The sequence below is a fragment of the Peromyscus maniculatus genome, chromosome 18, assembly GCF_049852395.1.
Source record: "Peromyscus maniculatus bairdii isolate BWxNUB_F1_BW_parent chromosome 18, HU_Pman_BW_mat_3.1, whole genome shotgun sequence".
NCBI lineage: Eukaryota > Metazoa > Chordata > Mammalia > Rodentia > Cricetidae > Peromyscus > Peromyscus maniculatus.
Window position 1 is genome coordinate 53,189,940 of NC_134869.1, and position 144,179 is coordinate 53,334,118.

The 144,179-nt window shown below is 42.6% G+C and overlaps 5 protein-coding genes and 3 pseudogenes across 6 annotated transcripts; 3 read left to right on the top strand and 5 right to left on the bottom strand.

Annotated features, from left to right (window-relative positions):
* Positions 1 to 6,983: 6,983 nt before the first annotated feature.
* Positions 6,984 to 95,471, top strand: LOC102923362 (lysozyme C-2). 2 transcript variants are annotated; one of them, XM_006973370.4, is made up of 4 exons: positions 6,984 to 7,424; positions 9,053 to 9,217; positions 11,963 to 12,041; positions 12,521 to 13,406. In XM_006973370.4, the coding sequence occupies exons 1-4, from the start codon at positions 7,289 to 7,291 to the stop codon at positions 12,585 to 12,587; spliced, it is 447 nt and encodes a 148-aa protein (XP_006973432.1). In that variant the 5' UTR covers positions 6,984 to 7,288; the 3' UTR covers positions 12,588 to 13,406. The 2 variants fall into 2 exon arrangements, with proteins under 2 accessions (XP_006973432.1, XP_076410330.1); XM_076554215.1 differs by lacking the exons at positions 11,963 to 12,041; positions 12,521 to 13,406 and adding exons at positions 94,463 to 94,541; positions 95,018 to 95,471 and having other exon boundaries at positions 7,242 to 7,424.
* Positions 29,286 to 36,999, bottom strand: LOC102923976 (lysozyme C-1-like). The gene is made up of 4 exons (XM_015992264.3): positions 36,818 to 36,999; positions 34,224 to 34,388; positions 30,634 to 30,712; positions 29,286 to 30,155 (listed from the first exon to the last, which is right to left on the bottom strand). Exons 1-4 carry the CDS (start codon positions 36,951 to 36,953, stop codon positions 30,089 to 30,091), a joined length of 447 nt encoding a protein of 148 aa, XP_015847750.1. The 5' UTR covers positions 36,954 to 36,999; the 3' UTR covers positions 29,286 to 30,088.
* On the bottom strand, positions 41,087 to 47,602 carry LOC102923051 (lysozyme C-1-like). Its single transcript, XM_076554209.1, has 4 exons — positions 47,417 to 47,602; positions 45,424 to 45,585; positions 42,441 to 42,519; positions 41,087 to 41,965 (listed from the first exon to the last, which is right to left on the bottom strand). Exons 1-4 carry the CDS (start codon positions 47,550 to 47,552, stop codon positions 41,899 to 41,901), a joined length of 444 nt encoding a protein of 147 aa, XP_076410324.1. The 5' UTR covers positions 47,553 to 47,602; the 3' UTR covers positions 41,087 to 41,898.
* Positions 50,167 to 51,468, bottom strand: LOC102922745 (serine/threonine-protein phosphatase PP1-alpha catalytic subunit pseudogene; annotated as a pseudogene).
* Positions 71,162 to 76,180, bottom strand: LOC102922435 (lysozyme C-2). Its single transcript, XM_006973368.4, has 4 exons — positions 76,000 to 76,180; positions 74,253 to 74,417; positions 72,469 to 72,547; positions 71,162 to 72,017 (listed from the first exon to the last, which is right to left on the bottom strand). The coding sequence occupies exons 1-4, from the start codon at positions 76,133 to 76,135 to the stop codon at positions 71,951 to 71,953; spliced, it is 447 nt and encodes a 148-aa protein (XP_006973430.1). The 5' UTR covers positions 76,136 to 76,180; the 3' UTR covers positions 71,162 to 71,950.
* A 4,147-nt stretch (positions 95,472 to 99,618) lies between the features above and the next one.
* LOC102921908 (ferritin heavy chain pseudogene) lies at positions 99,619 to 100,321 on the bottom strand (annotated as a pseudogene).
* A 20,294-nt stretch (positions 100,322 to 120,615) lies between these two features.
* LOC102921396 (serine/threonine-protein phosphatase PP1-alpha catalytic subunit pseudogene) lies at positions 120,616 to 121,994 on the top strand (annotated as a pseudogene).
* A 1,130-nt stretch (positions 121,995 to 123,124) lies between these two features.
* On the top strand, positions 123,125 to 129,446 carry LOC143269204 (lysozyme C-1-like). The gene is made up of 4 exons (XM_076554217.1): positions 123,125 to 123,300; positions 124,941 to 125,102; positions 128,013 to 128,091; positions 128,568 to 129,446. The coding sequence occupies exons 1-4, from the start codon at positions 123,165 to 123,167 to the stop codon at positions 128,632 to 128,634; spliced, it is 444 nt and encodes a 147-aa protein (XP_076410332.1). The 5' UTR covers positions 123,125 to 123,164; the 3' UTR covers positions 128,635 to 129,446.
* Positions 129,447 to 144,179: the final 14,733 nt, after the last annotated feature.

Consider the following 144,179-nt stretch of genomic DNA (forward strand, 5'->3'; position numbering starts at 1 on the left):
TGTTTGGTCCTCTAGAATATGTTGACTAATGTAATTTCTTCTAACAATAAACCTGACTCAAAAGGCAACACCAACCAGAAGATGGCCAGCATTAAATGTCAGTGATGTCAGGAGTCTGCATCAGGGGACCCAGCTCTCCAGCATCCTCATCTAATTTTCAGTGAGAGCAGTTTCAGTTGCAATCATTGATGACTAGAAAGCCAGAAAGTGATCATTAATCTTTTAATAAAAATACACAGGTCTGAATTCGGTGCACCCAAATTATGTGGCATTTCCTATCAACTCATGTAACTCATGATGCCATTTAAATGCCATATGTGGGCTGGGGTCAAGTGTTGCTGAGGCAGGTAACAAATCTGACTCAGACAGGGTAGGGGTGCTGGGTCACAAGCTATTGCCCAGCTAGATGAACCACAGTGGAGAAAGGACCTGTTAGCATCTTTTTTTCCCTTGGGTGAGCAGAAGGGGCTGTCCCACCACCTCACCCCTGTATCTTAGCATCCTTGCTTCCACAACACAGGTGAGGGTAGGTCCGCTGTACCCTGAGCCAAAACTCCATGGGGGTAGCATCACAGCGGCTCACCCATGGTCTCTTGAGGTCCTCAGCAGCTACCAGATGTAGCCCTGCAGCGTTGTTTCCATTCTTGGACAAAATGCATACCAAAGACTGCTTTCAGCATCACAGCTGATCTTGATTGACCACATCAAGGATTTTCAAAGGCTGTTTGCTTTCATGTAGTTTTCCCCCCTATGTCCTTATGTAGTGGCCAAAATAAATTTTAATTATTTACTACTAGTACAAAATAGGATTGAGGAAATAGTGTCACAAGAAACTCAAATACCTAGGATTGCCCATACAGTATTGGGAACTTTTAGTCATGGGGAAAAAAGCCATTTGCAGAAAAAGTTTATTCATGGGATTCCTAGGTGCTATCTCCCTTCCAGTCTCAAATCTCATTCTAAATATGATCTGATTTATAATTTATATTTTGTTTTCTGATTATTTCTTTATTACAGCATCTTAGTTCCATGCATGCGATATTTTCTCTGATCTCCGAAGCATTCATTATAATTCCTATTTTATTTTGTGTTGAGTTACTTCCTCTTCTAGTGGTTCTCAACCTTCCTAATGCTTCGACCCTTTAATACAGTTGTGATGACCCCCAACCATAACATTATGTTGTTGCTACTTCATAACTGTCATGTTGCGACTGTTATGGATTGTAATGCAAATATCTGATATGCAGCCCCTGCCTCCCCAGAGGGTTCTCAGGTTGAGAAATGCTGGTTAGTCCCTCTTCTCTGTTTTGTTTTTTCAGGCATTGGCTTTCATCCAGTGTCTGGTGAGCTTTGGTTGACAGTGAACAGTCTTAAGCTTCAAGGAGCTGAACGGACAGTCTGTAACCAGAGGGTACCCACCAGAGGGATTGAGTAGTATCTGCTGCTTCATCGTGGGTCTGAATGTTAGCCACAGCAGGTCTTTGGTCCTGCTTCAGATCCTACAGGCTCTTGCCTGGGAGACAAATGTGTCAGGCAGAGATCAAGGTGCCCAGATCTCAGAAAGGGCTGATTCAAAGTAAGGGGCTTTATGGCTTACATGTGATCCTAGGACATATGGGGCTGAGGTAGGATCATTATTGTGTACCTAAGGTGAACTGTGTAGGGAGTTCCAGGATAGCTTGGACTAGAGTGAGGACTTATGTCAATCACATCAAAGGAAGTGGGTGGGAGCATGGCTTGGGGCTTAGAATGTAGACTTCTATTTAATTTACCCATTTAACTTACTCTGCCTTTTTCTTGTGACTTACACCCCTCCTCTTTTTTCTACTTCTTTCCTTTTTCTTTCTAAGTGCTTGGGTTAAAAAAATACCTCACGAGGACCAGACAGCGTTGTACCACCAACCTACATCTTAGACCCACAGCTGTGTAGTGTAGTGGATGATGGCCTAGTCCAGAGTCTATAGATCATCATCTCAAAGAATGACTATCTGTCTCTGCAGACAGAAGGGTCAACAACCTGTTCTCCTGTCTGGGGGTTTAACTGCTCTACACAGAGACTCCCAACCAGCCTTACTACTCACAGACAGCCATACAGTGTGGCTTCTACTCACCTAGTATTTTCTAGGTTGTAGGTCAAGAGCCAGCTTGATTTTCCTTGACTTCCCTCTCTGCACCCTTAGGTGTCAGCCCCCCTGTCTCCTAGACTACCATCTTTCTATCTTGATCACAAAGTTGTGCTGTTTCTCATCTGTCCTCTTACCTTCCCTACTTCCATTGCCCTTGTTGGCTTCCCTACTTAAAATATTTATCTATTTTTTTTTTGAGACAGGGTTTCTCTGTGTAGCTTTGCGCCTTTCTTGAAACTCACTCTGTAGCCCAGGCTGGCCTCGAACTCACAGAGATCCACCTGCCTCTGCCTCCCAAGTGCTGGGATCAAAGGCGTGCACCACCACCGCCCAGCCATTTATCTATTTTTATGCCTATGAATGTTTTGCCTGCATGTGTGCCGTGTGCCACGTGTGTGTCTGGTGTTGTGGAGACCAGAAGAAGGTGTCAGACTCCCTGCACTGGAGTTCCAGATGGTTGTGAGTCACTATGTGGATGCTGGGAACTGGACCTGGGTCCTCTGCAAGAACAGTCAATGCTTTCAACTGATGAGCCATCTCTCCAGCCCCTTCATTTGGTTTTTGAGAACATGTTTCACTGTGGTTCTCTGGCTGCTCTCCAACTCCTGTACTCTAATAAACTCCCACCTCAGCTTCTGGGGTGTGTGGTAGAAAAGCAGTTGGCTACATCTGACATATGCATTAAAGAATCTTTAGTCAATATGTTAATAGAATTTGCAAGGGAGTAGAGTCGGAACTGAGTGTCCAGCCCTCTGCCCACAGGACATTCTTTAGAAACATTATAAATAGTGACAAATCCTTGTCTTTTACAGTTGGCTTGCATTTTAGACATTAGTCAAAAGTTGGAGAGAGCCTTCATGGGTTCCCACTTCTAGGCCTGAAGCCCCTCTGACTTGCCATGAAGGGTTAATTTTCTTCTGCTTTTGGCCACAAGGAAGTTGAATAGGTTGTGGATCAAGAATAAGCAGAAGGAAGTTGTGCAGGGTGTTGTGGAAATTCCCATGAGACAGAGGCAAGAGGGTCCCTACAAACTCTCAGCCAACCAGGACCACACAACACGGCTTTCTCAAATGACAAAACAAAACAAAAACTAACAAATTAAAAAAGAAAGTAAGTAAATAATACTTCATTACAATATGACACAAATCTGGGAAATATCACCCCTTTTCTTAAGATGGCAAAATTCATAAAACTTACAAAATAAAACATGTAATATAAAGCAGATTTCTCTGGAAACAAATCCTGCCCAGAAATTATACCAATTTGATGTTATATTTTTAAATCCCTTGCTCATCCTATTATCTTGAGGGAATAATATAATAAGATTAAATCTTGTCACTGTCTATATCTCTTGCCCCAGGATAAATAATTTAGGACATCTATAGCACCACTTCCCTTTCTAATAGACACATTAGATCAGTGCATTCACTTCAGCTTAGTACTGGGGGGGCTATCTGCATGTCCAGCACAGTAACTGCCACTGATCGAAATTAGCGTGACTTTTTGTGTGACATAGAATCTGTGCTCCAGTATAAATCCAGGGTCTGATGCTTTTGCTTTCTCATAGTGTCTTTTTTAAGGATGCCCACAGGGGCTGGCAAGGTAGCTCAGTAGTTGAGATCAATTGTTCTTCCAGAGTACCCAGGTTCAGTTCCCAGCACTCACATGGTAGCCTGTAACTGGGAACTGTAACTTCACTGAAACTCTACTACATCTGATATCCTTTTATGGTCTCCATAATATCAGGCACACATAGGGTACACAGCCATGCATCCAGGCAAAAATGAACAGTCAATGCTTTTAACTGATGAGCCATCTCTCCAGCCCCTTCATTTGGTTTTTGAGAACATGTCTCACTGTGGTTCTCTGGCTGCTCTCCAACTCCTGTACTCTAATAAACTCCCACCTTAGCTTCTTGGGTGTGTGGTAGAAAAGCAGTTGGCTACATCTGACATACGCAGATGTATGCACATAGAATAAAAATAATAAACATTGAAAAATTCCATTTGTTGTCTTCTCTGTATCAGCAAATGAAAACTTAATTTGAAAAATACCCACAGCCTCCTAAGAGGATCACCTTAAAAAGTTGCACATAGTTAGAGTTATATGTTTGGTTCAGTTTGAGTTTTGAAGTCCTATTGCTTATGGTGATCCTTTATGTTTTAACATGGAGAGGAGAGGCTGTGGAAATCCATCTCCAACCTTTTGAAGTATTCTTAGGAGGAGGAGAGAGGGATGAGAAAATATTAGATAGAAAGATAGACCTAGCCAGTGAGAAGAAAGACAGAAACACAGGATAGCTCTGGGAGGGCCTGGATCAATACCCAACAGCCTTGTGGCTTTATTCAGAAGGGCTTTTTATAACAATGTCAAAGGGGAGGGCAAAAGACCCCCCCTTGCAAGACCAAAGCACACCATACAGCCAAGTGTAGACCCTTCCAAACACCTGGTAACCATGCCCGTGATCAAATCATCCCATTATGGAGCCTTGCTGGGTAAAGCAAGCTCAGATTCTCTGACCCCGAGTAAGTTCTCACTAGGAAACCTTTGTGGATCTCCACAGCCTCCACCTTCTTAATATTTTAAAGGGCTTCTCAGACCACTCAGATGGACTGTATCTGTCTTAGGTCGCCCCCTTCACTAAACAGCCTTACCCGTCAATGAGATACATTTTCCACTAAGTTTACTGTCTTAGGTTGACAGCTAACAAGAAACACTCACCTGTTTCTAACTACCAGCCTCTGGCAAGGAAGGTACAGAGCCTAACTCCATGCAACTCTGAATCAGGTTCCCACTGAGAGCTTGCAAGTAGCTGGAACAACCACAGCAATACTCCTGCTCCCATGGCTGCCACACCTCTTTGTAATGCCACAGTCATAACCATCCCCTGATTACATGAAGACCCAATATCTGAGCAAAGTTGAATATAATCAGAGATCTTTCCCTTCTTTCTAAAAGGTCTCAAAGCAGCTTGACAAGCATGCTCTGGGAGGCTTTTGCACTATGGTAATTATGGGTGACTTTTCCATTCTGATAAATGACCCCCCAGGTGAATCTAATCCTGCCACTACAGAAGGGAGAGGTGTACCCTTCTGAGAAGGGGAGATCTGAAGAGCCTCCAGTTTTTGAGAAAGGGAAATTACTAAATCTCTCAAGGGCTTCAGCTCCTCCTTTGTCTCATCCCAAGTCTTCTGTTCCTTAAACTCAGCTTCATGGCCAGGAGGGGACTGACCATGATCGAATGATTTTGTAAAAGCATCCACATTTAGCAGTTCCTCTGGTGGAAATGGAGGGTTTTGCTTCGTCTGTGTCCACCTCAGGGAAAACTCCCCACCCCGACTGCTGCTCAGGACTCAGATCCAAACTGTCCCGAATAAGTGCTCACAGGCCAAAAGCTTCCACTGGGATATTTTCAGGCCCATGCTCTCACAACGTTGTTGAATTTCTACTCCAATTCCCCCCCCCATGAGTCTGCGTCCAGGGTCCCATAGTCGAGAAACCAAGGAAACAGCTCCTCTACAAACTCTAAAAACGTCTGTCCTTGTTGCTGTTCTACCTTAACTCCCCTAGCTTTCAAACAATCTACAAGTGAATATACAAACAACTGCCTAATATTTCCCTGCTCCATGTCGGCTTCTCTTTCTCAGACGGCTAAGTCTGCAGTGGCTGCTTGGTCCTGGATGATGCTTTCTGCATGCCAGGTCTGGGAAATGCTACTCCTACCCTAAGTTTCACAATATCCCTACACATAAACCCTATATTTTTCAAACCTCAGAAACACTTCTATGACTTACTTATACTACCATTTTTAGACCTAATTTAGTAGATAGATAAAGACTGAGAGAGAAAGAGAGAAACAGAGACAGAGAGATACTGGCTTCAGCTTAACTTTAGCCACTCTGCTTTATATTTACAATTTTACTCCCGAAGAATAGAATACCACTGCCTCAACTTAATTCATTACCAGGCATGCCCTCCTGATCTGCGGTGCCTCCTGTTCTGGTGCCATCTGTGGGAGTTCAGCTCCCACCTTTTGAAGGGTTCTTAGGAGGAGGAGAGAAGAATGAGAAAATATTAGATAGAAAGAGAGACCTAGACGATGAGAAGAAAGACAGAAACACAGGATAGCTTTGGGAGGGCCTGAGTCAATACACATTGGCCTTTTCCATTTATTCAAGAGGGATTTTATCACATGCCAGGGAGTGGGACAAAAGACCTCCCCCTTGCAAGATCAAAGCACACCATACTGCCAAGTGTAGCCCCTTCCAAACACATCTGTGGTAAAATCATCCCATTATGCAGCCTGGCTGGGTAAAGCAAGCTCATAAGAATATTGAAAGTGAGAACATTAGAACAGGAAAAGCTATTCTGCAAATCCATCCATCCATCCATCCATCCATCCATCCATCCATCCATCCATCCATCCACCCATCCATCCACCCACCCCACCCCACTGTTCATCCATCTATCATCCACACATACATTCTCAGACCCTGAGTAAGTTCTCACTAGGAAACCTCTGTGGGTCTCTACAAGAAGGAAAGCATGATTGTAAAAGGAGCTAGGAATGATGTCCACAGGAGTCTCAGCGATAATAGAAATACAAATAGAACAGTAGCAATGAAAACACTCTAGAGGAGACACTGCCTAAACAATGTGATACCATGGGACCCAGCCTTCTAGAGAGCAAGGACATGCAGCAGGTCCAATTGGGGGAAACACACATGAAGTGATTCAATTAAAAATCAATGCAAAATGGTGGATGCACACAAAACAATTTGATATGAAAGAATGTTGGTGAAAAGTAGTTGCTGGTTTTAACTGTAAATATTAATTGTGTTTTTTCTTTTAGTTGTTAAGCTTCATAATAAAATGAAAAAAAAAAACCCTTCCAGAAAGAGAACTCTCTCTCCATTCTTAATGATCCACATCTTTAAAATAAGTACTGTGCACTTACCGCTGGACCACCAGAACATCTCTAATCAAACTTGTGGAAAAAGAAGGACAAATGCAGAAATCAGAACTGCAGGAACTTCCTCCTTTGCACACAGCTCAAAGATTGGAGGCCACACCTGCCAGAGAAAGAAGGAACTTGGAGGATGCTTAAATAGGAGGCTTGCTTTCTCCACTCAGCCTGCAGCAGATCCAGCTTCCAGGTCAACATGAAGGCTCTCCTCTCTCTGGGGCTCCTCCTGCTTTCTGTCACTGTCCAGGCCAAGGTCTATGAACGCTGTGAGTTCGCCAGAACTCTGAAAAGCCATGGAATGGATGGCTACAGGGGAATCAGCCTGGCAAATTGTAAGTCTCCTCGTCTTGACCCCTCCAGATAATCACCCTCTGCAGAACAGGTACAAGGAAGCTATCAGTGAGCAGAGAGGGAGCTGGGGTCAATAGTTTTTAGAATTCCTGCCTGTTTGACTAGTTTGATTAAAAACATCAGCGTTCATCTTTTCCATCAGAGATACTGCAGTGAGGGCATGGGAGGGGACATCTTCCCAGGCTAAGGCAATAGGACCTGAGGTGTTCATGGAGAGTCACTAGGTTATCCAGTTGTTTCAGACTCAATAGCCCACAGTGGATGAGAAAAGATGGGAGGACTCACTCATTCAGAGCTTGAGTTCTGAGAGCCTGGAGTGACTGGGATCTGTCTTCATTTCTCTTACCATGGATGGACCTTTTGAGAAAAAAATTTTCAAACTTTCTGAACTTCCAATGCAGAGCAGAGGGATCCTATTTCCCCCTAGTTGCTGCTTCAGTGAGGTCTTAACCTGCGTATGAAATAATTTGGTATTCTTCTTCACTGTGGGAAGGCCTTTCGTTATGTGCAAAGGAAGACATGGATGAGGCAAAGTTGTTCATGGCTTACTATGTCCTTGTAACTAGTGTGTTTTTCAGATTGGATTAAGGCTGTTACTGCTCAATAACTAATTGTCCATGAAGAACGAATGAGCAGACAGATGTATGTGTGGATGATAGCTGGATGGACAGTGGGGTGGGGTGGGTGGATGGATGGGTGGATGGATGGATGGGTGGATAGATGGGTGGATGGATGGATGGATGGATTTGCAGAATAGCTTTTCCTGTTCTAATGTTCTCACTTTCAATATTCTCATCAGCCATTTGTGATGGTATGCACTCCTGGAATCTAAGCAATGGGACGCTGAGGCAGGAGATTGCATGTTGTGCCAAAGTAGGATATTTAGTGACACAGAGAAGAAAAAAGATTTCTCATGTACAAATTCACCATGGGTATAAGAACATCTCTCTGAGGGAATACTTATTTTCCTAAAAAGGACATCTTTTATTAGCATATGTATTTGATATTAATTTACAAAATTCACCTAACTACTGTTTGTGTTTCTGTTTTAGGCAGAGGTATGTCGAGAATAGACAGGGGTGGGAATAGCAATGGAAGGAACAGCTATTTTATTTTGGGGAATAGGGAGCAGGATCTCACTGAATAACACTGTCTAGCCTGGAACTTGCTGTGTAGACCAGGCTGATCTCAAACCCACACACATTCACTAGCCTCGGCCTACAGACTGCTGGGAATAAAAGTGACACCACTGTGACCAGTTCATCTATTTTAGCATTAAAAAAAAAAACCCTTATCCTGTTTATTCTCAGTGCAAATTGATTTGTCCTCAAAGAGATTTGAGCACCTGAAAATCACTTGCTGACTAGGTACATCAATTCTACCTACTGGAAAGGCAGAGGAAAGAGGATCACTTGAGACCAGAGACTACACTGGGCAATGTAGCCAAACTCAGGCTGAACGAGTGTCAGCATATTTTATAAGTTAATTATATGGTTATACTTATAACATAAATCACTTGTAAATAAGTCAAGATCAAAGAGCTAATTTGGTTTCCAATATTAATCATTTGCGGTTGCTGCTTATTGATGAATATTCTTTTTCTTTGTAGGGGTGTGTTTGGCTCAGCATGAGAGCAGCTATAACACACGGGCTACAAACTACAACCGTGGGGACCAAAGCACCGACTATGGGATATTTCAGATTAATAGCCGATACTGGTGTAATGATGGCAAAACCCCGAGAGCAGTGAATGCCTGTGGAATCCCCTGCAGCGGTAAGACAAGGCGGGCTCAGAGGGATAGCAAACAACCCCTGCTCTTATGTGTAAGAGCAGAGACTCTGTACAATAGACATGACGGAAGGAAGCATCAGTAACCTGGGGAGACTGGACTGTTAGAAAGTCATTGTTATTCACATCAAATTTACCCAAGGAAGACATCAGGCTTAGGGCATAGCTTGGTGATAGAATGCCCTGCCTACCAATCAGAGGGGTCTTGGTTCCACCTCCAAAATCACTGAATGAATACTCAATGTATACAGAGGCTGGCCAGGTAGCTCAGACATAAGAGTTCCCTAAATGAAGGTTAGACCCTCAGCACCCACATAACAGCTGAGTTTGGTGACACGCATTTGTAAGACCAGCACTGGGGAGTCTGAGACAGCAGATCCATGGGGCTCACTGGCCAATCAGATAGGCTTATCTGTAAGCCAGTTCTGATGGCAGACCCTGCATCAGAAACAATGTGGACTGCTTCTAGGGAACAACTCCCAGGGTGTCCTGTGACTTCTACATACACACACATATCTGTGCAGGTTTCCTGGTGCACATACCAGCACACAGACACTAACATTAAATTAATAGAAAATTTAAAAAAAATAAAGAGCTTGGTATCATCAAATGTTGATGGGATTTTTTAAAACCTATATTCAAATGCATTCACCCATACACAGACACTTAATTAAAATGAATAAAAATAAACATTTGTAAGAAGTTGTCATTTTATGACATATGAAAGTTTCTGGAATATGTACTAGTTAATTAATTATAAGTAGCCTTATTGGTGTTTTATCCTGGAGACTTCCATTCTAGCTGTTTACTTACGGGTAGTTATTGAAATTATTGTAGTGTCATTTTTGATAGAATGAATTTTGTTATAAAGCTTAACATATACAAATGAAGATACTACTATAATGATATAGATATACTAAAAAGATATATAATAAAGACCATATGACAAGGTACCACTAAGTCACTGGAATTTTGTCCAACTGGCATCTATGTGTATGTGTTGATTTACTCTTTGTGTGGAGGGTTTTAGAGTGAATTACTAATGTCAAGTGCTGTTGTTAAACTCCTTAGCTTGCGTGTCCAAACGATCTAGTTCTTAGATTGAAATTATCTGATCTCACAAAATAACACAGATTCGTGTATTTGAGATGAAACTTATTTTTTTTTTTTTTTTTTTTTTTTTTTTTTTTGGTTTTTCGAGACAGGGTTTCTCTGTGTAGCTTTGCGCCTTTCCTGGAGCTCACTTGGTAGCCCAGGCTGGCCTCGAACTCACAGAGATCCGCCTGGCTCTGCCTCCCAAGTGCTGGGATTAAAGGCGTGCGCCACCACCGCCCGGCGAAACTTATTTTTAACAAGAAACAAACAAACAACGTTCATATCAGGATTGTGGTCTGGGATGGGAGAACTTGTGCTCACCCGGTGAGAGAAGTAATATGTAATTTTTAGTGCATGAATTAAATTGGTCAGTTGTGTTCTATTTTTCCAGTGTGGGAATTGAACCCAAGACTTGCTACATTTTCGTCAAGCACTCTAAACAGTGAACTATTAATTCCTACTCAGTTACACTTGGTTGTTAAAATTTTCAGGAGAAAATTGATTGTGGAACATTCTTTGTAGCTTACTTAGCCTATCTTTCAAAGCGTTTTGTACACTCATCTACTACCATTGAAAGGTATTAGAAACTACAAGCAAAGAGGAACATCACTCCCAATTTGAGTGCTCAGAGAGTTGATGTAACTGGAAACCTTTGGAAAATACTCTTCTAGACTGTGAATCTATGCTATAGGTCCATATAAAATTATAGCATCCACATATGTACTCACATAAAAACATGTACAGATTCTACATTTCTTTACATAAATGAAATTGTACTTGCACAGAATCATGATATGGTTATTACTCAAAACTACATCCATAGCAACAAATAATTGCCAGAATTCTCATTTTAAAGACTGAACAAATTTGCAGCAGCAATATTTTGTCTGCTGAAAATACCATTCTTTAGTCTTGAGTCTTAAAGCACCTGGCTGCTTCCTTTTTCAAGATTATAAATTGCTAGGAAGACCTTTATTCACACAAGGCTTGTGCATTGTTTTCTTTCAAGTATTCATTTATCTTTATGTGTGTGGGTGTTCTGCCTGCAGGGAGATTTGTGTACCACATGCATGCCTTCTACCTGTGGAAGCCAGAAGAGGGCTTCATCTGGAACTGGAGTTACAGACAGATGAAAGCTGCCATGTGGGTGCTGGGAATCAAGTCATTTGGAAAAGCATCCTGTGCTCTTAGCCACTGACCCATCTGTCCAACACCTGCTTTATTTTAGGATAAATTTCCACTGGTAGACCCTGGTGACAGTTCTGGCTTGTTCTATTTTCCAGTGTGAGAACAAGTGGAACTTCCCTCATGGTAGCTGACAGTCCCACAGCCTCCAGTGACCCCTCATGACTTCATTGTGTTCTTTACTTTTTATCAGTGCTGGAATCCTAAGAACACTCTACACTCAAGTATATCCCAACCCCCCAGGGACTTTATAAATGAGAAATAAAATGACTTACACCAGGTCACCTGCATAGAATCAAGAGAGGCTGTCTCCAATAATCACAGATGCAGGGACACTTGCAAAATAATTTCCTGCATGCACTGCTCAGCGTCACAGAAGAAAGAAAGCTGGATCTGAACTGAAAATGGCTTCCGTAACAGTCCTTGTCCTTCCTCAACCCTGTCTTTCAGCTTTGCTCCTGGATGACATCACTCAAGCCATACAATGTGCAAAGAGAGTTGTGAGGGATCCACAAGGCATTAGAGCATGGTATGTTGGAACTCTGGAAGGGGAAATTGCTGGTTCTGTTGATATATGCAGTGAGTCTTTCTAAGACCCAAGTATTATTCTGAGCACTGTGAATGCAACTGGGGCCTTTCACTCCATCATTAGGTTGAGAGAATTTCTTCAGATTCTGAGAATTCTCACACACGACTGCTTCCTTGTTAGGCCGCCAGACTATTTGTATCATCAGTTAACTGTTTTGTGCACTTGATGTCACAGTGACATTGAGCATGCTGTGCTCTGCCCAGGGTTTGGAGAGGATCAAACAGCCTTGTAGACACAGCTCCACCAGTCAGGAGCAGCTTCTGGGTGCAGCTGTAGCCTGGGTTTCACACTAGATCTTGGCCCAGAACACAGTCTCCATTAGTGTCGCTGTTACAATAGTTCCCCTCATAAATTTGAGTAATTGTGTGACAGATGAGACAATTTTAACCATTTCCCTTGTGTCTTACTTTCCTCCACAGGGTGGCCTGGAGAAACCACTGTCAAAACCGAGATCTCACCCAGTACCTTCGCAACTGTAGATTGTAACCACTGTGTGCCTCCACCTCAGCTCACTCTGTCTCTTTCTCGATATAGAAGTAGTTATGGGAAAGGTCACATTTCCTTGGTTTCCCCTTCAGACAAGCAGGCTTTTATCAGAAACAGGAGCAACATGGAGACTGTTTCCTAAGAGGCTTAATGCTGACTAATGTGTTCACTGATTTATGGAAAGTCTCCATTATTCGGCTAGCCAATGGGCAGATGCTGTTTATAGTGATCTAGCATTGAGTGTGACACACATCTCTGTACATCAGTTCTTCACCTATGAAGTAATTCACATTGAGTTTCATCGGAATTAGTCTTCATCTCCCCACTGTTGGATAGACATACAACAAATATGTAAGGAGACAGCAGATCTTGGGTAAAATGACAGCTGTGTGAGCTCCCAGGCCTTGTGTGGGCTCAGCACCCAGACAGTAAAGAAGAGCCACTGTGTGGGGCAAGGTGGGATTTTAAGGGAACAGAACTCTGAGTGGATAGAACTGAAATTGCCTCAACTCAGAAACTTGGTGTCATGAAATGTGTGACCTTTCAAAAAAAGAAATATCTTAGTGTTGACCCATTCATAGTGCTTGAAAGTAAATTCTTAACTCATGAGTCTGTCTGTGTTTTAACTCTTGAGAGAATGTTTGATTCCTTAGCTGGCCATGAGGTATTCAGGACAGATTATTGACTGTGCTAGCTTTTAAGTTCCTTAAAGTAGCTTCATGCATACCAACTAGCTCTGAGACACATGAGCTTGTATCGGCAAAACTAACTGCATTGTGAAAAACTACAAATAGCCATTAAATAATTTTCAATGCACAACTTGTCTTTCTTTACTCTCATATGCTGTCTCTGGGGAAATGGTTTATATATTGTGTAAAATCAACATGACACTCTTAATAGGGTCTACATCCTCACCTACACTTAGCCAACACCTACATCCTTACCTAAACATAACTTGTGTCTACATTCTTACCTACACATAGCATGTGCCTATATCCTCATCAGCACATAGCATGTCCCTCTCTCCTCACCACCACATAACATGTGCCTGTATCCTTACCAACACATAGCCATTGCCTATATCCTCACCTGCACATAGCATGTCCCTATATCCTCACCAACACATAGGATGTCCCTATATCCTCACCTGTACATAGCATGTCCCTATATCCTCACTAACACATAGCGTGTTCCTCTCTATATCCACACCTACACGTAGCCATTGCCTACACCCTGGTTACATGCAATAACCTGGATATTTCTGGGGTAATATTCAAAAGCCTGCTCACCCATATCCCTTAGCCCTAATAGGCCCTGGACAAGGTAATTCCACACAGTGAAACCTTTAGTCATGTAGACAGAAAGACATTGCTACAGGGACAGCCAGTTCCCCGTGTGTTGTTTTAACATTTTGATGCCATCACTTCCTTTCTATTTGTCTCTCTCACTCTCTCTATCTACACTCATTTTTTCCAGGCATTTTAAAATGCACTAGAAACATCGTATTTTATTTTCAAATTCTTTGTTTTCAGCTTCAAAACCTACAGTGTTCTTTTATCCATTTTGTTTCATGTGTATGGATATTTTGCCCCCACACATGTTCACCACATTCAGCAGGGCCCCAAAGAGCCAGAAGGGGGCACCAGATCTCGTGGGACTTGAGGTACAGATGAGTGTAAGCTGTGATGTGTTCAGAATGGAACTTGGGTCCTCAGGCAGAGCAGACAGCTTATGTGCATTCTTAGGAAATACTTTCTTAGTAGCTTTTCTTCAGTCTAACTGAATAGAACTGGCTAAATCTGAACAAATTCTGGGGCAGTCCTTCTTGTTCCTCACTTCTGTCTTTCATCTTCACTGGAAATGACAGCACTCAAGGTGTCATCTGTGCAGAGGGTTGTCAGGGACCCACAGGACATCTTAAGTTTAAGAAGGAAGACTTGTTCCTTGTTGCAGATACATGCAGTATGTCCCTCAGTCCTTGAACACACTTTTCATGGCAACTTATTGAGAGACTTATTCTTTTAATTTATATTTAAACATATCCTAGCCATCTAATATCCATTCAATTAATAGCAATATCTGGGTCTAACTCCAGACAACGTTGTATTGCAGATGTGGTAGTTTGTTTCCCCAAAGCACTGGAAGTGTATGTACTATAAAGTGGATGGGAAGGGGAGCTATGAAATGCTAAATTCTGGACACAACATTGTAGCTAGAGTTTTCCTGCCTGGCCCACAGTCAGGACAAATCTTTGTCACCCGCCAGTCCCACAGCCGCTCAGACCCAACCAAGTAAACACAGAGACTTATATTGCTTACAAACTGTATGGCCATGACAAGCTTCTTGCTAACTGTTCTTATATCTTAAATTAATCCATTTCCATAAATCTATACCTTGCCACGTGGCTCGTGGCTTAACAGCATCTTCACATGCTGCTTGTCCTGGCGGCGGCGGCTGGCAGTGACTCCTTCTGCCTTCCTGTTCTTTCTTTTCTCCTCTCTGTTAGTCCCGCCTATACTTCCTGCCTAGCCTCGGGCCAATCAGTGTTTTATTTATTGACCAATCAGATCAACACATTTGCCATAGAATATCCCACAGCACAACATGGCTGTTGCACCCATACATTCTCAGCAGCAGTGACTTCCTGCTCAAGACTGGGCTCATTAGCATTTCATTCTGGGTGAGCAATGGGTGTCTGTGATCCCACCCTTCCCACAGGAGCTATCAGCAGTTAATGATTGCTTGGGGTGAGGGAGAGGAGAGGAGTCGCATTCCTCAATGGTGTAGTTACTGGTAATTGCCCTTGCTCAAGTGAGTAACACCCACTCACATAAGTTCAAGCAACCTTAACTTATGCCATGGCCACTCATACTCAAAAGGCTCTTAAGTGAGAAGAGGCATGATGGGAAGGAGTTCAGTGGGAAGAGGAGGGGCATAGGAGAAGATATTGGGGAGGAATATACACTACCCCTTCACTAGTCACATAGAACCAAGTCAGGAATGGTTATACCTTGGCCATTACTAAGTGCTCATGTTGCAATAGTTCTCATATGACTTAGTACAAAATTGTTCAGTTTTATTACTAGCTATTGTTAATCTCTTATTGTATTAGTTGCTTTTCTCTTCTGTGAGTGATGGAACACCACACCCCAAAGCAACTTGTGAAGGAGAGATTATTAGCTTATGTGTCCTGATCACAGTCCATTGCTAAGGGAAATCAGGTCAAAAACTCAAGGAAGGAAACTGCAGATAAGATCTGAAGCAGAAGCCATGGAGGAGTGCTGCTTACTGACTTGCTCACATGGCTTGCTCAGATTGCTTTCTTATACACTTCAAGACCACCTGCCCAGCCATGGCACCCAGCTGGGTCCCACATCAATCATCAATCAAGAATTTGGTGGAATCATTTTCTCAATTGAGGTTCCCTCTTCTCAGACGACTCTAGCTTTTTTTTTGGTCAAGTTGACAAACAATAACAACAAAACTAACAAAGACAGTCACATCCTTTAATATGTGAGTTAAATTTCCCATAAAAATATGGGAGGAAGTCTAACATATGTTATTTGCTGATTAATACAATAACTGGTGTTCATGGAATGTACCTTCATAGATAGTGGAATTTATCTCCATAGAGAATTTGTCTCCTCTCACCAAAACACAAGCTGAAAGGACAGAGTTTTTTCCTACATTTTAAAAATATTAAGGGGCTGAGAGATGGCTCAGTGGTTAAGAGCACTGACTGTTCTTCCAAAGGCCCTGGGTTCAGTTCCTAGCGCCCACATGGCAGCTCACAGCTGTCTGTAACTCCAGTTTCAGGGGACCTGACACCCTCATGCAGGCAAAACACCAATGTGCATAAATAAAAAGAGTGTTGGAATGGGCTGGAGTTATATCTCATAACTCCATAATAGAGCACATTCCTGAGCATGCACAAAGCTCTCAATTTGACTCTCAGCATGAGAGAGAGAGAGAGAGAGAGAGAGAGAGAGAGAGAAACAGAGAGAAACAGAGAGAAACAGAGAGAAACAGAGGAGAGAGAGTTGCCCTGAATCTGGTGATATCTCCTGAGCTCTTGGTTCTTATCTTGGTATAATGTCATCTGTTGCCTATATTATCTGTCAGCTTTCTAACAGCTCTCCCTCAGTCCAATGTAGAGGGTGTTTAGTTGTTGTTCTTTTGTTTTGTTTTAAAGGTTTTGATCCTGATGACTTCTGGGAAGGGAGAGTTTGTGTCCTTTAAGGGTGTCTCCACTGGTAGGTGGACCACACTCTAGTGGATGGCCTCACACCCATGAGCACATGGGCAACACAAACTGGAATCAGCTGGTTCAAACAGCAACCACAAAGAGGACATGAATTTTTTGAGGGGATCTGGAGGGAAGGGGAGAATGTAAGAGGTGGTATGGGAATAGGAGATGTGGGAGCCCACAGAGGTTTCCTAGTGAGATCTCAGCTTGCTTTATCCAAAAGGGCTGCATAATGTTATGGACTGACCATGTGCATGGTTACCAGGTGTTTGGAAGGGTCTACAGTTGGCTGTGCTAGGAGGAGATCTTTTGCTCTACCCCTTGGCATTCCTATAAAGAGCCCTTTAGAAGAGATGGAAAGGGCCAGTGGATAAGGATCCAGTGCCCCCCCCCCCAATGCTGTCCTGTGTTTCTGTCTGTCTCTCCCCCTCTATATTTCTAATGAAATCTCTTAGACCTCACACCTCAAGAGTACCCTGGGGGAAAAGGTGGAGGCATGTCCCCCACAAATGGCACCATGAACACAGACCAAGGACTTTATGAAATCCATGTCAGGGAGCCTCCTGGGTATAGGGCATACTGATAAGGAATTGAAAAATAAAGTCTATCGTATTTTATTCTCAGGAGTGAAAGTCAGGTGGTACAATGCCAAAGTTGAAAAGTGAGACTGCATCGTGTATTTCTGTCTATCTAGGTTTCTTTCTTTTTCTTTCTCTCTTAATTTCTATACAAAATTTAAAGGAAATATATAAAGTAGAATATAGGAATATAGTGTAAGAAGAAATTTAGAATAAAACTAGAATGTAGGAATATAGTTTTAGAAAGAAAAACTTAGAATAAAATAAGCAACAAGACAGAGGATCTATGTTCTTGATTTTTCAACTATGTGACTATGAGTGCAAAGTCCTGGAGGAGAATCAGAGAAATCTATTGAAGATGAGAATAAACCGGCAGGAAAAGATTCCTATGGAAGCTTTTAGCCTGGAGACAGACAAGCCCTGAGAAACAGGGGGAAATTTTCCTGAGACAGAGGTAGATTAAACAAAATTCTCTACTGCTGTGGCAAACACCATTATAACACTGTACCATCAGAATTAGTTACAGTTTGACCATAAAGTCAAAATTTAGAGAACAGAAATTTTGGAAAAGACTTAGAAATCTCTCTCTAAAAAAACAAGAAGCCTTTCAGACCTCTCTTTCTCAGATGTTTTCTCTTTCTGTATGTGCAAAAAACTAAATATACCTGGAAAAAAACATCCATCAGAATGGCCGAATCACTCATGACTGCCATAAGAAAAAGATTCCCTGAAGCACTGATAATCCTTACTGTTAGCATTGTATCACCATTTCTATCAGGCAATCAGGAAACAATTAGCAAAGGGCCAGGGAGCCAACCCCTCAGAGTTTGAGTGCATTCTGGGGATACTGTGGTTCCTGCAGTTGTCAAGCAGATTCCTCGAGTGTGGAGCCAAGGCAGAGGAGGTGCAGGACCCGGGAAAAACTGCTAGCATAAAAAAGATGGATAAATTTGGCTGTACAAACAAAGCTATCAGGAATGGCAACAACTGCCCTACTGTACGTCCTGAGTCCATAGGTGGGGCTACTCAGTTTCCACACCTGCAAAAATATCTCTGAAAAAGCACTTTTTCCAATTGAGAAAAAGATCTTTCTGAAAAAGCTTTTGTTACAATTTCTTTTTTTTTTTTCCCACTGACCCTGTAAGGTGGAAGAGCAAGCCCTGAGGGGTTTTTGCTTCTGGCACCAAAACACTGGTCTGAGATTACATGGACAGGCATGGGCAGCTCTGTGAAGAGTGGCAGGTGAGAATTCTGATTAGTTAGGTACATCTGTCAAATGGTTGCAGTCATCCTAAAGCAAGCTTAGGGAGAGAAGAAACCTCCTGGTATGTGGGCGGGGATGCTCATTTGATCTTGGTTTTCAGTACAAAAACAAACCATATTAATGGAAACAGGAATGTGGTGTACTCAAAAAGCAGCATGGGAAATGTAGTCTGTAACATCATTCATAACCATGGGGTGATACAGAGAAAGGCAGTATTGGAAATTTAGTTTTTACCTCAAAATGGTGATACTGCCCCAAAACTGTTTTTTTTCTTTCAGCTCAAAAATGTGTTTTTTTCCCCCCAAGTTATGTTAGAAATCTTAGTTCTACCTCTTGAGAACTGAGAGCAGGTTCACCTGCAATTTTAACTGTGATGATTTTTGACTCATGTATTCTTTCTTATTGGAAGATAATGTAAATACCGTTTATAAAGTAGTCCTATAAAACGTAAATTTAACCAAGTGTAGTGATAATAGTTCTGTTAAGAGATTTGTTTTAGATGTTTGCTTAAGTTTACAAATTAGTCTTACAGAGAGTTTGTTTTAAATATAAGTTTGTTAGAAGTGTAAATATGTATAGTAAATAGTCATGCTAGTTGTAAATATGTATAGCAATGTTCATTCTAGAATTACATTGACATTAATGAACCACAGTTTGGTAATGCTCTCAGAATTTTTAAGTTTGATGCAGTTTATTTGATGGGGTTTGCATCAAGAGTTTACTGATGTAAAAAAGGGCTTGGCGCAGCTAAGGCTGTTATAGACATCTTAAGATCCATTCATAAAAGGACATTCCATCTTAGTCATCCTCTACTCCTTTACTGTGGGTGGTGTGGCAACCTAGGGATAGTTGGGATGTTCAAACTAGTTGAGTTGAACTTTGTTCTCACACCTGCTGGTAGTCAAAGACGGGCAACATTTTTCTTGTTATCTGCCAGCCTAGGATTGCTTGATGGAAAGTATATCTCTAAGATGGGTAAGGTTCAGGCTCAGTCTATCTGAGGGGCCTGAGGGGCTCTTTAAAAATTAAGAAGAGGGACCTGTGGGAGTCCACAGAGGTTTCCTAGTGAGATATGAGCTTGCTTTACCCAGCAGAGCTACATAAGGGAATGAACTGACGGTGTGTAAGGTTACTAGGTGTTTGAAAGGGTCTGAACTTGGCTGTGCTGGGGGGATGTCTTTTGCTCCTCCCCTTAGCATTCCTATAAAATGCCCGTTGAAACAGACAGAAAGGGCCAGTGGAAAAGGATCCAGGCTCTCCTGAGTCTATCCTGTGTTTCTATCTGTCTCTCTCCCCTCTGTATTTCTATCTAAATCTCTTATGCCTCACTCCTCAAGAGTACCCTAGGGAAAAAGTGTGGGTGGGTCCCCCACAAAGAGATGAATATGATCAAAATGTATTGTATTAATAAGTGAAATTCTGTAAGAATTAATGAAAACATACTTTAAGAAGATCTTACTCCTGTAGGTCTCTAGACTTTAATATTTTGCATATATATGTGTGTGGTCTGCAGGCATGTATATTCATGTTCCCATTGTGAGGGCATGTGTGCAGGTGCACATGCATTTTGGAGGCCCAAAGCTAACATTCAGTGCCTTCCTCAGTTGCTCTCTACATTACAGTTTGAGGCAGGGTCTCTCAGTAAATATAGAGCTCACTATCTTGGTTTGTCCAGTCAGGCAGCTTGTTCTAGGGATGCCCTGTCTCCACACCCCATGTGCTGGGGATTTTAGGCAGACAACCACACCACATGGCATTGCACATGGGTTCAGGGTGAATTTGATCCTCCATGTTTGCACAGAAATCACTTTACCTGATGAGCTAATATGCGAGCCCCAATTTTTAAAGGGAGATGGCAGACAGACACAGGGTCTCAGGCAGCTGGCTTCAAACTGGATACATATGCAAGGATAAACTTGAACTTCTGGTCCTCCTGCTTCTACCTCTTGAGTGTTCAGACTACAGTCATGCACTACCATACCTGGTTTAATGGGGACTGGGGACCCAATCTGAGGCTTTGTGCACACTAGGTGAAAATTCTATCACCCAGAACTGCAGTTTAATATTCATGAATAGTTACTCATTATCTTTGGGACTATGTTCTAAGTCCCAATAAAGTTGGGACATCAGGTTCTGGTCTAGCTTCTCCCAACTGCATTTTCTTCCCAGACACCCCTGCACTTCTTTATACAACTTCCCCAATTACTCTTGCTTCTAGACCTCACTGCACATGGTTTTGTTTGTACCAACTCCCGCTCTGTCAACATTTGTAATTGGCCAACTCCAATTTATAAACTAAGGCTCGGGTGAATCTTCCTCACAGGATTATCACTATGTTTGTCTCCCAAACACAATGCAACTGTTTTTGTAGAGTTCAACACACCAATGAAATGTGTTCGAGTCAGCACGATGAACTTCCCATAATGGCTGTGAGGACAAGGATAACATATGCCTAGTTCCTCCCTCAACCCAGAGTCTGAGCACAGGACATGCCTAGCTCAGTGAAGCTGCTAGATAAATACCTTACAACCTATATATCCCACTAAGGGGGTGTGAATAGACTTGCCAATGCAGTCAGGTAAGAGAACCAGAAAGTTAGCTGTCTGTACTTTAAGAATCAGCCTCAGAGAACATGCAGCAGAATCACAGGACAGGAGGCTTCAAAACTCTTCATGGATCTCCTGGCTTACACCTATGTCTGTTCCTTTAATAAACATTCTGATTCTTATATCTGTAGGTCCCTCTCTAATACACATGTTGATTCAATTAATCTAGAATGTTGTTCAACAGGCTGCTTAGACACTTGTGTATATCCTCTCCTAATGAAGAAGAACAGTGTCCAGCCTCTGGCCAAAGCATCAGCATCCTGATTTCAATGCACAACTTGTCTGTGTTTTCTCTCATATGCTGTCTTTGGGGAAATGGTTTATAAATTGGGAAAAATCAACATGACACTCTTAATAGGGTGTACATCCTCATCTACACTTTGCCAGCACCTACGTCCTTACCTAAACATATCCAGTTTCTACATTCTCACCTACACATAGCATGTGCCTATATCCTCATCTCCACACAGGGTGTGCCTGTATCCTCATCTACCCAAAACATGTGCTTCTATCATCTCTACAACAGACAATTCATCTCAGGATGGGACGAGTACAGGGAACAAACAAAAGTCCTTACTTTTACAAGTTTCCTGAGCATGTGTGTGTTCTCCAATGTGACCCTGAACTTTGGGGCCCAGCACTCAGCAGCCCATGGAGTCCTGAGACTGGTGATGGAATAGCGTGGAGAGATGGTGCAGAAGTGCGACCCTCACATCGGGCTCCTGCATCGGGGCACTGAGAAGCTCATTGAGTACAAGACCTATCTGCAGGTGTGGAGGTGAACAGGGGCCTGTTGATGGGGTCTGAGCTGCAGCTTGAGACTGATGGTTTCGATGCCCCCAAGCTTCAGGGCAGGAGGGCGGCAAGGGTTAGTCTGTTGTGTCCTATCATTTTAAGATGTGTTACATTTGTTTATGATGTGGAATATTTGTTTAATGAATTAAAGATGTGTTGCAAAAAATATAGAATAGATGATAGAGTATTTTTAATTTTGCCAAATACAAAAATGAATACATGTTGTGACTATAATTCTTGCTTGATAACTGTTGTGTTGCATATAATTTTACTATGTTAAACTTAAAACCTTCCTTTTTGATTAGACAGAAAAGGGGTAGTGCTGTGGGATGGTCTTTCTGTACACTTTGAATATGTGTTGCTACTCTTGGTTAATAAAGAAGCTGCTTTGGCCTATGGCAAGACAGGTTAGAGCCAGGTGGGAAATCCAAACAGAGATACAGGGAGAAGAAAGGCAAAGTCAGGGGATGCTGAGAGCCGCCAGGAAACAAGATGTAATAGAATACAGGTGGAGATACGAAACACTTGGTGATACATAGATTAACAGAAATGAGTAAATTTAAGGTGAAAGAGCTAGTTAGTAATAATTCTGAGCCATAGACCAAACTGTTGGTAATGAATATAAGCCTCAGTGTGTTTATTTGAGACTGAGAGGCTGCAGGACACAGGAAAACATCCATCTGTAATCTCTGATTCCCATAACACCTATTATATCCTCTCCTTCCCTCCAGATCCCCTCCCAACTCCATGTCCTCTTTGTGGTTGCTGTTTTGAACCAACTGAGTCCATTGTGTGTTGCCCATGTGCTCATGGGTGTGAGGCCATCCACTAGAGTGTGGTCCACCTACCAGTGGAGACACCCTTAAAGGACACAAACTCTCCCTCCCCAGAAGTCATCAGGATCAAAATCTTTAAAAGAAAACAAAACAACAACAACAAAAACCACTCTACATTGGACTGAGGGAGAGCTGTTAGATAACTGACAGATAATACTGGTAGCAGATGACATTGTACTATGGTGTGAACCAAGAGTTCAGGATTCAGGGCAATTCAGTCAAAATTTTCTCTCTCCTCTCTCTCTTATTCAGAGAGTCAAATCTGGAGCTTTGGGCACGCTCAGGAAAGCCATTTTAATGAGGTACATTAATAAATCTATTAATAAGCTACAACTACAGCCAATTTTAACATTCTTTCTTTCTATTTATGTGCATTGGAGTTTTGCCTACACGAAGGTTTCAGCTACCCTGGAACTGGAGATATAGACAGCTGTGAGCTGCTTTGTGGGTGCTGGAAATTAAGGTCGGGACCTCTTGAAGAACAGCTAGTGCTCTTAACCACTGAATTTTGGAGACTTGGAGGGGAGAACTTTGGGTGGTGTTGCTTCTGTTCTTTCAGTGGAAGAGGCCCTGGGTTTCTTTAAACGTCCTTAGACTTTCACAATTTTATGCACACACACAGTGTATTTGGTTCATATTCCTCCCCAATATCTTCTCCTATGCTTCTTCTCTTCCCACTCAACTCTTTCCCATCATGCCCTCTTCTCAGTTACAGGCCTTTTGGGTATGTGTGCCAGCAGCATAAATTAGGATTTGTTTGCATTACCATAGGTGGCTGTTCCTCAATGGAGCAAGGGCAATTACCAGTGACTACACCGCTGAGGAATTCGACTACTCTCTTCTGCATTCCCTAGGAGCCATTACCTACTGAGAGCTCCTCTCAGAGGGGTGGAGCCTCACACAGCCCTCCCTCACCCAGAAAGAAATGCTAATGGGCCCAGTCTTGAGCGGGAAGATACTGCAGCTGAGAATTTATGGGTGCAACAACCATGTTGTGTCCAGAAGATAGCATTTCATAGCTCTTCTGTAGAGGTCCACAAAGATTTCCAAAAAAAAAAAAAAAAAAAAAAAAAAAGCTGGGAGGTGGTGGCGCACGCCTTTAATCCCAGCACTCGGGAGGCAGAGCCAGGCGGATCTCTGTGAGTTCGAGGCCAGCCTGGGCTACCAAGTGAGTTCCAGGAAAGGCGCAAAGCTACACAGAGAAACCCTGTCTCGAAAAACCAAAAAAAAAAAAAAAAAAAAAAAAAAAAAAAAAAAAAAGATTTCCTAGTGATATCTGAGCTTGCTTTATCCATTAGAGGATTGCTTGACCATGTGTGTGGTTACCAGTTGATTGGAAAGGGTCTGCATTTAGCTATGTGGGGGGAGGGCCTTTGCTCCACCCCATGGCATTCCTATAAATAGTCCTTTAGAAGAGACAGAAAGCACTGGTGGATAAGGATCCAGGCCCTCACAAGACTATCCTGTGTTTCTATCAGTTTCTCTCCCCTCTATCCTTCTATTTAAATCTCTCACCCATCACTCCTCAAGAGTACCCTGGGGTAAAATGTGGGAGCTGGTCATCCAGCTGGGCTCCCACAGATGGTGCTCAGAACAGGCACCCAAAGTTTTGGGAAAGGGGTGGCAGGGGGCGTCGTGTGTGTAAGGTCTGCCAGTAAGGAATGGAAAAATAAGGGTGATGGTGTTTTATTCTCAGGAGTCAAGTTAGACAGTGAACTGCCGGAGTTGAAAAGTGGCCCTGCAGTGTATATTTCTCTCTAGGTTTCTTTCTCTCTCTCTTTCTTAATTTCTATCTATAGGAATCTAGAATAAAAGTAGAATATAGGAAAATAATGTAGGAAAAAATTAGAGTAAGTTAGAAAATAGAAATATTGGGTTAGGAATATAGTTTTAGAAAAAATTACGATAAGATAAGCAACAAGACAGAGGAACTATGTCCTTGACTTCCAACTATGGGGCTATGTACACAAAATCCTAGGGAAGAGTCAGAAAAATCTATCAAAGATGAGAAAAACTGGCAGAAAAGTATTCACGTGGAAGCGTTTTGCCTGGGGAGAGCTTAAAAATCAAGACTTGAGAAGCAGGAGGAGTTTTCCCTGATACAGATGGGAATGAAACAAAATTCTCTGCTCTGCCACCAAACACCCTCACAACACAGTACAATCAAAATTAGTTTGCATTTGACCATGAAGTCAAAGTTTAGAGGACAGAAGTTTTAGTGAAAACTTAATTTTCTTTCTCTGAAAACCCAAAATCTTTCCAAGAAAAACTTAGCAGTCTCTGTCTCTCTAAAAGACTAAAAGCTTTTCAGATCTTTCTTTCTCAGATTTTTTTTCCCTTTCTGTAGGAGCAAAAAATTAAATTCACCTGGAAGAAATATCTATCTGAATGGGAGAACTGCTCGTAACTGCCCTAATATAGAAAAAAAAAATCCCTTCAACCATTGCTAATTCTTACTGTTAGCATTGTTTCTTCCTTTCTAACCAGGAATCAGGATGCAATTAGCAAAAAGCAAGCACCTCTTGTGTGTTTTTGGGAGCTAGGGTTCCTGTAGTTGTCAAGCAGCTTCCTCGATCATGGAGCCAAGGCAGAGAAGGTGCAGGACCTGGGAAACACCGCTAATATACATACACATACACATACACACACACACACACACACACACACACACACACACACACTATATAAATACAGGGCCATAAAAACAAAGCTGGTAGAAACGGCAACAGTTGCTGCCCCCCTGACTGTAAGCCCTGAGTTGGTAGGTAGGGCTAAACAGTGTTTACGGCTGTGAAAAAAAATCTCTCTGAAAAAGCTCTTTTTTTTTATGGGGGTTCAGGGGGGGATCTTTTTGAAAAAGCTTTTAGTCCAAGAGCTGTCCTTTCCCTTCACTGACCAGAAAAACCAGGGGAGCAAGCCCTGAGGGGTTTTTGCTTAGGACACACAGACAGATGTGACCAGCTCCGGGAACAGTGGCAGGTGAAAATTCTAATTAGAGAGGTACACCTGTCAAACACTAAAGCAGGCATCCCAAAGCAAGCTCAGGGTTAAGAGAAACCTCCCATGGCGGAAAAAAAAGCTCGCTTGAAAATAGTGTGACCAGAAGTTTTCTGCCAGACCCAGAAAGGCATCCTGGGAAATGTAGTCTGGGGGGATTTATTACATAACGGAACAGCACGATGATAGAGAAAGGCAGTATGAGAAATGTAGTTTTTCAGTTCAAAATGGCGATACTGCCTGAAAACTGTGTTTTTTCCTTTTCCAAGCAATGTTAGGAAGCTTAATCTTACCTCCTGAGAACTAAGAACAGTTGAACAGCTTGCCTCTAAGGAGATAATTAAAAGTATTAATACTGTTTGTCAACAAGCCACTTTGAAATCTTTCAGAAAACTATGAAAAATGGTCTTTACACTGGGAAATTGCTCAGGGTGAAAAAAACTTATGGAATTGAGTTGTGCTTAAGATACAAGAGGGAAACATTGGCAACATTAAAAGAACTCATGGTTATCTTAAAAAGCAGGTTTAAAAAATTAAGAAGGGGGAAATATTGTACCCTTAGTCACCCAAAGAAGCTTGCTGGCTACCCACAGATGTCTCATATCAAAGCTGAACATGAACTCCAAATTCAGAAATAAAGCAGTGTTGAGTTCACTTATAATGGTAACTCATGGTTTGTGTACTCTCTATCTTGTTGAAAGGAACTAAGTTAGTTGTGTTAAGAGATTCTTTCTAGTATAAGTTAGTTCTGTTAAGAGATTATTTCTAGATGTTTGCTATAGAGTTTGCTTTTGAATGTAAGCTAGTTTTGTTAAGAGATTTCTTCTAGATATGTGCTAAAATTGTTCTATAGACTTTCCTTTTTGAATTAGGAATGTATAAGGGGGTTAAATATTGAATGTAAAATGTGTATATTGAGTGTGGGTTTGTAAAACGTGTAGATGTTAAATGTAAATTCACACTGGAATATTTTTATTACCCCATCAATATCTATCTAGTCCAGATAAATGAGATAACATTAATTTTCAAAGGATAAACCAAATCAATCACTTTAGAAGCATATTGAAGTTCTTATTACTCTTTTACCTTCAGATATATCTGAATACTTTTTATGATAGCTTAAAATATAATCTTATGATCTCAGTAGCCCCTGGAAAACTTAAGTGAAGGTGTCATAATTAAGGGAACTCTTCTGTCTTCTTCCTAGACATTTCCACTCTTTCTATTTCTGTTTAGAAAGGAGTAAGCCTCCCACAAAGGGGTAAGCCTCCCATAATTGAGTTAGTTTGTAAAAGTGTTTTTATAACTAGCATGGGTTTTTGTTTACTTGAGTGGATACTTAGAAGTAATTTGAAATGACTTGGTTTTTTTTCCCCCTGGGAATCAAAATAGTCTCTTGAAAATTTTATTGAACATCTGTTAGGAGAGAGTTTTGATCTAGGAAAAGGGCTTGGTGCAGTTGAGACTGCTGTAGTTACCTTGGGATCATTCCAATATGGATATTCCATCTTTATTACCTTCTAATCCTATACCAGGAGGTGTGGCAGCTGTGGAGATTGCTGTGGATGTTTGCAAGATCATAGTAGGGACCTGAGTCAGAGCAGAGTTGAGTTCTCTACCCCCTCTTGCCAGAGGCTGGTAACCAAAGATGGGCAAATTTCTTCTTGATAACTTCCTGAATGTATGTGTGTAAAACTAATCAAGAAGAATGACCTAAGATAGGCACAGTCTATCTGAGAGGCCTGGGGGGGGCTTTTTTATATCAAGAAGGGGGAATTGTGGAGGCCCACAAAGGTTTCCTAGTGAGATCTGAGCTTGCTTCACCTGGCAGGGCTGCATTAGAGGATTGCTTGACCATGAGCATAGTCACCAGGTGATGGGAGAGGGTCTGAACTTGGCTGTGCTGGGGGGAGGTCTTATGCTCCATTCCTTGGCATTCCTATAAATAGCCCTTTAGAAGAGACAGAAAGGGCCAGTGGATTTGGATCCAGGCTCTCTCAAGGCTATCTTGTGTTTCTATCTGTTTCTCTCCCCTCTATCCTTCTATCTAAATCTCTTACCCATCACTCCTCAAGAGTACCCTGGGGTAAAATATGGGACCCTGTCATCCAGCTGGCTTCACACACCCTTCCCATCCTCTTCATAGTACATACATTTCAAATGCTTTGGGGAAACCAAACATCTCATCTGCAATACTACATGGTCTGGAGTTAGACCCTGATATAGCTATGAATTGAATCGATATTAAATGCCTTGGATATGCTTAAAACAAGAATAAATCGCTAGGCAGTGGTGGCACATGCCTTTAATCCCAGCACTCGGGAGGCAGAGCCAGGCAGATCTCTGTGAGTTCGAGGCCAGCCTGGTCTACAGAGTGAGTTCCAGGAAAGGTGCAAAGCTACAGAGAGAAACCCTGTCTCAAAAAAAAAAAAAAAAAAAAAAAGGATAAATTAAAAGAGTAAGACTCTCAATCAGTTGCCATAAAAAGTTTGTTCAAGAATGGAGGGACATCCTGCATGGATCTACAACAGGGGGACAAGTTTTCCTTCTTAAAGGTAAAACTTGTCTTGTGAGTCCCTCACTCCACTCTGCACAGGCTAAGGCTTGAGTGACGTCATTAGAGGGAAGCTGAAACACATGAGTGAGGAACAGGAAGAACTGCCCCAGAATTGTCCAGATTTAGCCAGTGTTGTTCTGCTAGGCCCAGGTTCCATTCTGAACACAATACAGCTTACGCCCATCTGTACCTCAAGTCGCAGGGAATGTGGTGCCCTCTTCTGGCTTCTTAGGGCACTGATGTGTGTGGAGGGAAAATATCCGCATACAAGAAACAAAATGGATTAAAAAAAAAAAACCAAAACAAAACACTGGAGCTGAAAATAAAGAATTTGCAAATAAAATACGATGTTTCTAGCGCCTGAAATGTGCTGGAGTTTAAAATGCCTGAAAAAAAAATGAGCGTAGAGAGAGTGAGAAAGACAAATAGAGAGGAAGTGACGGCATCAGAATGCTAGAACAACACACGGGGAACTGGCTGTCCCTGTAGCAATGTCTTCATGTCTACATGACTGCCGGTTTCACTGTGTGGGAATTACCTTATCCGAGTCCTATTAGGGCCAAGGGAGATAGGTCCGCAGGCTTTTGAATATTACCCCAGAAATATCCAGCTTGTTGCATGTAACCAGGGTGTAGGCAATGGATATGTGTAGGTGTGGATATAGGCACAGGATATGTATAGGTGAGGATGTAGGTGCTGGATAAGTTTATGTGAAGACATAGACCCTTTTAAGAGTGTCATGTTTATTTTTCACAATATATAAACCATTTGCCCGGAGACAGCATAGAAGAGTAAAGAAAGACAAGTTGTGCAGTGAAATCATTTAATGCTCATTTTTATTTATTCACAATATGCTTAGTTTGCTGATACAGGCTCATCTGTCTCAGAGTCAGTTGATACACATGAAGGTACTGTAAGAAAGTAAATGGCTAGCACAGAGACTAATCAGTCCTGGATACCTCATGATCGGCTAGAGGCAAGGATCATTCTCTCAAAGGTTAAAACAGACTGACACATGAGGTAAGAATTTACTATCAAGCACTCTAAATGGGCCAACTCTAAGTTAATTTGCTTTTGAAAGGTCACACATTTCATGACACCAAGTTTCTGAGTTTAGATAATCTCAGTTCTATCCACTCAGAGTTCTGTTCTCGTAATAACCAGCTTTGTACCACACAGTGGCTCTTCTTCACTGTCTGGGTGCTGAGCCCACACAAGGCCTGGGAGCTCACACAGCTGCCATTTCACCCAATATCTACTGTCTCCTCACATATTTGCTGTATCTCTATCCAACAGTGGGGTGATGAAGATTAATTCCAATGAAACATAATGTGAATTACTTCATAGGTGAAGAACTGATGTACAGAGATGTGTGTGACACTCAATGCTAGATCACTGTCACCGGCATCTGCTGCCTTGACTAATAGAATAATGGAGGCTTTCCATACAGCAGTGAACACATTAGTCAGCATTAAGCCTCTTAGGAAACAGTCTCCATGTTGCTTCTGTTTCTGATAAAAGCCTGCTTGTCTAAAGGGGAAACTGAGGAAGTGTGGCCTTCGCCATAACTGCTTCTATGGCAAGAAAGAGACAGGGTGAGCTGAGGTGGAGGCACACGGCGGTTAGACTCCACAGTTGCCAATGTACTGGGTGAGATCTCGGTTTGGACAGTGGTTTCTCCAGGCCACCCTGTGGAGGAGAGTAAGATGGGGGGGGGATTGTTAGAACTGTGTCCTCTGTCACACACATTCTCAAACCTGTGAGGGGAAATAGTGAAAAAGTGACACTAATGGAGTTTGTGTTCTGGGCCAAGATCTAGTGTGAAACCCAGGCTACAGCTGCACCCAGAAGCTGCTACTGACTGGTGGAGCTGTGTCTACAAGGCTGTTTGATCCTCTCCAAGCCCTGGGAAGAACACTGCATGCTCAATGTCACTGTGGCATCACAGGCACAAAACAGTTAACTGATGATACAAATAGTCTGGGGGCCTGAGAAGGAAGCAGTCGTGTGTGAGAATTCTCAGAATCTGGAGAAATTCTCTAAACCTAATGATGGAGTGAAAGGCCCCAGCTGTACCCACAGTGCTCAGAATAACACTTGGGTCTTAGAAAGACTCACCACACTTATCAACAGAACCTGCAGTTCCCATTCCAGAGTTCCAACATACCATATTTTCATGTCTTCTGGACTCTTCACAACTGTCTTGGCACATTTTATGGCTTGAGTGATGTCATCCAGGAGCAAAGCTGAAAGACAGGGGTGAGGAAGGACAAGTCTGTTACAGAAGCCACTTCCAGTTCAGATCCAGCCAGCTTTCTTCTGTGACGCTGAGCAGTGCATACAAGAAATTATTTTGCAAGTGTCCCTGCATCTGTGATTATTGCAGACAGCCTCTCTTGATTCTATGCAGGTGACATGGTGTAAGTCATTTTATTTCTCATTTATAAAGTCCCTGGGGGGTTGGGATATACTTGAGTGTAGAGTGTTCTTAGGATTCCAGCACTGATAAAAAGTAAAGAACACAATGAAGTCATGAGGGGTCACTGGAGGCTGTGGGACTGTCAGCTACCATGAGGGAAGTTCCTCTTTGTTCTCACACTGGAAAATAGAACAAGCCAGAACTGTCACCAGGGTCTACCAGTGGAATTTATTCTAAAGCAAAACAGGTGTTGGCCAGATGGCTCAGTGGCTAAGAGCGCAAGATGCTCTTCCAAAGGACTTGATTCCCAGCACCCACATGGCAGCTTTCAACTGTCTGTAAATCCAGTTACAAGATGAAGCCCTCTTCTTGACTCAACAGATACTAATCACACAAGTGATACACAGTCCAATATGCAGGCAAAACACCCACACACATAAAGATAAATGAATACTTGAAAGAAAACAATGCGTAAACCCTGTAGGAATAAAGGTTTTCCTAGCAATTTGTAATCAGTAAAATGGAAGCAGCCAGGTGCTTTAAGACTCAACACGTAAGGAATGGTATTTTCAACATACAGAGTATTGCTACTGCAATTATATTCACTCTTTAAAAATGACAATTCAGGTCATTATTTGTTATTATGAATGTTGTTTTGAATAATAACTATATCATGAATCTGTGTAAGTATAATTTAATTTGTGTAAAAATGTAAAATCTATATATGTTGTAATGTGAATATATATGTGCATGATATAACTTTACATGGACCTCAGCATAGATTCACAGTCTAGAAGAATATATTCCAAAGGTTTCAAGTTACATCAACTCTCTGAGCACTTAAATTGGGAGTGATATTCCTCTTTGCTTGTAGTTTCTAATACCTTTCAATGACTGTAGATGGGTCAATGGTTTTAAACACAATGTTTTTAAAGATAGGTTAAGCAGCTAAACAGAGTGTTCCACCATCTTTTTTTCTCCTGAAAAATTTTCACCAACAAATTTAACATTTAGGAATTAATAGTTCACTGTTTAGAGTGCTTGACTAAAAAGTAGCAAGTCTTGTGTTCAATTCCCACATTGGAAATAATAGAACAACATTGATCAATTTGATGCATGCATTAAAAATTATATATTGCTCCCATCATGGCATGTGCTCATGTCCTACCATCCCAGGCTTTAATCCTGATATGAACCTTGTTTGTTTCTTGCTAAAAATAAGTTTCATCTTAAATACATAAATCTATGTTATTTTGTTAGATGAGATAACATCTGTGGAATATTCCTTCACACTGTGTGAATATATGTCACTATGATTGGTTTAATAAAGAAGCTGACTGGCCAATAGCTAGACAGGATAAAGGTTAGGTGGGAGAAACAGACTAAGGATGCTGGGAAGAAGAAGGGCAGAGTCAGAGGAGTTTCCAGCCAGACACAGAGAGGAAACAGGAGGTGCAAGATGAAAGAGAGGTAATGCCACATGGTAGAATGTACATTTATGGAAAGAGTTGATTGAAGTTGTAAGAGTTAACTGGTAACAAGCCTGAGCCACTCACTGGCTGAGCATTTGTAATTAATATTAAGTCTCTGTGCATTTATGGTGGAGTTGGTGGTCCCAACAGAAACTATGCCTACAAATGTCCATCTAAGAATTAGATTTATTGAACATTGTGGTATTGTGTTCCCCCAAATATTGAGCATGCTAATAAACTTATCTGGGGTCAGAGACAGAGCAGCCACAATATTAAACATAAAGGATAGGCAGTGGTAGCACATGCCTTTAATCCTAGCATTCCAGAGGCAGAAATCCATGTGTTCAAGGATACAGACAGGCATGGTGACTCATCACGCCTTTAATCCCAGAAAGCAAGCCTCTAATCCCAGGGAGTGGTGGTAGAAAGCAGAAAGGTATAAAAGGCATGAGGACCAGAAACTAGAGCATTTGGCTGGTTAAGCATTTGGCTTGGTTAAGCTTCAGGCTTTCAAGAAGCAATTCAGCTGAGAGCCATTGGGATGAGGACACAGATGCTTCCAGTCTGAGGAAACAAGACCAGCTGAGAAGTTGGCCAGGTGAGGTTAGCTGTGGTTTGTTCTGTCTCTCTGACCATCCAGCATTTCACCCCAATAACTGGCCTCAGGTTTGATTTTATTAATAAGATATTCTAAGATTCCTGCTACAGAACATACATACTAAAGAGTTTACAAACAAAATTTAATACTAGTAATTCACTCTAAAATCTCTCAACACATACATTACATCAATATATACACATAGAAGTCAGTTGGACAAAATGCTAGTGACTTAGTGGTACCCTGTCATGTGGTATTTATTATAGTAATATCTTCATTTGTATATGTTAGAAATATTTATGATAAAATTCATTCAGTTAAAAATGACTCTGCACCAATATTCCTAACAATCCCTATTTAAATGACTAAAATGGAAATCTTCAGGACAAATCACCAATAAGCCACTTATAATTAACTAGTAGATTATTCCAGAAACTTTCTTTCATTTTTTTTGGTTACTTTTATTTATTTATTTGTTTCTTATTTGAGACAAAGTTTCTATGGGTATCCCTGACTTGCTATGTAGGCCAGGCTGCACTGCCTCTGCCTCTGGAGTGCTGGGATTAAAAGTGTGTATCATCACTGCCTAGTCAAAGATCTCTTTATTTTCATTATATGTATAGGACTGTTTGCCTGCACGTGTGTCTGGTCATTACATGCATACCCGGAACCCATAGAGGCCAGAAAAGGATGCAAGATTCCCTAGAACTGGAGTTATAGATGATTATAAGTGGCCATGTGACAGCTGGGAACTGAAACCAGGGCCTCTGCAAGAGCATCATGTGCTCTTAACTACTGAGCCATCTCTCCAGCTCCCAGAAACACTGGAACTGGCTTACAGATTAGTCTATCCTGATTGGCCAGTGAGCCCCATGGATCTGCCTGTCTCTGATTCCCCAGTGCTGGACCTACAAATGCATGTCAGCAAACTCAGATTTTATGTGGGTGCTGAGGGTCAACCCTTAGGAGACTCTTCTGTCTGAGCTACCTGGCCAGCCTCTGTTTATATTGACTATTCATTCAGTGATTTTGGAGGTGGAATCAAGGGCCCTCTGATTGGTAGGCAGGGCATTCAATCACCAAGCTATGCCCTAATCCTAATGTCTTCCTTGGCTAACTTTGATGTGAATAACAATGACTTTCTAACAGTCCAGACAGTCTCCCCAGGTTCCTGACGCTTCCTTCAGTGATGCCTCCTGCACAGAATCTCAGCTCTTGCACATAAGAGCAGGGGTTGTTTGCTATCCCTCTAACCAGCCTTGTCTTACCACTGCAGGGGATCCCACAGGCATTCACTGCTCTCAGGGTTTTGTCATCATTACACCAGTATCGGCTATTGATCTGAAATATTCCATAGTTGGTGCTTTGGTCCCCAGGGTTGTAGTTTGTAATTTGTGTGTTATAATTGCTTCCATGCTGAGCCAAACACACCCCTACAAAGAAAAAGTATATCCATCAATATGCAGTAGCAGCAATGATTTATATTGGATACCAAAGTTAGCTCCTTGAGTTGGCTGTATTTTACAGGTGATTTACTTTATAAGCACAATCATATGACTACATTTTAAAATATTCTATCACTAATTCAGGTCAGGTCTGGCTGTATTGCTCAGTGTAGTCTCTGGTCTCAAGTGATTCTCCTCCCTCTGTATTTCAAGTAGGTGGAATTGCTGTACCCAGTCAGCAAGCGATTTTCAATTGCCCCAAAGAGAATCCCTTTGAGAACAAATCAACTTGTACCAAGAATAAACAAGAATAGGTTATCCACAGTTAAAACGAAGTGCTAGGTACTTCCTTTTCCTTTGGAAGCATCCATGTTGTAAGAAACATTTCTTTCTCTCCCCACCATGGCATGTGCCCCTCCCCTCAACAGGTGTCTCCTGAAAAGGGGCCACTCATCTGGGAAAAAATGTCCCTTAGCCAGATGTGTTCATGGCTACCATCGGACCAGATAGTGTGAATCTGCTCACATCAACTTGTGCAAAGACAAAAGGCAGCCCTATGCTGTCGAGAATTACCAATCATCAGACCTTGATGGATATTGCCAGAGACATAGACCAAACTCCCAGAGTTGGTGGGATCCACCTTTCTGGCCAGGATGTCTTTAGAAATATGTGTTGAGAGTTCCTACATTTTCACCAACCAAAACCTTGGCCTTTTGTACCACAGAATGAACAACACCTCAAAGTGAAATGCCCTTTGCTCTGCCTTGGCTGACTGCCTCAGTCTGCCCACCTTGGGTGAGGTCTAAAGGTCATTGTATTGAAGGAGTCCCTGAACTGCCTCAGGTGGTAGGAGACAGGTCTGAAGGTTACAAGAAGACCAAGGAGGCTGCTTTGATGCTTAAGGAGCATAAGGCCTGGGATGATATCCCCAAGGTCTCTGTCTCTCTGCACATGAGAGCTGGCAAGGGGCAAATCAAGAATCTGACCTCTGTGGTGGTTTGAAAGAAAATGGTCCCCAAAGGGAGTCACACTATTAGGAAGTGTTGCCTTGTTGGAGGAAGTGGGTCACTATGGGATGGGCTTTGAGGTCTCTTTTTCTGAAGTGTCTTTCAGTGTGACAGCCAGTCGACTTTCTGTTGTCTGCAAGATATGGGTCTCTGAGCTCCAGGACCATGTCTGCCTGCAAGCCGCCACACTCCCTGTCATGATGAGAGTGGACTGAACCTCTGAAACTGTAAGCAATCCACCCCCAATTACATGTTTTCTTTATAAGAGTGGATACAGTCATGGTGTCTCTTCATAGCAACAGTAACCCTAACCAAGACAGAGGTCCTCTGAAACTTTATTACACTTCTTAGAAGATTATACTTACTCTTGAGGGAAGCAGTTTATTCTTAAGTGTCAACAACTCACCAGAAACTTCGATTACATATATCCAAACCTCCCACATGCTCACCAGGAGCAGCTTTCAAATTCTAGCTTGCTCACATTTTGCAGAGTACTACCAGAGATGCTTCTGAAGGTCTTGATGATACCACTGCCTTCATGGTAGATGATACAGGTTCCCCTGATTGGATATGGTGTTGTCTCTCTTAGGGTTATTATTGCTGTGAAGAGACACCATGACCATGGCAACTCTTATAAAGAAAACATTTAATTGAGAGTGGATCTCTCACAGTTCAGCCCATTATCATCACGGTGAGGAGCGTGGCAGCATGCAGGCAGACTTGGTGCTGGAGGAGTAGCTGGGAGTTCTAAATCTTGCAGGCAACAGGAAATCGACTGAGACACTCACTAAATGGTATGGTAAGTAGAGGATTTCTCAAAGCTCAAGACCACAGTGAAACAACTCCTCCAACAAGGCCATAACACGTCCAACAAAGTCACACTACCTATTAGTGACAGTCCCTATGAGATGATGGAGGCCAGTTGAATTTAAACAACCACAACCTCATTTCAGCAGCAGCTAGGGGGAATTAAGATAACTTTGACCTGCAGAAAAGTTCAAAAACTGTGAAATTTTTTTCTCAAAAGGTCCATACCAAGGTCAGAGAAATGAAGACACACCCCAGTCACCCCAGGCTCTCAGAACTCAAGTTCTGAATGAGTGAGTCCTCCCATCATTTCTCACCCCCTGTGGGCTATTGAGTCCGAAACAACTGGAAAACCTAGTGACTCTCCATGAACACCTCAGGTCCTATTGCCTTAGCCTGGGAAGATGTCCCCTCCCATGCCCTCACTTCAGTATCTCTGATGGAAAAGATGAACGCTGATGTTTTTAATCAAACTAGTCAAACACACAGGAATCTTAAAGCTTATTGACCCCAGATCCCTCTCTGCTCACTGATCTCTTCCTTGTTCCTGTTATGCAGAGGGTAATTATCTGGGTGGGGGGCGGGGTGGTCAAGGAGACTTACAGTTTGTCATGTTGAGTCCCCTGTAGCCATCCATTCCATGGCTTTTCAGAAGTGTAACCAACTTACAATGCTTGCACACCTTGGCCTGGACAGTGACAGAAAGCAGGAGGAGCCCCAGAGAGAGGAGAGCCTTCATGTTGACCTGGAAGCTGGATCTGCTGCAGGCTGAGTGGAGAAGGCAAGCCTGCTATTTAAGCATCCTCCAAGTTCCTCTTTTCTCCATCAGCTGTGGCCTACAATTTTTGAGTTGTGTGCAAAGGAGGAAGCTTCTACAGTTCTGATTTCTGCATTTTTGCTTCCTTTTTTGCAAGTTTGATGAACGATGTTTGGTGGTCCAGCAGTAAGTGCACAGTACTTATCTTAAAGGGCTTAAAGATGTGGCTCATTAAGAATGGAGAGAGAGTTCTCTTGCTGAAAGTGGGTTTTTCTTCCATTTTATTATAAAGTTAAACAACTAAAAGAAAAAAAAACACAACTAATATTTACAGTTAAAACCAGCAACTACTTTTCACCCACACTCCTTCATATCAAATTGTTCTGTGTGCATCCACCATTTTGCATTGATTTTTAATTGAATCACTTCATGTGTGTTTCCCCCAAAGGACCTCCTGCATGTCCTTGTTCTCTAGAACGCTGGGTCCCATGGTATCACATTGCTTAGCCGGTGTCTCCTCTAGAGTGTTTTCATTGCTACTGTTCTATTTGTATTTCTGTTATTGCCGAGACTCCTGTGGACATCATTCCTAGCTCCTTTACACCATGCCTTGCCTCTCCTCTCCATGTTAAAACATAAAGGGTCACCATAGAGCAATAGGACTTCAAAACTAAAACTGAACCAAACACATAAATCTAACTATGTGCAACCTTTAAAAGTGATCATCTCAGGAGGCTGGGGGTGTTTTTCAAATAAAGTTTTCCTTTGCTGATACAGAGGAGACAACAAATGGAATGCTTTTCTTTTTTTTTTTTTTTTTTTTTTTTGGTTTTTCGAGACAGGGTTTCTCTGTGTAGCTTTGCGCCTTTCCTGGAACTCACTTGGTAGCCCAGGCTGGCCTCGAACTCACAGAGATCCGCCTGGCTCTGCCTCCCGAGTGCTGGGATTAAAGGCGTGCGCCACCACCGCCCGGCCTGGAATGCTTTTCTATGTGTAATTATTATTTTTATTTTATGAGTACAGGCATTTTTGCTTTCATGTATGTTTGTGTACCCCATGTGTGCCTGATCTTATGGAGGCCAGGAAAGGGTGTGAAATCCCTGGAGTGGAGTTACGGTTGTGAGCTACCATGTGGTGCTGGGAACTTGTGTCCTCTGGAAGATCAGCCAGTGCTCTGAACTCTCTGGCCATCTCTTTAGGCTCTCCGTGGTGTCTTGCGACAGGATTCACCCTGAAGCACAGACTATCTTGGAGTTCATTTTGTATTCCATTGTGGCCTTGAATTCCTGACAATCTTCCCCTCTCATCATCACAGGCCCGAGGATAACAGGTGTCAGCCCACAAGGCTCTCACTGTCAACCAGCTCGACTTCCTCCATGACACAATTTTCTCCCAGGCAGGAGCCAGTAGGAATCTTCCCTGGGATAAACCACTAAAGCAAGAGAAAATGCCCAGTGATGCCAATGTTTGGACTCATGGTAGGAATGCCAGCCCTGCTCAACTCCATCTGGTGCCACTTCACCCTGAGCACAGATTGGACTTTCAGTTCCTTAGTGCTTAAGGTTTTATACAGCCAACCAAAGATCACCAGATACTGGATGGAAGCCACTATCCGAAGTAACCAAACAGAAGAGAAGGGATCAAGAGGAAATCAAACAATGAAAAGGAAGATAGAATTAGAATGAATGCCCCCAGAGAGATCAGAGGTGCAGGGGGACTATGAAAAATGAACAGAGAAAGTGTTTGTATTAGTAACTTTTCTGTTGCTGTGATATATATACCGTGGCCAAGAGAACTTATAAAACAGAATTAAATTTGGTTTACTGTACAGAGGGTTAGAATCCATGATGGCAGAGCAAAGGCATGAGGGCAGGTAGCTGGAGCACCAGCTGAGGACTCAATCTCAATCCACAAGGAGTAGGCAGAAAGCACTCACTTGAAGTGGTGTGGGTCCAAAGCCTACCCCAAGGGACACCCTTCCTTCAGCAAGGCCACACCTCCCAGTCCTCCCCCAAGCAACCACCCACTTGGGAGCAAGTATTCAACTTAGGGAGGGTATTTCATTAAAACCACCACTGTGTTCATAAACGAGATCACCTTTGCTAAAAGGACTGAGATTAATTGTGTATCTCTCTTCTTTTTGGGGCCCAGAGCAATGGGAAAAGGCCTCCCCTGGACAGCATGTAGGTGCACAGAGTATTGGTCAAGAATTGCCTACCCTTGGCAAGAGACAGGCTCAAGACGAAACCTCCTACCTCTGAAGGACAGCTTCTTGTTAGCAGTAATCACCACGTGACATCTCACTTATGATTATAAAAGAGTAAAAGCTCATCTGATGTTTTTCTAAAAAAAAAAAAAATGAAGATTTTGGAGAGATGACATGGTGGAAATAAACAGTGATTTCTCTTCCAGAGGACTCAGGTTCAATTCTCAGCACCTACATGCAGCTCATAGCCATCTAAACTCCAGATCTAGGGGATCCATTACTTGTTCTTGGATGCTGGTGTCCCGGACATGCTCCTGATACACAGACATATGTGGAAGCAAAATTTTTAAAAAATCTCTCTCTCTCTCTCTCTCTCTCTCTCTCTCTCTCTCTCTCTCTCTCTCTCTCTGTATGTATGTGTGTGTGTGTGTGTGTGTGTGTGTGTGTGTGTGTGTGTGCGCGTGCACATGAAACTGTGTCCTGTGGTGCTCTGGTGAACACCAGACAACAACTTGCAGGAGTCCATTTTCCCATCCATCATGTGCACCCTGGGTTTGAACTCAGGCCCCCAGGCTTGGAAGGAGGCACCTCCCTGTTTTCTGACTATGGGGTTCTTAAGATCCCTGGAAGCTCTTAGGTGGGGAACCTCTGGTAGTATTAAAAGAATGTCATCACCTCACCACTCAGAGGTGCTCTGAACCTGAATAGAGAGGAAGTGTCGAGTGCATTCTGGGGTACAAACCACGTGCCAGGCACTGTTGGTCTAGTTCTGAGGGTGAGATCAGGGGTTGGAAACCACAGCTGCTCCCCACATGCAGTAGGCCTTCCCCTGCCTGATTTCCCACGAGAGAGTTTAATTCACCAATCCAGCACAGTGAGAGACTAACAACTGCAAAGACAGGATTCTCACTGAATTCTGCCATCTAAACTAAGAAATACTGTCACTGGATCCCTCAGATACTACCACCGTGAGAATATGCCTGACTCGGCCCTAAGTGACTGGGAGGTGTGTAGTATGCCCTGGAATGGATGCCCTGGAGCCGGTGAGGACTCATGTACTGGGTGGAAGGCCGCAGAGTGACAGGGGTTTTCAAACATGAGAAACAGAACATGGAAATTCTCACAGCACCAGCTGATTGCTTCTGGCATTAAAAAAAAATTCTGTTTGTTTTGTTTTTGATTTTTGAGACCTGGTTTCTCTGGGTAACAGTCCTAACTGTCCTGGACCATGTTTAGTAGACAAGGTTATGCTGTAACTCATGGAGATCCACCAGCTTCTGCCTCCCAATGCTGGGATTAAAGACATGCACCATCAATGCCACCTGGCTGCTTCTGGCATTAAAACTTGATGTTTTCAGATCAGGGTTAATAGTTGAATAAGTGCATCAAGGGACGGAGAATAGCCAATGAATAAATACATCAAAAATAAATGTAAAGTCAGTAGGGGATACAGTCCAGAGCATTCCCACACTGAGAAAAGAAATCACAATCCTAGAGCCAGCAAAGGGCCTGAGAAGTAGGAGTGTGTGGAGGATGAGGCTGGACGAGAGCAGACTCGAGAGTAAGAAATGGTTCACTTTGTCAAGGGCCTGCTAGGGACAAGGGAGATTGGTGAGCTTGGTTGTAAATTTTACCCCCGAAACATCCAGGTGGTTATGTGAGGAGGAGGATATATGCCCAGGCTATGTGTAGGTGAGGATGTAGGCACAGACTATGTATAGATGAGGATTACAAAATGGTAAGTGTAGGTGAGTGTGTAAGCTATGGTTATGTATAGGTGAAGATGTAGGTACTGGCTAAGTGTAGGTGAGGACATAGACCCTATTAAGAATGCCATGATGATTTTTTTTTTACCAATATATAAACAATTTCCCCACAGAGAGCATATGAGAGTAAAGAAAGACAATCATTGTGCATTGAAATCATTTAATGTCTATTTGTAGTTTTACATAATGTGATTAATTTTGCTGATACAAGCTCATCTGTCTCAGAGTTAGGTGATATGCATGAAGCTACTTTAAGAAAGTTAAGGGCTAGCATAGAGACCAATCTGTCCTGAATACCTCATGATCAGCTAGAGGTATGGATCATTCCCTCAAGGGTTAACACAGACTGACATGAGTTGAGAATTTACTTGCAAGGAGTATAAATGGGCCAGCTCTAAGAAAATACTTTTTTGAAAGGTCACACATTTCATGGCAAATTTCTGAGTTGAAGCACTCTCAGTTGTATCCACTCTGAATTATGTTCCCTTAAAATCCCACCTTGCCCCACACAGTGGCTCTTCTTCACTGTCTGTGTGCTGAGCCCACACAAGGCCTGGGAGCTAACACAGCTGTCATTTTACCCAAGATCTACTGTCTCCTTACATATTTGTTGTATGTCTATCCAACAGTGGGGAGATGAAGACTAATTCCAATGAAACTTAATGTGAATTACTTCATAGGTGAAGAGTTGATGTACAGAGACGTGTGTGACACTCAATGCTAGATCACTGTCACCAGCATCTGCTGCCTTGGCTAATAGAATAATGGAGGCTTTCCATACAACAGTGACCACATTAGTCAGCATTAAGCCTCTTAGGAAACAGTCTCCATGTTGCTCCTGTTTCTGATAAAAGCCTGCTTGTCTAAAGGGGAAACCAAGGAAATGTGACCTTTCCCATAACTACTTCTATAGTGGGAAAGAGACAGAGTGAGCTGAGGTGGAGGCACACAGTGGTTAGACTCCACAATTTTTAATGTACTCGGAGACATCTTTGTTTTGACAGTGTCTTGTCCAAGCTGACCTGTGGAGGAGAGTGAGACGGGGGAAATGGTTAGAATTCTGTCCTCTGTCACACACATTCTCAAACCTGTGAAGGAAATAGTGTAACAGTGACACTAATGGAGTTTGTGTTCTGGGCCAAGATCTAGTGTGAAACCCAGGCTACAGCTGCACCCAGAAGCTGCTACTGACTGGTGGAGCTGTGTCTACAAGGCTGTTTGATCCTCTCCAAACCCTGGGCAGAGCACTGCATGCTCAATGTCACTGTGACATCATGGGCACAGAACTGTTAACTGATGAAACAAATAGTCAGGCGGCCTAACATGGAAGCAGTTGTGTGTGGGAATTCTCAGAATCTGAAGAAATTCTCTAAACCTAATGATGGAGTGAAAGGCCCCAGCTGTACCCACAGTGCTCAGAATAACACTTGGGTCTTAGAAAGACTCACCACACTTATCAACAGAACCAGCAGTTCCCATTCCAGAGTTCCAACATACCATATTTTCATGTTTTCTGGACTCTTCACAACTGTCTTTGCACATTGTATGGCTTGAGTGATGTCATCCAGGAGCAAAGCTGAAAGACAGGCGTGAGGAAGGACAAGGACTGTTACAGAAGCCATTTTCAGTTCAGATCCAGCCAGTTTTCTTCTGTGACGTTGAGCAGTGCATGCAGGAAATTATTTTGCAAGTGTCCCTGCATCTGTGATTATTGCAGACAGCCTCTCTTGATTCTATGCAGGTGACCTGGTGTAAGTGATTTTATTTCTCATTTATAAAGTCCCTGGGGGCTTGGGATTTACTTGAGTGTAGAGTGTTCTTAGGATTCTAACACTGATAAAAAGTAAAGAACACACTGAAGTCATGAGGGGTCACTGGAGGCTGTGGGACTGTCAGCTACCTCGAGGGAAGTTCCACTTTGTTCTCACTCTGGGAAATAGAACAAGCCAGAACTGTCACCGATGTCTACCAGTGGAATTTATTCTAAAGTAAAACAGGTGCTGGACAGATGGCTCAGTGGCTAAGAGCTCTGGATGCTCTTCCAAAGGACTTGATTCCCAGCACCCACATTACAGCTCTCAACTGTCTGTAACTCCAGTTCCAGATGAAACCCTCTTCTGGCTTCCACAGGTAGAAGACATGCATGTGGTACCTCCCTGCAGGTAGAATACCCACACACATAAAGATAAATGAATACTTTAAGAAAGAAAACAATGCACAAGCCTTGTGTGAATAAATTTCTTCCTGGAAATTTATATTCGGTAACATGGAAGCAGCCAGGTGCTTTAAATCTCAAGATTTAAGAGTGGTATTTTCAACATACAGAGTATTGTTACTATAATTTTATATACTCTTTAAAATGAGAATTCAGGTAACTTCATTACTGTTGATGTAGTTTTGAGTAATAACCATATAATGAAGATGTGCAAGTATAATTTAATTTGTGTAATAAATGTAAAATCTGTACTTTTTATGGGAGTACATATGTGGATGATAAAACTTTACATGGACCTTCAGCCTAGATTTACAGTCTAGAAGAGTATTTTCCTAAGTTTCCAGTTACATCAACTCCCTGAGCACTCAAACTGGGAGTCATGTTCCTCTTTGCTTGTAGTTTCTAATACCTTTCAATAACTGCAGATGGGTGTTCACAATGGATTTAAAGATAGGCTAAGCAGGCTACAAAGAGTGTTCCACCATCTTTTTTCTCCTGAAAAAATTTCACCACCAAATTTAACAAAGTAGAAATTAATAGCTCACTGTTTAGAGTGCTTGACAAAAATGTAGCAAGTCTTGGGTTCAATTCCCACACTGGAAAAATAGAACACCATTGACCAATTTAATTCATGCACTAAAAATTACATATTACTTCTCTCACCGGGTGAACACAAGTTCTCCCATCCCAGACCACAATCCTGATGTTAACCTTGTTTGTTTGTTTCTTGTTAAAAATAAGTTTCATCTCAAATACACGAATCTGTGTTATTTTGTTAGATCAGATAATTTCAATCTAAGAATTAGATCATTTGGACATGCAAGCAAAGGAGTTTAACAACAGAACTTGGTCTTAGTAACTCACTCTAAAACCCCTCCACACAAAAAGCACATTGTAGGCGGAAGTTTCTGTTCCACCAACAACTCCCAAACACCCAGCAGTCGCTTCCCAAATTACCACACAGAAGATTATATTAATTATAAATGCTCAGTCATTAGCTCAGGCTTATTACTGACTAGATCTTATACTTAACGAAATCCATAATTCTTATCTATGTTTAGCCACGTGGCTTGGTACCTTTTCTCAGTTCTGCCTTGACATCTTGCTTTCTCTGTATTCTGCTGGTGACTCCTGACTCTGCCCTTCCTCTTCCCAGAATTCTCCTAATCTGTTCACCCCACCTATACTTCCTGCCTGGCTATGGGCCAATCAACATTTTATTAAACCAATTCCAGTGACAAATCTTTACAGTGTACATGAGCATTATCCCAAAGCAGTACATCAGTACATACATATAGAAATCAGTTGGACTAAGTGGCAGTTGTTTAATGGTACCTTGTCATATAGATTTTACTATAGGAACATGTTCATTTGTATATGTTAGAAATCTTCGTAATAAAATTCATTCAGTCATAAATGACCCTATGGCAATTTCCAGAACTACTCTTAAGTAAGCAGCTAGAATGGAAATCTCCAGGACAAAACACCAATAAGCCCACTTACCAATAATTAGTATATATTCCAGAAATTTTCATATGTTATAAAATGACAACTTGTCAAAAATGTTTATTTTTTTTATTTCAATTATGGGTCTGTATATGGGTGAGTGCATGTGAGTATAGGTTAAAAAGATCCCACAAAGTTGTAATGACACCAGCTCTTTACTTCCTATTTTCTATTAATTTAACGTTAGTGTCTGTGTGTGCTGGTCTGTGCACCAGGGAACCTGCACAGATATGTGTGTGTGTGTAGAAGTCACAGGACACCCTGGGAGTTGTTCCCTAGAAGCAGTCCACATTGTTTCTGATGCAGGGTCTGCCATCGGAACTGGCTTACAGATCAGCCTATCTGATTGGCCAGTGAGCCCCATGGATCTGCTGTCTCAGACTCCCCAGTGCTGGTCTTACAAATGCGTGTCACCAAACTCAGCTGTTATGTGGGTGCTGAGGGTCAAACCTTGGCATTGGGGACTTTCTGTCTGAGCTACCTGGCCAGCCTCTGTTTATTTTGTTTATTCATTTAGGATTTTGGAGGTGGAACCAGGGGCCCTCTGATTGGTAGGCAGGGCATTCTATTGCCAAGCCATGCTCGAAGCCTGATGTCTTCCTTGGCTAACGTTGATGTGAATAGCAATGACTTTCTAACAGTCCAGTCTCCCCAGGTTCCTCATGCTTCCTTCAGTGATGTCTCCTGCACAGAGTCTCTGCTCTTGCACATGAGAGCAGGTGGGTTGTTGGCTATCCCTCTGAGCCCACCTTGTCTTACCGCTGCAGGGGATCCCACACTGATTCCGCATTTTTGGCATTTTGCCATCATCACACGCGAATTTGCTACTGAACTGAAATATCCCATAGACAGTGTCTCGGCCTCCAAAGTTCTTTGTAAGCAGTGTGTTTAAGTGACTTTCATGCTGAGCCATACATACCCCTAAAAAGAAAAAGAAAATTCATCAATAAGCAGCAACAGCAAATGATTTATGCTGGAAACCAAAATTAGCTCTTGGATCTGGCTGTATTTCACAAGTGATTTATGTTATAAGTACAACCATATGATTAAATTATAAAATATTCTCCCACTAGTTCATGCTGGGTTTGGCTGTGTTTCCTAGTGTAGTCTCTCGTCTTAAGTGATCCTCCTGCCTCTCCCTTTCAAGGAGGTCAAATTGATGTACGCAGTCAGCAAGTGAAATTTTTCAAAAGCCCCAAAGAGAATCTCTTTGAGGACAAATTGTTTTTCACTGAGAATAAACGAGATAAGGTCATTTTAAAACACTCAATAGATTGACTGGTCACAGTGGTGCTCTCTTTTATTCCCAGCAGTCCATAAGCAGAGGCCAGAGAGTCTGTGTGGGTTTGAGACCAGCCTGGAGACATAGCAAGTTCCAGGCCAGGGAGAGCTCTACACTGACACCATGGCCCCTCCTCCCCAAAATAAAATAGCTGTTTCTTCACTGCTTTTCCCTCCCTCATCTATTCTGGAGATACCTCTGCCTAAAATAGAAACACAAATAGTACTTAGGTGGATTTTATAAATTAGTATCAAAGACACATGCTAATAAAACGTTCCTATTAGAAAAATAAGGATTTCCTCAGAGGTATGTTCTTATAACCAATGTGAATTTGTATGTTTTGTTAGAATTCTTTTTCTTCTCTGTGTCACTGTGGATACAACTTTGGCACAGAACATGCCATCTCTTACTTGGATTTCAGGAGTGTGTACCATCACAAATGGCTGATAAGAATATTGAGAGTGAGAACATTAGAACAAGAAAGGCTATTCTGCAAATTCATCCACCCCCCCATCCATCCATCCATCCATCCATCCATCCATCCATCCATCCATCCATCCACCCATCCACCCATCCACCCATCCACCCATCCACCCATCCATCCATCCATCCATCCACCCATCCATCCATCCATCCATCCATCCATCCATCCATCCATCCATCCATCCATCCATCCATCCACCCATCCACCCATCCACCCATCCATCCATCCATCCATCCATCCATCCATCCATCCACCCATCCACCCATCCACCCATCCACACATCCATCCATCCACCCATCCATCCATCCATCCACCCACACATACATTATCTACTCACTCATTCATGGACAGTTATTGAGTAGTAACCACCTTCATCGAATCTGAAAAGAACACTGGTTACAAGGACATAGATGGCATAGGCCATGAACAACTTTTCTCATTCACCTCTTCCATTGTGCAAAAAGAAAGACCTTCCCAGAGTAAAGAAGAGTACCAAGTCACTTCGTACGCAGCTTCAGAAAACCTCACTTTAGCAGCAACTTGGGGGAATAAGATCCCTCTACCTTGCATAGGAAGTTCAAAAGTTTTGAAATTTTTTTTTCTCAAAAGGTCCATACCAAGGTCAGAGTAATGAAGACAGATCCCAGTCACTCTAGGCTCTCAGAACTCAAGTTCTGAATGAGTGAGTCCTCCCATCTTTTCTCACCCCCTGTGGGCTATTGAGTCTGAAACAACTGGAAAACCTAGTGACTCTCCATTAACACCTCATGTCCTATTGCCTTAGCCTGGGAAGATGTCCCCTCCCATGCCCTCACTGCAGTATCTCTGATGGAAAAGATGAAGGCTGATGTTTTTAATCAAACTAGTCAAACAGGCAGGAATTCTAAAAACTATTGACCCCAGCTCCCTCTCTGCTCACTGATAGCTTCCTTGTACCTGTTCTGTAGAGGGTGATTATATGGAGGGGTCAAGACGAGGAGACTTACAGTGGGCCAGGCTGATTCCTGCGAAGCCATCCAGTCCTTGTGTTTTCATAACTTTGGCTATCTCACATCGCTCAAAGACCTTGGCTTGGACATTGACAGAAAGCAGGAGGAACCCCAGAGAGAGGAGAGCCTTCATGTTGTCTGGGAATCAACTCACCAGCTGCCCAGAGCAGCCAGGCCCCAGTATTTAAGCATCTTCTCCTCCCTTCATCCTCTAGTGATTTGGGGGCTCTATCTTTTGAGCTTAGTGCCAAGCAGGAAGTTCTTATTGATCCACAAACTTGAAAAACATTTTTATGTTCTCCCAATGTTTAAACAGAGACGTTCTGTTCTGTAGAGAATTATAAAATGATACCGTTTTAAGACTTGGCTCACATAGAACCAGGAGATAGCACTCTTCCTAAAACAGGGAGCTCATTTTATTTTATCTTGAATGCGACCAGTATAAAGAAAAAGAAAGTGATCATGTTTTACTGCTTAAAACAAAGTATGACTATACATCAATAGTCTTTTAAAATTAAATTGTTTTGTGTATATACCACTTTGTATTATCTTTTTCACTTAAAATTATCTTGCATAGAACTCCCCACAAAATGAATCTCGTAGTTGCAATATGTCTTTGCTTCATCATCTTCCTTTTCTAGATGTTCTTGCTAGTACTATAAATTTGTGGAACTAGGGGAACTCTCCTCCACTGCTGGTGGGAATGCAAGCTTGTACAACCACTTTGGAAATCAATATGGCGCTTTCTTAGAAAATTGGGAATCAATCTCCCCCAAGATCCAGCTATACCACTCCTGGGCATATACCCAAGAAATGCTCAATCATACCACAAGAGCACTTGCTCAGCTATGTTCATATCAGCATTGTTTGTAATAGCCAAAACCTGAAAACAACCTAGATGCCCTTCAACTGAAGAATGGATAAATAAATTGTGGCACATATACACAATGGAATACTACTCAGCAGAGAAAAACAACGACATCACACGGTTTGCAGGCAAATGGATGGATCTAGAAAAAATCATCCTGAGTGAGGTAACCCAGACTCAGAAAGACAAATATGGTATGTACTCACTCATAGGAAGATGCTAGATATGGAACAAGGATGACTAGACTGCTACTCACATCACCAGTGAGGCTACCTGGAAAACGGGACCCCAAAAAAAGACATGGAGAAATGGACGAGATCTACATGAATAGCCTGGTCATGAGTGGGAACAATGAAGGGCGACAGTCGAGGGAAAGAGTGGGAGATCCTAGCTGGATCAAGAAAAGAGAGGGAGAACAAGGAATAGGAGACCATGGTAAATGAAGACCACATGAGAAGGTGAGAAGGGGAGGAAGCAGAGAGCTAGGGAGGCCCACGGAGATCCACAAAGATACCCCCGCAAAAGACTGCTGGCAATGGTCGTGAGACGGCAGGAACTGACCTACTCTGGTGATGGGATGGCCAGACACCCAGATAGTGGTGCCATAAACCCCATCCAAGGACTGAGGAATCTGAAGGCAGACATCCACGGCTGGGCCCCTGGTGGAGCACTGGGAGTCTAATTAGTGAGTAAGAAGAGGGTTTATATGAGCGAGAATTGTTGAAGCCAAGGTTGGATAAAGCACCGGGACAAATAACCAAATGAATGGAAGCACAGGATCTATGAACCAAAGGCTGAGGGGCCCCCAACTGGATCAGGCCACCTGAACGGGTGAGACAGTCATTTGGCTTGATCTGTTTGGGAGGCAGCTGTGCATTGGTGCCAGGTCCTGGGCTCGTTGCATGAGTTGGCTGTTTGAATCCTGGGACTTATGCAGGGACACTTGGCTCGGTCTGGGAGGGGGGAATGGACCTGCCTGAGTCTACCAGGTCAACCCCGGTCCTCGGGGGAGACCTTGATCTGGAGGAGGTGGGAATGGGGGGTGGGCTGGGGGGAGGGGTGGGCGAGAGGGGGAGAACAGGGGATTCTGTGGCTATTATGTTGAACTGAATGGTGTTGTAAAATAATAATAATAATAATAATAATAATAAAAAAACCAAAAAAAAAAATTTTGTATTTTTGCAAACCGATTGTAGGATTTTTTTTTCTGAAAGAAGGTTTCAGGGTGAACCCTGGCTGGTCTGGAAAATGCTTTGTAGACTAGGGTGTCCTTAAACTCTTCTGCCTTCTGAGTGTTGGGATTAAAGACTTGTGCTACCTTTGCTAGCAATGAATTTTTTCCCCTTTTTTAAGTTGCTTATTTACATCATCTCCTAGCATAAGCCAAGGAATAGAAGACCAATATACTGGTCATCATTTGATATAAGGAACAGTGACTTTTAAACCCTCAAGCTTTCAGGTCCACATCCAGAGTAATAGTTCAAATCAGTGCTGTGTGTATCGAGTCTTTGTTGTTGGACTTTCTTTGAATTGACAGTCCTCAAATAATGACACAGAGACTTATTCTTAATTGTGAGAGCTTGGCCTTTAGCTTAGGATTGTTCCCAACTAGTTCTTATAACACAAATTAACCTGTTTCTACTAGTCTACTTTCTGCCACATGGCTCTTTACCTCTTCTCTGAATGTTTAATTCACTCTGTGTCTCAATGGCTTCTCCTGCCAGGCTAGATACTAATCCTGAATTCCTCTCTCTGCCCAGAAGTCCTGTCTGTTCTCTCCTACGTGGTCATTGGCCATTCAGCTCTTTTATTTTAATTTTTAAGAATCCAGCTTTGATCTTTATTCAAGAGACCAGATGGGTTGCCCCAGGATTTGGCTGCCAGCCATGCAAGGCTGGAGCCCCACAATCTGGTCTGCCATTGCCCTGAGCTGCAGCCTTGGCCCCAGGATTCCACTTGCAGCCACCACAGGTGCTGGTGGGAGGGAGCCCTGGGGGATTAGATGCTGCTGTTGATTCATTAACAAAAGAAAGGAAAAGACACTTAGCACTGTGTGTTCCCCATGACGGGTGGGCCTGGGGGGCCAGTGACCCATGGCAGCATGATTTCTGTACAGATAATCCATCATCTGGGGCAGAAGGGCAGCACATGGAGGCTATTTCTTGGCTTTGGCAGAGTTGCGGGGTGGGGTGATGGGACGACCTCCGGGGTTCAGGCCATTAAACTGCCCATACTTCCCCTTGTTCTTATCAGCGGGCTTGAGGATCTGGAAGGAGCACATAAGAGTCTCATCCACGCTCATCATACACCAGCATTGTCAAACTCGCCACAGTAGTTGGGAGCTGAGAAGAGTGTCACCAGCTGCCTCTTGGCAAAGAACTCATAGCCATCTTCTACAACCTGATGTGCCCGGCAGATGAGGTCCAAATCATGCTTGTGCAGGAACTTGGCTACCACCTCAGCCCCAAAGGTAAAGGAGACACCACGGTCATTCTCGCCCCAGCCTTGAACATCCTTGTCAGTGTTAGACCACAGGAGATCACACAGTAGGCCCTGGTCAGGCACATCTGTAGGCCGCATAATACGCCTAATCTGCTCCATGGATTGCAAGTCTGGAGACAGGCCTCCATGGCAGCAGAAGATCTTCTCATCGACGATGGCTGCAATGGGCAGGCAGTTGAAGCAGTCAGCGAAGGTTTTCCATAGTTGATGTTGTATCGTCTCTTGCATTCATCATAGAAGCCATAGATGAGGTTGATGCTGGCACACTCATGGTTCCCACGAAGCAGAAAGAAATTCTCAGGGTATTTGATCTTATGGGCCAGCAGCAGGCAGATGGTCTCCAAAGACTGCTTGCCACGATCCACATAATCCCCCAAGAAGAGGTAGTTGCTCTCTGGAGGGAAGCCACCATATTCAAACAGCCTTAGAAGGTCATAGTATTGGCCATGGAGGTCACCACAGATCTTGAGAGGCGCCTCAAGCTCCAGAAGAATAGGCTGGCTCAGGAAAATCTCCCGGGATTTGAGCCACATACCACGGATCTCGTTCTCTGTTAGTTGCACATTCTTGCCAGGCCGTGAGCCCTGCACTTCCAGCAGGCGCCCGATGATGGAGTCCAGGTTGAACTTCTCGCTGTCAGACATGGCGTCGCCGCCGCTCCTGCCCAGCAGCTCCGGGCCCTCTCTGCTCAGCTCTTTATTTAGCCATTCAGGTGCCTTAGGCAGGTGAGGCAAATCATAGACACATCTTCACACAGTGTAAATAAATACCCTGCTACAGCTGTGGGTCAAGTTCTTTACTCATCGTCATAGTCCAGTGAAGCAGAGTCACAGGAAAGTTACGGGAGTGGGTATAGTTATCTCCTCCCCAGGCAAAGGGCTTGGTCCTGATGCAGAGATGGTAGCAGTGGTGAACTTACATCCCCTGTGTTGTTAACAGTGTGAATTGAGGAAAATCTTTAGCATGTGAATTACTGAGGGCAGGTGAGGAAATAGGTGAGGGCCTTCCATATCAGAGCTGAGGGCTCCCTTTTTGAGTGGTGTTCAAGACCCACCCAACAGTCCCGAAACCCAGGTACTATCACCACCATTTTGAATCTGGACCTGTGTGGTGGTTTAAAAGGAAATGGACCCCAAAGGGAGTGGGATTACTGGAAAATGTGGCTTTGTTGGAGGAAGTGTGTCACTGTGGGAGTGGGCTTTGATGTCTCCTAGGCTCAAGTTACTCCCAGTGAGACAGTCTACTACTGTTGCCTGCACATCAAGATGTAGCCAGCACCATGTCTGTCTGCATGCTGCCATGCTTCCCACCATGATGATAATGGACTGATCCTCTGTAAATGTAAGCCACACCAATTAATGTTTTTCCTGTGTGAGAATTACCTTGTCCATGGTGTCCCTGCTCAGCAATTGAAACCCTAACTAAGACAACCCATAAAGCAATATTTTAAGTATTAATAAATCTTATGTGGACAACTTTCCTAATATCTTTCACAAAAAGTCTTGTTTTTTGACTCTGCCAACCCATTTCCATTTTAGAGCATCAAAGGTCACTAGGAAGCAAGAGGACTTTAAAAATAAAATCGACCCAAAGTTGCATGCCCAAGATTGGCCTAGGAAGGAAGCTCTCATTTGTACAAAATGCTAACATGACACTCAACTCTATCCATCAAAGAGATAATTTCTCTGATTGGTCCAAAAGAGTGTCAGTTTTGTGTCCAAGTCATTCTCTAAGCCTCCTATTCAAAACAAGAACAATGCCACTTTTTGTCAGATTAATGTTGATTCTTTAATAATACAGACTGAGATGGATTTGGGAAATTGAAAAAAACAGAAACCAGATAAGGTTAATAGATGTCTCCTTTGTGTCCTTCCTAACCCAATGATCCAGAACTTATGGTTGTTACCTGTACAACTTTGTATATTTTGTTGACAAAAATCAATTTTTCATTACAAACATTTGAACAGTTATGAACTTTTCCTTTTTGTGGGGTTGAATATGCAAATAGTTACTCATCATTCAGAGCTAAACCACTATCAATGATTCACTGAGACTACTCCAAAGGATAAGGTTGGTTCCAAAAAACATTATTTCTCCTGGTGCAGTAGTTAACAATATCTAATTATAATTTTGTTTCATTTGACATAGTGAGCAAGTGTCTTAAAAATAAAACAGCAAGCACACATAATTTTGGGCAGATATTTTACTCTCCCTTTGTAGAAAATATCCATTTTTGCCACTATTTTTTAGGTTGTTTACAGATCCCAGATAATTTTGTTGTATTACAATGGAAAAGAATGCACCATAAGTTCATAATTATTTATTCATCTTGTTTCCAAGAATAAAGGAATTAATTTTGATGCATATTGTGTGCTTTATATCTATGAAGAGGGATGTTGACTGTGAGTCTGTCAAATATTTGACTGTGGCTACCACAGTGAAAACAAACTTGAAGGCCAAAGCTTTGCCACAATGCACCATACTCTATAGAATGTACTTGGAATCTGTGTTTGAAGAAGTGCCTCTACGGTTAACTAGTGCTGGGTTTAAAAGCATGTGCCACCACACTTGGCTCTGTTCCCAGTGTGGCCTTGAACTCACAGAGATCCAGATGAATCTCTGCCTCCCATATGCTAGGATTTAAGGCTTGTGCTCCCACTGCCTGGCCTCCATCTTTAATACAGTGGCTGACTTTGTCCTCTTATCCTCAGGCAAGCTTTATTGTTAGAGCACAAAACATCACCACACCCATGCGTCTACATAGAAGATCCCTTAGTCAGCACACTAAGGACACAGCTCCTCTACAAACTCTAAAAATTTCTGTATTTGTTGCTGCTCTACCTTAACTCTCCTGGCTTTCAAAATATCTCCAAGCTGATGCACAAATGACTGTCTATTGGTACTCTGCCCCATATTTCCAATTTTACTCCTGAGTTTCCTCACTGCACTTGCACTTTTGACACCCAGAGTATTCCCTTCATCTTCTCTTCATCTTCAATGTTCCATCACTGGATTCCCCTGTATTCAGAGTGCCACAAGTTCAGGAAACTTATTTGTCAAGTCCTGCTCTGTGGGATGACTTATCCCTAACAGGCTTGAGGGCCAGCTGGCCTAAACAAGTGAAAAAGATACTTTTGTTGGGTGGTGGTGGCACACTCCATTAACCCCAGCACTCGGGAGGCAGAGGAAGGTGGATCTCTGTGAGTTCAAGGCTAACCTGGACTACAGAGTGAGTAACAGGAAAGGCACAAGGCTACACAGAGAAACCCTGTCTCAAAAAACCATAAAAAAAAAAAAAAACATTCTGAGAGCCAACCTGGGTCTGCCTAAGGGCCTTAGCAACAGCAGCTGAAACACGATCTGGAGATGACCTGGACCAATGAGAGCCAGCCATATCAAACCAGATGCATATTCATCAGACTTTCCCTCAAGCTTTGATAGAGGGTATATAAGGCTTCCTTCTCCTGAATAAACTGAGCTTGTTTTTTTGACATTCTCCCAGAGTCTGTGTTGTTGACTCTGCACCTACTTGGCCCCCTCCCCAAAAGGGAACAACAGCATAGGACCCTGCTACACTCTTCGGCCAGTTGAACAGTTCTAAAGGGGGGTGTGGAATTGGGAAGTGATAGCTATGAAATAGAGCCATAGATGAGGAAAAAGACAGAGACACAAGATGGCTGTGGGAGGTTTCTGGGTCAATACTACAAACAGGAGTTTTATTGCTCAAAGCCTGTAAATACACAAAACAAAGAGGAGGGGTGAAAAGACCTCTCCCCTTCAAGGACATCACGGTTCAAGGTACAAAGTACAGTTAACTGTAAACACCTCCTTAGTACTCAAGACATCTGGTGACCACGCCTTATGGCAAAGCTTTGAAGTATAAGACACCTGGTAACCACACAGTTGGCCAAAGCATCCTATTATGCAGCCTTGTGGGGGGCTGAAAAACAAGCTCAGACTCCCTGACCTTGAGTCAAGATGAAAACAAGAAATAATCTAGGGTCTCTGTGGGCACCCACATTAAATGAATTCTTGGCCTTCTAACCTGCCCTGGTGTCCATGGGCGGCCATGCTTACTGAATCCGGATTCTCTTAGTGTTTCCCAGGTTGTAGGGAAAGATTCAGACTACCTTTCCTGGATTCTTATCCTGACAGACAGGAAATGATAGAGCTGGGCAGAAAGAGGTAGTGATGTACCTGGGTGGAGAGAGGAAGTAAGATTTCAGAGCACAGAAAGGGATATAAGGCATTAGTATACAAGTAATAGAGCTCTTGAACTGAGGATTTCCTAGTGGTAAGAACTTGTGGCTGGCTTGTTCTATTCCTCTGATCTTTCACCTTTCAAGATGTGCTGATTCCAGTTAAAGAACTCTAGGAATTAAAAACAGGATCCTGTCAATATGGACCTGTTGCCCCCTTTACTCAGGCTCTACTAGAAAACAGGGCTCTTGAAGCCCTGTCTCCTGGAGATTGAAAACAGATGGCAAGAGCTTACCTGTCAGGAGGAGATTATTTGTTGTGAAAAATTGAATTTGTGGAACAATGTCAAGTCATAGCTGATATAAATCAGGCACAACAAATTCCCAGTATTTTGATATGCTTGCCAGAGAAGGCATTTATCGGGAGACAAATCAGCAGTTAAATTTTGATGTGGCAGTGTATTACCAGGTTAGTGCAGATGCCAGGAAGGCCTGGAATAAGCTTCTGTCTTCTGGAAGGCAGACTGAAGATTTAGCAAAGATAAGGCAAGGACCTGATAAATTATATCAGGATTTTGTTGCTAGGCTAATGCAAACAAAAGTCAGGTTAATTGGAGATTTGCAAGCTGGAGTTTTGCTTGTTAAACAGCTCACCTATGGAAATGCCAATGCGGCTTGTCAAACTACTTTGAGACCTTTTAGAATGAAGGGCAACATAATTGATTGTATTCTGCTTTGCTCAGGTATTGGGCCTCATATAATCAGAGGATAGTTATGGATGCTGCATTACAGGGAAAGACAGCCTAGGGTGTTCTCTAACAACAAAGAAACCATGGCCAGAGGTGAGGGAGAGAGATCCGATCTCCTGGAAGTTGATTTAGGTGTGGTCAGATGGGGCACCAGGTCAATTGGTGTCCTGATAAGAGAAAAGGTGTAGGAGTAAATAAGGAACCTGGGTTGTGCCTGAATTGAAATAGAGATAAGCATTGGGTTTATGAATGTCTATCAAAGAAGGATGCCCAGGGGAATCCTCTGCAGGGAAACGGATGGAGGGGCCAGCCCCAGGCCCTGACAGAGTAGTTTTTGGGGTGATTCTGAAGTCTGTTCCCGCAACAAAGAAATTCATTCAGGACCTCAACAGAGCAGCCCCAGGTCGTGCTGGATTAGATCTCTGGTCTTCCTTCTATGCAATTTTAATCCTGAAATGGGGATGTAGACCCTCCCTACTGGGGTTTATGGTCCTTTGCTGGAAGGCACTGTATGGTTATTGCTGGGGGAAAGTAGTACCACCATGCAGGGTGTCTTTGTTGCTCCCAGAGTGATTGATGCTGATTATGTTGGAGAGATTAAGGTGATGACTCACTCACCTAGTGGAGTTTCTGTGGTAAAGACAGGCCAGAGACTTTCACAATTCATTTTACTTCCCCAAGTGGAAACAAGCAATCAAGTTAAAAGGGAAAAGAGAAGAGAGTCTGGGTTTGGTTCATCCGATGCATATTGGCTACAAGCCGTAAAACCAGAGCACCCAGAACTCACTTTGCTTACCAATGGAAAGAGCTTCCCTGGTCTTCTAGACAGTGGTGTGGATGTGTCTGTTGTTACTGCCAGTCATCGGCCTTCCATGTGGCCAAAGACAGAGACCGTTACACAGCTGCAAGAGATTGGTCAGACTCAGAGTTCTGAGAAAAAGTAGCAATGAACGTTCCTGGAAAGATGAGGGGGGCAATGAAGGAACTTTGTGGCCATATATTGTTCCCCACTTGCCTGTGAATTTGTGGGGTTGAGATGTTATAAGCTATATGGGGTTGTATTTATAAAGCCCCAACACAGATGTTGCTAAGCTATGGTGGTATTGTGTTCCCCAAAATATTGTGCACCCTAATAACTTACCTGGGGTCAGAGAACAGAAAAGCCACATGATACTTAGGATAGCCAGTGGTAGCACACACCTTTAATCCTAGCATTCCAGAGGCAGAAATCCATCTCGGATCTCTGTGAGTTCAAGACCACATTGGAAACAGCCAGGCACGGTGACACACACCTTTAATCCCAGAAAGCAAGCCTTTAATCCCAGGGAGTGGTGATAGAAAGCAGAAAGATATATAAGGCGTGAGGACCAGGAACTAGAAGCATTTGGCCTGGTTTAGCATTTGGCCTGGTTAAGCATTCAGGCTTTTGAGCAGCAGTTCAGCGGAGACCCATTCTGGCTGAGGACTCAGAGTTCTCCAGTCTGAGGAAACAAGACCAGCTGAGGATCTGGTGAGGTGAGGTAGCTGTAGTTTGTTCTGGTTCTCTGATCTTCCAGTTCATGCCAATACCTGGCTCAGGTTTGATTTTATTAATAAGACTCTTTAAGATTCATGCTACATGAATGTTTCAACAAGGACTGTTACCTGATCAGGGGTTGGGGAAAACAGCGGCAGCCAAACATCACCTCTGCTTCCCCAAGGAAGGACTAATGGAGCTGGATTAGGGCATTTTTAGGAAGGGTCATTGGGCAGCCTGTACTCCATGCAGATCCTATAACTTGATGACCTTGTGTGGATGGATCAATGGCCTCTTACAGAAGAAAAAAATATAAGCTGCCCAGCAGTTAGTATAGGAACAGCAAGATAGGGCCATATTGAGCCCTCTAATCCTCCCTGGAATTCTCCTATTTTCCTAATTAAAAAGAAGTTTGAAAAATGGAGATTATTACAAGATTTAAGGAAAATCAATGAGACCATGCAACCACTGGGAGCATTGCAGCCTGGATTGCCTTCCCCTGCAGCCATATCAAAGGATACTTACAAAATTATTTTAGACTTAAAGGATTGTTTTATACCATCCCTTTGGCCCCCCAAGATTGTCAACATTTTGCATTTGGCATTCCATCAGTTAATTTTAAAGAGCCTATGAAGAAATTTCATTGGAAGGTTTTGCCCCAGGAAATGGCTAATAGACCAATATTGTGTCAGAAATGTGTGGCTAAAGCTACCCAAGGTGTTAGAGATAATTTCTGCAAATTTATCTTATTCAGCATATGGATGATATTTTGCTTACCCACAAAATGAAGGAATTTTTCTTGACACATATGGACACCTTCATCGGGGTCTTGGTCATGCAGGGTTAATAATAGCCTCAGAGAAAGTGCAAAGACAGCCCCCTTTTCACTATCTAGGGCATGTATCATACCCTAAGGAATTAAAGCCTCAACAATTAGAGATAAGAAAGAATGGGTTAAAAGCTTTGAATGGTTTTCAAAAGTTATTAGGGGATGTCCAATGGCTATGACCTTATTTAAAATTATCTACCAGTAATTTGGAACCCTTAAGTGATATTTAAAAAGGAGATAGTGATCCTAATTCATCCAGACAGTTAGTTGAAAAATGTAGGCAGGTTCTTTTACAGGTTGAGAATGCTATTCATCATCAGCAGGTATGTTGTATTAATTGTGATCAACATTGGCAAGCATCTATTGTGCCCACTAAACATATTTCTACAGTAGTATTATGACAAAATGGTCCCCTTTTATGGTTACAGCTTCATGTTTTGCCAGTTAAGGTATTAAACTCTTATTATGAATCAGTAACTTGTTTAGTACAGAAAAGTTTAATAGAATCTAGACAATATTTTGGTAAAGAACCCAGTGTGATCAGTGTTCCTTTTACTAAACTACAAGTATATTGGTTATTTCAAAAAAAAAAAAAAGATTCTTGGGCAATTGCTTTTTCTCAGTTTTGGGGTTAAATTGATAATCATTTTCCAGCTGATCAATTGTTATAATTTGTCCAAATGCATTTCTTTATATATCCTAAGGTTGTGATGAAAAAAGATCCTATAAGAGATGCTTTGCTGGTTTTGACTGATGGTTCCTCCAATGGGAGGGCTGCTTATGTTATCAATGGTAAAGGTTACATAGTAAAAAACAATTCCAGCTTTAGCTCAGATAGTAGAATTAAGAGCTAGGACTATGTTTTTCAGATTCTTAATGATAGTTCATTTAATTTATATACAAGTGGTCATTATATTTATAGAGCTCTTCAATTTATAGAAACTAATGGGACTAATAATGGTCAGGTTGGATGCTGTTTCAACAAATTCAAGATGCCATTCATTAAAGAAATTTATACTTTGTGGGTCATATTAGAGCTCAAATCTTCCTGGACCTTAGGTTAGTGGTAATGAATCAGCTGATAAATTAACACAGATTATTATCTTCTCCCAGGTAGAATTAGGTCAACAGTCACATGCCCTTCATCATCAGAATAGCAGAAGTTAAAAAAAAACAATTTGGCCTCACCAAGGATGTTGCTCATCAGATCGTTAAACAATGTGGGGTATGTCTGCAGTATTTGCCTGTTCCTCACTTTGTGGTAAATCTTTGAGGCCTTTTTCCTAACCATTTATGGCAAATGAATATTACTCATGTTGTGGGATTTGGTAAATTATAATATGTGCATGTGACAATAGATACTTATTCAGGATTTTTGGTGGTCAGTACACAATCTGGAGAAGATACTAATCATATATTTATTCATTGCCTGAAATGTTTCTCCTACATAGGAAATACAAAGTTATTAAAACTGATAATGCATCTGGATATGTTAGTAAATCATTTCAGCAATTTTGTTCTCAATGGAAAATTGAACATAAAACAGACATTCCTTAAAGTCCTCAAAACAAGGCATCACCGAGCAAGTCTATAGTAGTCTCAAGATGCAGCATCAAATAATTAAGAGGGGAGAGTTGTACCATCAATCACCACATAAGGCATAAGGCATTGCATCATGCCCTCTTCATTTTGAAATTTTGGAATGTGGATGCCCATGAGCAATCTGCCATGGATAGATTTTGGCATGATTGCACTAAGCAAATTTGTTAAGGTAAATGAAAGATCCTTGGTCTGGAATATGGAAGGGTTCTGACCCTATTTTAACATGGGGTTGAGGGAATGTTTATGTTTTTTCACAGGAAGAAAAGGAAGCTCAATGGCTGCCTGAGTGCTTGGTGTTGTATATGGAACAAAGGAATGCTAGCCCTGATGACATCATGGTTGCTGACCCTCCCCCAGAGGAGTTGGAGTGAGATTTGCTGAACCTGTGTTCGTGATCCTCCAATGTTACATCTTGCAGTCTGGGAAGGGAAGGAATGATTCTTGGCTTCCTGATAGACCTGCTGCACAAATTTGCCAGACCTCTGTGAGTCCCAATGATTCTGAATCTGGCCAAGGAATTCTATTTGTTTGTGACTGGGTGTTTGGTCATTTACCCACACTACATCTTGGGATGTGGAGGTCACCTTTGCCAGTATATTGTTCATCTTCTGATTGACTAGAGCAAATAGAAGACCTGGAGAACAGTTGCCACGGTTTCACCTCTGTGGGAAAGAGATTCATTAGAGCAATCAAACACTGTTACAGAGGCAGTATGCTAGACTGGTGGAGCAATCAATTTGGAGGTACTGAAAAGGCTTTCCAGCCCGAGGAGGAAGTGAAACAAAAGGTTTGCTGCTCTTTGGTACCTGGGGACTGGAGAAGCTCAAATGTTTCCTTGGAAGTTGATGGCAGGAATGCACTGGACTTTAGAAGAGGGAAAAGAAAAGGTTTAGAATTATAGGGTTACTCATACCTCACCCACCAGAAAAGCATTTTCTTGGCTCTTGATTCATCCTCAATTGTAATTTAACCAATTGATAAATTGTTAAATTACTGATAAATTCATATTTGAATTAGGATGTTAACCTGTTAATGTTAAGATGTTGTTGTAAAAATGAGGCATAAGCTGAATGCTTTATTTGAAGTAGTACAATTGTTAAAGATAAGAGCTCATTTGAAATGTCAGTCTAAATTTAACTGGGTGTGTGTAACCTCTTCTGTTTACAATGAAAGTGTTACTTGATGGAAAGAGTTTAGAGCTAATCTGAGAGGAATTTGGTATGATTCTAAAGGAGTCCTTAGTTTTTTTATTAAGAAAAAATTTTTCATTCATTATATACACCAATCAAATATCCCCTTCTTTCCTCCTGCCCACCCAGACTCCCCCTCCCAACCCACCCCTACTCCCACCCACAAGAAGGCAAGGCCTCTCATGGGAGGCACATCCAACAGAGGCAAGTCTAAACTGTTCAAGAAGTCCTTAGTTTTGATGTGTTTGCATCAGGAGTTTCTTGTTGTAAAAAAGGCCAAGTTGGATTTGATGCAGCTAAAATTGCTGTGAACATCCTGGATCATTTATAAAGGCCATTTTATCTTGATCATCCTCTACTCTTTTACTAGGAGGTATAGCAGCCATAAGGAGAAGGTGTATGTATTGCTGTGATTATTCAAGCTACTTGCAAGCTCTTAGTGGAAAGCTGATTCAGAGCTGCATAGTTAAGCTCTGCACCCTCATTTGCCAGAGGCTGGTAGTCAGAGACAGGTAAGTCTTTCTTGCCCCCTGTCAACCTAAGACAGAACATCTTGACAGAAAATGTGTTTCAAAGACGAGTAAGTCTGGATGGTTGAAGAAGGCAACATAAGACAGGCACAGTCACCTGAGGGGTCTGATGGACACTTTATAATATAATGAATGGGGAATTTGTGGAGGCCCACAAATACCCCAGCTTGTGCATTGTTTCCATCTTGAGTAAAGGTCAGAGAGTCTGAGCTTGTTTCTCCCCCATGCAAGGCTGCATAATAGGATATTTAGGCCAAGGATGTGGTCACCAGATGTCTTGATACTAAGGAGGTGTTTACACTTAACTGTACTCTATACCCTGAATTGTGATGTCCTTGAAATGGGTGGTTTTTTCACCTCCCTTTCCTTTATATTTAAAGACTGTGAGTAGGTGCTGGGGATGATAGTTCAGAGGTTATGTGCACTGGCTGCTCTTCCAGAGGTCCTGAGTTCAATTCCCAGCAACCAATGGTGGCTCACAACCATCTGTAATGAGATCTGGTGTCCTCTTCTGGCCTGCAGGTATACATGCAGGCAGTACACTGGATATGTAATAAATAAATAAATCTTTAAAAAAAAAATAAAGGCTGTGAGTAATAAAACTCATGTCTGTGGTATTGACCCAGAATCCTCTTGAAGCTCTCTTGTTTGCCTGTCTTTTTCTTCACCTATGTCTATATTTCATAGCTATCTTTTCAAATTTTACGTTCCCCCATCAGAACCATTCAACAGGTCAAGTGGGACTTGACAATTTAAATGTTTTGCTCTTCTTTCCCAGGAAGGACAAGACTCAAAGGAAGAAAGGGACAATCACCCTTTGGAGAGGATGAACTGGACACTCTGGATTTGAGACTCAAGGCCCAGCTGCAGGACCACGATGTAGCTCAGTGGCAGAGTACATACTGACACATGTAGATCCCAGCTGCTGTGGTGTGGCTTTCTCTTCCAGGCAAAAAATGATCATCATCTTGGTGTAGAGAGTTCACCTGGCAGCCTTGTCATGAGCGGAGTGGACTAGTATGGAATAGCCAGGCAATGATTTTAGGACTGTCAGCACTTCTAGTAGGGAAAGGATTACATTCTGTAAGTAAACCTACTACACTCCTAGGTTCACTGGGTTGGACTTTGGTGAATTGTTATTTGATCTATTGTTGGTGTCCTATATGACTAAGTGGACCTTTATTCATGTCCTCTAATAAAACAGTAAAGAAACACCTGTAAAGAGAACAGGGATGGTTAAAATCAGAGTTATAATGCCATAATGCAAATGGGGAAATAATATAAAAACCTGCATTCTGAGCCCTAAGCCAGGACCCTTCTCAACCTGCCCCTTTGGAGCAACTTGAGTTCTGTCTAACATTAACTACCTCTAGGTAGGATTCAATATGACTCCTTTCTGTGATAAACATATGAAGAGGGAGAAATGACATTTTGATGATAATACTTGTTACTTCCAATGAAATGGCCAGTTCTACTCATTTGCTTCTGATGTCACCTATACAGGTCACAGATGTTCCAGTTGGCTGCTCAGTGTTTATGGCTATAGAAAATCAATCAAAAAATCACTGCACACTTTTTAAAAGCTATTAATAGGAAAGACAGGTCAAAGCAACATTTAGGAAGAAGAACTTAGAAAATAGGAGCTCAGAAACTCATTAGAGAGAATAATGTAAATTATATTATAAAATAAAAATGTGAATGCATTAAGAACACATTTAGTAGAAGAGCTCAGAGATGTTCTACATGTATATGAGGCCCTGGGAAATATCAAGAAGCCCCTTGGAGGTGGGGGAGGGCGTACGCTCCACCCCATGGAATTCCTATAAATATCCCTTTAGAAGAGACAGAAAGGGCCAGTGGATTAAGATCCAGGCTTTCTCAAGGCTATCTTGTGTTTCTGTTTCTTTCCCCGCTATCCTTCTATCTAAATCCTTTATCTATCACTCCTCAAGAGTACCCTGGGGTAAAATGTAGGACCCTGTCATCTAGCTGGCCTCACACATCCTTCCCATCATCTTCATAGTACATGCATTTCAAATGCTTTAGGGAAACCAAATATCTCATCTGCAATACTACATTATCTGGAGTTAGACCCTGATATAGCTATATAGAACTGAATCGATATTAAATGCCTTGGATATGCTTAAAACAAGAATAAATTAAAAGAGTAAGATTCTTGATCAGTTGCCATAAATAGTTTGCTCAAGGATGGAGGGACATCCTGCATGGATCTACAACAGGGGACAAGTTTTCCTTCTTAAAGGTAAAACATGTCTTGTGAGTCCCTCACTCCACTCTGCACAGGCTAAGGCTTGAGTGACGTCATTAGAGGGAAGCTGAAAGGCAGGAGCGGGAACAACGAGGGCCGCCCCAGAATTGTCCAGATTATCCAGCATTGTTCTGCTAGGCCCAGGTTCCATTCTGAACACAGCACAGCTTACACCCTTCTGTACCTCAAGTCCCAGGGGATCTGGTGCCCTCTTCTGGCTTTTTAGGGCACTGATGCGGGTGGTGACGTGTGTGGAGGCAAATCATTCATACACATAAAACAAAATGGATTAAAAAAAAACACTGTAGTTTTTGGTGCTGAAAATAATTAAATTTTTTTGTGGGTAAAGTAAAGAGGTTTATTATTCATCACAAAAGAGCTAAGGAGATTCCAGCATTTCTGTTCTATTTTTAAAAATTTTATAATTTAACTTAATTTTACATATCATTCACAGATTCCCTTGTTTTCCCCCCTCCCGCCCTTTCCCCACCCCAACCCCCATCCTTCCCCACAGCCCACCCCACATTCCCATCTCCTCCTGGGCAAAGACTCCCCTGGGAATTGAGTTCAACCTGGTAGATTCAGTCCAGGCAGGTCCAGTCCCCTCCTCCCAGGCTGAGCCAAGTGTCCCTATATAAGCCCCAGGTTCCAAACAGCCAGCTCATGCACTGAGAACAGTTCCAAGTCCCACTGCCTGGGGGCCTCCCAAACAGATCAAGCTAATTAACTGTCTCACTTATCCAGAGGGCCTGATCCAGCTGGGGGCTCCTCAGCTATTGGTTCATAGTTCATGTGTTTCCATTCGTTTGGCTATTTGTCCCTGTGCTTTTTCCAATCATGGTCTCAACAATTCTTGCTCATACATCCCTCCTTTTTCTTGCCAATCGGACTCCTGGAGCTCCACTTGGGGCCTGGCCATGGATTTAAAAAAAACACAAAACACTGTAGTTTTTGGTGCCGAAAATAATTAATTTGAAAATTAAATATGATGTTATTATTTTAGTGCACTTCAAAATGTCTGAAAAAAAAAAACTCAGAGTAGAGAGAGTGAGAGGGACAAATAGAGAGGAAGTGATGACTTCCCGAGGCTTGGAAACCAAGCCCCAGCTCTCATCTGGCCCACAGGTGAGTGACTCTGTTCACACCCAGGGAGGCCTGTCCCTAAGACCTATCCCTGGGACCCAGCTGTTCCCCAGGAACACCCGCCCAACTCAGCCCCAGCTGGCAGGGCTCCTGCAAAAAGGCTCCCCTTCTCCAAGACCCCCAAGTGGACCCTGCAATCTACACTCCCTGCCCCCACACCTATCTGCTCAAGACCCCCACACTTCCTGAGGCTTGGAAACCAATCCCCAGCTCTCATCGAGCCCAGAGAGAGAGAGAGCTTGCCTTGGGCCTAGAGAGAGAGCTCTCATTGGACAAAGAGCTGGCATTGGACCAAGAGTAACCTCAGGAGATAGGGAATCTGCCAGCCCTCATTAGACTAAGAGTGGCTTTCTGAGAAGTAGAATCTGCCACCTCTCATTGGACCAAGAGAGGCTTCCAGAAACACAGACTCTGTCAGCTGTGACTGGACCACGAGCCCTGATAAGACCAGGAATGAATCCATGAGTCACAGAATCAACTAGCTTGGGTTGACCCAAGAGAAGCTCTGTGAGACACAGAAGCTGCCTGCTCCAATCAGACCAAGAGCTGAGATTAGACCCAGAAGGGTCCCCTGAGACACAGACACAACAAGCACAGAGTGGACCAACAGCAACTTGCTCAGACACAGGCACCTCTTATACATATTAGATGAGGAGATGGGCAGATGTCAAGGCAGAAGTACATGCAACAACATAAAGAGCAATACAGCATCACCAGAACCTAGCTCTCCTCCAACAGCAAAAGCTGAATATCACAAGGTAGAAGAAACAGAAGAAAGCGACCTTAAGCATAGCATCATTAAGATGCTAGAGATCTTTCAAGAAAAAATGAAAAATGAAATTGAGGAAAAGATGAACAAAAAAAGTGGGAGAAATTAATAAAGAAATTGAGAAAAAGTCAAACAAAAATGGGAAGAATTTTATAAAGAAATAGAGATGAAGACAAATAAAAAATTGGAAGAAAGCAATAAATCCCTTAAAGAAAACCATGAAAAAAGCAATGAAACCGGTGAGGGAAACAGTTCAAGACCTGAAAAGGAAAATAGAAACAATGAAGAAGACACAAACAGAGGGAATGCTGGAAATAGAAAATCTGAGTTAACGAACAGGAAACACAGATGCAAGCATAACCTACAGAATACAAGAGATGGAAGAGAGGATCTCTGGTGTAGAGGATAAAATAGAGGAAATGGGTTCATCAGTCAAAGAAAATACCAAAGCCAGGTCATAACACAAAATGTCCAAGAAATCTGGGACACCATGAAAAGACCAAATCTAAGAGTAATAGGAATAGAGGAAGGAGAAGAATACAGACACAAAGGCACAGAAAATATATTCAGTAAGATCATAGAAGAAAACTTCCCCAACTTAAAGAAGGAAATACCTATGAAGATACAAGAAGCCTATAGAACACCATATAGACTAGATCCCCCCAAAAGCCCCCTCGACACATAATAATTAAACAAATAAACCTACAGAATAAAGAAAGAATATTAAGAGCAGCAAAAAAAAAAGGCCAAGTGACTTATAAAGGCAAACTCATCAGAACAATACCCAATTTCTCAATAGAGATTTTGAAAGCCAGAGGGATCTGAACAGATGTAATGCAGACACTAAGAGACCATGGATGCCAGCTTAGACTAATATACCCAGCAAAACTTTCAGTCATCATAGACGGAATGAACAAGACATTCCAAGACAAAACCAGATTTAACAATACTTATCCACAAATCCAGCCCTACAGAAAGCACTAGAAGGAAAATTCCAACCTAAGGAAATTAGATACACCAATGAAAACACAGGCAAGAGATAACTCCACAGCAGTAAACCCCAAAGAAGAGAAGTACACACACACACACACTACCACCAAATGATAACAGGAATGAACAATCACTGGTCATTAATATCCCTTAATATCAGTGGACTTAATTCACCTATAAAAAGACAAAGGCTAACAAAATGCATAGGAAAGCAGGACCCATCTTTCTGCTGCATACAAGAAACACAACTCAAATTCAAAGATAGACACTACCTAACAAAAGGCTGGGAAAAGTCTTTCCAATCAAATGGTGTTAAGAAACAAGCAGGTGTAGAAATCCTAAAAGCCAGCAAAACAGACTTCAAACTAAAATCAATCAAAAGAGATGAAGAAGGACCTTAAATACTCATCAGAGGAAAGATCCACCAATATGAAGTTTCAATTCTGAACATTTATGCCCCAAACACAAGGGCACCCACATAACTAAAAGAAACACTACTAAAGCTTAAATCACATATAAAATCAGAAATGAAAAGGGAGATATAGCAACTAACATTGAAGAAATCCAGAGAATCATCAGGTCATACTTCAAAAACCTCCACTCCACAAAACCGGAAAATCTAAAAGAAATGGATAATTTTCTGGATAGGTACCACATACCTAAGTTAAATCAAAACCAGATAAACTATTTAAATAGACCAATAACCTCTAAGGAAATAGAAACAGTCATTAAAAATCTCCCACCCAAAAAAGCCCAGGAACAGATGGTTTCAACACAGAATTCTACCAGATGTTCAAAGAAGAGATAATACCAATACTCTTTAAATTGTTCCACACAATAGAAATGGAAGCAACATTACCAAACTTCTTCTATGAGGCTACAATTACCCTGATTCCCAAGCCAAACAAAGATGCATCAAAGAAAGAGAACTACAGACCAATCTCCCTCATGAACATTGATGCAAAAATACTCAGTAAAATACTGGCAAACAGACTCTAAGAACACATCAAAGCAATTATCCATCATGATCAAGTAGGCTTCATCCCAAGGATGTAAGAGTGCTTCAACATACGAAAGTCTGTTGATGTAATACACCATATAAACACACTGAAAGAAAAAACCCACATAATCATCTCACTAGATGCAGAAAAGGCATTTGACAAAATCCAACACCCTTCATGATAAAGGTCTTGGAGAGATCAGGAATACAGGAAACATACCTAAACATAATAAAGGCAATTTACAGCAAACCAACAGCCAACATCAAACTAAATGGAGAGAAACTCAAAGTGATTCCACTAAAATCAGGAACAAGGCAAAGCTGTCTGCTCTCCCCATACTTATTCAATATAGTACGTGAAGTTCTAGCCAGAGCAATAAGACAACATAAGGAGATCAAAGGGGATACAAATTTGAAAGGAAGAAGTCAAGCTTTCCCTATTTGCAGATGACATGATAGTATACATAAGTGACCCCAAAAATTCAACTAAGGAACTCATACAGCTTATAAACACCTTCAGCAATGTAACAGGATACAAGATTAACTCAAAAAATCAGTAGTCCTCCTACATACAAATGACAAACAGGCTGGTAAAGAAATCAGAGATACATCACCCTTTACAATAGCCACAAATTATATAAAATACTTTGGGGTAACTCTAACTAAGCAAGCGGAAGACCTGTATGGCAAGAACTTTAAGTCCCTGATAAAAGAAATTGAAGGAGATGTCAGAAAATGGAAAGATCTCCCATGCTCATGGATAGGCAGGATTAACATAGCAAAAAGGGCAATCCTACCAAAGGCCATCTACAGATTCAATGCAATCCCCATCAAAATACCAACACAATTCTTCACAAACCTGGAAAGAACAATACTCAACTTCACATGGAAAAATAAAAAACCCAGGATAGCCAACAGAATCCTGTACAATAAAAAAACCTCTGGAGGCATCAGGACCCCTGATTTCAAGCTCTACTATAGAGATACAGTAATAAAAACAGCTTGGTACTGACATAAAAACCAACATGTGGACCAATGGAATGGAACTAAAGACCCTGACATTAATCCGCACACCTATGAACATATGATTTTCGACAAAGAAGCCAAATGTGTACAATGGAAAAAAGAGCATCTTCAACAAATGGTGCTGGCATAACTGGATGTCAACATGTAGAAGATTGCAAATCCATATCTGTCACCGTGCCCAAAACTTAAGTCCAAGTGGATTGAAGACCTCAACATAAATCCAGCTCCTATGAACCTGATAGAAGAGAAAGTAGCAAGTAGTCTTGAATGCACTGGCTCCAGAGATCACTTCCTAAATATAACACCAGTAGCACAGACACTGAGAGAAACAATTAATCAATGGGACCTCTTGAAACTGAGAAGCTTTTGTAGGGCAAAGGACATGGTCAGTAAGGCAAAACAACAGCCTTCAGAATGGGAAATTATCTTCACCAACCCCATATCTGACAGAGGGCTGATATCCAGAATATATGAAGAACTCAAGAAATTAGACATCAAAATAACCAAAAGTCCAATTGAAAAATGGGCTATAGAGCTAAACAGAGAATTCTCAACAGAAAAAGTTCAAATGGCTGAGAGATATTTAAGGAATTGCTCCATAACTTTAATCATCAGGGAAATGAAAATCAAAATGACTCTGAGATGCCAACTTACACCCGTCAGCATGGCTAAAATCAAAAACACTGAAGACAGCTTATATTGGAGAGGATGTGGAGCAAGGGGAACACTCTTCCACTGTTGGTGGGAATGCAAACTTGTACAACCACTTTGGAAATCAATATGGTGCTTTCTTAGAAAATTGGGAATCAATATTCCTCAAGACCAAGCTATACCACTCTTGGGCATATACCCAAGGAATGTTCAATCATACCACAAGAGCACATGCTAAACTATGTTCATAGCAGCATTATTTGTAATAGTCAGAACCCGGAAACAACCTAGATGCCCTTCAACTGAAGAATGAATAAATAAAACATGGTACATATACACAATGGAGTACTACTCAGAAGAGAAAAACAATGACATCATGAGGTTTGCAGGCAAATGGGTGGAACTAGAAAAAATCATCCTGAGTGAGGTAACCCAGACTCAGAAAGACCAACATGGTATGTACTCACTCAGAAGTGAATAAAGGATGTAAAGCAAAGGATAACCAGACTGCAACTCACAACTCCAGGGAGGCTACCTAGTAAAGAGGATCCTAAGAAAGACACAGGTATCGCACAACAACAGAGAAATGGATGAGATCTACATGAGCAAACTGGGGGTGGAGGGTGTAATGGAGGGCAAGGGCTGGGGGAAAGAAAGCTTAGGGGAGTGGGAGGTCCCAGTTGAATCAGAAACAGAGTGGGAGAACAAGGAAAGAGACACCATGGGAATAGGAAGAAGCCAAGTGCTAGAGAGGTCCCCAGAAATCCACAAAGATACCTCCACAATAGACTACTGGCTATGGTCGAGAGAAAGCCCGAGCTGACCTACTCTGGTGATCTGATGGCCGAACACCCTAACTGTCACGATAGAACTCTCATCCAGTGTCTGATGGAAGTGGTTGCAGAGATCCACGGCCAAGCCCCAGGTGGAGCTCCAGGAGTCCAATCAGAGAGAGAGAGGAGGGATTGTATGAGCAAGAGATATTGAGACCATGATTGGAAAAAGCTAGGAACAAATAGAATAACCAGTGGAAACACATCAACTATGAACCAATAGCTGAGGAACCCCCATGGAACTGGACCAGGCCCTCTGGATAAGTGAGACAGTTGATTAGCTTGAACTATTTAGGAGGCACTCAGGCAGTGGGCCCGAGACCTTTCCTTAGTGCATGAGCTGGCTTTTTGGAACCTAGGGCCTATGCTGATATATTTTGCTCAGCCTTGGTGCTGGGAGGAGGGGACTGGACCTGCCTCAACTGAATCTACCAGGCTGAGCTGACTCCCCAGGGGAGACCTTGCCTTGGAGGAGGTGAGAATGGGGGGAGCATTGGAGGAGGGCGTGGGATGGGGGAGGGGAGGAAGGGATGACAGGGGAAACCGTGGCTGATATGTAAAATTAAATTAATTATAAAATAGAAAAAAGAAATGTAAATAATAAAAAAAAGAAAGGAAATGATGGTATCAAAATGCTAGAACAACACACAGGGAACTGGCTGTCCTGTAGCAATGTCTTCATGTCTACAGAACTGGAGGTTTCACTGTGTGGGAATTATCTTGTCCGAGTCCTATTAGGGCCAAGGGAGATAGGTCTGCAGGCTTTTGAATATTACCCCAGAAATATCCAGCTTGTTGTATGTAACCAGGATGTAGGCAATGGCTACATGTAGGTGTGGATATAGATAGGAACACGCTCTGTGTAGGTGAGGATATAGGGACATGTTATGTGTTGGAGAAAATATAGACACAGGATATGTATAGGTGAGGATGTAGACACTGGTTATGTTTAGGTAAGGATGTAGGTGCTGGACACAGACCCTATTAAGAGTGTCATGTTTATTTTTCCCAATATATAAACCATTTCCCCAGAGACAGTATAGGAGGGTAAAGAAAGACAAGGTGTGCATTGATACCATTTAATGCTCATTTTTATTTTTTCACAGTATGCTTAGTTTGCTGATACAGGCTCATCTGTCTCAGAGTTAGTTGATACACATGAAGGTACTGTAAGAAAGTTAAGGGCTAGCAGAGAGACTAATCAGTCCTGGATACCTCATGATCAACTAGAGGCATGGATCATTCTCTCAAGTGTTAACACAGAATAACACATGAGGTAAGAATCTACTATTAAGCACTATGAATGGCCAACTCTAAGATAATTCGCTTTTGAAAGGTCACACATTTCGTGACACCAAGTTTCTGAGTTGAGGCAATCTCAGTTCTATGCACTCAGAGACCTGTTCCCTTAAAAACCAGCCTTGCCCCACAGTGTGGCTGTTCTTAACTGTTCGGGGGCTGACCCTGGAAGCTCACACAGCTGCCATTTCACCCAAGATCTACTGTCTCCTTACATTTCTGCTGTATGTCTACCCAACAGTGGAGAGATGGAGATTAATTCCAATAAAACTTAATGTGAATTACTTCGTAGGTGAAGAACTGATGTATAGAGATGTGTGTGACACTCAATGCTAGATCACTGTCACCAGCATCTGCCGCTTTGGCTAACCAAAATTGGAGGCTTTCCATAAAACAATGAACACATTAGTCAGCATTAAGTCTCTTAGGAAACAGTCTCCATGTTGTTCCTGTTTCTGATAAAAGCCTGCTTGTCTAAAGGGGAAACCGAGGAAATGTGACCTTTCCCATAACTACTTCTATAGTGAGAAAGAGACAGGGTGAGCTGAGGTGGAGGCACAGGGCGGTTAGACTCCACAGTTGCGAATGTACTGGGTGAGATCTCGGTTTTGACAGTGGCTTCTCCAGGCCACCCTGTGGAGGAGAGTGAGACAGGAGGAAATGGTTAGAACTGTGTCCTCTGTCACACACATTCTCAAACCTGTGAGGGAAATAGTGTAACAGTGACACTCATGGAGATTGCTTTCTAACTATAGCTACACTCAGAACCCACTACTGACTGGTGGAGTTGTGTCTACAAGGCTGTTTGATCCTCTCCAAACCCTGGGCAGAGCACAGCATGCTCAATGTCACTGTGATATCACAGGCACAAAATAGTTAACTGATGATACAAATAGTCTGGGGGCCTGAGAAGGAAGCAGTCGTGTGTGGGAATTCTTGCAATCTGGAGAAATTCTCTAAACCTAATGATGGAGTGAAAGGCCCCAGCTGTAGCCACAGTGCTCAGAATAACACTTGGGTCTTAGAAAGACTCACCACACTTATCAACAGAACCAGCAGTTCCCATTCCAGAGTTCCAACATACCATGCTTTAATGCCTTGTGGATCCCTCACAACCCTCTTTGCACATTGAATGGCTTGAGTGATGTCATCCTGGAGCAAAGCTGAAAGACAGGTATGAGGAAGGACAAGGACTGTTACAGAAGCCATTTTCAGTTGGGATCCAGCCAGCTTTCTTCTGTGACACTGAGCAGTGCATAAAAGAAATTATTTGCAAGTGTCCCTGCATCTGTGATTATTGGAGACAGCCTCTCTTGATTCTATGCAGGTGAAAAGGTGTAAGTCATTTTATTTCTCATTTATAAAGCCCCTGGGAGTTGGGATATACTTTTTTCTCACACTGGAAAATAGAGCCCACCAATAGCTGTCACCTGGGACTACCACTGGAAATTCATCCTAAAGAAAAACAGTGGCTGGACAGGTGGCTCAGTGGCTTAGGACGCTGGATGCTCCTCCAGAGGACTTGATTCCCAGCATTTATATGGTAGCAAGCTTTGGGTTCAATTCACACACTGGAAAACTAGAACACCATTGACCAATTTAATTCAAGCACTAAAAATTACAAAATACTTCTCTCACTGCGTGAGCACAAGTTCTACGGTCCCGGACCACAATCCTGATATGAACCATGTTTGTTTCTTGTTAAAAATAAGTTTCATCTTAAATACACGAATCTGTGGTATTTTGTTAGATCAGATAATTTCAATCTAAGAACTAGATTGTTTGGACATGCAAAATAAAGAGTTTAAAAACAGAACTAAACATTAGTAACTCACTCTAAAATCCCTCCACACAAAGAGTAAATCAATCCATACACATAGAAGCCAGTTGGACAAGATGGCAGTTATTCAGTGATACTTTCTCATATGGCTATTATTATAGAAATATCTTCATTTGTATATGTTAGAAATCTTTATTATAAATTTCATTTACTCAAAAATGACCTGCGACAATTTCCATAACTACCCCTAAGTAAGCAGCTAGAATGGAAATCTCCAGGACAAAACACCAATAAGCCCACTTACAATTAATTAGTGTATATTCCAGAAATTTTCATATGTTATAAAATGATGTGTTATAAATGTTTGTTTTTCTTAATTATAAGTATGTGTCTGTGTGTGGATGAAGGCATGTCAGTATAGGTTAAAAAATATCCCACCCCACCCCCCCAAAAAAATATCCCACCAAGTTTTAAGGATACCAGCTCTTTACTTCCTATTTTCTATTAATTTAAGGTTTGTGTCTGTGTGTGCTGGTCTGTGCACCAGGGAACCTGCACAGATATGTGTGTGTGTGTAGAAGTCAGAGGACACACCAGGAGTTGTTCCCTAGAAGCAGTCCACATTGTTTCTGATGCAGGGTCTGCCATCGGAACTGGCTTACAGATCAGCCTATCTGATTGGCCAGTGAGCCCCATGATCTGCTGTCTCAGACTCCCCAGTGCTGGTCTTACAAATGCGTGTCACCAAACTCAGCTGTTATGTGGGTGCTGAGGGTCAAACCTTGGCATTGGAGACTTTCTGTCTGAGCTACCTGGCCAGCCTCTGTATACATTGAGTATTCAGTCAGTGATTTTGGAGGTGGAACCAAGGGCCCTCTGATTGGTAGGCAGGGCATTCTATCACCAAGCTATGCCCTAAGCCTAATGTCTTCCTTGGGTAAATTTGATGTGAATAGCAATGACTTTCTAACAGTCCAGTCTCCCCAGTTTCCTGATGCTTCCTTCAGTCATGTCTATTGCACAGAGCCTCTGCTCTTGCACATAAGAGCAGGGGTTGTTTGCTATCCCTCTAACCCGCCTTGTCTTACCACTGCAGGATATCCCACAGGCATTCACTGCTCTTGGGGTTTTGCCATCATTACACCAGTATCGGCTATTGATCTGAAATATCCCATAGTCGGTGCTTTGGCCTCCAGGGTTGTAGTTTGTAGCTCGTGTGTTAAAATTACTCTCATGCTGAGCCAAACACACCCCTACAAAGAAAAAGGATATTCATCAATAAGCAGCAACAGCAAATGATTATTATTGGAAACCAAAATTATCTCTTTGATCTGGCCATATTTTACAAGTGATTTACATTATGAATACAACCATATAATTAAATTATAAAATATGGGGCCATGAATTCAGGGCAGGTCTGGCTCTGTTACTCAGTGTAGTCTCTGGTCTCAAGTGATCCTTCTGGCCCTGCTGTTCAAGTAGGTACCTAGTCAGCATGTGAAAATTCTCAGGTGCCCCAAAGAGAATCTCTTTGAGGACAAATCTAATTGCACTGAGTTTAAACAGGATAAGGTCCTTTAAACCTGCAAATAGATGAACCAGTCACAGTGGTGGTCACCTTTATTCTCAGCAGTCTGTAGGCAAAGGCATGTGAATCTGTGTGGTTTTGAGATCAGCCTGGTCTACACAGCAAGTTCCAGGCCAGACAGTGCCATACAGTAAAACCCTGCTCCCTCCTCCCCAAAATAAAACAGCTGTTTCTTCCTTTGCTTTTCCCTACTCCATCTGCCCTCAAGGTCCCTCCCTAAAATAGAAACACAAATAGTAGTTAGGTGGGTTTTATGAATGAATATCTAACACATATGCAAATAAAGATGTTCCTATTAGGAAATTCAGAATTTCCTCATAGATATGAAAGGTGAATTTGCATGTTAGGAATCTCTTTTCTTCTGTGTCACTATGTATCCTAGTTTGGATTGCACAACATGCAATCTCCTGTCTCAGCGTCTCATTGCTTGGATTTCAGGAGTATGTACCATCACAAACAGCAGATAAATATTGAAAGTGAGAACATTAAAACAGAAAAAGTTATTCTACAAATCAATCCATCCATCCACCCACGCCCCCCACCCATCCACCATCCACACATACATCTGGCTGCTCACTCGTTCCTCATGGACAATTACTTATTGAGTGGTAATTGCCTTAAACCAATCTGAAAACCACACTAGTTACAAGGATGTAGATGGAGTAAGCCATGAACAACTTTTCCTCATCCACGTCTTCCATTATACAGAATAAAAGGCCTTCCCAGAGTGAAGAATTGTACCAAGTCATTTCATTCTCGGGTTCAGAAGACCCCACTTATTAAAAAGAGACTAGGCAGAAAAATAGGATCCCTCTGCCCTGCATAGGAAGTTCAAAAGGTTTGAAAGTTTTTCTCTCTAAAGTTCCATACCAAGGTCAGAGAAATGAAGACAGATCCCAGTCACCCCAGGCTCTCAGAACTCAAGTTCTGAATGAGTGAGTCCTCCCATCTTTTCTCACCCCCTGTGGGCTATTGAGTCTGAAACAACTGGAAAACCTAGTGACTCTCCATGAACACCTCAGGTCCTATTGCCTTAGCCGGGGAAGATGTCCCCTCCCATGCCCTCACTGCAGTATCTCTGATGGAAAAGATGAACACTGATGTTTTTAATCAAACTAGTCAAACAGGCAGGAATTCTAAAAACTATTGACCCCAGCTCCCTCTCTGCTCACTGATTGCTTCCTTGTACCTGTTATGCAGGGGGTATCCAGATAATCATCTGGAGGGGTCAAGAACAAAAGACTTACAGTTTGCCAGGCTGATTCCCAAGTAGCCATCCATTCCATGGCTTTTCAGAGTTCTGGCGAACTCACAGCGTTCATAGACCTTGGCCTGGACAGTGACAGAAAGCAGGAAGAGCCCCAGAGAGAGGAGAGCCTTCATGTTGACCTGAAAATCAACTCAGCAGCTGCCCAGAGCAGCCAGGTCCCCAGTATTTAAGCATCTTCTCCTCCCTTCATCCTCTAGTGGTTTGAGGGTTCTACCTTTTGAGCTTAGTGCCAAGCAGGAAGTTCTTATTGATCCACAAACTTTAAAAGCATTTTTTATTTTCTGCCAGTGTTTGAACAGAGATGTTCCAGTCTGCAGTGAATGATAAAATGACACCATTGAAAGACTTTGCTCACAAAGAACCAGGAGATAACACTCCTCCTAAAACAGGGAGCTCATTTTATTTTATCTTGAATATGACCAATGTAAAGAAAAAAAGTGGTTATGCTTTACTGCTTAAAATAAGGTGTGACTATACATCAACAGTCTTTTAAAATTAAATGGTTCTGTGTGCATTGACCTTTTTGTATCATCTCTTTCACTTAAAATTATCTTTCATAGAACTTTCCACAAAGGAGATCTCTTAGCACTGATATGTCTCTGCTTAGTCAGATTCCTTTTCTAGACTTTCTTGATAGTAGTATGAATTGCTGCAAACCGGTGGTTTGGTTTCTTTCTGAGACAAGATCTCACTGTGAACCCTGGCTGGTCTGGCAATGGCTATGTAGACAAGGGTATCCTTGAACTCTTGTGCCTCCCGAGTGCTCAGGTTAAAGACACGTGCTAACATATGAGCAGTCAGGTTTGTTTGTATTTTTGTGTTTTAAGTTACTGATTTAAGTCATCCCCCAGCATAAGCAAAGGACTAGAAGATCAACATACTGGTCATCATTTGATATAAGGGACAGCAACTTTAAAGCCCTGCATGCTTTCTGGTCCACACCCAGAGTAATACTTCAAACCAGTGTTGTGTATATTGAGTCTTTTTTGTTGGACTTTCTTTGGACTGCCAGCCCCCAAACAATGACTCAGAGACATTATTATTAATGAAAGCATGGCCTTTAGCTTAGGCTTGTTCCCAACTAGCTCTTATGACTTAAATGATCTGTTTCTATTAGTCTACTTTCTGCCATGTGCCTCTTTACCTCTCCTTCATTCTTTATGTCCAACTCCCTTCCTGTCTCAATGATTTTGCCTGCTAGGACAGATGCTAACCCTGAATTCAGCTCTCTGCCTGGAAGTCCTGACTATTCTCTCCTGCCTAACTATTGGCCATTCAGATCTTTATTAAACTAATTAGGTGCCTTAAGCAAGTGAGGGAATACATAGACACATCTTCTTTACTCAGAGTAAACAAATACCCTGCAGTAACTATGGGCCAACTTAAGATCCTCTTTATTCATCTTCAGAGCTGGAGGAAGCACAGTCACAGGAAAGTGATGGGAGAGGGTGTAGTTACCTCCTCCCCAGGGAAAGGGCTTGGTCCTGATGCAGAGATGGAAGTAGTGATGAACTTGCATTCCCTGTGTTCTTAACAGTGTGACTTCAGTTAATTCTTTAGCATGCTTACTACACAGGCCAGTGTGAGGAAAAAAAGTGAGGACCTTCCGTATCAGAGCTGAGGTCTCCCTGTTTTGATCCAACCCTGTTTTGGGTGAAGTTCAAGATCCAACCAATAGTCAAGAAATCCAGCTCCTGTCACTACCATCATAGACCTGGACGCCTGCAGTGGGTTGAAAGGAAATGGCCACCAAAGGGAGTGGCATTATTGGGAAGTGTTGCTTTGTTGGAGGAAGTGTGTCAGTGTGGCAGTGGGCTTTGAGGTCTCCTATACTCAAGCTACTCCCAGTGAGACAGTCTACTTCCTATTTGTTGCCTGCATATCAAGATGTTAGCAACACCATAACTAACTGCACGCTGCCATGCTCCCTACCATGATGATAATGGACTGAACCTCTGAAAATGTACGTCACCCCAATTAAGTGCTTTTGCTTTGTTAAAGTTCCCATAGTCATGGTGTCTATGCACAGCAATTAAAACCCTAAATAAGACACCCATAAATCAGTACTTTTAAGTATAAATAAAGTACATGTGAAATAACTTTCCTAATATCTTTCACAAAAGGTCTTGTCTTCCACTGTCCCAACTAATTTCCATGTTAGAGCATCAAAGGTCACTAGGAAGAAATAGGACTCTAAAAATGAGACTCAAACAAACATACCCTAGTGAGTTTCCTTCAGAAGTCATCAGCTCAGGGAGCTGTGCACTTTCTTGAACAGAAAACCACCAGAACCCCAAAGCAGCATGCCCAGGATCAGCCTAGGAAGGAAGCTCCTAAGTCATACAAATTGTCAACTTGATAGTGAACTCTATTTCCAACAATGGGAGTTCCTCTGCTTGGCCTTAGAGGGGTCCGGTATTATCTCTAAGTCATTGTTTAAGCATTCTATTTAAAAATCACGAACAATGCCACTGTTTTTGTCAGATTAATATTGATTCTTTAATAAACAGACTGAGATGGATTTGGGGAATTCAAAATGACAGAAACCAGAAAAGGTCACTCGCCATCTCCCTTGTGTCCTTCCTAACGCAGTGTTCCAGAACATACGGTTGTTATCTGTACAACTTTGTGCATTCTGTTGACAAAATAGAATTTTCGTTACACACATTTGAACAGTTATGAACTTGTGCTTTCTTGGGGATTGAATAGACAAATATTTACTCAACATCCAGAGCCAAATCACTATCAATGATTCATTGTGACTATTCCAAAGGCAAGGGGTGGTTCCAATTTCAAAAGTTATTTCTTCTGGTGCAGGAGTTACAGGCAGTGACAATATTCAATCTTAATTTTTGTTTCATTTGAAATAGTGAGCAAATGCTTTAAAAATAAAACAGCAAGCATATATAATTTGAGCCCAGACTTTACTCTCCTTTGGTTAAAAAAAAAAAAAATGTGCTTTTAGCCACTTTTTTAGGTGGTTTAGAGATCCCAGATAATTTTGTTATATTATAATGGGAAAGAATGTACAATGTGTTCATAATTAATAATTTATTCATCTTGTTTCTGGGATTAAAGGAATTAATTTAATGAGCATTGTGGGCTTTAGACCTATGAAGTTGGAAGTTGACTAAGGGTCTGTCAGACATTTCACTGTGAATACCAACTTCGAAGGTCAAAAGTTGCCACAATGCACCATCATCTACAGAATGTACTTGGATCTGGTGTTTGAAGAAGTATGCTGGACACAAGTTTCCAAATCTTCCAATTCACCTAAAAACACATGGGAAAGGCAGTACCAATGAAAAAGCACAGAATATGTAACCTGTACAGGGAGAACATAAATTTAAGCTGTGAGGAATCAATCCTCAAGTGTTCCTGGAAAGAGACATCCAGAAAAAAGGCAGTCTGGGTCTTGCCCTACAACCTGGAAAACACTAAGAGAATCCGGATGCAGCTAGCATGGCCGCCCACAGACACCAGGCCAGGTTGGAAGGCTGTCCAAGAAGTCATTTAAATGATTTGCTCTTCTTTTCCAGGAGGGAGAAGCCCCAGAGGATGGATGACACAATCACCCTTTGGAGAGGATGAACTGGACACTCTGAATTTGAGATTCAAGACCCAGCAGCAGGACTGGGGTGTAGCTCAGTGGCAGAGTGCATTCTAGCACATGGAGATTCCAGCTGCTGTGGTGTGACTTTCTCTTCCAGGAGTAAATGATCATCTCATCTCATTCGTTTAGTTTAATCCAAGCTATAGTCTGACTCCAGTTGTCCTTTGCATCAGGAAACAGAATAACACTGGCAGAAATGATTCAACATAAATCCAGAGGCCTGAGTAAACAGTGTTATATCTACTACACTGCCAATACCCATGATGCCCCCTGACACTCTTTTGTGAAGTCCTTGGTCCCTGTTCATGGTGCCATTTGTGGGGGACATGCCTCCACTTTATCCCCCAGGGTACTCTTGAGGTGTGAGGTCTAAGAGATTTAGGTAGAAATATAGAGCGGGGAAAGACAGACAGAAACACAGGACAGCATTGGGGGGGGGGCTGGATCCTAATCCACTGGCCCTTTCCATCTCTTCTAAAGGGCTCTTTATAGGAAGTATAAAGAGCAAAGGGGTAGAGCAAAAGACCTCCTGCTAGCACAGCCAAGTGTAGACCCTTCCAAACACCTGGTAACTGCACACATGGTTAATCCATCCCATTATGCAGCCCTTTTGGATAAAGCAAGCTGAGATCTCACTAGGAAACCTCTGTGGGCCCCCACATCTCCTATTCCTGTACCACCTCTTACATTCTCCTCTTCCCTCCAGATCCCCTCCCAACTTGACGTCCTAATTGTGGTTGTTGTTTTGAATCAACTGATTCCAGTTTGTGTTACCCATGCATTCATGGGTGTGAGGCCGTCCACTAGAGTGTGGTCCACCTTTAAAGGTAGTAAACTCTCCCTCCCCAGAAGTCATCAAGGTCAAAACCTTTAAAACAAAACAAACAAACAAACAAACAAACAAAAAACCCAGTAACTAAACACCCTCTACATTGGACTGAAAGAGAGCTGTTAGAAAACCGATAGATAATATAGGGAGCAAATGACATTATGCCAAGGTGAGAACCAAGAGCTCAGTATATATCTCTAGATTCAGGGCAATTCTCTCTTCCTTTTCTCTCTCTCTATGCTGAGGGTCAAATTGGGAGCTTTTCACATGCTCAGGCATGCACTCTATTAATGAGATATGACTCCATCCCATTCCAACACTCTTTCTTTTTATTTATGCACATTGGTGTTTTGCCTGCATGAGGGTGTCAGGTCCCCTAGAACTTGAGTTAGGGACAGTTGAGAGCTGTCAGGTGGGTGCTGGGAATTGACCCTGGGTCCTCTGGAAGAACAGTCAGTGCTCTTAACCACTGAGCCATCTCTTCAGCCCCTTAATATTTTTAAAAATGTAGAAAAAAAACTGTTTTTTAAGTTTGAGTTTTGGTGAGAGGAAACAAATTCTCTATGGAGATAAATTCCACTATCTATGAAGGTACATTCCATGAACACCAGTTATTGTATTAAGCAGCAAATAACACATGTTAGACTTCCTCCCATAATTTTATGGGCAATTTAATTCACATTTCAAAGAATGTGACTGTCTTTGTTAGTTCTGTTGTTGTTATTTGTCAACTTGACAAAAAAAAAGCTAGAGTCCTCTGAGAAGAGGGAACCTCGATTGAGAAAATGCTCCCTTCAAATTGGCCTGTGGGGCATTTTCTTGATTGATGGTTGATGTAGGACCCGGCATCCCTGGACATGGTGCCATTGCTGGGCAGGTAGTCTTGAAGTGTACAAGAAAGCAATCTGAGCAAGCCATGTGAGCAAGTCAGTAAGCAGCACTCCTCCATGGCTTCTGCTTCAGATCTTACCTGCAGTTTCCTTCCTTGAGTTTTTGACCTGATTTCCCTTAGCAATGGACTGTGATCAGGACGTGTAAGCTAATAATCCCTTTCCTTCACAAGTTGCTTTGGAGTGTGGTGTTTCATCACTCACAGAAGAGAAAAATAACTAATACAACAAGAGATTAACAATAACTAGTAATAAAACTGAACAATTTTGTACTAAGTCATATGAGAACTATTGCAACATGAGCACTTAGTTATGGCCAAGGTATAACCATTCCTGACTTGGTTCTATGTGACTAGTGAGTGGGTAGTGTATATAGTGTTGGTACCCTGGATAAAGAGATGAATTATGTGCTGGATTGAACGCAGCAGGACAGTGGAGAACTTTATCACATACTTTTAGAGACATGAAATCCAAACTTTAGGAATTAGGTATTTCTGGAGTTTTTCAGTTAATATACTGAGATTATTATCAAGCATAGATAAGTCTAACAACAGATAGGGAAATAAATTATAAATGAATAAATCATTGGTAAGTATCAAGTGATAGTAGGTTGATACCAGGGCATGCTCACATTGAGATATGAAATTGAAATCAAAGAATGAACAAGAAGGACTAAGAAGAAGCAGTCTGTGAAGGAAGAGGTGGGTAGAGAAGCTGAGCTAGAATCCTCTCTAGAAGTATCGGTGGCTCACTTTGACAATGTGTAGTGAGTAGGGCTCAGGTTTGGCTGTGACATGGGATGTAGGTGTGGAGAAGTCAACAGAGATGAGTACCGAGAAGTATGAAGTGTTGCACTTCATGCAATGCTGCTGAGACATTAGGTAAGAAGAGCAGCCATGCTGACTGGATTAGAACCAAGGCATCATGGGAGATGTCTTGACAGGGAGATTGATCTGACTGAGGACCAAAGTCAGATTAGAAAGACATCATAAGAGAATGGGGCATGTGATGGTTTAAGATGATAGATTTCTTGTGATGATAAATAAAAAAGCAAGGCCAAGTGAGTACCTTTTGGTTGGTCCTGCCAAGGTATGTCACAAAACAAACATATCACGTGTAACTGAGTAAATACAAGAGGTTTATTGGGGGAGGGAAAGTGTGAAAGACTGAAAGGCCATGTCAGAGTGAGGACATGAGAGACATGGACAGACAGACAGACAGACAGACAGTGAGAACAGGGAAGAGACAAGAGGAAGAAGAGAGACAAGAGAGGAGCAAGAGGCAAGAGAGCGAGCTGTGTCTGGCGGGCACTTTTAAGGGGCGCACATGGCACAGAGCTGGCAGTGGAAAGGACCCTGAAGAGAAGTGATGATGTAATTGCTTTGGTGATGGAGGCAGGCTGCAGCCGAGGTGGAAACTAACATCCCCATAGACTCATGTGCTTGGATGCTGAGCCTGTAGGGAGTGGTGCTATTAGGAGGTGTGGCCTTGCTGGAGGAAGTGTGTCACTGTGAGAGTGAGCTTTGAAGTCTCCTATGTTCAAGCTACACCCAGTGTGAGACACTTTACTTCCTGTTCCCTGTGGATCAAGATATAGAACTCTCAGCTCCTTCTCCGGTACCATGTCAGCCTGCATGCCACAATGTCCCATCATGGTGATAATGGACTAAACTTCTGAACTATAAACCAGCCCCAATTGAATGCTTTCCTGTTTAAGAGTTGTCCTGGTCATGGTGTCTCTTCACAGCAATAGAAACCTTGACTAAGACCAGAGGTGAGGATACAGCAGATAATTATGTACAGACCTTTTAAACTCAAATCCTGTACTACTGGGAACAAATATGATGAACTTGGAGGGCTATATCCTGCTTCCTAAGATGCTCATCCGAGATGACAGATGCCTGGGGCATTTGGTGCCATGATGAAGATGATATAGAAAGAGGACAAACAGCTTGGGGGAGTGAGTGAGCTGGAATCCATCTGCATGTGGAGACATCACCTTTAACAGGAGCTCAAGCCCTTCTATCAAGCCAGAAAGAAATTAGAAGCAGCCCAGGGAGGGCGTCAATAGTTTTGGTGACTTGAGAGGAGAACTTTGGGTGGTGGTGTTTCTTATCTTTCAGTGTATGAGGCCCTGGGTTTCTTTAAGTCTAAGTTTCTTAGACTTTCACAATTTTATGCATTCGTACAGTGTACTTGGACACACCCATGTGTACTTGCACACACGTATGTGCATGTGTGCCTGTATTTCCTTTCTTTTGACTTCCCTAGTTTGAAATTATTTATTCTTTGTGTTTTTCTGGGTGTGGTTAACTTCTTTTCGTTGGAGTTTACCTCCTACCACTTTCTGCTGGACTGGATTTGGAGACATATACGGCTTAAATTTGGTTTTGTCCTAGAATATCTTATTTTCTCCATCAATTATGATTGAAAGTTTTGCTAGATATAGAGGTCTGGGCTGGCACCTGTGGTCTCTTAGAGTCTGTAACACATCTATCAAGGCCCTTCTGGTTTTTAGGGTCTCCACTGAGAAGTCAGGTGTAATTCTTACAGGTCTGCCTTTATATGTTACTTGGACATATTCCCATGCAATTAGCCTACTTGTATCTCTGGCTAGAGAGTCCTGTGTGCTCTCAGGGGATGCCTGCTGGAGTTTGGGGAGGCATAAAGCAACTAGTGGGGGAAGGGATATTAGGAGGGGAGAAGTGTGAGATCCATAAGAGATGAAGTTGGGGGAGGCTGTCTCTGCCGAGGAGCTAGGCAAAGATGTCCTCCTTTAGAAACACTGTATGGTGGTTTGAATGAACTGTCCTATATAAGTTTCTGTCATTTGAATACTTGCTCCCTATAGCGTGTCTGTTTGGGGAGGATTAGAAGGTGTGGCCCTTCTCAAAGGGCTGGTCATTTTACTGTGAGCTTAAACATTGGCGTCACTGGCCTTTTTGTCTTGCTCCAGTATAGAATTGGAGAGTGCCTGTGGATCTTGAACCAACCACTCCCAGGCTTCCTGAGTGGTTGATGGTAGGGCAGGAACCATGGAATGGTAGGTAGCAAGCATCGTCAAAGTAACTGCTGAGCTAAAGCCAGTCCTTTTAGATGGCACAGCCATATCTAATTAGGACAGCTGAGCTGTTTGACAAAGATCCAGCAAGTGAGCCACATGGTGGCCACCATGCCACCTTTGATTTTTGTCTCCACCTGTTGCATACTTGGGAGACTTTTACTATTTGTACACTTTGGATTGATGGAAAATTTTTTATGAATCATTTATGCTTTCTCCCAGGAGTATTGCTTCTAAGCTTCTCCAGGAAAGTCCTGAACATACTACCACCCCCTGCTTCTAGGGGCATATCCTTATGTATTTGAAGGTCTTCCTTATGCCTTGGAGGTTGTTACACAAATAAGGACACCAGAGGTCTCTTTGCAAGGCTGTGAGACATTTTTGAAACAACTGTCCTTGTACTTACTCAGGAACAAGATAGTCAAAGCAAAGTAACCTTTAAAAGGTCAACAAGATTCGATGGGCTAGAGGAGTTGGTCACAGTTCAGATCACAAGCCTCTTTCCAGTACACACTCAGGCAATTACATAACATATACAACAATAAAGTTAGAATAGCTGAAGTTACCTCTGCTCTATACAGAGATTTATATTGATGAGCAAAGTAGAAAGTAAAAAGACGATAAAAGAATGAGATGTCAGATTAATCCACATACTTATGAACATATGATTTTTGACAAAGAAGCCAAAACAGCACCACGGAAAAAGAAAAGAAAGCATCTTCAACAAATGCTGCTGGCATAACTGGTTGTCAACATGCAGAAGATTACAAATAGATCCGTGTCTGTCACCATACACAAAACTCAAGTCCAAGTGGATCAAAGACCTCAACATAAATCCAGTTACACTGAACTTGATAGAAGAGAAAGTAGGAAGTAGTCTGGAATGAACTGGCACAGGAGATCACTTTCTAAATATAACACCAATAGCACAGACATTGAGAGTGACAATTAATAAATGGGACCTTCTGAAGCTAAGAAGCTTTTGTAGAGCAAAGGACATGGTCAATAAGACATAATGACAGCCTACAGAATGGGAAAAGATCTTCACCAATCCCACATCTGACAGAGGGCTGGTCTCCAAAATAGATAAAGAACTCAAAAAGCTAGACTACAATATACTGAACAATTCAATTAAAAAATGGCATACAGCACTTAACAGAGAATTCTCAATAGAAGAATATCAAATGACTGATAGACATTTAAGGAATTGTTCAACATCCTTAGTCATCAGGGAAATGCAAATCAAAACATCTCTGAGATAGCATCTTACACCTGTTAGAATGGCTAAGATAAAAAACACTGAAGGCAGCTTATGTTGGAGAGGATGTGGAGCAATGTGAACACTCCTCCACTGTTGGTGGGAATGCCAACTTGTATAGCCACTCTGGAAATCAGTATGGCAGTTTCTCAGAAAATTGAGACTAAGTCTTCCTCAAGACCCAGTTATACCACTCTTGGGCATATACCCAAAAAATGCTCAATCTTTCCACAAGGACACATGCTCAACAATGTTCAAAGCAGCATTATTCATAATAGCAAAAACCTGGAAACAACCTAGATACCTCTCAACTGAAGAATGGGTATATAAAATGTGGTACATATACACAATGGAGTACTACTCAGCAGTAAAAAACAATGACATCATGAAATTTGCAGGCAAATGGATGGAACTAGAAAAAAATCATCCTGAGTGAGGTAACCCAGACTCAGGAGGTCAAACATAGTATGTACTCACTCATAAAGGGATACTAGATGTGAGGGAAGGGATGGCCAGACTGCAACCCACAGCTCCAGAGAGGCTAGCTAACAGGGAAAGACCCTAGGAGGGACACATGAATGGCCCATCAATGGAGAAGTGGATGAGATCTACATGAGCAGACTGGGAGTGAGGGTGGTGGTGGCAGAGTGTGAGGAGTGTGGCATGAGAACATAGGGAAATGGGAGGGTCGAGCTGGAACAGGGACAGAGTGGGATGGCAGGGAGGGAGATACCATGATAGATGAGGACTTCATGGGAATAGGAAGAGGCAGGGTGCCAGGGAGGCTCCCAGGAATCTACAAGGATGATCCCACCTTGGAGTGCTGGCAGTGGTCTAGAGGGTACCTGGGCTGGTCTGCTCTGGTGACCAGTCTAGTGAATACCCTAACCATCATCATAGAGCCTTTGACCAGTGACTGATGGAGGCAGATGCAGAGATCCATGGCCAGGCACCAAGCTGAGCTCAGTAAATCCAATCGATGAGAGAGAGGAGGGATTCTGCAGGTGGGGGACATCGAGATCATGATGGGAAGACATTCAGAGATGACTGGCCACACTAGTGGAAGCCCATGAACTGTAGCCCAGTGGCTGTGGAGCCCCCATGGGACTGGACTATGCCCTCTGGATATGGGAGATAGTTATTTGGCTTGAACTGTTTTGGGTGGCACCCAGGCAAGGGGATCAGGATCCGTCCATTGAGCATTGGCAGGCTCTAGGGAGCCCGGTGCCTGTGACGTGACGCCTTGCACAGCCTTGGTGCAGAGTGAAGGGGCTTGGACCTGCCTAGGCTCAGTGTGCCAGACTCTGCTGATTCCCCATGGGAGACCTTGATTTGGGGGATGTGGGGATATGGGGTGGCTTGGGAGGGAGGGCTGGAGAGTGGGAGGAGGAAGGAGGGAGCATCTGTGGGTGATATGTAGAGTGAGTAGAAAATTTCTAAATAAAGAAAAATGAAAAGAGAAAAAAAAGAATGAGATGTCAGGACCTCCCTTTCTTAGAAAAGACAGCACATGCAGAGCCACTGTCTTCTTATGACCAAAGGACAACAGAATGCCAGACGTATAAACGAATTCTATAAAAATATAAAATATGAACCTTGTATTATGCCAGAATTTGAATAATAACTGCAGAAGCTTTGACCTGAGGTGTTTTCTTGGGCACTCTGACCTTTAAGAGTCAATAGTACACTGCTTGGGACATGCAATGTGCCCAGGCTGGCTTGAAGATTTTGTTTTGGTCTAGTGTCCTTGAAGCAACCAAAAACACCAGCCTGAGAACAGGCTTTCTTATGCCTCTAGATTCTTAAAACTTGGGTTATGGGTTAATGAGTAAAAATGATACCTCTGTCCATCAATGATGTCAAAACTTGAGGAAAAATGATTGGAAATGATAACTCTGCTCTGTCATACTTTATTAATGATGACTAAAATATGAGCAAGAGGAAGTGAAACACATGTCCAAAAACTAAACTGATATTATCTATGTTTTGGAACATGAATCTATCCCTGCTTACTAAATTCTGTATGAGTAAAATAGCACTCTGGCTGCTAATAAATCAGGCTGCAAAATTCCCTTGACCATCATATCTGGCTCATTCCTTGCCCTGCTGACTCCTTCCATCCTCTGCTGGGACCTGCCCACTGCCGGGGATGGCTTCTGGCAGCCTGCGCTTCAGAGTGAATCCTGTCTCAAGACACCCTGGAGAGCCTAAAGAGATGACCAGACAGTTCAGAGCACTGGCTGCTCTTCCAGAGGACACAGCTTCCCAGCACCACATGGTAGCTCACAACTGTAACTCCACTCCAGGGATCTCACACCCTTTCCTGGCCCCCATAAGATCAGGCACACATGGGGTACACAAACATACATGCAAGCTAAAATGCCTGTACTCATAAAATAAAAATAATAATTACACATAGAAAAGCATTCCATTTGTCGTCTCCTCTGTATCAGCAAAGGAAAACTTTATTTGAAAAATACCCCCAGCCTCCTGAGATGATCACTTTTAAAGGTTGCACGTAGTTAGGTTTATGTGTTTGGTTCAGTTTTAGTTTTGAAGTCCTATTGCTCTATGGTGACCCTTTATGTTTTAACATGGAGAGGAGAGGCAAGGCATGGTGTAAAGGAGCTAGGAATGATGTCCACAGGAGTCTCAGTGATAACAGAAATACAAATAGAACAATAGCAATGAAAACACTCTAGAGGAGACACTGGCTAAGCAATGTGATACCATGGGACCCAGCCTTCTAGAGAGCAAGGACATGCAGCAGGTCCTTTTGGGGGAAACACACATGAAGTGATTCAATTAAAAATCAATGCAAAGCCGGGCGGTGGTGGCTCACGCCTTTAATCCCAGCAGTTGGGAGGCAGAGCCAGGAGGATCTTTGTGAGTTCAAGGCCGGCCTGGGCTACAGAGCAAGATCCAGGAAAGGCGTAAAGCTACACAGAGAAACCCTGTCTCAAAAAAACAACAACAACAACAACAAATCAATGCAAAATGGTGGATGCACACAGAACAATTTGATATGAAGGAGTGTGGGTGAAAAGTAGTTGCTGGTTTTAACTGTAAATATTAGTTCTGTTTTTTTTTTCTTTTGGTTGTTAAACTTCATTATTAAAGGGGAGAACAATCCTCTTTTAGAAACAGCTACATCCCCGTTCTTAACAAGCCACAAAGTTAAGTACTTTAAAATAAGTACTGTACACTTATTGCTGGACCACCAGAACATCTCTCATCAATCTTGTGGAAAAAGAGGGTGAAATGCAGAAATCAGAACTGCAGGAACTTCCTCCTTTACTCACAGCTCAAAGATTGGAGGCCCCAGCTGCCAGAGAAAGAAGGAACTTGGAGGATGCTTAAATATCAGGCTTGCTTTTTCTACTCAGCCTGCAGCTGATCCGGAACTATGTCAACATGAAGGCTCTCCTCACCCTGGGGCTCTTCCTGCTTTCTGTCACTGTCCAGGCCAAGGTCTATGAACGCTGTGAGTTCGCCAGAACTCTGAAAAGCCATGGAATGGATGGCTACTTGGGAATCAGCCTGGCAAACTGTAAGTCTCTTGTTCTTGAGGCCTCTAGATAATCTCTCTTTGTAGAACAGGAACAAGGAAGCAATCAGTGAGCAGAGAGGGAGCTGGGGTCAATAGTTTTTAGAATTCCTGCCTGTTTGACTCGGTTTGATTCAAAACATCAGCGTTCATCTTTTCCATCAGAGATACTGAAGTAAGGGCATGGGAGAGGACATCTTCCCAGGCTAAGGCAATAGGACCTGAGGTGTTCATAGAGAGTCACTAGGTTTTAGCCCACAGGGGATAAGAAAAGATGGGAGGACTCACTCATTCAGAACTTGAGTTCTGAGAGCCTGGGGTGACTGGGATCTGTCTTCATTTCTCTGACCATGGTATGGACCTTTAGAGAGAAAACCTTTCAAACCTTTTGAACTTCCTATGCAGGGCAGAGGGATCCTGTTTCCCCCTACTTGCTGCTGAAGTGAGGTTGTGGTAGTTTGAATTCAACTGGCCTCCGTAATCTCATAAGGAGTGTCACTATTAGGTGGTGTGACTTTTTTGGAGGTAGTATGGCCTTGTTAGAGGAACTGTGTCAATGTGGGCATGAGCTTTGAGAAATCTTATACTCAGGATACCATCCAGTGAGTGTCTCAAGTTGATTTCCTGTTGCCTCCAAAATGTAAGACTCTCAGGTACTCCTCCAGTACCATGTCTGCCTGCCAAAATAATGGACTGAGCCTCTGAAACTGTGAGCCCCCTCAAAGTAAATGTTTTCTTTATAACTCTATAACAACAGAACCCTAACTAAGACAGGGGTTCTCTGAAATGTTTTACACTTCTGGGAAAATTATGCTTACTCTTGAGGGAAGCAGCCTTACACTTAAGTGCCAACAACTCACCAGAAACTTTGATTACATATGTCCAAACCTCCCACATGCTCACCAAGAGCAGCTTTCAAATGTCCAGCTTGCACACTTTGAACAGTAATATCAGGGATGCTTCTGAAGGTCTTGTTGATACTACTGTCTTCACGGTAGATGATACAGGTTCCCTGACTGGATATGATGTTGTCTTAGTTAGGGTTACTATCATTGTGAAGAGACACCATGACCATGGCAACTCTTACAAAGAAAACATGTAATTGAGAGTGGATTGCTTACAGTTCCAGAGGATCAGTCCAATATCATCATGACGGGAACATGGCGGCGTGCAGGCAGACATGGTGCTGGAGCTGAGAGTCCTACAGCTTGCAGGCAACAGGAAGTCAACTGGCTGTCACACTGAGGGACACTTCAGAAAAAGAGACCTCAAAGCCCACCCCCACAGTGACACAATTCCTCCAACAAGGCAACACCTCCTAATAGTGTGACTCCCTTTGGGGGCCATTTTCTTTCAAACCACCACAGACATCAGATTCTTGGTGTGCCCTTGCCGGCTCCCATCGGACCAGATATTGTGAATTCTGCTCACATCAACTTGTGCAAAAACAACAGGCAGCCCTATGATGTCGAGAATTACCAATTATCAGACCTTGTAGGGTATTGGCAGAGACATAGACCAAACTCCCAGAGTTGGTGGGATCCACCTTTCTGGCCAGGATGTCTTTAGAAATATGTGTTGAGAGTTCCTACATTTTCACCAACCAAAACCTTGGCCTTTTGCACCATAGAATGAACATCACCTCAAAGCGAAATGCCCTCTGCTCTTCCTTGGCTGACTGCCTCAGTCTGCCCACCTTGGATGAGGTCTAAAGGTCCTTGTATTGAAGGAGTCCCTGAACTGCCTTAGGTTGTTGGAGACAAGGTTGAAGGTTATAAGAAGACCAAGGAGGCTGCTTTCAGGCTTAAGGAGCATAAGGCCAGAGGCTGGCCAGGTAGCTCAGACAGAAGAGTCTCCTAGGGTTTGACCCTCAGCACCCACATAAAATCTGAGTTTGGTGACATGCATTTGTAGGTCCAGCACTGAGGAGTCTGAGAGAGGCAGATCCATGGGGCTCACTGGCCAATCAGGATAGACTAATCTGTAAGCCAGTTACAGTGAAGAGATGGCTCAGCAGTTAAGAGCACATGATGCTCTTGCAGAGGCCCTGGTTTCAGTTCCCAGCAGCCATATGGCCACTTATAATCATCTATAACTCCAGTTCTAGGGAATCTTGCATCCTTTCCTGGCCTCTGTGGGTTCCAGGTATGCATGTAATGATCAGACACACGTGCAGGCAAACAGTCATATACATACAATGAAAATAAAGAGATCTTTGACTAGGCAGTGATGATACACACTTTTAATCCCAGTACTCCACAGGCAGAGGCAGGCAGCTCTCCAAGTTCAAGAGCAGTCTGGTATAGATGTAACTGTCTTGTTAAATAAGAAACACAGAGCCAGTGCAAAGATGAAAGCCCAAGAGGTCAGAGCGATAGCTAAGAGCTAAAAACCCACTTCTGTCCTTCTCAGCAAGAGAGTTACTTCCTGTCTGTCTTTTTTATAGACTTTCTTTTCTGCCTTCTCATTGCTTGTAAACCCAACCACATGACCTCCTCATCCACTGCCTGTCTGTACAGACCTCCAGGTCTTCTAAGGTTGGTATTGAAATTAAAGGTGTGCGTCTCCATGCTGGCTGTATCCTCGAACACACAGAGATCTGCCTAGCTCTGCCTCCCAAGTGCTGGGAATAAAGGCATGCACCACCACCACCCAGCTTCTGCTATGGCTTGCTATTAGCACTGACCCCCACGCAACTTTATTTATTAATATACGAATAAAATCGCATTTCAATAAAAATAAAATATCACCATAGCCTGACCTACATAGCAAGATCCCAGGAGAGTCAGGGATACCCATAGTAACTTTGTCTCAAATAAGAAAAAATTAATAAATAAATATAACAAAAAATGAAAGAAAGTTTCTGTAATAATCTACGAACTAATTACATGTGGCCTTATTGGTGATTTGTCCTGAAGATTTCAATTCTAACCATTTAAATAGGGATATTTTTAACTGAATAAATTTTATCATAAAGATTTCTAACATATACAAATGAAGATATTACTATAATAAACACCACATGACAGGGTACCACTAAGTCACTAGCATTTTCTCCAACTGACTTCTATGTGTGTGTATTGATGTACTCTATGTGTTAAGAGATTTTAGAGTGAAAATTTTGTTTCTTTTTTTTTTTTCAAGACCGGGTTTCTCTGTGTAGCCCCAGCTGTCCTAGAACTCATTCTGTAGCCCAGGCTGGCCTTGAACTCACAGAGATCTGCCTGGCTCTGCCTCCGAACTGCTGGGATTAAAGGCATGTGCCTGACTTAGAGGTTAAGAGCACAACTACTCTTCCAGAGGTCCTGAGTTCAATTCCCAGCAACCACATGGTGGCTCACAACCATCTGTAATAAGGTCTGGTGCCCTCTTCTGGTCATACAGGCAGTATACATAATAAATAAATAAATCTTTAAAAAAATTGTTTATAAACTCTTTAGTATATATGTTCAATAAATCTAATTCTTAGATGAACATTTGTAGGCATAGTTTCTGTTGGGACTACCAGCTCCACTATAAATGCACAGAGACTTAAAATTAATTATAAATACTCAGCCAGTAAGTAGCTCAGGCTTGTTACCAGTTAACTCTTACAACTTCAATCAACTCATTCCATAAATGTACATTCTACCATGTGGCATTACCTCTCTTTCATCTTGCACCTCCTGTTTCCTATCTGTGTCTGGCTGGAAACTCCTCTGACTCTGCCCTTCTTCTTCCCAGCATCCTTAGTCTGTTTCTCCCACCTAACCTTTATCCTGTCTAGCTATTGGCCAGTCAGCTTCTTTATTAAACCAATCATAGTGACATATATTCACACAGTGTGAAGGAATATTCCACAGATGTTATCTCATCTAACAAAATAACATAGATTTATGTATTTAAGATGAAACTTATTTTTAACAAGAAACAAACAAGGTTCATATCAGGATTGAAGCCTGGGATGGTAGGACTTGAACACATGCCATGATGGAAGTAATATATAATTTTTAATGCATGCATTAAATTGATCAATGTTGTTCTATTTTTCCAGTGTAGTAATTGAACGCAAGACTTGCTACATTTTAGTCAAGCCCTCCAAACAGTGAACTACTGATTCCTAATTTGTTAAATTTAGTTGTTAAAATTTTCCAGAGAAAAAGATTGTGGAACATTCTTTGTAACTTACTTAGCCTATCTTTAAAAGTGTTTTGTACACCCATCTACAGTCATTGAAAGGTATTAGAAACTACAAGCCAAAAGGAACATCACTCCCAATTTGAGTGCTCAGAGAGTTGATGTAACTGGGAACCTTTGGCATATACTCTTCTAGACTGTGAATCTATGCTGTAGGCCCATATAAAGTTATGTCATTCACATATACGTACTCACTTTACAACATATATAGATTTTACATTTTTATACAAATTAAATTATACTTACACAGATTCATGATATAGTTATTATTTAAAACATTATTCATAGCAACAAATAATGACCTGAATTATCATTTTAAAGAATGAATATAATTGCAGTAGCAATACTCTGTATGTTGAAAATACAATTCTTGAGTCTTAAAGCACCTGGGTGCTTCCATTTTACTGATTATGAACTGTTAAAAGACCTTTATTCCTACAAGGCTTGTGCATTGTGTTCTTTCAAGTATTCATTTATCTTTCTGTGTGTGGGTGTTTTGCCTGCATATTGGACTTGTATGACTAGTATCTGTTGATTGAGAAGAGGGCTTGATCTGATAACTGGAGATATCGATAGTTGAGAGCTGGCATGTGTCCTCTGGAAGAGCATCCAGTGCTCTTAGCCACTGAGCTATCTGTGTAGCTCCTGATTTTCTTTAGGATAAATTCCACTGGTAGACACAGGTGACAGTCCCAGAATGTTTTATTTCCCAGTGTGATAACAAAGAGGAACTTCCCTCATTGTAGCTGACAGCCCCATAGCCTCCAGTGACCCCTCATGACTTCAATGTGTTCTTTACTTTTTAATCTGTGCTGGAATCCTAAGAACACTCTACACTCAAGTATATCCCAACTCCCAGGGACTTTATAAATGAGAAATAAAATGACTTACACCATGTCACCTGCATAGAATCAAGAGAGGCTGTCTGCAATAATCACAGATGCAGGGACACTTGAAAAATAATTTCCTGCATGCACTGCTCAGCGTCACAGAAGAAAGCTGACTAGATCTGAACTGAAAATGGCTTCTGTAACAGTCCTTGTCCTTCCTCACCCCTGTCTTTCAGCTTTGCTCCAGGATGACATCACTCAAGCCATACAATGTGCAAAGACAGTTGTGAAGAGTCCAGAAGATATGAAAATATGGTATGTTGGAACTCTGGAATGGGAACTGCTGGTTCTGTTGATAAGTGTGGTGAGTCTTTCTAAGACCCGAGTGTTATTCTAAGCACTGTGGGTACAGCTGGGGCCTTTCACTCCATCATTAGGTTTAGAGAATTTCTCCAGATTGCGAGAATTCCCACACACGACTGCTTCCTTCTCAGGCCCCCAGACTATTTGTATCATCAGTTAATTGTTTTGTGCACGTGATGTCACAGTAACATTGAGCATGCAGTGCTCTGCCCAGGGTTTGGAGAGGATCAAACAGCCTTGTAGACACAGCTCCAACAATCAGTAGCAGCTTCTGGGTGCAGCTGTAGCCTGGGTTTCACACTAGATCTTGGCCCAGAACACAAACTCCATTATTGTCACTGTTACACTATTTCCCCTCACAGGTTTGAGAATGTGTATGACAGAGGACACAGTTCTAACCATTTCTCCCATCTCACTCTCCTCCACAGGTCAGCTTGGACAAGACACTGTCAACACAAAGATGTCTCTGAGTACATTAAAACTGTGGAGTCAAACCGCCCTGTGCCTCCACCTCAGCTCACCCTGTCTCTTTCTCGCCATAGAAGTAGTTATGGGAAAGGTCACATTTCCTCAGCTTCCCCTCCAGACAAGCAGGCTTTTATCAGAAACAGGAGCAACATGGAGACTGTTTCCTAAGAGGCTTAATGCTGACTAATGTGTTCGCTGTTTTATGGAAAGCCTCCATTTTTCAGTTAGCCAATGGGACAGATGCTGGTGACAGTGATCTAGCATTGAGTGTCACACACGTCTCTGTACATCAGCTCTTGACCTATGAAGTAATTCACATTAAGTTTCACCAGAATTAATCTTCATCTCCACCAAGGTTGGATAGACATACAGCAGATATGTAAGGAGACAGTAGATCTTGGATAAAATGGCAGCTGTGTTAGCTCCCTGGCCTTGTGTGGGCTCAGCACCCAGACAGTAAAGAACAGCCACTGTGTGGGGCAAGGTGGGTTTTTCAGGATTTATGGTTAGAACAAGATTCTGAGTGGATAGAGTGAGACTTCTCAACTCAGAAACTTGTCATGAAACATGTGACTGTAGCCGAAGATTTCTCTAGTCCTGCCTGGCCCACGGTCAGGACAAATCTCTCTCACCTGCCAGTTCTGCAGCTGCTCAGACCCAACCGACTAAACACACAGAGACTTATATTGTTTACAAACTGTATGGTCGTGGTAGGCTTCTTGTTATCTAGTTCTTTTATCTTAAATTTACCCATTTCTACTAATCTATGCCATGGCTTGTGCCTTGCCGGTACTTGACATCTTGCTCCTCATCGTGGCAGCTGGCAGCATCTCCTCCACTCTGCCTTACTCTTCCCCCAGTTTTTCTCTCTGCTAGTCCCACCTATACTTCCTGCCTGGTTACTGTACAATCAGTGTTTTATTTATCAATCAATCACAGCCACATATATTCACAACATACAGGACATCCTACAGCATGTGACCTCTCAGGTAATATCTTCTTAGAGCGGGCCCTTTTACACTGCATAAAAAGTAAATTCTCGGGCTGGAGAGATGGCTCAGTGGTTAAGAGCCCTGGTTGCACTTCCAGAGGTCCCGAGTTCAATTCCCAGCAACCACAACGGTGGCTATGAGATCTGGTGCCCTCTTCTGGCCTGCAAGCATATATGTAGGCAGAACACTGTGCATAATAAATAAATAAATCTAAAAAAAAATAAAAGGTAAATTCTCAACTCACCTGTCAGTCTTTGTTAAGCCTTGAGAGAATGGCCTCTAGTTGACCACGAAGTATTCAGGACAGATTAGTGATTGTGCTAACTCTTAACTTTCTTAAAGTAGCTCCATGCATATCAACTAACTCTGAGACAAATGAGCAAAACTAAGCACATTGTGAAAAACCACAAATAGCCATTACATGATTTCAATGCACAAAACTTGTGTGTGTTTACTCTCATATGGTGTTCTGGGGTAAATTGTTTATATATTGGGAAAAACAACATGATACTGTTGATAGGGTCTATATCCATCACCTAAGCTTAACGAGCACCTACATCTTCACCGGCACATAGCATGTGCCTACATCCGCACCCACACATAGACATTGCTTACTCCGTCATCTACACACTTCACGTAGACTGGAAGACATTGCTACAGTGACAGCCAGATCCCCGTGTGTTGTTCTGGCATTTTGATGCCATCACTTCCTTTCTATTTGTCCCTCTCTCTCTACACTATTCTATTGAGACAGTTTGAGGGGCACTAGAAACAGCATACTTTATTTTAAATATTTATATTAAAATAGTTTATTTTTATTTTAAAATTCTTTATGTTCAGCTCCAAAAACTACAGCATTTTGTTTTTGTTTTTCAATTTTGTTTCATATATGTGGATCTTTTCCCTCCACACGTCACCACCTGCATCAGTGCCCTAAAAAGCCAGAAGAGGGCACCAGATCCCCTGGAACTTGAGGTACAGAAGGGGGTAAGCTGTGCTGTGTTCAGAATGGAACCTGGGCCTAGCAGAACAACGCTGGATAATCTGGACAATTCTGGGGCAGCCCTTGTGGTTCCCGCTCCTGCCTTTCAGCTTCCCTCTAATGACGTCACTCAAGCCTTAGCCTGTGCAGAGTGGAGTGAGGGACTCACAAGACATGTTTTACCTTTAAGAAGGAGAACTTGTCTCCCTGTTGTAGATCCATGCAGTGTGTCCCTCCATCCTTGAACAAACTTTTTATGGCAACTGATCGAGAGTCTTACTCTTTTAATTTATTCTTGTTTTAAGCATATCCAAGACATTTAATATCGATTCAGTTCATAGCTATATCAGGGTCTAACTCCAGACCACGTTGTATTGCAGATGAGATATTTGGTGTCCCACAAGCATTGGAAGTGTATGTACTATGAAGAGGATGGGAAGGGCATGGGAGCTATGAAATTTGGCCTTCTGGACACAACATGGCTGCTGCACCCATAAATTCTCAGCAGCCAGATCTTCCTGCTCAAGAATGGACCCATGAGCATTTCATTCTGGGTGAGGGAGGCATGTGTGAGGCCCCACCTCTCCCAGAGGAGCAATAGGCAGTTAATGGCTACTGGGGAGGGGAAAGGAGGAGAGGAGTTGCATTCCTCAGTGGTGAAGCCATTGGTAATTGCAATTGCTCAAGTGAGCAACATCCACCCATGCATGTTAATGCAAGCAACCTTAACTTATGCACTGGGCACAGAAACACAAAAATCACTATTTTGTTTTGTCTGTCTAGTCAGTTTGCTCTAGTGATGGCCTGTCTCCACACCCCATGTGCGGGGATTCCAGGCAGGTTACCACACCACATGGCATTGCACATGGGTTCTGGGTGGTATTTGGTCCTCCATGTTTGTACAGAAGGCATGTTACCTGATGAACCATCATCCCAGCCCCAGTTTTTTAAAGGGAGAAGGCAGAGAGACACAGGATCTCAGGCAGCTGAGACATATCCAAGGATGACCTTGAACTCTGGTTCTCCTGCCTCTTCCTCTTGAGTGCTCAGACAACAGTCATGCTCTACCATCCCTGGTTTTATGATGGTTAAGGATCTAATCTGAGGCTTTTAGCACACTAGGTGAACATTCTATGGCCCAGACTTGCAGTTTGATATTCATGAACAGTCACCACTATATCTGGGATTAGGTTCTAAGTCCCACTGCATTTGGGATCATCACTTTCTGGTCCTGGATTCTTCACCACCACCCCCTTTTTTCCCAGAACCCCCAGAACTGCTTGACACAACTTCCTCAGCCTTTTCTTGCTTCTAGACCATCCCAGCACATGGTTTGGTTCTCATCCTGTCCCACTCTCTGAATGTCTCTAAATTGGCTAACACCAATTTATAATCTAAGGCTTGGGTGGGAACTCCCTCACAGGATTATTATTGGGATTGTCTCCCATAAATGCTGCAACTCTGTCCATAGAGCTCACCACACCCATGAATTGTGTTCCAGTCAGTATGATGATCTTCCTACAGCTGCTGTGAGGACAAGGATGATGTGTGCCTAGTTCATACCTCAACTCAGAGTCTGGGCATAGGGCATGGATGAGAAGTTTCTGTACCCTGATATTAAGCCTTTCCACTGATGTAGTAAATCATATCAAGCCAAATTCATAAGTCCTGGGTTAATCTGAGGAAAACATTCCTGGATGGTCCCAGGAAAAAAAGAGAAGCCATGAGGGGAACCACAAGGGGAAGTCTGTGGGCCAGACCTTAAGTACCCTCTAGAGGTTGAGCTGCTGCTGGGTGGACATTCTCAGGGGCAGGATCTGGGGACAGAGAGAGGTGTGGCCAAGATGGGGCTTCCACCTAAACATGCCAGATTCCTTGGGTATATCGGCACCAGATCAAGTCTGGCCTCATCCTGATGACATGGGATGATGTGGGGAGGAAGTCAGGAGTGGGTGGGGTCCCACTCAACAGGATGTGTGGGTGAAGAAGGATTTGGTTAACTGCCACCCTGGAGACCTCAGGCACCTGTTCCTTGAGGAGGCTGAGAAGGCAAGTTGCTAGGAGAAAAAAATAGATTATTAACAACAGCCCTATGGAATGAAATGGAGATGTGCCCTGTTGGACAGAAGAGGCATGGGTGAATGAGCCAGAAGTAAGAGTAGATAGGCTATGAAGTCTGGAGAGGTGGTACCAGCACTGATGATCCAGGAGCTTGGGGAGATGGCATTCCAAATCAGGGGATGCTGTGTTTGGGAATGCCTGATCCATCACCTCTGCTGTTTTCCTGGAGGTAGGAAGTACAACCATCTCATAAAGGTGTCAATAAGAATTAAGATATAATGGAGCTTTTTAGATGAATTTCTAAGCAGTCTTACTAAATAAGAAACACAGAGCCAAATACAGAGACAATAGCCAAAGAGATCAGAGAACTAGCGAAGAGCCACAACTACTTTATTTTACCACCTCGCCGCCGTTAATTCCCCAGAGAGAGCTTCTTCCCATCTAACCTCTGATTTTTTTGGTACCAAAATTCTTTATTTGAAGAAATGTTACAAATTAAACAACTGAAGCAGACGTTTTGGTAGGAATTATAGAAAAGGAAAGGCAGCCCGACATGCATGCACGGCCTCAGTGACCAGTAAAGTCACCTGTGGCTTTGGGGAAGTCAGCTTAGCTCTCATCACTGCGTGCCAGGGTGAGCTTGTCAAAGAGATATTCTGCCAGGCCAGCTTCAGGGGCTCCCATCTTGCGGAGGGTCGTCACGTGGCCACCCAGTTCTTTGATGGATTTTGCCTGCTCATTCAGGTGATGGGTCTCAATGGAGTCACACAAGTGGGGGTCATTCTTGTCAGCAGCCAGTTTGTGCAGTTCCAGGAGTGACTGACTCACACTCTTCTCCAAGTGCAGTGCACGCTCCATCGCATTCAGCCCGTTCTCCCAGTCATCGTGCTCTGGTTTCTTGATATCCTGCAGGAAGATTTGGCCACCTCGTTGGTTCTGTAGCTTCATCAGTTGCTCAGCATGCTCCCTCTCCTCATGAGATTGGTGGAGAAAGTATCTGGCAAAGTTGCTGAGAGCCACATCATCCCGGTCGAAGTAGCAAGACATAGACAGATAGACGTAGGAGGCATATAGTTCCAGGTTGATCTGGTGGTTGATGGCGGCCTCTGAGTCCTGGTGGTAGTTCTGGCGCACTAGGGAGGGAGACGCAGTGGTCATGGCAGCGGCAGGGCAAGGCGTGGTGCCAATACTGGAGTGAAGAGGTTGCAAGAGTTCTGGCTCGGTCAGAGCGGTGGTCAGAGCGGTGGACAACCGGATTCTGTTCAAGCACTGTTGAAGCAGGAAACCACAGCGACTCTGGGCAAAAAGGTCTCCTAACCTGTGTTTTTATTGCCTTTCTGTTCTACCTTCTGATTGGCTCTAAGCCCAGCCACATGACTTCTTCGTCACTTCCTGTCTAGTCAGACCTCCAGGTCTCTATGGTTCTTACTGGGATTAAAGGCTCGTGTCAACAAGCGTGGGTGTGTCTTTGAACACACAGAGATTCTGCCTTCTATGTGACTGGGATTAAGGGTGTGTGCTACCACAGCCTGATTTCTGCTTATGGTTATTTGGCCTCGCTATGTGACCTCTGATCTCCAGGCAAACTTTATTTATTAATGTACAAATAAAAGCACATTTCAGCACAATTAAAATATCACCACAGAGTTTAAAATGACCATGTGGGTGAAATCAACCTGTCAGTACTCACCCAGTACTCACCTCCTAACTCAGGCAGGGGCTGGCATATCAGGATGGCCCCTGTGGGTTGGCCTTGCACAAGTTTGGCAGAAAGGGTAGACCTGTCTAGGGACTGATCCACCATGTCAGATTCCTTGATACAGTAGTAGGACTCTTTCTCCGGTACCTGCAGGTGTCTGTAAGACAGCTGGAAGAGATGTACATCTTGGCGTCATAGCAAAAGGCTATGGCTTTGGGTTAAGAGGTATTAACATTTTCCTAGGGCCTGGATTCAGCCCAATGAAACATACCTTTAAGACTATAACCAGGGGAAATTTACTGAACAGAGGTAGTTGAGGGAGTGAAAGAGGAGGGAGGGAGACTGAGGAATGAGGGAGGAACAGAGATGAACACGCCTGCAGGCTTCCCTACCCTCCCTAGCGTCTCTAAAAGCAGGGACCTAGAAAATCCATGGAAATTTAAGAACTTTGCAAAACTGTTTGTAGTCGGTGCTCTATCACTTTATAAGAACCCTAGTCATCAAATGCCATGAGATCTGAGAAGGATAAGTAAGGAGACATCTTTCCAGTTACCTAGGCAGTCCTAGGTTTCTCCATGGTCGTTGAGGGGACAGAAGTCCCAGAGGAGGACCTATCTTCAGCTGCCAAACCCAGAAGATTTGACAGAGTTTCCTGTGAGGTAGGAATTTGGGGACAGTGTCCTACCTTAACTTGGCAAAGTGGGGCAATTGATCCCCCAGGATCCTGTTGTCCAGTCTGGGCAGACTCTTGGCACTGGCTCAAGGTGCAAAGCTGTTTCCTGCTACGTGGCTGGCTTTCTCACATTTAAAACAGCTTCCAGGTGCAAATTCTTCCACGTTCCTTAGAGGAGGTACAGAATGATGCTAGGAGCTGGCATGTCTTTATTTTTATTAAAATATCATATTCTCAGATCACTGAAGAATTTGAGGACCAGTGTATATACCTGTTAGGTATATCTGAATTACACAAATGTTGTTTAACTAATGAGCTAAATCTGGACATACAATTTTCCCAGTTAGTTACAGCTTACAAATATCAGTATAAGCAAGAAGATTAGAAGGAATATTTCAGCCTCTTGTGTTCAGCTGTGGTCCTGAGGCATTATCATAAGGCAAAACCAAGTTTGAACATTGCAAACAATTCAGTGTTTTTAAACATCAGTATTGAGGGGTTTACTCTTACACTATAAAATCTGGCTGTTCAGCAAGATACATCCCTGTATGTGAATGCATGGTGGTGCAGTTTTAATACCTCATTAACCCAGCATTGTTTTAAACTCTCTCTTGCTTTTATTACAGGACAGGAATTATCATACAGAAGAATACATTGGAGACCTAACGCCTCCTTGGTTTGGCCGGTCCCTGTGGTCACCCTCACTAAAGATGGTGGTGAAGCCATATGAGCTCTCTTTAACTCTAGTCAAAATGGCACCTGTGCACATGTTACACAGTGATGGCAGTCATACAGCCTTTGTCCGGTCACTGATGGAGGCAGATGAGGGATCTGCAGCCAGGCACCAAGCTAAGCTCTGGGAATCCAGTCGATGGGAGAGAGGAGGGATTCTGCAGGCAGGGGACATCCAGATCATGATGGGAAGTCATGCAGAGATGACCTGTCACACTAGTGGAAGCCCATGAACTGTGGACTATTGGATGTGGAGCCCCGATGAGACTGGACTAGGCCCTCTGTATACGGGAGACAGTTGTTTAGCCTGAATGGTTTGGGGGACCCCTGAGAGAGGGGATGGGGATCAATCCCTGGTGCTTGGGCAGGTTTTTGGGAGCCCAGTGCCTGGGTTGTGGCACCTTGGGCAGTCTTGGTACAGTGGGGAGGGGCTTGGACCTGCCTAGGCTCAGTGTGCCAGACTCAGCTTACTCCCCATTGAAGACCTTGATTTGGGGGATATGAGGATGTGGGGTGGCTTGGGAGGGAGGGCTGGGGTGTGGGAGGAGGTGAGATCTGTGGGTGGTATGTAGGGTGAGTAGAAAATTTCTTAATAAAAAAATAATAATAAGATGATGACAGGCCACTTGGTGCTCTTCATGGTGGTAGAACAGCATAAAATAACATTTTCTGTTATTGCAAAATCTGAGCCCAAGTAGCTGGTTGTCACCAGAGCTCCGCTGTTAGGAAGACATATGGAACTCGGAACCTCAGGCATTAAAACCCAGTCAAAAAATGAGCATGCTGTGGCCACATTTTCATCCATACACACAAAATAGATGGGAACTTTTAAGAGAAATCAGAATAAACTCCGAGGCAGAGGGAGGACCCTGCCGTGAGACATGCATGACCATAGCCAGGGTAGGAGATGTCAGGAGACTGACTTGGGGTTGTCAGTGACATCAGCAATGGGCAGGAGGAAGGCAGGGAGGGAGCAAACAGACACAGACACAGCAGGTTGGAGAAAATGGGGGAGCTGTTGGTAGAAAGCATGAGATTGCAGACAGGTAGAATCAGGGAAGGGGTCAGGAATGTAATGCTCATAAACCGGAATGGAGGAGCACAAACCACCATGTGGTGTGAGCAAGACTTGATTTGGATATATTTCATGGCAATGGGGATTAATTAACCCAGAAGCAACCATTCACAAGCCTTTACCAAGATCCAAAGTCTAAATCATGATGCATCCATTGCATTAGGCCATGCACGGAGTGGAAGATCCAAGGCCTCAATGTTCTAGCATCCCAGACATCCAGTGAGGATCAGATCTAGTGGCTAGTAGACCCCAGACCCAGGGTACTGCCTTCTTGAGGGGGCTCCCCAAGCACCCAGACTCCAGTCCAGTTGATGGAACAGCACGAGATTTTTATTTAGCGACTGTACAGACGGGCAGACTCTGCTCCTAAGAGCAAGAGCTGCATCTTACTGCAGCCACATGGGGGGTTTTAAAGGAAAAACCCAAAAGAAACCATAAGATTACAATTTCCATACAATTTCATCTCACAAGATCATAGTCTGGTTACAGAGTGATCACAGAAGGGGTACAGTTATGTCAACAGGTACATTCTTCCTGAAACCTCAAGAGGGGGTATCAGGGTAGGAGTGGAGTTTACACAAAGGTCACAGTGGTCCTTCCTGGAACACCTGCAACTATCCCAGTCACAGTTGAGCACATCTCTTAACAGAAATCTTTTTACATTGTTACATTGTTACAGGTTGAATAATGGCTGAGTCAGGTGGCCCTTGGAACTAGATTTTTAGTTTCTCATTTCATGGGGCTTGGGGGGGGGGTGTAAGCCTGAAGGGTTAGGCTCTTTCAGTGGCAACAGGTAAGTTTGCCTCAGGTGTGGCCCCATCTTGAAAAGGGTACCCCAAAATCAGAGGGGAGGTGCCTAGACCCCTAAGGGCAGTGACTTGCATGGGGCAACTCACTGGGCTGAGAGCTGTATAGTCTGGCAGAGATCTGTGTAAGTGGGAGCCCATGGGGAAAAGCTCAGCTCCATGAGCCAATGCACCAGATAAAATGTTTCCCTGCCTCAACATTAAGCCTCTCCATCAATGCAGTAAATCAGATCAGGCCAAAAAATATGTTCAGTTTTAATCTGATTAAAACATTCCCTGGTGGTCCTAGGAAAGAGGAGAAGCAACAAGGGACCCATGAGGGGACATCTATGGGCCAGACCTTAAGTTCTCTCTGGGGGTAGAGAAGATGCTTGGTAGGCTTTCTTGGGTCTGGGGAGAGAGGAGGCAAGGTGCAGCTTCCACCAAAACAATGCCTAGCTCAGTGTAGTTGCTAGATTAAACACCTTAGAACCTATATATCCCACTGAGTGGGTAGGAATAGGCAAGTTAATCCAGTCAGTAAGAGAGCCAAAAAGCTAACTGACTGTGCTTTAAGAATCAGACTCAGTTCTTATCTATTCTGGATATCAGCCCTCTCTCAGATGTGGGGTTGTGAAGATCTTTTCCCATTCTGTAGGCTGTCATTTTGTCTTGTTGACTGTATTCTTTGCCCTACAAAAGCTTCTCAGTTTCAAGTGGTCCCATTGATTGTTTCTCTCAATGTCTGTGCTACTGATGTTCTATTTAGGAAGTGATCTCCAGTGCCAATGCGCTCAAGAGTACTTCCTACTTTCTCTTCTATCAGGTTCAGAGTAACGGTTCTGTGCCTGTGATGCCACAGTGACATTGAGCATGCTGTGCTCTGCCCAGGGTTTGGAGAGGATCAAACAGCCATGTAGACACAGCTCCACCAGTCAGTAGCAGCTTCTGGGTGCAGCTGTAGCCTGGGTTTCACACTGGATCTTGGCCCAGAACACAAACTCCATTGGTTTCACTGTTACACTATTTCCCCTCACAGGTTTGAGGATGTGTGTGACAGAGGACACAATTCTAACCATTTCCTCCTGTCTCACTCTCCTCCACAGGAGGCCTAGAGAAGCCACTGTCAAAACTGAGATCTCACCCAGTACATTAAAAACTGTGGAGTCTAACCGCCCTGTGCCTCCACCTCAGCTCACTCTGTCTCTTTCTTGCTATAGAAGTAGTTATGGGAAAGGTCACATTTCCTTGGTTTCCCCTTCAGACAAGCAGGCTTTTATCAGAAACAGGAGCAACATGGAGACTGTTTCCTAAGAGGCTTAATGCTGACTAATGTGGTCACTGTTTGATGGAAAGCCTTCATTTCTGAGTTAGCCAATGGGGCAGATGCTGGTGACAGTGATCTAGCATTGAGTGTCACACACATCTCTGTACATCAGCTCTTCACCTATGAAGTAATTCACATTAAGTTTTATTGCAATTAGTCTTCATCTCCCCACTGCTGTATAGACATACAGCAAATATGTAAGGAGACAGTAGATCTTGGGTGAAATGACAGCTGTGTGAGCTCCCAGGCCTTGTGTGGGCTCAGCACCCAGACAGTAAAGAACAGCCACTGTGCGAGGTAAGGCTAGTTTTTAAGGGAACAAAACTCTGAGTGGATAGAACTGAGATTGCCTCAACTCAGAAACTTGGTGTCATGAAATGTTTGACCTTTCAAAAGTGAATTATCTTAAAGCTGGCCCATTCATAGTGCTTGAAAGTAAATTTTTAACTCATGTGCCAGTCTGTGTTAACCCCTGAGAGAATGATCTTTGCCTCTAGCTGATCATGAGGTATCCAGGACTGATTAGTCTCTGTGCTAGCCATTTACTTTCTTTTTTTTTGTTTTGTTTTGTTTTTTTTTGTTTTTTTATTTATTTTACAATACTATTCAGTTCTACATGGATAGACATACAGCAGATATGTAAGGAGACAGCAGATCTTGGGTAAAATGGTACTTGTGTGAGCTCCCAGGCCTTCTGACTTCCTTAGATGGGGATTTTCCTTCTAGAGCTTTCTGTAGGGCTGGATTTGTGGATAAGTATTGTTAAATCTGGTTTTGTCTTGGAATGTCTTGTTCACTCCGTCTATGATGATTGAAAGTTTTGCTGGGTATATTAGTCTGGGCTGGCATCCATGGTCTCTTAGTGTCTGCATTACATCTGTCCAGGTCCCTCTGGCTTTCAAAGTCTCCATTGAGAAATTGGGTGTTATTCTGGTGAGTTTGCCTTTATAAGTCACTTGGCCTTTTTTTTGTTGTTGTTGCTCTTAATATTTTCTTTATTCTGTAGGTTTATTTGTTTAATTATTATGTGGTGAAGGGACTTTTTGGGGGTCTAGTCTGTATGGTATTCCATAGGCTTCTTGTATCTTCATAGGTATTTCCTTCTTTAAGCTGGGGAAGTTTTCTTCTATGATCTTACTGAATATATCTTCTGTGCCTTTGAGTTGGTATTCTTCTTCTTCCTCTATATCTATTATTCTTAGATTTGGTCTTTTCATGGTATCCCAGATTTCTTGGACTTTTTTGTGTTATGACTTGGCTTTGGTATTTTCTTTGACTGTCGAATCCATTTCCTCTATTGTATCCTCTACACCAGAGATCCTCTCTTCCATCTCTTGTATTCCGTTGGCTATGCTTGCATCTGTGTTTCCTGTTCGTTAACTCAGATTTTCTATTTCCAGCATTCCGTCTGTTTGTGTCTTCTTCATTGTTTCTATTTCCCTTTTCAGGTCTTAAATGTTTCTCTCACCCATTTCATTGCTTTTTCATGGTTTTCTTTAAGGGATTTATTGCTTTCTTCCAATTTTTTATTTGTCTTTTCCTCTATTTCTTTATAGATTTCTTCCCATTGTTTGACTTTTTCTCAATCTCTTTATTGATTTCCTCCACTTTTTTGTTCATCTTTTCCTCAATTCCATTTTTCATTTTTTCTTGAAAGGCCTCTAGCATCTTCATGATGCTATTCTTAAGTTCGTTTTCTTCTTCTTCTACCTTGTTCAGATCTTGCTGTTGGAGGAGGGCAGGTTCTGGAGATGCTTTATTGCTCTTTATGTTGTTGTATGAACTTCTTCCTTGACGTCTGCACATCTCCTTGTCTAATAATAATCAGAGGTGCCTGTGTCTAATGAAGTTGCTGTTGGTCCACTCTGTGCTTGTTGTGTCTGTGTCTCAGGGGGCCCTTCTGGGTCTAATCTCAGCTCTTGGTCTAACTGGGGCAGGCAACTTCTGTGTCTCAGGGAGCTGCTCTCGGGTCAACCCAAGCTAGTTGGTTCTGTGATTCGTTCTTGGTCTTATCAAGGCTCTTGGTCCAGTCACAGCTGACAGATTCTGTGTTTCAGGAAGCCTCTCTTGGTCCAATGAGAGGTGGCAGGTTTTATTTCTCAGAAAGCCACTCTTGGTCTAATGAGGGCTGGCAGATTCCCTGTCTCCTGAGGTTACTCTTGGTCCAATGACTGTTGTTTATGCCATGGAGCTGCTCCTTGTGGTTGGTCACTGCCCATGGTGGCCAGGCAAGTGGAGGAGCGTGCTAAGTAAAAGAATCATAGCCATAGTTACCTTTTAGAGCTTTATTGGGGGGAGAGGGAGAGGGGGAAGAGAGAGAGGGGGCCGATGGCTTACAATCACAGCTCTTTGTCCAATGAGAGCGCTCGCTCTAGGCCCAATGAGAGCTCCCTCTCTCTGAGCTGGACGAGAGCTGGGGGTTGATTTCAAAGCCCCAGGAAGGGTGGGGGTCTTGGATGGATGGGTGTGGGGGCAGGGAGTGTAGATTGCAGGGTCCACTTGGGGGTCTTGAAGAAGGGGAACCTTCCTGCAGGAGCCCTGCCAGCTGCCTGGCAACTGGGGCTGAGTTGGGCAGTGTTCCCAGGGAACAGCTGGGGAGAGCGATAGGTCCTAGGGGCAGGCCTCCTTGGGTATGAGAGCTGGAGGTTGGTTTCCAAGCCTCAGGAAGTCATCATTTTTTTTCTATTCATCTCTCTCACTCTCTCTACACTGAGTTTTTTCAAACATTTTAAAGTGCACTAAAATACAAACATCACATTTTATTTTCAAATTATTTTCAGCACAAAAACTAGTGTTTTTTTTAAATCCATTTTGTTTTATGTGTATGAATGATTTGCCTCCACACGTCACCACATGCATCAGTGCCTTAAGAAGCCAGAAGAGGGCACCAGAACCCCTGGAACTCGAGGTACAGAAGGGGGTAAGCTGTGCTGTGTTCAGAATGGAACCTGGGCCTAGCAGAACAACGTTGGATAATCTGGACTATTCTGGGTCAGCCCTTGTGGTTCCCGCTCCTGCCTTTCAGCTTCCCTTTAATGACGTCACTCAAGCCTTAGCCTGTGCAGAGTGGAGTGAGGGACTCACAAGACATGTTTTACCTTTAAGAAGGAAAACTTGTCCCCCTGTTCTAGATCCATGCAGGATGTCCCTCCATCCTTGAACAAATTATTTATGGAAACTGATTGAGAGTTTTACTCTTTTAATTTATTCTTGTTTTAAGCATATCCAAGGCATTTAATATTGATACAGTTCATAGCTATATCAGGGTCTAACTCCAGACAATGTAGTATTGCAGATGAGATGTTTGGTTTCCCCAAAGCATTTGAAATGTATGTACTAGGAAGAGGATGGGAAGGATGTGTGAGGCCAGCTGGATGACAGGGTCTTACATTTTACCCCAGGGTACTCTTGAGGAGTGATGGATAAGAGATTTAGATAGAAGAATAGAGGGGAGAGAGACAGAAAGAATCACAAGATAGCCTGGATAGAGCCTGGATCCAAATCCACTGGCCCTGTCTGTCTCTTCTAAAGAGATATGTACAGGAATTCCATGGGGTGCAGCAAAGGCCTTCCCCCTGCCTCCAAGGGGCTTCTAGACATTGCCCTGGGCCTCATACACATGTAGAACATCTCTAAGCTCTTCTAGTAAATATGTTCTTCATTCATTCACATTTTTATTTAATAACATAATTTCTCTTATTACCTCTAATGATTTCCCGTGCTCCTATTTTCTGAATTCTTCTTCCTAAATGTTTGCTTTGACCTGTCTTTCCTATTAATAGCTTTTGGAAAGTATGTGGTGATTTTTTATTGATTTTCAATACCTTAAACACTGAGCAGCCAACTGGAACATCTGTGACCTGTGTATGTGACAACAGAAGCAAATGAGTAGAACTGGCCATTTCATTGGAAGTCACAAGTATTATCATCAGAATGTCATTTCTCCCTCTTGAGATGATTATCACAGAAAGGAGTCATTCTGAATCCTACCAAGAGGTAGTTATGTCAGGCAGAAAGTTTCTCCAAAGGGGCAGGTTGAGAACGGTCCTGGCTTAGGGCTCAGAATACAGGTTTTTATTTTATCTCCCCATTTACATTATGACATCATAACTCTGATTTTAACCACCCTGTCTCTCTTTGCAGGTGTGTTTTTCTTACTATTTTACAAGAGGGTATGCACAAAGTTCTACTTAGTCATATAGGACACCAACAATAGATCAAAGTAACAATTCACCAAAGTCCAACCCAGTGAACCTAGCAGTGTAGTAGGTTTACTTACAGAATCTAAATATGGTATTACTTAAAGACTCATAAGTAACCTAAACAGCTAGCTGCTCCACTGAAAATTCCCACCCACTATGAATGACCACATCATGGAAGTTGCATTATGGAGTTGCCCCACTCAGCTAACCTACATTATACTCAAAAATCCCCCAGAATCACTAGCAGTTGGGAAAGGACAGAAGGGAATAATAGCTGGAATCCATGATGAGGGTCCTGGGATTCTCTCTTCCTTTCCCTACTAGAAGTGCTGACAGCCCTAAAATCATTGCCTGGCTATTCCACACTAGTCTACTCCGCTCATGACAAGGCTGCCAGGTGAACTCTCTACACCAAGATGTTGATCATTTTCTGCCTGAAAGAGAAAGCCACACCACAGCAGCTGGGATCTACATGTGTTAGCATGTACTCAGCCACTGAGCTACATCGTGGTCCTGCAGCTGGGCCTTGAGTCTCAAATCCAGAGTGTCCAGTTCATCCTCTCCAAAGGGTGATTGTCCCTTTCTGCCTTTGAGTCTTGTCCTTCCTGGGAAAGAAGAGCAAAACATTTAAATTGTCAAGTCCCACTTGACCTATTGAATGGTTCTGATGGGGGGGGGGTAATGTAAAATTTGAAAAGATAGTTATGAAATATAGACATAGGTGAAGAAAAAGACAGGCAAACAGGAGAGCTTCAAGAGGGTTCCACAGACATGAGTTTTATTACTCACAGCCTTTATTTTTTTAAAACAAGATTTATTTATTTATTTATTTATTTATTTATTTATTTATTTGTTATGTATACAGTGTACTGCCTGCAGGTATGCCTGCAGGACAGAGAGGGCACCAGATCTCATGACAGATGGCTGTGAACCACCATGTGGGTGCTAGAAATTGAATCAGGACCTCTGGAAGAACAAGCAGTGCTCATAACCTCTGAGCTATCTTCCCCAGCCCCTACTCTCGGCCTTTAAATATAAAGGCAAGGGAGGTGAAAAAAACCACCCCTTTCAAGGACATCACAGTTCAGGGTACAGAGTACAGCTAAGTGTAAACACCTCCTTAGTATCCAAAATATCTGGTGACCACACCCTTGGCCAAAATATCCTATTATGCAGCCTTGCATGGGGGAGAAACAAGCTCAGACTCTCTGACCTTTACTCAAGATGGAAACAATCCACAAGCTGGGGTCTTTGTGGAACCCCACAAATTCCCCATTAATTATATGATAAAGTGTCCATCAGACCCCTCAGATGACTGTGCCTGTCTTATGTTGCCTTCTTCAACCACTCAGACTTACTCGTCTTTGAAACACACTTTTTGCCACGTGTGCTCTGTCTTAGGTTGACAGGGGGCAAGAAAAACTTACCTGTCTCTGACTACCAGCCTCTGTCAAGGGAGAGTGAAGAGTTTAACTCTATGCAGCTCTGAATCAGCTTTCCACTAAGAGCTTGCAAGTAGTTTGAATAATCACAACAATACACCTGCTCCTTATGGCTGTTATACCTCCTAGTAAAAGAGTAGAGGATGATCAAGATGGAATGGCCTTTTTAAATGATCCAGGATGTCCACAGCAATTTTAGCTGCAACAAAATCCAACTTGGCCTTTTTTAAATCAGGAAACTCCTGAAGCAACTACATCAAAACTAAGGACTCCTTGAAGGGCTTAGACTTGCCTTTATTGGATGTGCCTCCCATGGGAGGCCTTGCCTTCTTGTGAGTGGGAGTGCAGGGTAGGTTGGAAGGCAGATGCTAGGGGGATGGAAGGAGGGAAGAGGGGGATCTTTGGTGTGTAAAATGAATGAAAAAGATTTCATAATCGAATAAACAAAACTGAGGACTCCTTTAGCATCATACCAAATTCCTCTCAGATAAGTTCTAACCTCTTTCCATCAAGTAACACTGTCTGTCGTTGTAAACAGAAGAGATTACACACACCCAGTTAAATTTAGACTGACATTTCAAATGAGCTCTTATCTTTAACAATTGTACTACTTCAAATAAAGCATTAAGATCATGCCTCATTTTTACAACAATGTCTTAACATTAACGGGTTAATAATCTAATTCAAATATGAATTTAGCAGTAATTTAACAATTTATCAATTGGTTAAATTACAATTCTCAACAACTTCTATCCAAATCAAGGGCCAAGAAAATGCTTTTCTGGTGGGTGAGGTATGAGTAACCCTATAATTCTGAACCTTTTCTCTTCCCTCTCCTAAAGTCCAATGCATTGCTGCCACCAACTTCCAAAGGTACATTTGAGCTGTCCAGTCCCCAGGTACCAAATAGCAGCAAAACTTTTGTTCCAACTCCTGCTCATGAGGCCTCTCCAAATTGATTGCTCCACCAGTCTAGCATACTGCCTCTGTAACAGTGTTTGATTGCTCTAATGAATCTCTTTCCCACAGAGGTGAAACCATGGCAACTGTTCTTCAGGCCTTCTATTTTCTCTAAACAATCAGAAGATGAACAATATACTGGCAAAGGTGACCTCCACATCCCAAGATGTATTGTGGGTAAATGACCAAACACCCAGTCACAAACAGATAGGAATTCCTCGGCCAGATTCAGAATCACTGGGACTCACAGAGGTCGGAAAATTCGAGCAGCAGGTCTCTCAGGAAGCCAGGAATCATTCCTTCTGTCCCAAGAATGTAGGATATAAAACTGGAGGATAAGGAACACAGGTTCAGCAACTCTCACTCCAATTCCTCTGGGGGAGAGTCAACGATGACAGTGTCTTCCAGGGCCAGCATTCCTTTGTTCCATACACCAAAGGACTCAGGCAGCCATCAAGCTTCCTTTTCTTCCTGTGAAAAAGTATAGACATACCCTCAACCCCATATTAAAACAGGTCCAGGAACTTTCCATATTCCAGAGCAAGGATCTTTCCTTTACCCTGAGCAATAGTTGCTCCATGCCATCATGCCAAAATCTATCCATGGCAGATTGCTCATGGGCATCCACATTCAAATATTTCAAAACGAAGAGGGCATGATTCATTGCCTTATGTGGTGATTGATGGTACAACTCTCCCCTGTTAATTTTTTGATGCTGTATCTTGAGATTACTATGGACTCACTCAATGATGCCTTGTCCTTTAGGATTATAAGGAATGCCTGTTTATGTTCTGTTTTCCGTTTGGGAAAAAACTGCTAAAATGATTTATTAATATGTCCAGATCCATTATCAGTTTTAATAACTTTTGTTATTCCTATATAGGAGGAACATTTCAGGCAATGAGTAATTATATGCTTAGTATCTTCCCCAGATTGTGCACTGGCCATCAAAAATCCTGAATAAGTATCTATTGTCACATGCACATATTATAACTTACCCAATTCCACAAAGTGAGTAACATCCATTTGCCACAAATGATTAGGAAGAAGGACTCAAGGATTTACCACAAATTGAGGATCAGGCAAATACTGCAGACATATCCCACATTTTTTAAAGATCTGATGAGCATCTTCCTTGGTAAGGCCAATGTTTTTTTGACTTCTGCCATTCTGGTGATGAAGGGCATATGACTGTGAGCTAATTCTACCTGGGAGAAGATGATAATCTGTGTTAATTTATCAGCTGATGCATTACCACTAAACTAAGGGCCAGGAAGATTTGAATGAGCTCTAATATGACCCACAAAGTGTAAATTTCTTTAATGAATGGCATCTTGAATTTGTTGAAACAGCATCCAACCTGACCATTATTAGTCCCATTATTAGTTTCTGTCAATTGAAGAGCTCTATAAATATACTGACTAACTGTATATAAATTAAATGAACTATTTACCAGAACCTGGAAAACCATAGTCACATCTCTCAATTCGACTATCTGAGCTAAAGCTGGAATTGTTTGTACTATGTAACCTTTACCATTGATAACATAAGCAGCCCTCCCATTAGATGAACCATCAGTCAAAACCAGCAAAGCATCTCTTACAGGATCTGTTTTCATCATAACCTTAGGATATATAAAGAAATGCATTTGGGCAAAATATAACAATTGATCAGCTGGAAAATTATTATCAATTTGGCCCAAAAACTGAGAAAAAGCAATTGCCCAAGATTCATTTTTTTTGAAATAACCAATCAACTTGTAGTTTAGTAAAAGGAACACTGATCACACTGGGTTCTTTTTTTTTTTGGTTTTTCGAGACAGGGTTTCTCTGTGTAGCTTTGCACCTTTCCTGGAACTCACTTGGTAGCCCAGGCTGGCCTCGAACTCACAGAGATCCTCCTGGCTCTGCCTCCCGAGTGCTGGGATTAAAGGCGTGCACCACCACCGCCCGGCCACACTGGGTTCTTTACCAAAATGTTGTCTAGATTCTATTCAGCTCTTCTGTATTAAACAAGTTACTGATTCATAGTAATAGTTTAATACCTTAACTGGCAAAACATGAAGCTGTAACCATAAAAGGGGGCCATGTTGTTAAATACTACTATAGAAGTATGTTTAGTGGGCACAATAGATGCTTGCCAATGTTGATCATAATTAATACAACATACCTGCTGATGATGAATAGCATTCTCAACCTGTAAAGGAACCTGCCTACTTTTTCAATTAACTGTTTGGATGAATTAGAATCACTATCTCCTTTTAAATATCACTTAAGGGTTCCAAATCACTGGTAGATAATTTTAAGATAATAGCCATTGGATGTCCCCTAATAACTTTTGAAAATCATTAAAAATTTTTAACCCATCCTTTCTTATTTCTAATTGTTGAGGCTTTAATTCCTTAGGGTATAATACATATACTAGATATTAAAAAGGAGACTGTCTTTGCACTTTCTCTGAGGCTATTACTAACCCTGCATGAACAAGACCCTGTTAAAGCTGTCCATATGTGTCAAGAAAAATTCTTTCATTTTCACTGGCAAGCAAAAATATCATCCACAAACTGAATAATGTAAACTTGCAGAAATTGATCTCTAACACCTGGGGTAGCTTGAGCCACACATTTCTGACACAATGTTGGACTATTAGCCATTCCGTGAGGCAAAATCATCCAGTGAAATTTTTTCATAGGCTCTTTAAAATTAACTGATGGAATGCCAAATGCAAAATGTTGACAATCTTGGGGAGCCAAGGGGATGGTATAAAAACAATCCTTTAAGTATAAAATAATTTTATAAGTATCCTTTGATATGGCCGCAGGGGAAGGCAATCCAGGCTGCAATGCTCCCAGTGGTTGCATGGTCTCATTGATTATCCTTAAATCTTGTAATGATCTCCATTTTCCAGACTTCTTTTTAATTAGGAAAATAGGAGAATTCCAGGGAGGATTAGAGGGCTCAATATGGTCCTATCTTGCTGTTCCTATACTAACTGCTGGGCAGCTTATATTTTTTTCTTCTGTAAGGGGCCAATGATCCATTCACACAAGGTCATCAAGTTATAGAATCTGCATGGAGTACAGGCTGCCCAATGACCCTTCCTGAAAATGCCCTAATCCAGCTCTATTAGTCCTTTGTTGGGGAAGCAGAGATGATCTTTGGCTGCTGCTGTTTCCCCAACCCCTGATCAAGTAACAGTCCTTGTTGAAACATTTGTTTAACAACAACTGTGTTGGGGCTTTATAAATGCACCCCCATATGGCTCATAACATCTCAACCCCACAAATTCACAGGCAAGTGGGGAACAATACTGGCCACAAAGTTCCTTCATTGCCACCCTCATCTTTCCAGGAACGTTCATTGCTACTTTTTCTCAGAACTCTGAGTCTGACCAATCCCTTGCAGCTGTGTAACGGTCTCTGTCTTTGGCCACATGGAAAGCCGTGGACTGGCAGTAACAACAGACACATCCACACCATTGTCTAGAAGACCAGGGAAGATTTTTCCATTGATAAGCAAAGTGAGTTCTGTGTACTCTGGGTTTACAGCTTGTAGCCAATATGAATCGGATGAACCAAACCCAGACTCTCCTCTCTTTTCCCTTTTAACTTGATTTCTTGTTTCCACTTGGGGAAGTAAAATGAACTGTGAATGTCTCTGGCCTGTCTTTACCATAGAAATTCTATTAGGTGAGTGATTCATAACCTTGATTTCTTCTACATAATCAGCACCAATCACTCCAGGAGCAACAAAGACACCCTGCATGGTGGTACTACTTTCACCCAGGAATAACCATACAGTACCTTCCAGCAAAGGCCCATAAACCCCAGTAGGGAGGGTCTACATCCCCATTTCAGGAGTTAAAACTGCATGGATGGAAGACCTGAGATCTAATCCAGCACTACCTGGGGCTGCTCTGTAGAGGTCCTGAATGAATCTCTTTGTTGCGGGAACAGACTTCAGAATCACCCCCAAAAACTACTCTGTCAGGGCCTGGGGTTGGCCCCTCCATCCGTTTCCCTGCAGAGGATTCCCCTGGGCATCCTTCCTTGATAGACACTCATAAACCCAATGTTTCCCTCTCTTGCAACTCAGGCACAACCCAGGTTCCTTATTTACTCCTACACCTTTTCTCTTATCAGGATACCAATTGACCTGGTGAACCATCTGACCACACCTAAATCAACTTCCAGGAGATTGACTATCTCTCCCTCACCTCTGGCCATGATTTCTTTGTTGTTAGAGAATACCCTAGGCTGTCTTTCCCTATAATGCAGCATCCATAACTATCCTCTGATTATATGAGGCCCAATACCTGAACAAAGCAGAATACAATCAGTTATGTTGCTGTTCATTCTAAAAGGTCTCAAAGTAGTTTGACAGACCACATTGGCATTTCCATAGGTGAGCTGATTAACAAGCAAAACTCCAGCTTGCGAATCTCCAATCAACCTGCCTGTTGTTTGCATTAGCCTAGCGACAAAGTCCTGAAATAATTTATTAGGTCCTTGCCTTATCTTTGTTAAATCCTCTGTCTGCCTTCCAGAAGACAGAAGCTTATTCCAGGGCTTCCTGGCATCTGCATTAACCTGGACATACACTGCCACATCAAAATTTAACTGCTGATTTGTCTCCCGATAAATGCCTTCTCTGGCAAGCATATCAAAATACTGGGAATTTGTTGTGCCTGATTTATATCAGCTATGACTTGACATTGTTCCACAAATTCATTTTTTCACAACAAATAATCCCTTCCTGGCAGGTAAGCTCTTGCCATGTGTTTTTAGTCCACAGGAGGCAAGGCTTCAAGAGTCCTGTTTTCTAGCAGAGCCTGAGAAAAGGGGGCAACAGGTCCATATTGACAGCATCCTGTTTTAAATTCCTAGAGTTCTTTAACTGGAATCAGCACATCTTGAAAGGTGAAAGATCAGAGGAATAGAACAAGGCAACCACAAGTTCTTACCACTAGGAAAACCTCAGTTCAAGAGCTCTACTACATGTATACTAATTCGTTATATCCCTTTCTGTGCTCTGACATCTTACTTCCTCTCTCCACCCAGATACATCACTACCTCTTTCTGCCCAGCTCTATCATTTCCTATCTGTCTGTATAAGAATCCAGGAAAGGTAGTCTGAATCTTTCCCTACAACCTGGGAAACACTAAGAGAATCTGGATATAGTTAGCATGGCCGCCCATGGACACCAGGGCAGGTTAGAAGGCCAAGAATTCATTTAATGTGGGTGCCCACAGAGACCCTAGATTATTTCTTGTTTTCATCTTCACTCAAGGTCAGGGAGTCTGAGCTTGTTTTTCAGCCCCCCAAAAGGCTGCATAATAGGATGCTTTGGCCAACTATGTGGTTACCAGGTGTCTTATACTTCAAAGCCTAATTACAGCATGCTTTGCCATAAGGCGTGGTCACCAGATGTCTTGAGTACTAAGGAGGTGTTTACAGTTAACTGTACTTTGTACCTTGAACCGTGATGTCCTTGAAGGGGAGAGGTCTTTTCACCCCTCCTCTTTGTTTTGTGTATTTACAGGCTGTGAGAAATAAAACTCCTGTTTGTAGTATTGACCCAGAAACCTCCCACAGCCATCTTGTGTCTCTGTCTTTTTCCTCATCTATGGCTCTATTTCATAGCTATCACTTCCCAATTCCACACCCCGCTCCCTTTAGAACTGTTCATGTAGTCGAAGACTGTAGCAGGATTGTTGTTCCCTTTAGGGGAGAGGGCCAAGTAGGTGCAGAGGGCCAAGTAGGTGCAGAGTCAACAACACAGACTCTGGGAGAATGTCAAAACAACAAGCGTAGTTTATTCAGGAAAAGGCAAGCCTTCTATACCCTCTACCCCACCTTGAGGGGAGGTCTGATGAATATGCATCTGGTTTGATATGGCTGCCTCTCATTGGTCCAGGTCATCTCCAGATCATGTTTCAGCTGCTGTTTGTTAAGGCCCTTAGGCAGACCCAGGTTGGCTCTCAGAAAATTTGGGGGTTTTGTTTGTTTGTTTGTTTTTGATTTTTTGAGACAGGATTTCTCTGTGTAGCCTTGCACCTTTCCTGGAACTCACTCTATAGCCCAGGTTAGCCTTGAACTCACAGAAATCCACTTTCCTTTGCCTCCCAAGTGCTGGGATTAATGGAGTGTGCCACCACCACCCAACAAAAGTATCTTTTTCACTTGTTTAGGCCAGATGGCCTCAAGCCTGTTAGGGATAAGTCATCCTACAGAGCAGGACTTGACAAATAAGGTTCCTGAACTTGTGGCACTCTGAATACAGGGGAATCCAGTGATGGAACATTGAAGATGAAGAGAAGATGAAAGGAATACTCTGGGTGTCAAAAGTGCAAGTGCAGTGAGGAAACTCAGGAGTAAAATTGTAAATATGGGGCAGAGTACCAATAGACAGTCATTTGTGCATTAGCTTGGAGATAATTTGAAAGCCCAGAGAATTAAGGTAGAGCAGCAACAAATACAGAAATTTTTAGAGGTTGTAGAGGAGCTGTGTCCTTAGTGTTCTGACTAAGGGATCTTGCATGCAGACTCATGGGTGTGGTGATGTTTTATTTGTGCTCTAACAATAAAGCTTGCCTGAGGATCAGAGGACAAAGTCAGCCACTGTATTAAAGATGGAGGTCAGGCAGTGGGAGCACAAGCCTTAAATCCTAGCATAACGGAGGCAGAGATTCATCTGGATCTCTGTGAGTTCAAGGCCACACTGGGAACAGAGCCAAGTGTGGTGGCACATGCTTTTAACCCCAGCACTAGTTAACCAAAGAGGCACTTCTTCAAATACAGATTCCAAGTACATTCTATAGAGTATGGTGCATTGTGGCAAAGCTTTGGCCTTCAAGTTGGTTTCCACTCTGGAGTTCACAGTCAAATATTTGACAGACTCACAGTCAACATCCCTCTTCATAGATATAAAGCATACAATGTGCATCAAAATTAATTCCTTTTTTCTTGGAAACAAGATGAATAAATAATTATGAACATATTGTGCATTCTTTTACATTATAATACAACAAAATTATCTGGGATATGTAAACAACCTAAAAAAGTGGCAAAAATGGATATTTTCTACAAAGGGAGAGCAAAATCTCTGCTCAAAATTATGTGTGCTTGCTGTTTTATTTTTAAGACACTTGCTCACTATGTCAAATGAAACAAAATTATAATGAGATATTGTTACTGCTTCTAACTCCTTCACCAGGAGAAATAATTTTGAGATTGGAACCAACCCTTGCCTTTGGAATAGTCACACTGAATCATTGATAGTGGTTTAGCTCTGGATGATGAGTAACTATTTGCCTATTCAACTTCCCAAAAAGGAAAAGTTCATAACTGTTCAAATGTTTGTAATGAAAAATTGATTTTTGTCAACAAAATGCACAAAGTTGTACAGGTAACAACCATAACTTCTGGATCATAGGGTTAGGAAGGACACAAAGGAGACATCTATTAACCTTATCTGGTTTCTGTTTTTTTCAATTTCCCAAATCCATCTCAGTCTGTATTATTAATGAATCAATATTAATCTGACAAAAAGTGGCATTGTTCTTACTTTGAATGGGAGGCTCAAGCAATGACTTGGACACAAAACTGACACTCTCTTGGGCCAATAAAGAGGAAATCTCTTTGATGGATAGAGTTGAGTGTGATGTTGCCATTTTATACAAATGAGAGCTTCCTTCCTAGGCCAATCCTAGGAATGCTGCTTTGGGTCAATTTTATTGTTAAAGTCCTCTTGCTTCCTAGTGACCTTTGATGCTCTAACATGGAAACAGGTTGGCAGAGTCAAAAACAGGACTGTTTGTGAAAGATATTAGGAAAGCTGTCCACATGAGTTTTATTAATAGTTAAAATATTGATTTATGGGTTGTCTTAGGGTTTCAATTGCTGTGCAGGGACACCATGGCCAGTGTAACTCTCACAAAGGAAAAACATTAATTGGTGTGGCTTACATTTACAGAGGATCAGTCCATTATCATCATGGTGGGAAGCATGGCAGCATGCAGACAGACATGGTGCTGGCTACATCTTGATATGCAGGCAACAGTAGTAGACTGTCTCACTGGGAGTAACTTGAGCCTAGGAGACATCAAAGCCCACTCCCACAGTGACACACTTCCTCCATCAAAGCCACATTTTCCAGTAATCACACTCCCTTTGGGGTCCATTTCCTTTCAAACCACCACACAGGTCCAGATTCAAAATGGTGGTGATAGTACCTGGGTTTCGGAACTGTTGGGTGGGTCTTGAACACCACTCAAAAAGGGAGCCCTCAGCTCTGATATGGAAGGCCCTCACTTGTTTCCTCACCTGCCCTCAGTAATTCACATGCTAAAGGTTTTCCTCAAGTCACACTGTTAACAACACAGGGGATGTAAGTTCACCACTGCTACCATCTCTGCATCAGGACCAAGCCCTTTGCCTGGGGAGGAGATAACTATACCCACTCCCGTAACTTTCCTGTGACTCTGCTTCACTGGACTATGACGATGAGTACAGAACTTGACCCACAGCTGTAGCAGGGTATTTATTTACACTGTGTGAAGATGTGTCTGTGATTTGCCTCACCTGCCTAAGGCACCTGAATGGCTAAATAAAGAGCTGAGCTGAGAGGGCCCGGAGCTGCTGGGCAGGAGCGGCGGCGCCGCCATGTCCGACAGCGAGAAGTTCAACCTGGACTCCATCATCCGGCGCCTGCTGGAAGTGCAGGGCTCACGGCCTGGCAAGAATGTGCAACTAACAGAGAACGAGATCCGTGGTCTGTGCCTCAAATCCCGGGAGATTTTCCTGAGCCAGCCCATTCTTCTGGAGCTTGAGGCGCCTCTCAAGATCTGTGGTGACCTCCATGGCCAATACTATGACCTTCTAAGGCTGTTTGAATATGGTGGCTTCCCTCCAGAGAGCAACTACCTCTTCTTGGGGGATTATGTGGATCGTGGCAAGCAGTCTTTGGAGACCATCTGCCTGCTGCTGGCCCATAAGATCAAATACCCTGAGAATTTCTTTCTGCTTCGTGGGAACCATGAGTGTGCCAGCATCAACCGCATCTATGGCTTCTATGATGAATGTAAGAGACGATACAACATCAACTATGGAAAACCTTCGCTGACTGCTTCAACTGCCTGCCCATTGCAGCCATCGTCGATGAGAAGATCTTCTGCTGCCATGGAGGCCTGTCTCCAGACTTGCAACCCATGGAACAGATTAGGCGTATTATGCGGCCTACAGATGTGCCTGACCAGGGCCTACTGTGTGATCTCCTGTGGTCTAACACTGACAAGGATGTTCAAGGCTGGGCCGAGAAGGACCGTGGTGTCTCCTTTACCTTTGGGGCTGAGGTGGTAGCCAAGTTCCTGCACAAGCGTGATTTGGACCTCATCTGCCGGGCACATCAGCTTGTAGAAGATGGCTATGAGTTCTTTGCCAAGAGGCAGCTGGTGACACTCTTCTCAGCTCCCAACTACTGTGGCGAGTTTGACAATGCTGGTGTATGATGAGGGTGGATGAGACTCTTATGTGCTCCTTCCAGATCCTCAAGCCCGCTGATAAGAACAAGGGGAAGTATGGGGAGTTCAGTGGCCTGAACCCCGGAGGTCGTCCCATCACCCCACCCCGGAACTCTGCCAAAGCCAAGAAATAGCCTCCATGTGCTGCCCTTCTGCCCCAGATGATGGATTATCTGTACAGAAATCGTGCTGCCATGGGTCATTGGCCCCCCAGGCCCACCCGTCATGGAGAACACACAGTGCTAAGTGTCTTTTCCTTTCTTTTGTTAATGAATCAACAGCAGCATCTAATCCCCCAGGGCTCCCTCCCACCAGCACCTGTGGTGGCTGCAAGTGGAATCCTGGGGCCAAGGCTGCAGCTCAGGGCAATGGCAGACCAGATTGTGGGGCTCCAGCCTTGCATGGCTGGCAGCCAAATCCTGGGGCAACCCATCTGGTCTCTTGAATAAAGGTCAAAGCTGGATTCTAAAAAAAAAGAAAGAAAGAACTGAATGGCCAATGACCAGGTAGGAGAGAACAGACAGGACTTCTGGGCAGAGAGAGGAATTCAGGATTAGTATCTAGCCTGGCAGGAGAAGCCATTGAGACACAGAGTGAATTAGACATTCAGAGAAGAGGTAAAGAGCCATGTGGCAGAAAGTAGACTAGTAGAAACAGGTTAATTTGTGTTATAAGAACTAGTTGGGAACAATCCTAAGCTAAAGGCCAAGCTCTAACAATTAAGAATAAGTCTCTGTGTCATTATTTGGGGACTGTCAATTCAAAGAAAGTCCAACAACAAAGACTCGATGCACACAGCACTGATTTGAACTATTACTCTGGATGTGGACCTGAAAGCCTGAGGGTTTAAAAGTCACTGTTCCTTATATCAAATGACGACCAGTATATTTATTGGTCTTCTATTCCTTGGCTTATGCTAGGAGATGATGTAAATAAGCAACTTAAAAAAGGGGAAAAAATTCATTGCTAACAAAGGTAGCACAAGTCTTTAATCCCAACACTCAGAAGGCAGAAGAGTTTAAGGACACCCTAGTCTACAAAGCATTTTCCAGACCAGCCAGGGTTCACCGTGAAACCTTCTCTCAGAAAAAAAAAAAAATCCTACAATCGGTTTGCAAAAATACAAAATTTATAGTACTAGCAAGAATATCTAGAAAAGGAAGATGATGAAGCAAAGACATATTGCAACTACGAGATTCATTTTGTGGGGAGTTCTATGCAAGATAATTTTAAGTGAAAAAGATAATACAAAGTGGTATATACACAAAACAATTTAATTTTAAAAGACTATTGATGTATAGTCATACTTTGTTTTAAGCAGTAAAACATGATCACTTTCTTTTTCTTTATACTGGTCGTATTCAAGATAAAATAAAATGAGCTCCCTGTTTTAGGAAGAGTGCTATCTCCTGGTTCTATGTGAGCCAAGTCTTAAAACGGTATCATTTTATCATTCTCTACAGAACAGAACGTCTCTGTTTAAACATTGGGAGAACATAAAAATGTTTTTCAAGTTTGTGGATCAATAAGAACTCTCTGCTTGGCACTAAGTTCAAAAGGTAGAGCCCCCAAATCACTAGAGGATGAAGGGAGGAGAAGATGCTTAAATACTGGGCCTGGCTGCTCTGGGCAGCTGGTGAGTTGATTCCCAGACAACATGAAGGCTCTCCTCTCTCTGGGGTTCCTCCTGCTTTCTGTCAATGTCCAAGCCAAGGTCTTTGAGCGATGTGAGATAGCCAAAGTTATGAAAACACAAGGACTGGATGGCTTCGCAGGAATCAGCCTGGCCAACTGTAAGTCTCCTCGTCTTGACCCCTCCATACAATCACCCTCTACAGAACAGGTACAAGGAAGCAATCAGTGAGCAGAGAGGGAGCTGGAGTCAATAGTTTTTAGAATTCCTGCCTGTTTGACTAGTTTGATTAAAAACATCAGCGTTCATCTTTTCCATCAGAGATACTGAAGTGAGGGCATGGGAGGGGACATCTTCCCAGGCTAAGGCAATAGGACCTGAGGTGTTCATGGAGAGTCACTAGGTTTTCCAGTTGTTTCGGACTCAATAGCCCACAGGGGGTGAGAAAAGATGGGAAGACTCACTCATTCAGAGCTTGAGTTCTGAGAGCCTGGGGTGACTGGGATGTGTCTTCATTTCTCTGACCTTGGTATGGACCTTTTGAGAAAAAAAAAATTTCAAACCTTTTGAACTTCCTATGGAAGGTAGAGGGATCTTATTCCCCCAAGTTGCTGCTAAAGTGAGGTTTTCTGAAGCTGAGTATGAAGTGACTTGGTACTCTTCTTCACTCTGGGAAGGTCTTTCTTTTTGCACAATGGAAGAGGTGAATGAGAAAAGTTGTTCATGGCCTATGCCATCTATGTCCTTGCAACTAGTGTGCTTTTCAGATTCGATGAAGGTAGTTACTACTCAATAACTGTCCATGAATGAGTGAGTAGATAATGTATGTGTGGGTGGATGGATGGATGGATGGATGGATGGGTGGGTGGATGGATGGATGGATGGATGGATGGATGGATGGATGGGTGGATGGATGGATGGATGGGTGGGTGGGTGGATGAATTTGCAGAATAGCCTTTCTTGTTCTAATGTTCTCACTCTCAATATTCTTATCAGCCATTTGTGATGGTACACACTCCTGAAATCCAAGTAAGAGATGGCATGTTCTGTGCCAAAGTTGTATCCACAGTGACACAGAGAAGAAAAAGAATTCTAACAAAACATACAAATTCACATTGGTTATAAGAACATACCTCTGAGGAAATCCTTATTTTTCTAATAGGAACGTTTTATTAGCATGTGTATTTGATACTAATTTATAAAATCCACCTAGCTACTATTTGTGTTTCTATTTTAGGCAGAGGTATCTCCAGAATAGATGAGGGAGGGAAAAGCAGTGAAGAAACAGCTATTTTATTTTGGGGAGGAGGGGCCATGGTGTCAGTGTAGAGCTCTCCCTGGCCTGGAACTTGCTATGTCTCCAGGCTGGTCTCAAACCCACACAGACTCTCTGGCCTCTGCTTATGGACTGCTGGGAATAAAAGAGAGCACCACTGTGACCAGTCGATCTATTGAGTGTTTTAAAATGACCTTATCTCGTTTATTCTCAGTGAAAAACGATTTGTCCTCAAAGAGATTCTCTTTGGGGCTTTTGAAAAATTTCACTTGCTGACTGCGTACATCAACTTGACCTCCTTGAAAGGGACAGGCAGGAGGATCACTTAAGACGAGAGACTACACTAGGAAACACAGCCAAACCCAGCATGAACTAGTGGGAGAATATTTTATAATTTAATCATATGGTTGTACTTATAACATAAATCACTTGTGAAATACAGCCAGATCCAAGAGCTAATTTTGGTTTACAATATAAATCATTTGCTGTAGCTGCTTATTGATGAATTTTCTTTTTCTTTTTAGGGGTATGTATGGCTCAGCATGAAAGTCACTTAAACACACTGCTTACAAAGAGCTTTGGAGGCCGAGACACCGTCTATGGGATATTTCAGTTCAGTAGCAAATTCGCGTGTGATGATGGCAAAATGCCAAAAATGCGGAATCAGTGTGGGATCCCCTGCAGCGGTAAGACAAGTGGGTCTCAGAGTGATAGCCAACAACCCACCTGCTCTCATGTGCAAGAGCAGAGACTCTGTGCAGGAGACATCACTGAAGGAAGCATGAGGAACCTGGGGAGACTGGACTGTTAGAAAGTCATTGCTATTCACATCAACGTTAGCCAAGGAAGACATCAGGCTTCGAGCATGGCTTGGCAATAGAATGCCCTGCCTACCAATCAGAGGGCCCCTGGTTCCACCTCCAAAATCCTAAATGAATACACAAAATAAACAGAGGCTGGCCAGGTAGCTCAGACAGAAAGTCCCCAATGCCAAGGTTTGACCCTCAGCACCCACATAACAGCTGAGTTTGGTGACACGCATTTGTAAGACCAGCACTGGGGAGTCTGAGACAGCAGATCCATGGGGCTCACTGGCCAATCAGATAGGCTGATCTGTAAGCCAGTTCCGATGGCAGACCATGCATCAGAAACAATGTGGACTGCTTCTAGGGAACAGCTCCTGGTGTGTCCTCTGACTTCTACACACACACACATATCTGTGCAGGTTCCCTGGTGCACAGACCAGCACACACAGACACAAACCTTAAATTAATAGAAAATAGGAAGTAAAGAGCTGGTGTCATTACAACTTTGTGGGATCTTTTTAACCTATACTGACATGCAATCACACATATACAGACCCATAATTGAAATAAAAAAAATAAACATTTTTGACAAGTTGTCATTTTATAACATATGAAAATTTCTGGAATATATACTAATTAATGGTAAGTGGGCTTATTGGTGTTTTGTCCTGGAGATCTCCATTCTAGCTGCTTACTTAAGAGTAGTTATGGAAATTGCCATAGGGTCATTTATGACTGAATGAATTTTATTACAAAGATTTCTAACATATACAAATGAACATGTTACTATAGTAAAATCTATATGACAAGGTACCATTAAACAACTGCCACTTAGTCCAACTGATTTCTATATGTATGTACTGATGTACTGCTTTGGGATAATGCTCATGTACACTGTAAAGATTTGTCACTGGAATTGGTTTAATAAAATGTTGATTGGCCCATAGCCAGGCAGAAAGTATAGGTGGGGTGAACAAATTAGGAGAATTCTGGGAAGAGGAAGGGCAGAGTCAGGAGTCACCAGCAGAATACAGAGAAAGCAAGATGTCAAGGCAGAACTGAGAAAAGGTACCAAGCCACGTGGCTAAACATAGATAAGAATTATGGATTTCGTTAAGTATAAGACCTAGTCAGTAATAAGCCTGAGCTAATGGTTGAGCATTTATAATTAATATAATCTTCTGTGTGGTAATTTGGGAAGCGACTGCTGGGTGTTTGGGAGTTGTTGGTGGAACAGAAACTTCTGCCTACAATGTGCTTTTTGTGTGGAGGGGTTTTAGAGTGAGTTACTAAGATCAAGTTCTGTTGTTAAACTCCTTAGCTTGCATGTCAAAATGTTCTAATTCTTAGATTGAAATTTTCTGATCTAAAAAAATAACACAGATTCGTGTATTTGAGATGAAACTTATTTTTAACAAGAAACAAACAAACAAGGTTCACATCAGGATTGTGGTCTGGGATGGGAGAACTTGTGCTCACCCGGTGAGAGAAGTAATATGTAATTTTTAGTGCATGAATTAAATTGGTCAGTGGTGTTCTATTTTTCCAGTGTGGGAATTGAACCCAAGACTTGCTACATTTTTGTCAAGCACTCTAAACAGTGAGCTATTAATTTCTACTTTGTTAAATTTGGTGGTGAAAATTTTTCAGGAGAAAAAAGATGGTGGAACACTCTTGGTAGCCAGCTTAGCCTATCTTTAAATCCATTGTGAACACCCATCTACAGTCATTGAAAGGTATTAGAAACTACAAGCAAAGAGGAACATGACTCCCAGTTTGAGTGCTCAGGGAGGTGATGTAACTGGAAACTTGGGAAAATACTCTTCTAGACTGTAAATCTATGCTGCAGGTCCATGTAAAGTTTTATCATCCACATATGTACTCCCATAAAAAGTACAGCTTTTACATATATTACACAAATTAAATTATACTTGCACAGCTTCATGATATGGTTATTACTCAAAACTACATCAACAGTAATGAAGTTACCTGAATTCTCATTTTAAAGAGTATATAAAATTATAGTAACAATACTCTGTATGTTGAAAATACCACTCTTAAATCTTGAGTTTTAAAGCACCTGGCTGCTTCCATGTTACCGATTATAAATTTCCAGGAAGAAATTTATTCCCACAAGGCTTGTGCATTGTTTTCTTTCTTAAAGTATTCATTTATCTTTATGTGTGTGGGTATTCTGCCTGCAATGAGGACTGTGTACCACACGCATGCCTTCTACCTGTGGAAGCCAGAAGAGGGCTTCATCTGGAACTGGAGTTACAGACAGTTGAGAGCTGCCATGTGGTTGCTGGGAATCAAGTCCTTTGGAAGAGCATCCAGTGCTCTTAGCCACTGAGCCATCTGTGCAGCACCTGTTTTACTTTAGAATAAATTCCACTGGTAGGCATCGGTGCCAGTTCTGGCTTGTTCTATTTCCCAGTGTGAGAACAAAGAGGAACTTCCCTCATGGTAGCTGACAGTCCCACAACCTCCAGTGACCCCTCATGACTTCAGTGTGTTCTTTACTTTTTATCAGTGTTGAAATCCTAAGAACACTCTACACTCAAGTATATCCCAACCCCCCAGGGACTTTCTAAATGAGAAATAAAATGACTTACACCATGTCACCTGCATAGAATCAAGAGAGGCTGTCTGCAATAATCACAGATGCAGGGACACTTGCAAAATAATTTCCTGCATGCACTGCTCAGTGTCACAGAAGAAAGCTGGCTGGATCTGAACTGAAAATGGCTTCTGTAACAGTCCTTGTCCTTCCTCACCCCTGTCTTTCAGATTTGCTCCTGGATGACATCACTCAAGCCATAAAATGTGCAAAGACAGTTGTGAAGAGTCCAGAAGACATGAAAATATGGTATGTTGGAACTCTGGAATGGGAACTTCTGGTTCTGTTGATAAGTGTGGTGAGTCTTTCTAAGACCCAAGTGTTATTCTGAGCACTGTGGCTACAGCTGGGGCCTTTCACTCCATCGTTAGGTTTAGAGAATTGCTCCAGATTCTGAGAATTCCCACACACGACTGCTTCTATGTTAGGCCACCTGACTATTTGTTTCATCTGTTAACTATTTTGTGCCTGTGATGTCACAGTGACATTGAGCATGCAGTGCTCTGCCCAGGGTTTGGAGAGGATCAAACAGCCTTGTAGACACAGCTCCACCAGTCAGTAGCAGCTTCTGGGTGCAGCTGTAGCCTGGGTTTCACACTGGATCTTGGCCCAGAACACAAACTCCATTAGTGTCACTGTTACACTATTTCCTTCACAGGTTTGAGAATGTGTGTGACAGAGGACACAATTCTAACCATTTCACCCCGTCTCACTCTCCTCCACAGGTCGGCTTGGACAAGACACTGTCAACACGAAGATGTCTCCGAGTACATTAAAAACTGTGGAGTCTAACCGCCCTGTGCCTCCACCTCAGCTCACTCTGTCTCTTTCTCACTATAGAAGTAGTTATGGGAAAGGTCACATTTCCTTGGTTTCCCCTTTAGACAAGCAGGCTTTTATCAGAAACAGGAGCAACATGGAGACTGTTTCCTAAGAGGCTTAATGCTGACTAATGTGGTCACTGTTGTATGGAAAGCCTCCATTATTCTATTAGCCAAGGCAGCAGATTCTGGTGACAGTGATCTAGCATTGACTGTCACACACATCTCTGTACATCAACTCTTCACCTATGAAGTAATTCACATTAAGTTTCATCAGAATTAGTCTTCATCTCCCCACTGTTGGATAGACATACAACAAATATGTAAGGAGACAGTAGATCTTGGGTAAAATGGCAGCTGTGTGAGCTCCCAGGCCTTGTGTGGGCTCAGCACCCAGACAGTGAAGAAGAGCCACTGTGTGGGGCAAGGTGGGATTTTAAGGGAACATAATTCTGAGTGGATACAACTGAGACTGCTTCAACTCAGAAATTTGTCATGAAATGTGTGACCTTTCAAAAAAGTATTTTCTTAGAGCTGGCCCATTTATACTCCTGGAAAGTAAATTCTCAACTCATGTCAGTCTGTGTTAACCCTTGAGGGAATGATCCATACCTCTAGCTGATCATGAGATATTCAGGGCAGATTGGTCTCTATGCTAGCCCTTAACTTTCTTAAAGTAGCTTCATGCATATCAACTAACTCTGAGACAGATGAGCTTGTATCAGCAAAATTAATCACATTATGTAAAACTACAAATAGACATTAAATGATTTCAATGCACAATGATTGTCTTTCTTTACTCTCATATGCTGTCTGTGGGGAAATTGTTTATATATTGGTAAAAAAAATCATCATATCATTCTTAATAGGGTCTATGTCCTCACCTACACTTAGCCAGTACCTACATCTTCACCTATACATAACCATAGCTTACACACTCACCTACACATACCATTTTGTAATCCTCATCTACACATAGTCTGTGCCTACATCCTTACCTACACATAGCCTGTGCATATATCCTCCTCCTCACATAACCACCTGGATGTTTCAGGCCTAAATTCAAAACCAAGCTGACCAATCTCCCTTGTCCCTAACGGGCCCTTGACAAAGTGAACCATTTCTTACTCTAGAGTCTGCTCTGGTCCAGCCTCATCCTCCACACACTCCTACTTCTCAGGCCCTTTGCTGGCTCTAGGATTGTGACTTCTTTTCTCAGTGGGAATGCTCTGGACTGGATCCCCTACTGACTTTACAATATTTTTTTGATGTATTTATTCATTGGCTATTCTCCGTCCCTTGATGCACTTATTCAACTATTAACCCTGATCTGAAAACATCAAGTTTTAATGCCAGAAGCAGCCAGGTGGCATTGATGGTGCATGTCTTTAATCCCAGCATTTGGGAGGCAGAAGCTGGTGGATCTCCATGAGTTACAGCCTAACCTTGTCTACTAAACATGTTCCAGGACAGTTAGGACTGTTACCCAGAGAAACCAGGTCTCAAAAATCAAAAACAAAACAACCAGAATTTTTTTTTAATGCCAGACGCAATCAGCTGGTGCTGTGAGAATTTCCATGTTCTGTTTCTATGTTTGAAAACCCCTGTCACTCTGCGGCTTTCCACCCAGTACATGAGTCCTCACTGGCTCCAGGGCATCCATTGCAGGGCATACTACACACCTCCCAGTCACTTAGGGCCGAGTCAGGCATCATTCTCACCGTGGCAGTATCTGAGGGATCTGGTGACAGTATTTTTTGTTTAGTTTACGGAATTCAGTGAGAATCCTGTCTTTGCAGTTGTTAGTCTCTCACTGTGCTGGATTCAATAATTAAACTCTCTCGTGGGAAATCAGGCAGGGGAAGGCCTACTGCATGTGGGGAGCAGCTGTGGTTTCCAACCCCTGATCTAACCCTCAGAACTAGACCAACAGTGCCTGGCACGTGGTTTGCTACCCCAGAATGTACACAACACTTCCTCTCTATTCGGGTTCAGAGCACCTCTGAGTGGTGAGGTGATGACATTCTTTTAAAACTACCAGGGGTTCCCCACCTAAGAGCTTCCAGGGATCTTAAGAACCCCATAGTCAGAAAACAGTGAGGTGCCTCCTTCCAAGTCTGGGGGCCTGAGTTCAAACCCAGCATGCACATGATGGATGGGAAAATGGACTCCTGCAAGTTGTTGTCTGGTGTTCACCACAGCACCACAGGATACAGTTTCATGTGCACGCGCGCGCGCACACACACACACACACACACACACACACACACACACACATACACACACACACACATACACACACACACACACAGTGGGAGAGAGAGAGAGAGAGAGAGAGAGAGAGAGAGAGAGAGAGAGAGAGATATTTTATAAAAATTTTGCTTCCATATATGTCTGTGTATCAGGAGCATGCCCGGGACACCAGCATCCAAGAACAAGTAATGGATCCCCTAGAACTGGAGTTTAGATGGCTATGAGCTGCATGTAGGTGTTGAGAATTGAACCTGAGTCCTCTGGAAGAGCATTCACTGTTTATTTCCACCATGTCATCTCTCCAAAATCTTCATTTTTTTTTTTTTTAGAAAAACATCAGATGAGCTTTTACTCTTTTATAATCATAAGTGAGATGTCACATGGTGATTACTGCTAACAAGAAGCTGTCCTTCAGAGGTAGGAGGTTTCGTCTTGAGCCTGTCTCTTGCCAAGGGTAGTCAATTCTTGACTAATACTCTGTGCACCCACATGCTGTCCAGGGGAGGCCTTTTCCCATTGCTCTGGGCCCCAAAAAGAAGAGAGATGCACAATTAATCTCAGTCCTTTTAGCAAAGGTGATCTCGTTTATGAACACAGTGGTGGTTTTAATGAAATACCCTCCCTAAGTTGAATACTTGCTCCCAAGTGGGTGGTTGCTTGGGGGAGGAGGACTGGGAGGTGTGGCCTTGCTGAAGGAAGGGTGTCTGTGGTGGTATTGTGTTCCCCAAAATATTGTGTACTCTAATAAATTTATCTGGGGTTAGAGAACAGACAGTCACTAGATACAAAGGCTAGAAAATGGTGGCACTCACACCTTTAATCCTAGCATTCCAGAGATAGAAATCCCTCTGGATCTCTGTGAATTCAAGGCCACATTGGAAAAAGCCAAGCATGGTGACACACACCTTTAATCCCAGAAAGCCAGCCTTTAATCCCAGGGAGTGGTGATAGAAAGCAGAAAGATATATAAGGCGTGAGGACCAGAAACTAGAAGCATTTGGCTGGTTAAGAATTTGGCCTGGTTAAGCTTCAGGCTTTTGAGCAGTAATTCAGCTGAGACCCATTCTGGATGAGGACTCAGAGGCCTCCAGTCTGAGGAGACAAGACCAGCTGAGGAATTGGCGAGGTGAGATAGCTGTGGCTTGTTCTGTCTCTCTGATCTACCAGCATTGACCCCAATAACTGGCCTCAGGTTTGATTTTATTAATAAGAACTTTTAAGATTCTTGCTACAGGTGTCCCTTGGGGTAGGCTTTGGACCCACACCACTTCAAGTGAGTGCTTTCTGCCTACTCCTTGTGGATTGAGATTGAGTCCTCAGCTGGTGCTCCAGCTACCTGCCCTCATGCCTTTGCTCTGCCATCGTGGATTCTAACCCTCTGTACAGTAAACCAAATTTAATTCTGTTTTATAAGTTCTCTTGGCCACGGTATATATATCACAGCAACAGAAAAGTTACTAATACAAACACTTTCTCTGCTCATTTTTCATAGTCCCCCTGCACCTCTGATCTCTCTGGGGGCATTCATTCTAATTCTATCTTCCTTTTCATTGTTTGATTTCCTCTTGATCCCTTCTCTTCTGTTTGGTTACTTCGGATAGTGGCTTCCATCCAGTATCTGGTGATCTTTGGTTGGCTGTCTAAAACCTTAAGCACTAAGGAACTGAAAGTCCAATCTGTGCTCAGGGTGAAGTGGCACCAGATGGAGTTGAGCAGGGCTGGCATTCCTACCATGAGTCCAAACATTGGCATCACTGGGCATTTTCTCTTGCTTTAGTGGTTTATCCCAGGGAAGATTCCTACTGGCTCCTGCCTGGGAGAAAATTGTGTCATGGAGGAAGACGCCCTGGTTGACAGTGAGAGCCTTGTGGGCTGACACCTGTTATCCTCGGGCCTGTGATGATGAGAGGGGAAGATTGTCAGGAATTCAAGGTCACAATGGAATACAAAATGAACTCCAGGATAGTCTGTGCTTCAGGGTGAATCCTGTCGCAAGACACCATGGAGAGCCTAAAAAGACGACCAGATAGTTCAGAGCACTGGCTGATCTTCCAGAGGACACAAGTTCCCAGTACCACATGGTAGCTCACAACCGTAACTCCATTCCAGGGATCTCACACCCTTTCCTGGCCTCCATAAGATCAGGCACACATGGGGTACACAAACATACATGCAAGCTAAAATGCCTGTACTCATAAAATAAAAATAATAATTACACATAGAAAAGCATTCCATTTGTTGTCTCCTCTGTATCAGCAAAGGAAAACTTTATTTGAAAAACACCCCCAGCCTCCTGAGATGATCACTTTTAAAGGTTGCACATAGTTAGATTTATGTGTTTGGTTCAGTTTTAGTTTTGAAGTCCTATTGCTCTATGGTGACCCTTTATGTTTTAACATGGAGAGGAGAGGCAAGGCATGGTGTAAAGGAGCTAGGAATGATGTCCACAGGAGTCTCACCGATAATAGAAATACAAATAGAACAATAGCAATGAAAACACTCTAGAGGAGACACGGGCTAAGCAATGTTATACCATGGGACCCAGCGTTCTAGAGAACAGGGACATGCAGCAGGTCCTTTTGGGGGAAACACACATGAAGTGATTCAATTAAAAATCAATGCAAAATGGTGGATGCACACAGAACAATTTGATACGAAGGAGTGTGGGTGAAAAGTAGTTGCTGATTTTAACTGTAAATATTAGTTGTGTTTTTTTTCTTTTAGTTGTTTAAGTTTATAATAAAATGGAAGAAAAACCCACTTTCAGAAAGAGAACTCTCTCTCCATTCTTAATGAGCCACATCTTTAAGCCCTTTAAAATAAATACTGTGCACTTACTGCTGGACCACCAGAACATCGTTCATCAAACTTGCAAAAAAGGAAGCAAAAAGGCAGAAATCAGAACTGCAGCAACTTCCTCCTTTGCACACAACTCAAAAATTGTAGGCCACAGCTGATGGAGAAAAGAGGAACTTGGAGGATGCTTAAATAGCAGGCTTGCCTTCTCTACTCAGCCTGCAGCAGATCCAGCTTCCAGGTCAACATGAAGGCTCTCCTTTCTCTGGGGCTCCTCCTGCTTTCTGTCACTGTCCAGGCCAAGGTGTACAAGCATTGTGAGTTGGTTACACTTCTGAAAAGCCATGGAGTGGATGGCTACAGGTGACTCAACATGACAAACTGTAAGTCTCCTTGACCCCCCCCCCCAGCACCCAGATAATCACCCTCTGAAAAACAGAAACAAGGAAGAGATCAGTGAGCAGAGAGGGATCTGGGGTCAATAAGCTTTAAGATTCCTGTGTGTTTGACTAGTTTGATTAAAAACATCAGCGTTCATCTTTTCCATCAGAGATACTGAAGTGAGGGCATGGGAGGGGACATCTTCTCAGGCTAAGGCAATAGGACCTGAGGTGTTCATGGAGAGTCACTAGGTTTTCCAGTTGTTTCAGACTCAATAGTCCACAGGGGGTGAGAAAAGTTGGGAGGACTCACTCATTCAGAACTTGAGTTCTGAGAGCCTAGAGTGACTGGGATCTGTCTTCATTACTCTGACCATGGTATGGAAACTTTTGAGAGAATAATTTCACAGTTTTTGAACTTTTCTGCAGGTCATAGTTATCTTCATTCCCCCTAGCTGCTGCTGAAATGAGGTTGTGGTTGTTTAAATTCAACTGGCCTCCATCATCTCATAGGGACTGTCACTAATAGGTAGTGTGAGTTTGTTGGACGTGTTATGGCCTTGTTGGAGGAGTTGTTTCACTGTGGGCTTGAGCTTTGAGAAATCCTCTACTCACCATACCATTTATTGAGTGTCTCAGTCGATTTCCTGTTGCCTGCAAGATTTAGAACTCTCAGCTACTCCTCCAGCACCAAGTCTGCCTGCATGCTGCCACGCTCCTCACCGTGATGATAATGGGCTGAACTGTGAGAGATCCACTTTCAATTAAATATTTTCTTTATAAGAGTTGCCATGGTGATGGGCCCAGCGGCGATGGCCGACAGGCACATACAGGCCAGGCGGCAGTCCACAGAGGTATATAGGCCCGGTGACAGAGACAAGCAGATGCAGTTAGGTCCTTGGCCTGCAGAGGTAGACTGGCCCGGCAGAGACAGTCAGGCCTGGTGTGGAGGCAGGCAGGCACAGCAGGTGACAGCCGAAACACAGTTGCAATAAAGACCAGAAACAGAGCTATTACCCTCTGAAGAGCTAATGAAAACAAACTCTTAATCAAAAGCTTGGAACAGGGACGCCTCTAACCCCAACACCCGGGGAAGAAGCTATCTCCGTGGGACGGAACCAGAACGAATCTGAACACTCAGTCTGCAAAACCCAACAACTTGGAGGTGTTGGTGAGACTACCCCGCTCAGCTGAAACCCATCTGGGAGAGGATTCAGATGCCTACAGTTGGAAGTCTGAAGAAACAAGATCAGCTGCGGAGTTGACGAATGAACAAAACGTGACCTGGGAACACAGAAGAAGGTGCTGCCCAGCCACCAAACAAGATCACCAGATTCATAAGTATATACTTCACCGACTGAGATCAGCTGCCCCTGAACAAACAGCCCAATAGCACCAATTTAACCAAGAACTCCTACTAAACCAAGACTAAAAATTCGAACAAGAGAGGCACTCTCAGACACAGACACCACCTACACCGAGCAGAGGAAGAGATGAGTAGACGCCAGTGCAAAAATACAGGCAACAACATAAAGACCTATATGGCAACATCAGAACTTAGTGATTCTACACTTGCAAGACCTGAACATACCAAGACAGAAGAAACAGAAGAAATCAACCCTAAAAATGACTTTAAGAAGATGATAGAGGCCCTTAAAGAAGAATTAAAATATTCCCTTAAAGAGGAAATAAAAACTTCCCTTAAAGAGGAAATGAAAAACTCCCTTAAAGAGGAAATAAAAACTTCCCTTAAAGAGGAAATGAAAAACTCCATTAAAGAGGAAATAAAAATTTCCCTTAAAGAGGAAATTAAAAACTCCATTAAAGAGGAAATAAAAAACTCCCTTAAAGAAATGGAAGAAAAAACAAACAAAAAATGGGAAGAAATCAAAGATAGCCAAGAAAAAGCAATTAAACAGATGAAAGAAACATTCCAAGATCTGAAAAATGAATTTGAGACAATAAAGAAAACACATGCTGAGGGAATGCTGGAAATAGAAATCCTGACTAGATGAACAGGAACTACAGAAACAAGTATAACCAACTGATTACAAGAGATGGAACAGAGAATCTCTGACACTGAAGACACAATAGAGAAAATAGATTCGTCAGTCAAAGAAAACACTAAAGACAAAAAAGTCATAACACAAAACATCCAGGAAATTTAGGACACCATGAAAAGACCAAACCTAAGAATAATGGGGATAGAAGAAGGAGAAGAATACCAACTCAAAGGCACAGAAAATATAGTCAACAAAATCATAGAAGTAAACTTTCCTAACCTAAAGAAAGAAATACCTATGAAGATACAAGAAGCTTACAGAACACCGAATAGGCTGGATCCAAAAAAAAAAAAAAAAAAAAAAAAGTCCCCTCGCCACATAATAATCAAAACACTAAACACACAGAACAAAGAAAAAATATTAAGAGCCGCAAAGGAAAAAGACCAAGTAACATACAAAGGCAAACCCATCAGAATAACACCAGACTTCTCAATAGAGACTATGAAAGTTAGAAGATCATGGACAAATCTTATGCAGACACTAAGAGACCACGGATGCCAACCCAGACTGTTATACCCAGCAAAACTCTCAATCACCATAGGCAGAGTAAACAAAATATTTCAGGATAAAACCAGATTTAATCAATACCTGTCCACAAACACAGCCCTACAGAAAGCACTAGAAGGGAAACTCCAACCCAAAGAAGCTAAACACATCCATGAAAAATCAAGCAATAGATAATCCCACACCAACATACACCAAAGAAGGACAACACAACACAACCACAAAAAATAACAGAAATTAACAATCACTGGTCATTAATATCCATCAATACCAATGGTCTCAACTCACCTATAAAAAGACACAGCCTTTATGTGAGCATTTAGTGCTATGAATTTCCCTCTTAACACTGCTTTCATAGTGTCCCATAAGTTTGGGTATGTGGTGTCTTCATTTTCATTGATCTCTAGGAAGTCTTTAATTTCTTTCTTTATTTCTTCCTTAACCCATTGGTGATTCAGTTGAGCATTATTCAGTTTCCATGATATTGTAGGTTTTCTGTAGTTTTTGTTGTTGTTGAAATCTAACTTTAAACCATGGTGGCCTGATAGAACACAGGAGGTTATTCTAATTGTTTTGTATCTGTTGAGATTTGCTTTGTGGCCAAGTATGTGGTCGATTTTAGAGAAAGTTCCATGGGGTGCTGAGAAGAAGGTATATTCTTTCTTGTTAGGCTGGAATGTTCTGTAGATATCTACTAGGTCCAATTGGGTCATGACATCAGTTAAGTCTTTTATTTCTTTGATAAGTTTCGATTTGGGAGATCTGTCCAGTGGTGAAAGTGGGGTGTTGAGATCTCCCACTATTAATGTGTGGGGTTTTATATGTGGTTTAAGCTTTAGTAATGTTTCTTTTACATATGTGGGTGCTCTTGTGTTTGGGGCATAAATGTTCAGAATTGAAACTTCATCTTGGTGGATCTTTCCTGTGATGAGTATGTAATGTCCTTCTTGATCTCTTTTGATTGATTTTAGTTTGAAGTCTATTTTGTTGGATATCAGGATGGCTACCCCTGCTTGTTTCTTAAGACCATTTGATTGGAAAGTCTTTTCCCAGCCTTTTATTCTTAGGTAGTGTCTGTCTTTGAATTTGAGATGTGTTTCTTGTATGCAGCAGAAAGATGGGTCCTGCTGGTCCTGCTTTCGTATCCATTATGTAAGTCTATGTCTTTTTATAGGTGAAATAAGTCCGTTGATATTAAGGGATATTAATGACCAGTGATTGGTCATCCCTGTTATTTTTGGTGGTAGTGTGTATGTACTTCTCTTCTTTGGGGTTTACTGTTGTGGCTTTATCTATTGCCTGTGTTTTCGAGTGTGTATCTGACTTCCCTCGGTTGGAATTTTCCTTCTAGTGCTTTCTGTAGGGCTGGGTTTGTGGATAGGTATTGTTTAAATCTGGATTTGTCTTCGAATGTCTTGTTCCTTCCATCTATGATGATTGAAAGTTTTGCTGGGTATATTAGTCTGGGCTGACATCCATGGTCTCTTAGTGTCTGCATTACATCTGTCCAGGTCCTTCTGGCTTTCAAAGTCTCCATTGAGAAATCGGGTGTTATTCTGATGGGTTTACCTTTATAGGTCACTTGGCCTTTTTCCTTGGCTGCTCTTAATATTCTTTCTTTATTCTGTACATTTAGTTGTTTAATTATTATGTGTCGAGGGGACTTTTTTGGGAGGTCTAGTCTGTTTGGTGTTCTATAGGCTTCTTGTATCTTCATAGGCATTTCCTTCTTTAATTTGGGAAAGTTTTCTTCTATAATTTTGTTGAATATATTTTCTGTGCCTTTGAGTTGGTATTCTTCACCTTCTTCTATCCCTATAATTCGTAGGTTTGGTCTTTTCATGGTGTCCCAAATTTCTTGGACATTTTGGTTCATGACTTTGTTGGCTTTAGTGTTTCCTTCGACTGATGAAACTATTTCTTCTACTGTATCTTCAATGCCAGAAATCCTCTCTTCCATCTCTTGCATTCTGTTGGTTATACTTGCATCTGAAGTTCCCGATCTTTTACTCAGGTTTTCTATTTCCAGCATTCCCTCTGTTTGTGTCTTCTTTATTTTTTCAATTTCCCTTTTCAGTTCTTGGACTGTTTCCTTTGTTTGTTTCATTGCTTTTTCATGATTTTCTTTCAGTGCTTTATTGTTTTCTTGCAGGACTTTATTGTTTTCTTCCAGGACTTTATTGTTTTCTTGGAGGGCTTTATTGTTTTCTTCTAATTTGTTTGCCCTTTCCTCTAGTTGTTTACAGCTTTCTTCCAATTTTCTTGTCTTTTCCTCTACACAAGCCTCTACCTTCTTCATGAAGTTACTCATAAGGCTACTTTCTTCTGCTTCTTCCAATTTTTGGTGTTCAGGTCTAGATGTTGGAGGCGGGCTAGGTTCTGGTGATGCTGTATTACTGTTCATTTTGTTGTATGTACTTCTGCCTTGATGTCTGCCCATCTCCTTGTGGTTCCTTCTTGGTCTTATCAGTGTACTTGTTTCAGAAAGAGCTGACAGATTCAGGAAGTCTCTCTCTCTTGTCCAAAAGGGAGTTCTCTTGTCCAACTCTGGTCCAGAAGGGAAGTCGGGGGCAGGTTGGGAGCTGGTGGCCGGTCTCTAAGTCTCAGGAAGTGGCTGGGGTCTCGGGCAGATGGGCGTGGTGACAGGGTTCAGAGATTGCAGGGGCTGCCGGGGGGGGGGGCTTGGAAAAGGGGATCCCTCCCGGTGGGGCTAGAAGGGGACCTGCCCCGTGGCCAGAACCTGGGGCCAAGTTGGGCAGGTCTTCCCGGAGTGGCTGGTGCCCAGGGATGGGGTCCGGGATGGACCCGGATACTCACCTCTGGTCCAGAAGGGAAGTTGGGGGCAGGATGGGAGCTGGGGGCCGGTCTCTAAGTCTCAGGAAGTGGCTGGGGTCTCGGGCAGATGGGCGTGGGGGCAGGGCACAGAGATTGCAGGGGCTGCCGGGGGGGGGGGGCTTGGAAAGGAGATCCCTCCTGGTGGGGCTAGAAGGGGACCTGCCCGGTGGCCAGAACCTGGGGCCAAGTTGGGCAAATCCCACACTAGTGACTTAACAGCACACCTGAAAGCTCTAGAACAAAAAGAAGCAAAGTCTCCCAGGAAGAATAGATGCCAGGAAATTATCAAAGTGAGAGGTGAAATTAATAAATTAGAAACTAAAAGAATAATACAAAAAATTAATGAAACAAAGAGTTGGTTCTTTGAGAAAATCAACAAGATAGACAAGCCCTTATCCAAACTAACCAAAAGACACAGAGAGAGAATCCAAATCAACAAAATCAGAAATGAAAAGGGGGACATAACAACAGACATTGAGGAAATCCAGAGAATTATAAGGTCATATTTCAAAAACCTCTACTCCACAAAACTGGAAAACCTAAAAGAAATGGACATTTTTCTGGATAGGTACCACATACCTAAGTTAAATCAAGACCAGATAAACTATTTAAATAGTCCAATAACCCCTAAGGAAATAGAAACAGTCATTAAAAGTCTCCCAACCAAAAAAAGCCCAGGACCAGATGGTTTCAGCGCAGAATTCTACCAGATCTTCAAAGAAGAGTTAATACCAATACTCTTTAAATTATTCCACATAATAGAAACAGAAGGAACATTACCAAACTCCTTCTATGAGGCTACAATTACCCTGATTCCTAAACCAAACAAGGATGCAACAAAGAAAGAGAACTACAGACCGATCTCCCTCATGAACATTGATGCAAAAATACTCAGTAAAATACTGGCAAACAGACTCCAAGAACACATCAGAACAATTATCCACCATGATCAAGTAGGCTTCATCCCAGGGATGCAAGAGTGGTTCAACATACGAAAGTCCATCAATGTAATACACCATATAAACAAACTCAAAGAAAAAAACCACATGATCATCTCACTAGATGCAGAAAAAGCATTTGACAAAATCCAACACCCCTTCATGATAAAAGTCTTGGAGCGATCAGGAATACAGGGAACATACCTAAACATAATAAAGGCAATATATAGCAAACCAACAGCCAACATCAAATTAAATGGAGAGAAACTCAAAGCAATTCCACTAAAATCAGGAACGAGACAAGGCTGTCCACTCTCCCCATACTTATTCAATATAGTACTTGAAGTTCTAGCCAGAGCAATAAGACAACATAAGGAGATTAAGGGGATACAAATTGGAAAGGAAGAAGTCAAGCTTTCCCTATTGGCAGATGACATGAGAGTATGCTTGAGTGACCCCAAAGATTCCACCCAGGAATTGATAAAGCTAATAAACACCTTCAGCAACATAGCAGGATACAAGATCAACTCAAAAAAAAAATCAGTAGCCCTCCTATATACAATGGACAAAGAAGCTGAGAAGGCAATTAGAGATACATCACCCTTTACAATAGCCAAAAATGACATAAAATACCTTGGGGTAACACTAACCAAGCAAGTGAAGGACCTATATGACAAGAACTTTAAGTCCCTGAAAAAAGAAATTGAAGAAGATGTCAGAAAATGGAAAGATCTCCCATGCTCATGGATAGGCAGGGTTAACATAGTAAAAATGGCAATCTTACCAAAAGCAATTTACAGATTCAATGCAATCCCCATCAAAATACCAACACAATTCTTCACAGACCTGGAAAGAATAATACTCAACTTCATATGGAAAAACAAAAAACCCAGGATAGCTAAAAGAAACCTGTATAATAAAACAACTTCTGGAGGCATCACAATCCCTGACTTCAAGCTCTACTATAGAGCTACAGTAATAAAAACAGCTTGGTATTGGCATAAAAACCAACATGTGGACCAATGGAATCAAATTGAAGACCCTGACATTAACCCACACACCTATGGACATTAATTTTTGACAAAGAAGCCAAAAGTGTACAATGGAAGAAAGAAAGCATCTTCAACAAATGGTGCTGGCATAACTGGATATCATCATGTAGAAGGCTGCAAATAGATCCATATCTGTCACTGTGCACAAAACTTTAGTCCAAGTGGATCAAAGACCTCAACATATATCCAGCTACTCTGAACCTGCTAGAAGAGAAAGTAGGAAGTAGTCTTGAACACATTGGCATAGGAGATCACTTCCTAAATATAACACCAGTAGCGCAGACACTGAGAGAAACAATCAATCAATGGGACCTCTTGAAACTGAGAAGCTTTTGTAGAGCAAAGGATATGGTCAACAAGGCAAAGCGACAGCCTACAGAATGGGAAAAGATCTTCACCAACCCCACATGTGACAGAGGACTGATATCCAGAATATATAGGGAACTCAAGAAATTAGACATCAAAACAACCAACAGTCCAATTGAGAAATGGGCTTTAGAACTAAACAGAGAATTCTCAACAGAGGAAACCCAAATGGCTGAAAGGCATTTAAGGAATTGCTCAACATCCCTAATCATCAGGGAAATGCAAATCAAAACAACTCTGAGATACCACCTTACGACTGTCAGAGTGGCTAAGATCAAAAACACTGAAGACACTTTATGCTAGAGAGGATGTGGAGTTAGGGGAACTCTCCTCCACTGCTGGTGGGAGTGCAAGCTTGTACAACCACTTTGGAAATCAATATGGCGCTTTCTTAGAAAATTGGGAATCAATCTCCCCCAAGATCCAGCTATACCACTCCTGGGCATATACCCAAGAAATGCTCAATCATACCACAAGAGCACTTGCTCAGCTATGTTCATATCAGCATTGTTTGTAATAGCCAAAACCTGGAAACAACCTAGATGCCCTTCAACTGAAGAATGGATAAATAAATTGTGCCACATATACACAATGGAATACTACTCAGCAGAGAAAAACAATGACATCATGAGGTTTGCAGGCAAATGGATGGATCTAGAAAAAAATCATCCTGAGTGAGGTAACCCAGACTCAGAAAGACAAACATGGTATGTACTCACTCATAGGAAGATGCTAGATGTGGAACAAGGATGACTGGACTGCTACTCACATCACCAGTGAGACTACCTGGAAAACGGGACCCCAAAAAAGACACGGAGAAATGGATGAGATCTACATGAACAGCCTGGTCATGAGTGGGAACAATGAAGGGCGACGGTCGAGGGAAAGAGAGTGGGAGATCCTAGCTGGATCAAGAAAAGAGAGGGAGAACAAGGAATAGGAGACCATGGTAAATGAAGACCACATGAGAAGGGAAGGAAGCAGAGAGCTAGGGAGGCCCACGGAGATCCACAAAGATACCCCCGCAAAAGACTGCTGGCAATGGTCGAGAGACGGCAGGAACTGACCTACTCTGGTGATGGGATGGCCAGACACCCTGATAGTTGTGCCATAAACCCCATCCAAGGACTGAAGAATCTGAATGCAGACATCCACGGCTGGGCCCCTGGTGGAGCACTGGGAGTCTAATTAGTGAGAAAGAATGGGGTTTATATGAGCGAGAATTGTTGAAGCCAAGGTTGGATAAAGCACAGGGACAAATAACCAAATGAATGGAAGCACAGGATCTATGAACCAAAGGCTGAGGGGCCCCCAACTGGATCAGGCCCCCTGAATGTGTGAGACAGTCATTTGGCTTGATCTGTTTAGGAGGCAGCTGTGCGTTGGTGCTGGGTCCTGGGCTCATTGCATGAGTTGGCTGTTTGAATCCTGGGACTTATGCAGGGACGCTTGGCTCGGTCTGGGAGGGGGGGACTGGACCTGCCTGGACTGAGTCTACCAGGTCGATCCTGGTCCTCGGGGGAGACCTTGATCTGGAGGAGGTGGGAATGGGGGGTGGGCTGGGGGGAGGGGGAGGGGAGTGAGAGGGGGAGAACAGGGGAATCTGTGGCTATTATGTTGAACTGAATGGTGTTGTAAAAAAAAAAAAAAGACACAGCCTAGCAGAATGGATAAGAAAACAGGACCCATCCATCTGCTGCATACAAGAAACACACCTTAACTTCAAAGACAGACACTACCTCCGAGTAAAGGGCTGGGAAAAGGCTTTCCAAGCAAACGCACCTAAGAAACAAGCTGGTGTAGCTATCCTAATATCTAATAAAATAGACTTCAAACTAAAATCAATCAAAAGAGATCAGGATGGACATTACATGTTTATCACGGGAAAAATCCACCAAGATGAAGTCTCGATTCTAAACATTTATGCTCCAAATACAAAAGCACCCACATTCATAAAAGAAACACTACTAAAGTTTAAAACGCACATCAAACCCCACACATTAGTAGTGGGAGATTTATCACACCACTCTCACCAAAAGACAGATCTACCAGACAGAAACTTAACAAAGAAATAAAGGACCTAACGGATGTTATGACTCAAATGGACTTAATAGATATCTACAGAACATTCCATCCTAACAAGAAAGAATATACCTTCTTCTCAGCACCCCATGGAACCTTCTCAAAAATTGACCACATGCTTGGACACAAAACAAATCTCAACAGATACAAAAAAATTGGAATAACCCCCTGTATTTTATCAGACCACCATGCCTTAAAGTTAGACCTCAACAACAACAAAAATTATAGAAAACCCACAAACTTATGG

Excerpts from the sequence above, each read along its gene's own strand:
- LOC102923362 (XM_076554215.1), top strand. The coding sequence starts at position 7,289 with ATGAAGGCTCTCCTCTCTCTGGGGCTCCTCCTGCTTTCTGTCACTGTC. Across the intron at positions 7,425-9,052 it reads GGGAATCAGCCTGGCAAATT|GGGTGTGTTTGGCTCAGCAT; the intron begins GTAAGTCTCCTC and ends TTTTCTTTGTAG. Across the intron at positions 9,218-94,462 it reads CTGTGGAATCCCCTGCAGCG|CTTTGCTCCAGGATGACATC; the intron begins GTAAGACAAGGC and ends CCTGTCTTTCAG.
- LOC102923051 (XM_076554209.1), bottom strand. The coding sequence starts at position 47,552 with ATGAAGGCTCTCCTCTCTCTGGGGTTCCTCCTGCTTTCTGTCAATGTC. Across the intron at positions 45,586-47,416 it reads AGGAATCAGCCTGGCCCACT|GGGTATGTATGGCTCAGCAT; the intron begins GTAAGTCTCCTC and ends TTTTCTTTTTAG. Across the intron at positions 42,520-45,423 it reads GTGTGGGATCCCCTGCAGCG|CTTTGCTCCTGGATGACATC; the intron begins GTAAGACAAGGT and ends CCTGTCTTTCAG.
- LOC102922435 (XM_006973368.4), bottom strand. The coding sequence starts at position 76,135 with ATGAAGGCTCTCCTCTCTCTGGGGCTCTTCCTGCTTTCTGTCACTGTC. Across the intron at positions 74,418-75,999 it reads GGGAATCAGCCTGGCAAACT|GGGTGTGTTTGGCTCAGCAT; the intron begins GTAAGTCTTTTG and ends TTTTCTTTGTAG. Across the intron at positions 72,548-74,252 it reads CTGTGGGATATCCTGCAGTG|CTTTGCTCCAGGATGACATC; the intron begins GTAAGACAAGGC and ends CCTGTCTTTCAG.
- LOC143269204 (XM_076554217.1), top strand. The coding sequence starts at position 123,165 with ATGAAGGCTCTCCTCTCTCTGGGGTTCCTCCTGCTTTCTGTCAATGTC. Across the intron at positions 125,103-128,012 it reads GTGTGGGATCCCCTGCAGCG|ATTTGCTCCTGGATGACATC; the intron begins GTAAGACAAGTG and ends CCTGTCTTTCAG. Across the intron at positions 128,092-128,567 it reads CCAGAAGACATGAAAATATG|GTCGGCTTGGACAAGACACT; the intron begins GTATGTTGGAAC and ends TCTCCTCCACAG.
- LOC102923976 (XM_015992264.3), bottom strand. The coding sequence starts at position 36,953 with ATGAAGGCTCTCCTCTCTCTGGGGCTCCTCCTGCTTTCTGTCACTGTC. Across the intron at positions 34,389-36,817 it reads GGGACTCAACATGACAAACT|GGGTGTGTTTGGCTCAGCAT; the intron begins GTAAGTCTCCTT and ends TTTTCTTTGTAG. Across the intron at positions 30,713-34,223 it reads CTGTGGGATCCCCTGCAGTG|CTTTGCTCCTGGATGACATC; the intron begins GTAAGACAAGGC and ends CCTGTCTTTCAG.